The sequence below is a fragment of the Mus caroli genome, unplaced genomic scaffold (genome assembly GCF_978045245.1).
Source record: "Mus caroli unplaced genomic scaffold, Mus_caroli_1 scaffold_4, whole genome shotgun sequence".
In the NCBI taxonomy this organism is placed as follows: domain Eukaryota; kingdom Metazoa; phylum Chordata; class Mammalia; order Rodentia; family Muridae; genus Mus; species Mus caroli.
In genome coordinates, this window is record NW_028227259.1 from 100,869,811 (window position 1) to 101,013,989 (window position 144,179).

General features: G+C 43.4%; 2 protein-coding genes across 4 annotated transcripts in view; both read left to right on the plus strand.

The window, feature by feature from the left end:
- Fras1 (Fraser extracellular matrix complex subunit 1) overlaps positions 1-26,842 on the plus strand; it is a 419,154-nt gene extending 392,312 nt beyond the window's left edge. For both annotated transcript variants that reach the window (XM_021162463.3, XM_029477538.2), the window contains 13 exons: positions 163-350; positions 2,246-2,521; positions 5,323-5,555; positions 7,562-7,722; positions 10,959-11,173; positions 12,180-12,330; positions 13,345-13,452; positions 14,266-14,425; positions 15,233-15,349; positions 19,445-19,611; positions 20,897-21,102; positions 22,832-22,978; positions 23,988-26,842. In XM_021162463.3, coding sequence (XP_021018122.1) covers positions 163-350; positions 2,246-2,521; positions 5,323-5,555; positions 7,562-7,722; positions 10,959-11,173; positions 12,180-12,330; positions 13,345-13,452; positions 14,266-14,425; positions 15,233-15,349; positions 19,445-19,611; positions 20,897-21,102; positions 22,832-22,978; positions 23,988-24,581 — 2,723 coding nt within the window. In that variant the 3' untranslated portion in view covers positions 24,582-26,842. The remainder of the gene's footprint in view (positions 1-162; positions 351-2,245; positions 2,522-5,322; positions 5,556-7,561; positions 7,723-10,958; positions 11,174-12,179; positions 12,331-13,344; positions 13,453-14,265; positions 14,426-15,232; positions 15,350-19,444; positions 19,612-20,896; positions 21,103-22,831; positions 22,979-23,987) is intronic.
- A 9,146-nt stretch (positions 26,843-35,988) lies between these two features.
- Anxa3 (annexin A3) lies at positions 35,989-92,525 on the plus strand. 2 transcript variants are annotated; one of them, XM_021162527.3, is made up of 13 exons: positions 35,989-36,091; positions 39,945-39,996; positions 53,741-53,828; positions 55,285-55,379; positions 58,762-58,875; positions 68,746-68,836; positions 73,160-73,239; positions 76,647-76,703; positions 76,991-77,084; positions 78,657-78,752; positions 82,670-82,728; positions 85,031-85,153; positions 92,051-92,525. In XM_021162527.3, the coding sequence occupies exons 2-13, from the start codon at positions 39,982-39,984 to the stop codon at positions 92,108-92,110; spliced, it is 972 nt and encodes a 323-aa protein (XP_021018186.2). In that variant the 5' UTR covers positions 35,989-36,091; positions 39,945-39,981; the 3' UTR covers positions 92,111-92,525. The 2 variants fall into 2 exon arrangements, with proteins under 2 accessions (XP_021018186.2, XP_029333811.2); XM_029477951.2 differs by lacking the exon at positions 35,989-36,091 and adding an exon at positions 38,596-38,650.
- Positions 92,526-144,179: the final 51,654 nt, after the last annotated feature.

Below are 144,179 nucleotides of genomic sequence, written 5' to 3' on the forward strand. Positions count from 1 at the left end.
CACTTGAGACAGGTATGCTGTGATTAGCAGTCATTGTACTTATGAGAACCCCCTGAAAGGACAGGGCATATTTTAATGTGATGTCCAAGCTGTGTCAACCTATACTCTCTCGAGTGTTCCCCTGACGAGGCGTTTGCTCTTCTTGTTCTGTCCTTGCTGAAGGCGTTGATCATATCTTCTTCAAAGTCGAGATCCTGTCCAATGAGGACCGAGAATGGCATGAGTCCTTTTCTCTAGTCCTTGGCCCGGATGATCCAGTGGAAGCCGTACTTGGAGACGTGACGACTGCTACGGTGACAATTCTAGACCAGGAGGCAGCAGGGAGTCTCATATTGCCAGCACCACCCATTGTGAGTTTGCCTGATCCAAAGGATGGCTGGTGTTGTGTCTCAGTGGCCAGTAGGTGAGAACAGGAGACAAGAAGGATCCCAATGTGCCACTTCTTGGTTCCTCTTGGCGCTCAGCCAGGAGCATCTCTCCTCCCACTTCCCCCTACAGAGGACACTGGGCCATGTGTGGAGACATTTCTCCTTGGTAAATCTCTCACACAATGTCCTAAGACCATCTAGTGGGTAGGATCTACAGATTCTGTGAACCACCCCCTTCAGTGCATGCACAACATGGCCCCCAACAACAAAAAGCAGTTATTTGGTACAAATGCTAACAGCACTAAAGGTAGAGGAGCTCACTCCTGGTGCAAGACCAAGCTATTTCCACAGTGATCTGACAACGAAAGTGCAGTTCAGTTGACCACCATATTGCTTTGATGGGAGAGCAAGAAAGCAATGCTACTACACATCTAATATCCTGCATACTTACCACACATAGAACTTACATGCAGAGATGTGGATTATGTTTCTCAGTGTGGGAGACACTGAATGAATGCAATGACCTTACCATTAAGAGAACATGCCCACCGGGCGTGGTGGCGCATGCCTTTAATCCCAGCACTCGGGAGGCAGAGGCAGGCGGATTTCTGAGTTCGAGGCCAGCCTGGTCTACAAAGTGAGTGCTAGGACAACTAGGACTATACAGAGAAATCCTGACTTGAAAAACAAGAAGAAGGAGAAGGAGGAGGAAGAGGAGGAGGAGGAGGAGGAGGAGGAGAAGAAGAAGAAGAAGGAGGAGGAGGAGGAGGAGGAAGGAGGGAAGGGAAAGAAGAAGAAGAAGAAGAAGAAGAAGAAGAAGAAGGAGGAGGAGGAGGAGGAGGAGGAGGAGGAGGAGGAGGAGGAGGAGGAAGGAAGGAAGGAAGGAAGGAAGGAAGGAAGGAAGGAAGGAAGGAAGGAAGGAAGGAAGGAAGGAAGGGAAAGAAGAAGAAGAAGAAGAAGAAGAAGAAGAAGAAGAAGAAGAAGAAGAAGAAGAAGAAGAAGAAGGAGAAGAAGAAGGAGGAGGAGGAGGAGGAAGGAGGGAAGGGAAAGAAGAAGAAGAAGAAGAAGGAGGAGGAGAAGGAAGGAAGGAAGGAAGGAAGGAAGGAAGGAAGGGAAAGAAGAAGAAGAAGAAGAAGAAGAAGAAGAAGAAGAAGAAGGAGAAGAAGAAGGAGGAGGAGGAGGAAGGAGGGAAGGGAAAGAAGAAGAAGAAGGAGGAGGAGGAGAAGGAAGGAAGGAAGGAAGGAAGGGAAAGAAGAAGAAGAAGAAGAAGAAGAAGAAGAAGAAGGAGAAGGAGAAGGAGAAGGAGAAGGAGAAGGAGAAGGAGAAGGAGAAGGAGAAGGAGAAGGAGAAGGAGAAGGAGAAGAAGAAGAAGAAGCAGCAGCAGCAGCAGCAGCAGCCACCCAAAGGTCACCAGTAGATACGGAATCCGTGACTCCAGTAATCAGCCCTGCATTCCTAACTTTAAGTCTCTTAAGTATTAGCAGATAGGACTATTTCAAAATTTATCTCTAACTTGATTATGAAACCTTTTTATTTTTCCTATTTTGGGCAAGTGTGCCTCTACGCACCATTAACAATTTAATGCACCTCTAAATTAGCAGCTGCCATTAGTAACAGAATTTGGATTTCAAAGAAAATAGAGTCTGTTTTCACATCAGGGATAAGGCGCTGGTTTCGGAGTGCAGTCAGTAGGATAATAAAGCCTCCGACAGGATCTCCTCCACTCATGGCGTCTTTGCCTGGCAAAGAACTACACAGTTTCCTGTTGTGTCCCCACAGAATCCCTATGAAGAGGCTTTGGGGGTCTTAGGGAAGGATGTAGTAGTAGTCCCTTTGTGTTCCTCAACCCAGCCTGAAGCTCTTCTGCTTTTTCCTAGGTAGTCACTCTTGCTGACTATGACCACGTGGAAGAGCTGGCAAAGGAAGGTGTCAAGAAATCCCCATCGCCAGGCTACCCACTAGTCTGTGTCACACCCTGTGACCCACGCTACCCCAGGTATGCTGTCATGAAGGAACGGTGCAGCGAGGCTGGTATCAACCAAACATCTGTGCAGTTCAGCTGGGAAGTGGCTGCGCCCACCGATGGCAATGGGGCTCGGTCTCCCTTTGAGACCATCACCGATAACACACCATTCACCAGCGTCAACCACAAGGTGAGTCTGGCAGATGCCCTTAGGAGGCAAAGAGCTGACATTGCTCTAATCTGTCATATTCCGTGAGGTCTGTGCATGGCATTTGGAATAAAACAAATAATAATTGGTTAGGAATACTATTAGATGTTAGGAAAAGTAACATGGTGTACTAGTTAGAAACTAAGTAGTTGTCTGTTGGCATCTTTACAAACTCCGAGTCTGACTGCCTTTCAGTCACTTAATATAGAGGAGCTCTTTGACCTCTCTCAGGCACTTGATCTGTAAAATAATATGTCTCCCATTCAGCCACTTGACAGAATTACTGACAAATGTGGTTTATAAATGCTTAAGCAAGTCCAGGATTCCAGGTGGGTACCATTGAGCAATTCCTTTTTATGTATTTTTTAATCATTCAGTAAGTATCTGGGTATGAACTTCTTGAGGACATGGATTCAGATTTCTACCACAGTCGCAAACCTTCAAATAACCAACAGTTGAATGGCACACAGTAGGGAGTGAATTTTAAACAGAGGGATAGACCACTTACTGTGTGGTCTGTGCTTTGCAAAAACCATTTGGGAAGACATGAAAGGAACTCCTGGGGCAGTTGGGGTTTTTTATTTTGTTTTTTTTTTTGTTTTTCCAAGAGCAGATCCACAACCCCACCTTCCACCAGAGGGCTGTGACTACTGATGTTGGTCCACTCTTGGGAGAAGTGCCCCAGAGCAGATTTCCTCATACACCAATAATGTCAGCGGTTTCCTGAAAAAGACATCAAGGCAGTCAAGGCTCAAGCTCAACAACAGGCTTTAGCTCTCAAGCACACTTTCCTAACTAGTTCACGCCTTACTTTCAGACTATACTCTTTGACGAGTCTAATAGAACAGGGTCACTTGTAGCCCTTGCCTTTGACACAACTTGCTCACAAAGGCTGGGAAATCCATCCTTTTGCAATGTAGTACAAATTTAAATGGCCTTCTGTATTATTAAAAGCATAAGAGCTGGAGAGATGCTTATTAGATTGAGCTCTTGAACATGCATGAGAACCTGAGTTCGAATCCCAACAACACACATAAAGCTAGACATTGTAGTACATCATTTCGGTGATCCTGTGGTAAGGTGGGTGTTAAACACAGAAGAATCCCTGGAAGCTTGCAATCCTGGAGTGTGCAGGGCAGTAGCAAACAACAGAGGTACCCTGCCTTTCAGAAAGTGGGAGACAAGAACCGAGAACCCAAGATGTCAGTACACCCGCACGCTCGCACACACATGCACACACATACACGCACGCACAGACAGAGAGAGAGAGAGAGAGACAGACAGACAGACAGACAGACAGACATAAAACCCTTTAAAGCAAGACTTAACAGCTTATTATATTGTAAGTATCTAATTCCATTTCAACAGAACCTTATATTTGAGCCAAAAATATATTATTTTAAAAATAGGTATTAAATTTACAGCACTGTGACTCTAACTTCTCCTGTGATGAACTGGTGACTAACACTCTTTCCCCAGTTTCCTTTTCTTTATGTTCATTTCTTCAATTATTTATTTAGTACCATCGTGTTTATGCATTTTTGTAACATGCCTAACATCCCTCCTAGACTAAGTCCATTTATAAATAAATAAAGAGGTGGCAGCTAATTAAAAAAAGTTTAATGGGGAAATCTTCTTTAATTTTTAATGGACTTCAATGAAAATTGTTTCCATGGGAGGAATTTCTACATTTATGTGATCGCTTTGTGGGAGGTCTAAGGCACATAGAACTACTAATTAATTTTCCTGAACTGTACTCGCCATGGATGCACACAGCACCTGACATGTCCAGGTGACCGGGACCCGATATTGCCTCTCAGCTGTCCTTACTCCTCTTGCTCCTGCACGTCTGGAAATGCAAAGGGGTCTGGAGAAAGACTGTCAAAGGCCAAGGGGAGTCAGAGGCCAGGTTCTCTGCCTCAAGCACGCAGACCTCTGCAAGGTTGTTGGGAGCAGTGGCAATCTCTCTGCTTGTTACTCAGGAAGGGCTCACTGCCTGGCACAAAAGCCAGGATGCTGTCAGCAGATTTCTACAAAAAGATGAACCTTTATTGAGCATCTGACTGACAAAGATCAGGAACTAACCCTTCCAGTCAGTCTCCATGATCAGCCAGTAGTGAGAGAACGTCTGGTAGCAGGAAGGAGAAAAGTTACTAAGGTGGGGATGACAAGAGGGGAGTATGCATTTCTTTGGGAGGCACGCTACAGTCTGCACAGGAGACTTTTGAGGTTAGGACATCACTGGCCAGACATCTCAGCCTCTTCCTTACACTCTTAAAAGGCTGATTTCAAACCAGCAAAGCCATTAGGAAAAGGAGTGGAGGCTTTTTCCTGAAGACAAGACATTATGTCTCAGGTGTCTAGGCCTTAACCTCATTGCAGCCCATTCTTTGCAACAGAAGCCTGGTTGAGGCCAATGAGTCTTGCTGGAAGATGTGAGAAACAGTAATGTCACCTTATACTAAACCTCAAGTCTAAAGAGAGCAATAGATTCAGTTACTGTAGACTGTCTTAGGGCACTTGCTTCATCTTTTGAGTGTGTTTTCTATCTCATTGCATCAGACTACAAGGATTTACTGCTCTGATCCTAGGGCCTGGTTCATGATGGATATCATTGACCAAATGATAAATGAAAAGATAGATGGATGAATGCATGGATGCATGGATGGATGGATGGCCTCCATAGCTAGCTTTGTAACAGAGCTTGCTGTACCATACCCATCAGATATGAAGGTGTGTGTATGCATTATATTCCTACCTGTGATACTTTATTTTTCCTACAGGTCCTAGACAGCATTTATTTCAGCCGGAGGTTCCATGTGCGTTGTGTGGCCAAGGCTGTGGACAAGGTGGGCCATGTGGGGACCCCCTTGAGGAGCAATGTTGTTACCATTGGAACAGACAGTGCTATCTGCCACACCCCAGTCGTGGCTGGGACGGCTCGAGGCTTCCAGGCACAGTCCTTCATCGCGACCTTGAAGTACCTGGATGTCAAACACAAAGAACATCCAAACAGGTCAGGCAATGACTTCCTCTGGAGTGGATTTCAGCTATCCTTGTGTGTTTTCCAACTGGGGCAGATGAGTGAAAGATGCTTCTGCAAAATTGAATAGTGGTAATTAAAGCTTCAGAAGAAAAGCCTTCTCCAAAGGCCCCTTGAGGTCTGGCCCCCTCACCTGTCTTCCTAGGTTCATTTATCTCACCTGCATTTCACCTGCCATAACATCTGCAGAGAATCACTTTACTCTCCAAGGACTTCAGACTCTTTTGGTTTGTGCTCAAGAGCTTCAACTCTACTTGTGATACTTAAGTCCTCTTGTTCAATAGCAGGCCACCCACAGCCTCTCTTCTAGAAATACTTTTGACACATCCTCCAATTTGACTTAGAGGTTCCTCTGATGCCCATCTATGCCTCCTTCAGCGAGGGATCGTTTTTTTTTTTTTTTTTTTTGTTTTTTTTTTTTTTAACCATGTGGTGTGGTAGCTGGTAGAAACCTTGAGGGAAGGGATCAGGACTGTTGGTTCTGTATCTCCTCCCTCTACTTCATGGCTTCTAGTCCTGGTGACTCACTTGCTGAATAGATGCTGAACTAATGAGGAATAACACTTGTAACTACAAGTCACTGGACTTATTTTTACCTCAGCCACAGTGATTTTAATTCCATTCTTTTGCATAGCAGAAGAGATGTCGCCCATGTCATACATATTCATTAAGCTTCATTGAATTTAAGCACTTACCTTTGTGAACATCTGAGCGGGTCCAAGCATATGCAAATCTCTCTTCTTTCCAAAAGAATACAGTTTATTTTTGTTAAGCAGCAGAACAGGGCAGCACTGACCCTTTCCTTGGTCAAGAGCCATGTTCTTTACACCCCAAGTCTGGATTCCCCTGAGCTTACAGACAAGCTTTAGGAACCCAAAGCCCACTCTCAGTAAGCTTTGTGAAAATTTAAACTTGTGCAATGAAAACAAATGCAGCCCATAAGCACAGCTCTGCTTGCGTCCTGGACTTGAGCCGATATTTATTAAGTTCATATTTTATTTTGAGTTGTATTCTACATGCACTGCAGGGACGAAAGCAATGAAGGAAATGGCCCTTGTCCTCAGAGTGGGGAGGAGAGATAAGCAGTCTCTAAACATACGAGAAATAGCAGTCCGGATAAATAAGTTACAGACAGCCTGGGACAAAGGCTTCCAGGGCTGAGGACTGGAGACGGAGGGAAAGGTTGCTGCAGAATGAGGACGGTCAGCGTGGACTTGAGAGGAGAGACGCAAGAGATGGCTGTTTTTAGATGGAGAGAGACATAGTGGTTAGTAGGGTAGAAACTGACCTGAAATTTTAAGAATTCAACCATTTCTTTAATTATTCTATTATAAAAATAATTGCTTAGAAGCATACATACAAGCTGGGGTGGTGGCTCAGTGGCTAAATCCCTCAACATACAAGTGTGAGGACACAAGAATTCAGATCCTCAGGATCCGTGTCAAAAACTGAGTGGTTGTTGAAGTCACTTGTAATCCCAGCTCTCAGACAAAGACTGTTCCACAGGGTAACCTGGCTAGCCAAGACTGTTCAAACCAGTGAGCTTCCTGGCTCAGCAAGAGACCCTGCCTTGAAGCAGAGTGACATTCAGGCCAAGACCTGACGTCACCTTCCAGCATCCTCAAGGTCACAGGAAGGCACATGTGCATGGGCGCCCACACACATGCAAACATGTGTCCATACAACGTACATGACACATACACACAGAAAGAAGCATATAACCATGTCAGCCCTCGGTATGCATGGAGACAGAGTGGGGACAGCTGCTGCACTGGTCACTAACTAAGGGTCCATTAGGAGTGAAAGCAGTCCTCCATGTGTGTGTGCCTAGCCCCTCATGTTCAGATATAAATCCTTCATGGAAACCTCAAGGGAGGAAAAGGATTGCTAACATTCACCTGCAAAGACAAATGAGTGTGCTCAGGTGGCAGCTGCTGCCCATCCTGCAGACCTGAACCCTTGTCTGTCCTCTCCCCTAGAATCCACATCTCTGTGCAGATCCCTCACCAGGATGGAATGCTGCCCCTTATCTCAACCATGCCCCTGCACAACCTGCACTTCCTGTTGTCGGAGTCCATCTACAGACACCAGCATGTCTGCTCCAACCTCGTCACAGCGCGGGACCTGCGAGGCCTCGCAGGTATGTAACAGCTTTGAAAGTGGGGCTCAGTGGGGAGGGTTAGACTTTTCATGGTTTCTTGCCTTCAGCTTCATATGCATTTATCCTTCTTCGGGAGCGTCCACACACAGAGAGCCTAACTGAAGTCAACAGGAAAATGAAGGACTTTCGAATACTGTGAACTTAGACTCAGAGTCTGTTCTAAGCCCTTAGCTGTAGGGCAGTGGTTCTCAACCCTCCTAATGCTGCGACCCTTTAATGCAGTTCCGTATGTTGTGGTGACCCCCAACAATAAAATTACTTCATTGCTACTTCAGAACTGTGATTTTGCTACTGCTGTGAATCATAATGGAAATATCTGATATTTCTGATGATCTTAGCTGACCCCCTATGAAAGGGTCATTTGACCCCCAGGTTGAGAACCAATGTTATAGACCTTAACAAAAGTGGCTTGGCCTCTCTCAGCCACTGTGTTCTTATCTGGGATGTGAGAACAATGTGATGTTAAGTCTAAAATGCCTCCACGGTAAATATTAGATACACCCCCACCTATGGAGACCATTCTTTGTTGTGTGATTGCTCCCATGATAGCAGCATCTTTAGAAAGAGAAAACACAGATCTTAGAGGCTGAAGAATGGATGCTCTAGAAGTGGGAACTGAGATCAAGTTTAGAGGACATGGTTTTCTGTAGAGGTCAACACCTACTTAAAGGAAAGGGGAAGAAGCAGGATGGGGCAGAGTGACATGCCCAAGAGCCCTGCAGCCTAGCCAAGAGAAATGCTGAAGAGACACCTCCTGCTCCTCCCCTTCTGCCCCCCCATCTCCCTCCCCTTCCCCCTTCCCCCTTCCCCCTTCCCCCTTCCCCCTTCCCCCTTCCCCTCTCCCCTTCCCCTGGATGCTCCTGTCTCAGCAAGAGCTTGACCCCAGCTGAGCATGAACAGCAGATGAGGACTCTTAAGAGTCCAACAGCTACAGACTGTGCATCTGTGTTCACCGCAGCGGACATTTCACTCCACAAAAAGTCCTGTCCGTTTCCACTTACCTTGACAAGTGTGCATGCAATGCCTGTCATTCCCCCGGCCCCTCCCCCACTACTGTTCTTCGGATGAATTATTCAACAGTGGTTTTGAAGACAGAAATGCATTTATCTGCTCCTTCATATTCATTAAGTGTCATTTTTTGGTAGTGGTGGTCTTTGTACGGTAGACTTAGAGCTCAAAATATTCTTAAACCATTGAACTACACATGAAAGTTTAATTGGCACACATACATAGGCAAGAAAAGAAACGGTATGATTAAAAACTGAAAATCTCTATCTCTCCCTGCTTAAAAACATCTACATTTATCCCAGGCTAACTGAGGTTCTACTCTTAGTGGGACTAAGGGCAGGTTGCTGGTGGTGGACATTCTGAGATGTTCTTAAATGGGCAGTGCCCCATTTAACCCCAGGCCACAGACAGTTCAGCATTGTCTCTTGCTGCCTCTCTGTCTCTTTTAAAACATGATGGCTACTTTTAGGACTATAAAAATTATATTCAGGAGCCAGAAAGATGCTCAGAGGGGAAGGAGAGAGCTGACTCCCACAGGTTGTCCTCTGACCTCCATGACATGGTCTTAGACACACACACACACACACACACACACACACACACACATACATACACGCACATACACATACATACACACACATACACACACACACTCTAAAAATGTGAAAATTTTTATTATACCTCAAGTGTCCTAAAATTGTATCAGCATTCAGCTGTCTTCTGTAATTTAGAACAGGTCACAGAATTTGATCTAATCATTTTGACCCATAGCAGGTGAAGTTTAGTCAGACATCATTAGCAAGCTATCTACTAATCAAGATGGTTCCCCCCACCTCAAGAGTTCGGAAACCATTGGAGGGAGGAGGAAAGGCAAGTTGGATGTTGGTTTGATGGCTTTCCATAAAAACCGAGTTTCACATTGGCCTTAAAAATAACTATTTTCATACGCGAGGGATCTATGTAGTGCAGCAATTTCACAAAGACCAGAGGTGAGCTGCAGGATGCAGAGAAATACCTGGAAACCCTGCCTTATTCATCCATGCTGCTGTGCTGTGTGGTCACCTTTTCTCCTGGGTACCTGGGTCTCTTAAAGGAGCAGTGCCCCATTTAACCCCAGGCAACAGACAGCTCACCCTTATATCTTCCTGCCTCTCTGTCTCTCTTCTCTCGTTCTCTCTGTCACTCTCTCACTTTCCTTCTCCCTTGGTATGTGTGAGTGTGTATGTGTGTGTGTGGGTATCTTGTATACATGTTCATCTACATATGTGTGTTTGTATGTATGTGTAAGCCAAAGGTCAATTAAAGATGTCTTCCTCAGTCATTCTCCACTGTACTTTCTGAGATAGAATCTGCTCCTTAAGCCTGAAGCTTTCTGGCTGGCCAGTGAGTTTCAAGGATTCTCTATGCTTCAGCACTGGGGACATGCATACAGGCTTCCATACCTAGCTTTTTTCCCATAGGTGCTGGGCATCCATAATCAGGCCCTTGTTGTAGTAGTTGATTAATCTGCTCCAAATAAAAGACACACACACATACAGAGCCTTCTATTTTAATATGCCTTAAACAGCTCAATGGCTGGGCCACTCCCAAACTTCAACTTTAACTTATGCCTCCCCTCTGCTACTGAGTTATTACTTACTAGAATCTATATTCCATCTTTGTTACCTTAGACCCATTTGGGGCTGGGGGCTGGGGGCTGGAGCCGCTCTTCCCCTGCTCTTACATGATTGGTGTGCTCTCTCTTCTGCAGCTCTCAAGCCTGGATCTTACTCCTTTCCTGGCATGGTGATTCTCCTTTCTCCCTTGGTACCCTTACCTGCAAATCCAAAGTCCAGTCTCTGTCTCTCTGCCCAGCCATTGGCTGCCAGCAACTTTATTTACTGATCAGAACCAACTGGGGGATGGGGAGTGGGCAGGGACCCTCTGCATCTTACACACCCAAATAACAGAATGCAAATGTTGGAGCAAATGCACAACAGACCTTCATGCATATTCTGTAAGGAACACTTTACCTGCTGAGCCATGACCTCAGCTCCCAACAGGCAGCTCAGCTCTTTATAAACGTTCCTCTTGACTTTACTGGATACTGGGAGTCCATGGTAGATCCAGCCAGGGTCTCAGATGGACAGCCCAGCGACCTCCTCTTTACCCAGTCCCTGGCATGCTCAGACCAAGTCACTGCTTCTTGTTTCCTCCCTCCCATGCAGAGGCAGGGTTCCTGGATGACGCAGGTTTCCACAGTACTGCTCTGGGCCCTGGCTATGACCGCCCCTTCCAGTTTGACTCAAGTGTACGAGAGCCCAAAACCATCCAGCTCTACAGACACCTGAACCTAAAGAGCTGCGTGTGGACCTTTGATGCATACTACGATATGACAGAGCTTATCGATGTGTGTGGGGGCTCCGTGACTGCTGACTTCCAGGTGGGTTCTCTGGGATATTGTGCTTGGGTGCCATGCCACTTCTGTTGTAGAAGTGCCTTGGTCAGCTAGATACCCAATAGCTGTATTCAGCCAGGTAAGGGAATATTCTTTTTAAGATCCTTATCAGGGGTCTTGGCTGTACTGTAGTTGAAAGAGTGCTGAGGTCTTCTAAATCAAGGTAATGTATAAAACAATTATTGTAGCAAGCCCAAAACTCTAGTATCTTTAGATGGGTGTGGGATTCTTTTCGCTCTGTATACTTTGGAAAATGGAGGTTCACATTTGCTAGTGGGGTGCTTTACATGAATATATTCTCTTCTCCCACTTGGAATGAACCAGAATCGCAGGTGGTACACCCCTCAAAAGACAACTTTGGATTCTGAAACACCACTGGGAAGAGTCTATTGTTTCAAACCTTCTGACTGTGTGCTTACTCCAAACTCACAACCCCTGCGAAAACAGATATGTGGGGTAGGCATGCATGTGTGAGCGCATGTTTACACATTAAACATTCCTGATGGCATAAGTGTTGCTAAGACGACTCCAAAGGCTCAGGAGAGCAGTTTTATAAGAGCACCAGAGAGATTAGGCGGTCTCCTGGGGACATTGATTCTCAAGCTCCACTCCTGTCTTTGAGCCTTTGTCTCAGTGAGAGCCAAAACTTGTTAGCTGTTTGGTTTTCACTTCAAAACATGTTTAGCCTTACTAAATGAGAGAATCTGTAGAAGGATTTTCATCCATGGCATAGTCTCTTTAATTCAAATGTGTGCCCTACTTCCTCTGGTTTTGTGTGCAGCACTGCCCCCTACTGGAGAAAGCTTCAAGGCAGCCGACGTTTCTGTTTCTGTGGATGGATGGCACAAACCTGATGGTTCCTCCCCTACAAAATGAATGTTCTCTGTTCTCCATGAGTTTTCTTCCATTAAAGCTCTGGATTTTACTTTACTTTCTCTCCTATCCTCCCAGGAAAGAAGTAAGCCTGTTTCTTGCACACTTTTGTTGGCAGGTGAGAGATTCTGCCCAGTCGTTTCTGACGGTTCATGTGCCACTCTACGTGTCCTACATCTATGTGACAGCACCCAGGGGCTGGGCCTCCTTAGAGCACCACACTGAGATGGAATTCTCTTTCTTCTATGACACAGTTCTCTGGAGAACAGGTATGCCTGAGGACGTCCTAACTCTTCTACCTCACATTAGATCATGATAAGCAATGAACTCTAATGGCAACGATATTCCTGTGGTCTTTTAGAAAAGCGGAAGGAGCTTTAACTGGAATCCAGAAAGTATCCCAATCTGTTTGTTCTTTTGTTTGTTTGTTTTTCCCCCATTTTCAAGGTCCTATACCCCAACACAACCCCAAACCCACTTCCCATTAATTCCACTTCTCTACTCACCCCACCCTTTTCTGCAGTGACACCCTTCATCTGAGGGATCGATGCTGGAGTGTCATGAACATTCTTTAGACAGGCTTCATCTCTAGTAATTGAAAATTACATCCTTTGTTCCCTTAAATGGCTTGGGCTCAGACCATCCTGTTTGTTTCATACTCCCTGTGGGGAAGTAGCTCATATTCTCCCACTGGAGCCAAATTACCACTTGGGCCTTTGGCTCATATCTGTTGTTGGTTGCTTAACTTTTGTTTTTCTCCTCCATCGATTCCATTTTATTTTAGGTCATCTTGAACCCAATAGGCATGGTTCTTGTAACAGCCTCTACTCATTGTGTTAAGTCCACACAGATGACTTTCTAGAAGGTTCCCTGTCATCTCCATTGGTTTGAGAATAAAATATATACATCAAAGCTTAGGACCCTGTTAGGTCCTAAAAGTAAAGGAAAAATATAGTATAGGAAGCTGAAGTTTTAGATCCACTATTTTCTGAAATGGGACATTCTCTGCTTCTGGGGAAAGTGGTACTCACATAGATAAAGAGCCCAGTGTATGGACAGTGGACCTAGAAAAAGATACAGAGCCACAAACAAGAGCTGCTGTACTGTTCAAATCGACATTCATGTCTGTAATCATGCTTGTGTGGATATAGAACTACATCACATTTACCTAGATACTTGGATCTCCTTGGAGATGCCCCTGAGACCGAGTCTAGGGTAGTCAGTATCCAGAAGATGCTCTCCATACCCTGACTTTGACGTTTTCTTTGTGGTTGCTTGTCCAGGGATCCAGACAGACAGTGTGCTCTCTGCAAGGCTTCAGATAATAAGGATCTACATTAGAGAGGATGGCCGTCTCGTCATTGAGTTCAAGACCCATGCCAAATTCAGAGGTAGCTTCAATGCATTATTTTCCTAAGTCTTTATTAAGAAATAATTCAAACATTCAGAAAAGTTGAAATATTAGAACAATGAAAAAGTCAATAGTGTTAGCATTTTACTTTCTATATATGAACACACGCACATTCTTTTGGGTCACTGCTTTTCCCCAAACACTTCAGCAGATGTCAACTAAGAATAAAGAAAACACAATACCATTTCACATTCAGCAAACTTCACAGAGACTAACAGTTCTTGTATAAAGTACCCTTTATCTCACAAATGCTTTTCCTACTTGCTTTAGGCTTCTTTATATTTACTTTATGTCTATATACATAAAGGAGAATAGACCCAACCAATTTATTTCCATCCAGAATAGTCCATCAACTTATCCACCTTAAACACTCACACCGAACTTTAAGAATGATGATGTCTTGTTAAGTAACCTTTACCTTTTCAGAGACATCTACACTTGTCCCCTTCCACCAAAGACTTGAATATGATTAGATCCAACATTGAATTTCTACTTGTAAAACATTAAGACCCCAAAATGTGTCTGTTGAGTGTCATGTTTGGGTATAATCCGTGTCCATTTTCCCATAAACATCCATAGGATCGTATAAGAGCTCAGCACATTTCCACATGTGTTTACACATTATGTATGATCATAATGGCCATTATAAGTAGGGTGGTGGGCTGGTATAAGATGCTATAGTGTCTCAAGCATTGTAAATTATATTCTAAAGGGTATGCATGCCCTTAATTCTTTGCTGTCCTTAAGCAGACACTGTAAACTCACAAATCAAGAGTGTTTCCCTCTGAAACAGGGCAGTTTGTGATAGAGCACCACACCCTCCCGGATGTGAAGTCTTTCATATTGACTCCAGACCACCTAGGAGGAATTCAGTTTGACCTGCAGCTCTTGTGGAGTGCTCAGACATTTGATTCTCCTCATCAACTCTGGCGAGCCACGAGCTCTTACAATCGGTAAATACCATGCTGGAAGCTTCTGGGGCCTGACCTGAAAGCTTTTCAACTTCGTTCATGAGCTTGAAACATAGGCACTTAGAGATTCTTCCACAAGTTTCTGAATGTTCTCCTGTCTTTCCTTTAACCTGCCGGGGGCTGGGGTTGCTACCTAGCAACAAGTCAGTGATGGGCACAGAGACTTCTAGAGAATTTTGCGTCTTGCCATAAGCACACTGAGCCCCCAAGCCCCCATCCCCATGAGAATTTCTAGTGTGCTTCAACTTTGAAAAGGAATGAGGCCATTGAGGCTGAGAAGGAGACCTTAAAATCAAGAGCTAGCCAAATGGAGGTGGGTGTCCCTAGGACACTGTATCCATTCTGCTCAAGAGAGATGCTGTCTGCATGGTGTTTGTCTCCTTTTCTGCAACAGAGCCTGGCATAGTTACATTTTAACAGAGAGAAGCTCTTGTATTTAAGAGTATGTTAACAGGTTGTCAACTGACAAGAAATCCTAAGCAAATTAGCAAGCAGGTTTCCTTATCTCTCTTTGTCATCACCCGAACTTCGAATTTTCATTAGCACTGGGCCTTTTTTCAGCTTTCCTCGTAGAATGGACGTGAGTAAATGAAAAAAATTAACACCTTGGGGATAATACTCTGAATGTTAGAATAATCAGAGATGAGTTCCTGCAAGTGTCGCTTACAGAGTTGTGAGGGCATAAATGCCATCTGAGCCCTGCTTAACGAAGTCATATCTGTCTGGAGCTAAGTCTGTCTGGAGCTAAGTCGTCATCAGGTGACTACAGTCTGCTTTGCCTGTTTCCAGAAAGGACTACTCAGGGGAGTACACCATCTACCTGATCCCGTGCACCGTGCAGCCCACACAGCCCTGGGTGGACCCAGGAGAGAAGTCCTTGGCCTGCACCGCACATGCCCCAGAAAGGTAGGCCAATCTAACTGATCCTCACTGCTTCCATTTCTTTGTTTAAGAATTCTCCGGCTCACCAAAATGTTTCGGAATCCTGAAACGTGTACCCACCATGCTTCCATAGTCGTCCACCGATGTGTAGAAATATTGAGTCACCAACAGGCATAGCCCCAGCTAAAGCTGAACAAGGGAGTCTTTGGCCTTCTCGTGTCAGCTCTTTGAGCACAATGATCCTTCATGGTCTATTTAATGCTGTATGTTTTCAGTTGTGGGCATCTTATTGGTGGCTTTGCTCTTTTAAATGACTCCTAAGCAGAACACCAATGTGTTTTCTACCATTTCTAAGCACATAAGGGCTTTCATGTGCCCTGAGGAGTATTAGTAGATAAGCCCCATTCAGTCAAGCATGAATTATTGTGCTATTGCCCGTGAATCTGATGTTAATGAATCAACATTGTCTACTATTTAAATAAAGGGGTCTGCCAGGCGGTGGTGGAGCACACCTTTAATCCCAGCACTTGGGAGGCAGAGACAGGCGGATTTCTGACTTCGAGGCCAGCCTGGTCTACAGAATGAGTTCCAGGACAGCCAGGGCTATACAGAGAAACCCTATCTCGAAAAACCAAAAAAAAAAAAAAGAAGAAGAAGAAGAGGAAGAGGAAGAGGAAGAGGAAGAGGAAGAGGAAGAGGAAGAGGAAGAAGAAGAAGAAGAAGAAGAAGAAGAAGAAGAAGAAGAAGAAGAAGAAGAAGAAGAAGAAGAAGAAGAAAAGAAGAATTTTTAAATAAAGGGGTCTTTAAATGGGCATGCACATAAAATAAGGATGTGTTGGTCTATTGGTGAAATGTTGTGACCAGATGTTCATAGATAGTTAGTTCTGTATCTCCTGGGAGGAGGGGGTCCAACACCCACCAACTCAATGTTCATAGAGACTTTGTAGACTATGGAGAAGAATAAGAACCAAATATATGGATCTAGAGTGATGGCTCAGCAGTTAGAGCACTGGCTGCTCTTTCAGGGGACCCAGGTTCAATTCCCAGCACCATCATGGCAGCTAACAGCCATGGTACTTCCAGTTACAGGGAGGAAAACACCCTCTTTTGGACTCTGTGTGTACCGGGCACATTTGTGGTGCACTGACATACATGCAAACACTAATATACATAATAAAATACGATTAAAAATTTAACAGAACAGGCTTGTACCTACCTCAGGCTGGAGACCACATTAAACCTTACTCTTTGGTTCAGGTTTTATCAAGTGCTTTGCCCTGGTCTGAGCACTGAGGTTATAAATTATATTACAACTGTGTATTAAAAGCCACCTAGGTCTCAGGCACTTTGTAGTTTGGTGCCACCTGTCTGAGGACTGAGCTCACGTTGAAAGGCTGGGAATTGGCTGTTAGATTGGATAATGTCAGGCTCGTTGGTACAGAGACTGGTGAGCCTCAGGGTCTGCTAACCTGGAGGGAGGAGGTGAATCCAAGAGATGTAAGCAAGCAGGAACAATAGGAATAAAGAGCTTTTCTAAAAGGGATGCCAGAGAAGAGGTACGTTGACTGATAACAGATGAGAGGCCATACTTTTTCAGAGTTTGTATTGGGTTGTGCTTTTGCATAGAAAACAGTTCCAAATGTTCACACGCTGTAGCGGAAGGGAGAGCATGGGATGAAGCCAGGTTCTAGACAGTGGTAAAGGGACAGTCACAGGACAGGAGGGAAGGGCTAACTTTAGTTTGGAGCCAAGACAGTTCATCCATTAAACAAGGAAGTCGGGCAGAGCCCATAGGTTCCAAAGAAGTGAGAACTGGTAAACTGGGTGTCTAAGCCTAAGGAGGGAGCAAGAGGAGCCCTGAGGTCTGTGGGAGTAGAGGAAGTGGGCAGAGGGCCGTAAGCACAGCAGAGCACAGCCGGACACGCAGGCTGGATCATCTTTAAATGTCTGCATTATTGATGGTAAGCAAACTACAGATGCGAACATATGCATTTAATCCATATTGATGTATGAGCGTACTTGTGAAATATCACTGCAATCAAGACAATAAACAGCCGGTTGCTCCAAAAGTCTCCCCACACCCCCATGTCTCCCCTTCTCCAGGGGTCCCCCTCGTCTGCTGTCTGTTACCAGGAGATTGAATTCTCTAGAACCTTACATAAATGTTATCATACAATCTCAGTTCTTTTCCTCTGGCTCATCTCACTTGGCACACCTGGCATGCTTATTCGGTTTCCTGTGTTACTGTATAAGTAGTTTGTCTCTATTCTTGCTGAGTTGTATTACATGGTATGGAAATAGCAATCTATCAGTTCATCATTTGGTGGGCACTTGGATTCTTTCCAACTCTGAACTATTTTTAAATAAATCTGCCCTGAATATATATGTGCAAGCCTTATGTGAACACATGTTCTGTGTTTTCTTATGTAAATACCTAGGAGTGAGTGGATCATATGCTAGGTGTGTATTGAACTTAAAAAGTTGGCAGGCTATTTTCCCAAGTGATGTGTAGACGTCTCTGTGTCCCATGACTGTGGACAGTGTCCTTGGTCCTTTACACACTGAGAAGTGTGTTCAGGAATGGGCTGCAGTGGGTTGAAGAATTAATGGTGTGATAGGAGATGGGAGGAGCTGAAAGGACAGGAGACAGCAAGCAAGGTGTTTGAAAGTGGAATCTGGGGTGCTTGTCCATAGTAGCAATAAGAAAGTGGGCAGCTGCTGTTAGGAACAGACCTGTAGAAGGTAAGGAAATCAAGGGACAGAGAGGTAAGGATTTAGATGGCTTATCTGCCTGGGTGTTAAACACCATAATCAATGGATAGACTAATGCTTCAAAGTATTCCACCAGTCAGCAGCATAGAGGAGGGGCAGTGACCAGGAAAATCACAAAGAACACAGGTATGTAATCTGTTGGAGCATGCTAGGAAATTTTATTCTTCACCAAAATAACTTTAACTATGAAATTCTTTAGATATTCCATATATATGTAACCAATGTGTATTTAGCCCCAATCTTAAGAAACAGAACATTCCCAATGCTTGTGGGGGTTGTTTTTATTTATTTTATTGGGGGGATATTCTTCTACTTTGTTTTGGGGAAAGAGTCTTGCTGGGTAGCCCAGCCTGGGTTTGACCTCCCTATGTAGCCCAGGCTGGACATAAATCTGGCCTTTATGCTTCAGCCTCCCAAGTCCCAGGTTAAAGGCATGTGTCACTGTGGCAACTGACTGGTCCTGTCCAGACACTCACAGTGTTCTCTACACATAAGCTCTCCTTTTTTCCTACCCAAGTGACCTTCTTACAGGATATTTTTCTTAGAATCCCTGGTTTGTTTTATGATTGTGCTTCATGTCACTTTTTCCATGTTTTCAGTTTCTCCCTTTTTTTTATTATTGTTATTTGTATGTATGTATGTATATGTGTGTATATGCACATAGTCTTGTATCCACCTGTGTATGTGGGCATTTGTGCATACCAGAATAATCAATTCTCAGTACTTTCTTCTATCGCCCCTCTATCTTTTCTTTAACTAATCTTTATTCATACAATATATTTTTTTGCAACAGAGAGTTGGAAAGCAACTAATATCAACCTCCGGCCTCTACATGTGGATTCATAGATACATGCCCCACATACAAACATGCATTCACCCTACACATATCACGCATACATACACACACACACACACACACACACACACACACACACACACGCGCACACACACTTTGAGCAAAAAAAAGTGCACTGGTACCAAAGAATTCTAAGGACTAAATTATCCTAAGTAGCCTAGGCCAGGGCTAGGGCTATGATTCAGCTGGCAGAGTGTTGGAGTGATTTTAGCACTGTAGAAACTGAGAACCATGGGGTGCATGTCTATTATCCTAGCACCTGAAAAGAAAGAGGAAGGAAACATCAAAATTGTCCTCAACTACATGAGATCCTGTCTCAAAAATTAAAAGTGAATAAAGGAGCAGATTAGCCTCATGAAGACATTCAGTAAGTGGTCAGCACCCACAGCAAAGCTTCAAGCACTGCCAGGAAAGTCAGGCAGAGAGGACACTCAAATGCCCACGGGACCCTGACCCTGCCCTCAAGTGGCTCTCGCTTCTCCCACATCTAGGTTCCTGATACCCATCGCGTTCCAGCAGACCAACCGCCCTGTGCCGGTTGTGTATTCGCTCAATACTGAGTTTCAGCTCTGCAATAACGAGAAGGTATTCTTGATGGATCCCAACACGTCTGATATGTCACTGGCAGAGATGGATTACAAAGGAGCCTTTTCCAAAGGTGAGTTGCTTCCTCTGGCTGCGGTCAGTGGCTCCGCCTGGATAGGCGACTCTTCTGTGTGAGTCCCGGGGCTGGATGCATATCTTAACCCATACCTCAGTCAGCTAGCTCTTCAGGGAACATCCCCCAGGCCTCCATTCCAGGGAAGGCAAGGTGGAACTAAGAAAAGGACCCACATTGTTCCTTCAATTTATAAACGACATCACAGTCCCAGTGATCTGGTGACTGGCAGTGCTGCATTATGGGAAAGTGCTGGTGTGGATCGTGAGAGAGCTGGCATTTCTAATGCAGTTCTAACATGGTGTCTAACTTGGGGAAGTGACCTCTGGATTTCCTGGAGAGATTTCAGTAGCACTCCTATTGGCTTTCAGCTATATTTCCAGCACAGTGAACCTCCCTGGCATAGGTTCCTTAAGGGAACAATAGCAGGCTTATCTTTTGGGCTCATGGAAGAATTAAGGTGAATAAGAATTAAATTTAAAAACTTATAAAGAGCTTGAGACCACATGAGATACCTTAAAAGAAAGTTCCCACACTAGGATTCACACCAACCCAGTACTTAGCATTTTTACAGGGACTTTGTTTAACCTAGAATATGCTATCCTGTCTCCCTCTCCAGAATGTTCTGACAAATGCTTGTTCCTGTTTCAAGAGACAGCCCAAAGATCACCTCTCCTTAAACCCCTCCAGACCTCTCCCAAAGCAGATTCCATGCTATCCCTGCACCCATTTAACACCAAGTCCTTCCCTCTGTCGTAGCAGGTGACATACAGTCTCCAACATGCTATCAGAGTGAGTCGCCAAGGCCAAGTACCCCCAGTCTTAATCCTACCTTCACCACTTGCAATTGTGGTGACGTGTAACAATCCTCTCAGCCACCTGGTGCCTCAGTCTCCCTGGCTGGACGACTGCAATCCCCCCATGCATTTTACTGCATGACAAAAGTTTAGTTTAGTATGTGGCAGTTGCTGAATTTGATAAATGTCATCAATAAATGTTATTAATCTCTTTGCTCTCAGATCTGTCTCCTTATTTGCATCTCACTCACCTCTGTATCCCCCCTGCAGAGATGAGTGGTTGCCATATCATAAATGCTTCAGTAATATCAATGAATTAGAGGAGTAATAAATGGTAAATGTCTACCTCAGGGACACGTGGAATCAGAGCTCCTCACAGAAAAGTCACTTTTCCCTCCGAGCAAGTGTGTTAAGTCCTCTCTGCCTTTGACACATCTGTCTCTTTAACCTCCAAGTCCAATCTAATTGGTGCCTTTCAATCTTTCCAGGTCAGATCCTTTACGGCCGAGTCCTTTGGAATCCAGAACAAAACCTTCATTCTGCTTACAAACTGCAGCTGGAGAAAGTCTATCTTTGTACCGGCAAGGATGGCTACGTGCCTTTCTTTGACCCTACGGGGACGATCTACAATGAAGGGCCACAGTACGGTTGCATTCAGCCAAATAAACACCTGAAGCACAGATTCTTGCTGCTGGTATGCCCTTCACTATTGCTAAGGCTGAGGACCAGCCAGTTAGACATCTCCTTGGCTGTGAATCCTGGTGAAATAAGTTTCTTTTTCCTATATATTTGTTATTATTGTTCTTTCTCTCTGGTCATTTGCGTACGACATTTCCAGTTTACTAGGTATGGTGGGTGGCAAGATATACTGTTGTTGATATTCCAGAGAGAGGAAACCCTAAGCTGGTGTTTCTTCAAGTTGGCTCAATGGCCCTGGGTGGCACTTAGACTCCTTCCAAGAGTCCACACCGCTAAAATTGCTCTCCTAATACAATGGTGTCCTGGCCTTTTCACATGCACGTCCGCACCAGAAAGTTTAGTAAATACAATTCAGATTCCATGTTGTCCTTGGGGGCTGGAGAGAGGGCTCAGTGGATAAGAACATGCATTACTCTTGCAGAAGACTCAGGTAGGTTCCCATCACCCACATCAGGAAGCTCACACCCCCTAGGGAATCGAATGCCCTCTTCTGTCACAGGTCCTCTCCTCAAGCACTCAAGCATGTGTACATACATACACAACACACACACACATACACACACAGAGCTCAGCCAGTAAAGTGCTTGCCATTCAAGTATGAGGGCCTGAGTTTGAGCCTCAGAACCAACATAACGAGTGGGTACCTATAAGACCCAACAGTGCAGACAGACAAGAAGATATCTGCAGCTCACTGGCCTGCCAGTCAAGAAGCTCCAGTTTTGGTGAAAAAACCATCTCAAAAATAGGGTGAAGAATCGATTGAGGAACACACCCAACACCAATGATAGGAATCCACACACAAGTACACACCCCCACATGAATATGTCCATATAACATACAACTCTATCATCTATCTATCTCTGACTGTCTGCCTATCTATCATATATGTGTGTGTATGTGATATATGTAGATATATATACACACACATCTATGTACACATATCTATATATAAAATATAGATATAATAGATATATATAATATCCTCAATTACCTGGAAGAAGTTATAAATAGATAACTCCTTTTTTCCAACTATATAGCTGTGTTTGAAGCTAGATTTTCTTCATAACTAGCTAAAACAACATACTTTTAAGTATTTAAAAATTTAAATACCACAAAACTGAATATAAAAGCAGTTAGGAGAATCTCACAAAACCACGTCTCTTTGGGGAAAGAGATAATGTGGATATATTTTTCATTAAAAATTATCTTATTTAGGTCAGCGTGTAATGAACTTTTCATTGTAAATTTAAAGTGCATTAATATGGGAGTGTTTTATTTAATTGCTCAGGTCTAACTTTTAACACAGTAAATGTTGATAGAAGAAAATCACATAAATAGAAGTTCTTTGAGATGTTTGGATTTTTAACTGTGAAAAGTTAAGACTCCTAAGACTCAGTAGCTTGGGAACTGGTGGTTGCCTGTGTATGTCCAGCCTTTGAACAAGCAAAATGAATTCATTCACAAATTTTTTGTCAAGGGCTTTGTGAATGACAAACAACATCAACACACACACACACTTAAGTAAGCTGTGGTCTGTGAGAAACAGATTAGATAGAACCTTCCAGAATCTTCCTTTAGTGCTATCCAGAGGCAGCACTGACTTGCAGAGAAACCTTGCACAGAACACACTGTCCTCACCCAACCCACAGAGAGGAGGGGAGAATATCCTCCTCTTCTCAGTATTGCCTTTCAAATGCCTTGCCTCTTGCTGTTTTCAATCCTAGGACCGCAGCCAGCCAGAGGTCACTGACAAGTACTTCCACGATGTGCCTTTCGAGGCCCACTTCGCTTCCGAGTTGCCTGATTTCCAGGTGGTCAGCAGCATGCCGGGTGTGGATGGCTTCACCCTCAAAGTTGATGCCCTCTATAAGGTGACTCTGTTTCTTTTGATAGCCTTCTCACCGGGAGACCTTTTGCATTGTTATTAAACCTATCCTTCACTCGAAAGTGTTCCTACCCCCAGGAGACCAATGCAAGGATACAATTCTTGGATTTGCATCTGTCATTGTCCATCAGTACATGGACTGCTCTGATTTTTTTTTCCCTGTGTTCTTTTAAATTGCTACCTTTGAGGATGTCTGCTGAACCAGCTGTTTTCACAGGCATTGCGGAAACACTGAACAAAGTCATAAGTACAATGCCCGAGTTAGAGACACAAATGATCGGCATCAGATGGGGGTGGGGAATACCCTAAGTGCTAGCAACAAACATGAACCAACAAGGTCAAATTTTGCATTATTCTTTCTGTCTCCGAGTAGCTATCCATGACCTTGGGATTCAGGACAGTGGCTGATCTTCTGAAGTTATTTCAGAGCCATGAAGCTTTCCCAGACAGCCAGATGAGGAGGCAATCAAACGCTCTATGGTCTTCCTCAGGGGGGTGATCTAGAAAGCGTTCAAGTTCAGCAAATTATTGTCAGGAGTCTGTATATCATGCTTAGAATTATTTAGTGAAAATTTGTTGCATGACTCCATTTTAACTGAAATTCATCGGTAAATAGTAAGTTAGCATAAGGAGCGATTAAAGGGCACAGAGAATAAGTTGGTAGCTAACAGTATTATTCCACTGCTATTAATAAAGGCCAGTAACTCATAAGCATTCATTTAGCTAGAGAGACCATGAAATAAATTAGTCAACTATTCCACATGAGTCAGGAAATATAAAAGAACATGTATACCCAAGACCAACATAATCTGGAAATAAAACGGAATCCCTAACCCTTCACTTAGTATCTTAGGACCTAGAACATCCATTGTTAATACTTTATTTAATACCATTTCTCTGTCCAGTCCTATCATAGCAGATGTCTTTCCATTTCCCTTCTTCTGAAATGCTCTCTGCATAACATGTGTCTTGTCTCCGCCTCTCTCCCCCTGCAGGTGGAAGCAGGACACCAGTGGTATCTCCAGGTGATCTACATCATTGGCCCTGACAGCACCTCAAGGCCACGGGTCCAGCGCTCTCTCACGGCCTCTCTGAGGCGTCACCAAAGGGACCTGGTGGACCCCAGTGGCTGGCTGTCTCTTGATGACTCCCTCATCTATGACAATGAAGGAGACCAAGTCAAGAACGGCACCAACATGAAGTCCCTGAACCTGGAGATGCAGGAGCCCATTATAGCTGCTTCCCTGTCGCAAACCGGAGCCTCTATTGGCAGCGCATTGGCAGCTATCATGCTTCTCCTATTGCTGTTTCTGGTGGCCTGTTTTGTCACCAGGAAATGCCAGAAGCAAAAGAAGAAACAGCCTCCGGAGGACACTCTGGAGGAATACCCCCTGAATACCAAGGTGGATGTAGCCAAGAGAAATGCAGACAAGGTGGAGAAGAATGCCAACAGACAGTACTGTACCGTGCACAATGTCAACATACTAAGTGACAGTGAAGGGTATTATACGTTCAAAGGTGCTAAAGTCAAAAAACTGAATCTGGAGGTCAGAGTCCACAACAATTTACAAGATGGGACGGAAGTTTAATGAGAAACCCTGAGATGTATTTTCTTTTTTTTCTAAAATCCTTTTTATAAAACGGGGAGAAATACTGGTATTTTTATAATCTTTCAAATTAAACAAAAAAAAGGGAAAACTAGCTTTGAGTGGCGGACAGCACACATCGCATGCATCAACTCACAACTGAGCTACCTCATGAAACAGAACCACTGAGACACCCCCCCTTCCCCTAGAGTGTCAGAGTAGGGTTATGCCTACAGGTCCCTGTAACAGTCTCAGTGGCCACACAGAGTGACTCTGTAAGGCTGGCCGCAGACGTGGTTTAGGATTAGGACAGACCCTGGACAATTCGCTTCACTGATTGGATCGAGAAAGCTGGGCTCTGTGGGCAGCAGATATCTGCAAGTACAAACAAAGCCTGTGGTTTCTTCCTCTGCCCCAGCTCTCTTCTGTGTGGGCTTTTCTGGACTTCTGGACAAAGAATACAGAATGCTGACACACAGATTCCATTGACAATTCTAATCAGCACAACTTAGACATCTGTGCACTGTGCCCACTTGCTATCCTGTGCGGCCAGGCCTCTTAAGTATACTTGGGCTTTTCTAGAGCCCTTTTTGAATGGGGATCTCAATATGCTTTAGACTGGAGTGCTTAAAGGGGAGGACTCCAGCCAGGGCCATGAAGAGCACTGTGAAGTACCACAGCCTCTGCATGCCAGAGATACTTTTAAAACTCAGCCCCGCTTCCCCAGGCATTCTGTGGTTCATCAGTGCATAGGGAGCTCATGTGTTTGGGGTTGTTTTGTTTTGTTTTGTTTTTTAATTTTGTTAGTGATTTTTGGAAAGTAAGCGAATCATTTGAGTGAGTGAATTTCCTAGAGGTTGGAATGAAACCAGAGTTAACAGATACACATGGGGCCTGTTTGCTGTGTGTCATACAGCAGATAGAGCCACTGTCCCTGGTGCGATAGTCCGGGGACTTCTCTCTGGGGGTTCTTTTCTGGTAGCTCAGGCTCTTAGTTTCTCCCACATCAGCACATGACAACCCACATATATGTATGTGGCTTTTACATAGCATAGTGTTCACATATCGACTTGAATATTCTGTGTGTAGTGTGCACACAGCTTGCCTTTGTTTTCTTTTCTGTTTCTACCTTCTGGGTACAACCTGAACCGTGCACATTGTGTTTTTAACCAGAGGCACAATTCCATTAGCCAGAGCGACACCGTTCTCGTGCATGGCACATCCGATCAGTGAGTAAATCACAGAGCGTCCGCGTTGTGTCATATCCGTATGGAAATGACCCAAACTCATTGAGAACATTCCAGACTCCTACTAAAATCTAGAAGGAATGAACCATGAAAGTTTTACAGGCAACTCTGCAGATCCCCGAGCTAAGAGCAGAGCCTGTGTGAGCCACGGCTGGCTCTTCATCCTTCAGCAGTGCCTTGCACACTACAAGCGTGCAGAAATGTTTGTTGAGTGAATGAATGGACGGCATGCAGAGTGAATGATAGACAGTAAACAAAGGAAGAGGAGGTGAGACGTTATGCTGGCAGTATTACAGGGTGTGTAGGGATGGTCTCTGTTGTATTTGATTTGTGAAATAGTCCTTCAACTGAGAGGAGAAAAAAGGCACACTTTTAGGTGGGTGTGGCCGGTGGTGTATCTGGGGTGTCGGGAACAGAAATGACTGTGGTAATGCATGAGCCGCATGTTGGCTTCCAGAGCAGATCTGGAGGAAAGCCGATTTCACATTTCGAAAGTAATGGTGTGTTCGTTCAGGGCAGGAGAGGTTGGCTGAGCCTAGAAATTCCTGGCTGGTCAGGTGCTCCTTCAGACCAGCTTGCATAATTCAGGGCAGAAAATTCTGAAATTGCTTCAAGAATCTGGAATCGCTACCCATCTCTTGCAGCAAAGCTGATGAGCCACGCCCTGGATCTCCAGGACAACAGAGAGGGCTAGAGTGCAGACAGGAAGCCAATCATCTGTAGAGCAGCTTCCCATTGGCTCATTACTGGTCACACCTCCCGCTGTCCAGATGTTCGCACATTAGAGCTTTCAGTGGGCTCCACACCCACACACATACCTTCCTTTACACCCAGTGGGACACATACATGTGAAGAGATGGCAGAGCCTGGCGCGGGAAGAGAGGCCGAATCCGAAGGCCTTAGTGTACAGGTGGGCAGTGAAAGACAGGAGCCTGAGTGAACCTGGTCGTTGTGAACTCTGGATGAGAGAACAGCCCCTGAAATAGCCCTGCCTCCCAGCCTCGCCCCTAAGACAGTTTATTAGAAGCCAGCCTTCTCTCGAGGATGCCCACTTCTGACACAGGAAGCGTTAAGAGGTATAGAGCTGAGATTTGCCTTTTGAGGGATGTTGAGTCATTCATTTCATTTACGTTTTGTACTTCATCTTTGGGACTGGATAATTTGGTGACTAATGTTGATTCTATTTCAATGAAAGCTTTGCTTTCAGCGTTTCTTACTTCCTCACTAATGCCTTGTGTGTGTTTTTACTAACCTTTTAGATTATACCTTCAGGTGAGAAGAACAGAAAAAATAAAATAAAATAAAATAAAATAAAAACCCTCAGCAGGGTTGCTCTTGCTGCCAGGTGCTGGCTGTGGAGGTCAAAAGAAGTAATTGTCTGCACCATTTTTCTGCCTTGTCGGCCCCTTTACTGTACCAAGGTCTTTGGGAAACCCCTGCAGGTTCCTATTGCAGGGTGGGAAATTGTGAAGAAAAGTGTTTGCACAATCTTAACAATAAGTGTTCCTGGTCTCTTGTAGGTTTTTGTTATTCCTGGTTCTCCCCTGCTCAGACTGAGAAAAACATTTGTGGTGCTGTCAACCTGTGTTCTTGACCCTCAAATGATTTTTGATTTTTTTTTTTTTGTATTTCCAATATGAATTTGTGTGTTACGAATTTCTGATTTCTCCAATAGCATATGCCACTATATAAATTTGTATCAATAATAAATGATGGCCCAGTTGTCCTTTGTTTGCTTGACTCTGTTCTTCTTCCATTATTCATCTCATTAGCATAGATACTGCACTGAGCTGGTACATCATTCTGAAACCTGAGGCTTTTATTAAAAAAAAAAAAGAGCAAAATTGTACTAGTTTTGAATCTGAAACATACCAACTCTGCTAAGAGCCAGATGCTGAATAAATCCATACTCTCGGATCTAGCTTTGCTTTTGTGGTCAGAACAAAGAGAAATAATGTACTTTCAATGGGAGCACAATAGGGTGAAGGTTGTCATCCACCCTCCCCAAGATCCTTGATACAGTGTGAGCAAGGCTATGGCCTTCTGTGTTGCACAAGAGAAGGATAGCTGAGTGTCTCAAACGCTACTCAGGAGATGATCCGATCTCCACATGAGTTTTTTTGGCTCGTGAAGGACACGGTAGCAGAGACAGAATAGGACTGAGCTTTGAGCAGTTGTGGCATTCTGCAAGCCTGTGCATTTGTGTGCCTTTACCCTCTGACAATACGACACACTGCCAAGGACAGTGCCCAGCATGGCTCTGTTGGCACACTTGCAAACTCAGCAAGATCTGGAAACTCAGTACACTTCCATAAAAGCTGGGGAAGGGATGCCATCCATAGCCAGGCCCCTGAATTCCCTGCTGCCATCTTCAAATCCTCTTCATGTCCAACTGCCCAATTGTTACCCTGCACCTGACAGCGCTCAGCCTTGGAATGCATTTCTCTAGAGCACCTGAAGGGACCGTTCCAAAAACCAGTTTCTAAACTTTTAAGATTGGCCACAAATTAAAAAAAAAAAAATGCTTCTGAAACTTGAGATTTCATGTCCATAAAATTTAGGAACTTTGAGTGTAAAGTCCCATTTAGAATTTACAATGTCTTATGGGGGGTTTTAAAATTGAAAACCGAGGGAGGAAATGATATCTAGACTATGCTACTACGTTGAGCCACGTGAAACTGAGGGTCTTATAGATCATGAGATGTCCACAATATAGATTTGTATGTCTCTCCTTAATATCAGGATACCAGAGTGAGTGTCTGTTATAGGTTTCCCAAATGGGCTGGAGAGAGCTCTGACAAAAGCCATCAGAATAGTGTGTTGAGCTAACAGCCTTGTCACAGTCTAAGGACAATGTCAAATGATGGGCTGAGTATGTCTGGCCAAACAACCACATACCTACCGTGACCCCATTGCTACAGAGCCATGCTGGGCCCTGTCCTTGGCAGTGTGTCGTATTGTCAGAGGGTAAAGGCACACAAATGCAGAATGCCACAACTGCTCAAAGCTCAGTCCTATTCTGTCTATAACAATTCTGAGGTGAGTGCCTTAATTTTCTTTTAAATTTTCAAACAAATACCCGATTTTCAAAGCCTTAAAAAGCAGACCGTGAGTAGCTTTTTATTGCCCTCAGGTTCCTATTACCCTGATTGGATGCTTGTGCTGAAGGAGTCCCATCACTCCATTACCATAATACGGCAGAACCATGCTACAAGCCTTTCTTTAAAGGCTGGCAGAAGTTTCATCCTTAGGTCTGTTCTGGTTTAAAGCAATCAGGTTCTAGGACTAGTCAACACATGATAAAAGTTTATTAGGATCCAGCCTCTAGGACAGTTTCCAAGAGTTGTTCAAAACCAGATCAAACCTCCCACTGAGAAATATTAAAAAAAAAAAAACCCGAATCGATGCTTGGTACCAATAGATCCTGGAACCTGACAGGCGCCCTGTGTGCTGGCTTCTTTAGCTGTGATTGGCCATGTGGAGCCACTGAATTGAGAGGAGCTTCAGGTTGTCAGCCACTGCTACTCCCTCCTGCCCTGCTGTGGCTTCCTTCTTGGCCACAGGCCCTGTTGGACAGTCTCTCTTCCAAAGTTTCTGTTTGTATCGGTGCTGAGTGTTGCCTTTCCTCCCTTGGCTGTGTGGGGACAGCAATGGCTCCATGCTTTCCCTAGTCCTCAGGGACTTGATGATGTCTGGGAACCACGGCAACCTTGCCCACACATCTGCATGACTCTGTTGCCCGTAAGTCTGTACCCACTCTGTGTTGCCCATGTGTCTGTCTGTACGCACTCTGTGTTAAGCGCTGACATTAAGACGCTCTGAATGTACTGTCTCTCGTGTGCTGAATTCATATAGTCTTTAAACTTGGTGACTTTCAGTTACACTTTGTTTTTATTTTAACATCAAGCACAAATACAGGAGCTGTAAACAAGTGTCTGTCTTAAATTTGCCATCTCGGTTAATACTTAACACCTGGCTCTCTGAGCCAATGGGAGTCTTACACATAGCATTCACAGGCTTTTGTTAGTAAACACTCCATCTTACCACCATGGTTTCTCTAAATGATAAAAGCACAGTTTTATACTATATTTTCACCACATGCATGCAATACGTACAAGCAGCCCCAAGAGCACAGTAACATTAGCAAGTGATTTTTTTTTGAAGATTTATCTATTTATTTTATATATGTGAGTACACTGCTGCTGTCTTCAGACACACCAGAAGAGGGCACCAGATCCCATTACAGATGGTTGTGAGCCACCATGTGGTTGATGGACTTGAACTCAGGTCCTCTAGAAAAGCAGTCAGTGCTCTTAACCACTGAGCCATCTCTCCAGCCCAGCAAGTGATTTCTTTAGAGTATCTTCTTATTTCTAGTGCTAGGATCGACCCAGAGCCTCCCCTACACACTGGCAACTGACACAATCACAGCACTACTTTGAACCTGTGTTTCCTTTGTCTTTAACTGACTGCATCCAGTTGTTACCTGTTTAGGTCCCGCTTACAGTTTGCAATAGCTTGTATTAATTCTTTCGAGAATTTCATACATGGTATTTCGTTCATATTTACCTCCCCTTCCCCAACAGATCCAGCCCACCCCCATTCCATACCCACCCAGCTTTGTGATGTTTTTGGTTTTTTATTCTATATGTTATTTATTCCATTTTTGTTCTATATGTTCTCAAGGCAGTACGAAGCTGACCCCCTCTTTCTGAAAAGCTACCAGCAACCGCAAGCTCCTAAGCTAGAAGTGAAACCTGTTTACTTTTCCTTTCTATGCTGGAATTCTGCCGTGTGTGCACTAACACAGGTCTTGTGCATGCTTTCGTAACTGCTGTGGATGCGTATGTGCAGCTGCCTTGTATTCAGAGAGCACTCTCTCAGTGTTCTCACGCACCACCTCTAGCTTTTGCATTCTCCTACTCCCTTTTCTGCAATGATCCCCAAGCCTTGGGAGGAGAGGCTATGATAGAGATACCCAACATGGGGCTGAGCACTCCACAACCTCTGGTTCTCTGTATCTTTACCAGGTGGGTCTTCGTGTTGATCAGCATCCCACTGCACAAAGAAGTTTTTCTAATGAGGTTTGGAAAGGCACTAACTTATGAGTGTATGATGCTTTGGGAATGGCCCATCTAGGTTCATGTGTTTGAATGTCTGGTCCCCATCTGGTGGAACTGTTTGTTAAGGACTGAGTGGTATGACCTTGTTGGAGGAGGCGTGTCACTGGGAAAAGGCTTTGAGGTTTCAAAAGACCCATTTCCAGTGTCTCTCTGCCTCATGGTTGTAGCTCAAGATGTGAGCTTTTGGTTACTTCTCCAGCACCATGCCTGCCTGCCTGTTGCCATGCTCCGCACCATGATAGGCCTGGACTCTAACCCTATGAAGCTATAAGTTCCAAATTAACTCTTCCTATAAGTTGCTCTAGCCACGGTGTCTTATCATAGCAATAGAAAACTAAGACAATAAATAACAATAAATCATTAAGAGTTGGTTTAACACTGTGTCTCCTTAGCAGACAGAGTACTACACTAGGTCCCCTTCTAAGGCCTATGACTTTTTAGCAGCATAGTTCTGGCCCACGGGTTCCATCCTGTGAGCCGGACTCAAATTCAATTAAAAAAAAAAGTAGTTGGTTGCTCTCATGACATTCATACCACTGTTACACTGGTGGGTGTGTCAGGCCAGTTTTTATTGTAGCTCATAGGGTTCACAGATTGATATGAGGGAGGATAGCCAACACTGAAAACCTTATTTAAAAATCATCATGAAAATCTACTACCAATTGTGTTTGTAACTACCACTACACAGCCAGTACAGAAAGGAAGAAGGAAGGAAAGAAAGAAAGAAAGAGAGAGAGAGAGAGAGAGAGAGAGAGAGAGAGAGAGAGAGAGAAAGAAAGAAAGAAAGAAAGAAAGAAAGAAAGAAAGAAAGAAAGAAAGAAAGAAAGAAAGAAAGAAGAAAGAAACAAAGAAAGACAACAGCAGCAGAAGCTTCCTGGAATATAAATATATATGTATGTAAAGTGTTTAAATGAAGTCAATCAATAAGAAGACAATGTGCCTATTCGATAGTACAGACCAACAAATATTAAGGTCAGTGCCAGAAATACGTTATCACTTTTGGAATTGTTGGCCAATGAGGTCTCAAACATTACAAGCTATTTGCCATTGCTCTTGGTGTCCCTCCAGCACTTAATTAATAAAACCCTATGGCTGAACACACCACAGGTGTGAATCACAGATCATGGAAGAGTCACACTGGTACTGACCTGGAAGCCTTGTCTCTATTGGCTGGCTTTCATGGTACCGAGAGGTATCGTGCATGCTCCCAGAGGAGGAAGGTAGTCATCAATCTTAGACTTTTGAAATGAGATTTCACCTGTAGCTCAGACTAGTCTCGAACTTTAGACTCACACCATCCTTCCGCCTTGGCCTTCCTACTGTATGAGACTACAAACACATACCATTGTGCCAGGCCTCAACTTCATTTATTTTTTTTTAATAATTGCTGTGCTTAACAAGTAACTATGACATTCCTGAAACGTAGCCATTGATTTTATATACTTCCAACATATAATTGCACAGAATAAATACCCTCAATACAAAAAGAGAGGGAGTTGGTTGTAGCAAGACAAGATCAGACCAAAGCAAGAGAGAAATCCAACATGGCAAATGTCAAACGAACCCTCCAACTCCGTATCTGATGTTTGGAGATCATGATGGAGTCATCTTGTCTTGAGCTAGAGAGTGGTCCAGTAAATTCTCCTCACAGCACACCAGGACGTTTGCAGCCCCCAGCTGCAAACTCTTTTACAGCAAAACAGTTCCAAAAGCCTAAGGACCACATGGTCAGGCTTCTCTCAGCAACGACACCACTCTAGGCACCACTGTTTATATTAGTCACTTCTCTAATTGTGATAAAAATGCCTGACAGGAGGCAACTTAAGGGGGGGACGGGGTTTATTTTGGCTCTGTTACATCTTCAGTCCTGCAGCAGAAGGGAGCTCACACTGCGGCTCAGCTTGCTTGCTCCTTAATCTTGTGCCTGGGCGCACAGGCTGGTGTTGATCTACATTTGAGAAGCATTGCCACCCTTCAGTTAACCTAATCTAAATATCATTCCAAAGGTATGCCTAGAGCTTTGTTTCTTAGGTGACTAATCTAGATCTCCCGTCAAACTGATAATCAATGTTAATCATCATAGGTGTGTTTTAGATTCCTCACCTGGCAGACACAAGCAGAAGGCATGCAGATTTCACATGTATCCCTTGTTGCTACATGTATGACATCTCCCATCACCAACATACCCCACCAAGCTGGCATACTTCACATTAAGATTAACTTATTTTACCCAGAATCCATAGTTTTCTTAAAGTTTAAGCCTAAGTTTTCTTGGCACCATACAGTCCATGTTTTGACAAGTGTATAATGTCAGTTATCCATCGTTAGAGTCATACTGCATGATTTTACTGCTCTAAAAATTCTCTGTTCCACCTGCTAATACCCCCCCCCCCCCCCCCAGCTCTTGGCAACCACTAACTAGCGTTCTCAATGTCTCTGTAGTTTTGTCTTTTCCAGAATGTCACAGAGTAGGAACCACACCCTTTTCAAGCTGGCTTCTTCACTTAACCAGATACATTTCAGGTACCTTTATGGCTTGATTGCTCACCTGCTTTGGGTCCTGAATAAAATTACAGTATACGATGTACCACAGTTTACTGCCCATCCACCTACTGAAGGACATCTTGGTGCTTTCGCATTTCCGCAATTACGAATAAAGCTGGTTCAAATACCTATGTGTAGTTGTTAGCGAGCACAGAGCTTCCGTGATACTTGGACAAACACCAGTAAGCACAATTCCTGGATTGAATAATGAGACTATATTTAGTTTTGTAAGAAGCAACTAAATTATCTTCCATATGGCTGGTCCAGTTTCTTTTTTTAATCGTCATTAGCAATCTGTTCTGTGTGGTCAGGCTTGTTAGTAACACTATGACCCTGGGCATTTGATTGAAGTTTTCAAACCTGACCAGACCACCTACAGGGAACAGTGGGTAAAGGCACCTGCCGCTGAGCTTAACCATCTGAGTTCACATGCCATTGTGCTTGCGAACTCACACACACACACACTATACATACCATTCCATACACACATATATACACACAGCATCTGAGCTCACGTGTCACCTATACAGATACAAGTTTACACACACACACACATACACACACACACCATCTGAGCTCACATACCATTGCATGCACATACACATGCACACACAAACACATACCTCTCATCTGAGTTCATATGCCATTAAACATGCCACACACAAAAGCATGCACACATACACAAATATGCACACATAGGCACATGTACAGACATAAATAAATGTAAAAGGAATTAAGAACTAATAAATACTATTTTATAGTACTGCTACATCAATATTTGGAACTAACATAAAATAATATATGAGAAAAACTAAAACTATGCCCCAATACAGAAAACCTAAGATTCTTGATTAAGTTCTGCACTGAGGTAGAGTAACATCAGGGCTGGTCTGCTGACCACAATCCACTTACTTGACCTGCTCACTCAGTTTGTCTACGCCTGCTTCCTCTTCTGTACATCTTTACGTTTTGTTTTGGTGGTGGTGGTGATGATGACGGTGATGATGAGGGTAATGGTGGTGATGCTGGAGGTTGTGGTGATTCTGGAGGTTGTGGTGGTGATGGTAGTGGCGGTGGTGGTAGTGGGGTGTATACGCACATGTGTTTGTTGTGTGTGTCTGAGCATGCAGAAACCAGAGCAGTATGTCTTCCAGTGTTGCTGTCTGCCTTATTCCCTTGACAGAGTCTCCCACAGAACCAGAAACTTACCATTGTTTAAGCTGGTTTGCCAGCCAGCTCCAAAACACAGATTAATACCAAATTTTACATGGGTCCTGAGGATTCAAACTTAGGACCTCGTGCTTGCATTCCCAAACTTTTTACCCTCTGAGATAGTCCCCTAGCCCCTCTGTTCCACAGGCCTTAATAAAAACTTCTGTGTCCTAGAAACAACTTGAAGAATGTAAAAGTAAACAGATGACATAGTCCACTAACTTCAATGTCTGGTAATTAGTGGCTTTTCCACCTAACTTCTTTCACAGACACTACCCCGATATAAGTGGATGTCTTTAGGTTTCTATTGCTGGGATAAAACACCGTAATGAAAAGCAACTTGAGGAGGAAGGAACGAGTTTGTTTCTGTTTATGCGTCCGCAGCACACCCCGCCATTGAAAGAAGTCAGGGCAGGAATCTAGAGGGAACCTGGAACAGGAAGCAGGAGCTTGCGCAAAGGCCAAGGGAAGAATGCTAATGTCTATTTTGCTCTCTAGGACTTGATCAGTCCTTAAAGGCATACAAGGACCAGCAGCCCAGGGATAGCACCGCCCACAGTGGCCTGGGCCCTCCCACCTCAAACACTAATTAAGGAAACAGCTCCCTAAAGGTTTGCCTAAACCCCATTTTATGGGAGTCACTTTCTCAATTAAGGACTCTAGTTTGTGGGGAGCTGACACAAAACTGGCCATTTTAGTGGGACTTTAATGTTTATCCCCCTTGACTTACCTCAAGGGCTCAAAACACAGTGGTGCTTCTCTGAGCTCTAATCCTCCCTTTAGAGTCAACAGGCCAAGCACAGACACTCCTCAGACTCATGCGCTCAAAATCTAGCTCTGCCGTTCTTTCTGTATGATTTGACCTCCCTTGCCTCTGTGACTCCTTACTTGTAAAATGAGTACAATCTCATCTGTCAGCATGGTTATCATGCGGGATTTAGACCGGTACCTGTCACGAAGGACCCTCTAGGTAAGTAAGCCATACTTAGTATAGGTACCTGTGAGGACTGTCAACTCTGAATCCATGCTATCTAGAAAAGGAGACAAGCCCTGAAAGGAGGGGTGAGGGGGTGGGGAGTTGCGGGGGTGAGAAAAGTGAAAAGAAAGGAGACGGAGGAAAGGGTTTGGGTTTGGAGGAAGCGGGAGGAGGGTGTGAGGGAGACAGGGGAAGGGGAGGGCTTGCGAGGGGGGCGTGGTGGGTAGGTCATGATCCGGGATCCAAGAACCACTTGCAAGCGGTCTGGGCGGTCCATGAGTAGAAACAGAAGGAGGGGCTGAGGAAGGGTGGGGTCTGGGTCGCCACCCAGGCTAGCCTGGAGCTACCGCAGATCGCAGATCGTTCACCTTCGCAGAGCTTCTCCCTGGGCTTCGCCTCGCGGCCCCAAGGGTAAGTTTCCCACGCCCGCCCCTCTACACCCACGGAGCATCAGGTTCCCGCGGGGTCCCCAGGTCGTGAGCGCAGCTTGCTCCCAGGCCGTCCCCTTACCTCCCCTCCCCCAAGCCCTCGTCCCTCTATGGAAATAGAAGGGACTTGACCTGGGGGGGGCGCAAGGGCCGAGCTGAGTAAGTTATCAAACTTAGGGTCTTGCAGCCCAAGCTCACATCCTAAAGGTCTTGGGAACATTTAAAAGAAAAAGGGATAGAGGAAAGTCTCCTGCCCCTGCTCAGAGTTCTGTGCTGAGAACTTTTTCCTACCGCTCCCATGAGAGCTCTTTTTCTCCTCCAAGTGTATTTTAGCTTTACTTTGTATAGGTAGGAGAAAGATGAATTGGAGTATTGGACTTTGAGAGTTGGGGAACTTCGGTTTTCTCTTTTTAAAGACACCGTTTTCTTTGATTGCAACAGAATTCTATTCACTAGACATGAATCACCTCCCCTGCCTCTTGAGTCAGCAGGTGAGGTATCAGAGGTAGAGGTATGTGGTTTGTGACTGCAAATAGCCATATATAGAAGTTCTGGGTCCTGTGCCAATAGAAAGTTGAGCAGCCAGGGCAAAATGCTTCCCCAGGAGGTGCGTTAAAGAGAAGAGGTTCCTGCCCCCGAAAGAACTTCAGTTTCTACTCCTCACAACATCATAAAAATAGACTAAAAGGTTATTCTATGAAGAATTGTTCCTGGTTTTCCTGAAGGTGGAAGTTTCAAACTGCCTAGAAAGGTACTTTTAAACACTAACGAAGATCAGACCACTGTCCTCAGATCTGTTGGTGTTGAGAAATCGGTAGAAATGCCAGCAGGAGGAAGTACAAGAAAATGATGTAGCTGCTATAATCCCCTTCAGGAAGGATGTGTTTAAAGCTCTATTGTTAGGTCACTTGGCTTGCACTATGGAGTAGTTCTCTACTTTTTACAAGCTTAAAGGATGGCTTGATAATACATCTTAGAAATTTCCACATTATATTGGATCAACAAATGTCAAGCATCAGTTTGGGTCAGGGGCCACAGGGCATGGGAATTAACAGTTCATTCCTTTGCAGTCTAGATGCCTAGGTTCAGTCAGGTTGACTCTATGGTGGGGATTTCACTATTGCTTCCTGTGCCTCCAGCATCTTCCTGTGCTGTTAATGATGTCTCTCTCACTAACTAGGTTATTCTGAGGCTTATGTTTAAATCATTGAATACAGTTTTTTTTCATATACACCAGTGAATAAACATTGCACAAATCCCCAGCTTTGAGAGCTCACTTTCTAACACTTTGCCTGTCACCTGGCACCTAGTAAAAACACAAGATGTTGGCTGACAGCATAATCTATCTTATTTCCTCCCAGCAATAGAAACAACCTTCTCCCTGTTTTACACATGAGGAAATCCTGACTCAAATTAGGTCTCGCATTAAGAGATGTGTTAGCTTTTTGTCTGTGTGACAGAACATCTGGGAGGAAGAATTTAAAAGGAGGAAAGATGTCTTTTTAGCTCATGGTTTCAGAGATTTTTAGCTCAGTTCGGGTCAGCTGGCTCCATTGCTAATCATTCTACGTGAGGCAGGACATGCCTGTAACAGAGTCCCTGACAGAGGAGAATACCCACCTCATGGCCACCAAGACGCAGAGACCAAGTGTGGGCAGTGCCAGGGAGAAAACAGAGACCTCTGAGGCATGCTGCTCCTAATGGATCTGCTCCCTTTAGGGAGTCTTAGCCCTTAAGCTTCCACTGTTTCCCATTAAATTAGGAAACCATCAATGGATCGATCTATTGCTGAGGTTAAAGTGACCATTCCTGGTCCAGTTGCTTATGAAACTCCTCAGCTCTGAACACAGCTGCATTTGGGACCAAAATGGAAAGGCCTGTTGTACATGACAAGAAGCAACCTTATCCTGTATCCACTGTATACTCTGGAGAGAGATAGAGGGTCAGAACCTTTAATTAGAGAGGACAGGCCAGGGGAGCAGTGGTGGCGCACACCTTTAATCCCAGCACTTGGGAGGCAGAGGCAGGTAGATTTCTGAGTTCGAGGCCAGCCTGGTCTACAGAGTGAGTTCCAGGACAGCCAGGGCTACACAGAGAAACCCTGTCTCACTTCTGCCCCCCCCCCCCAAAACAAAACAAAACAAAAAAGAAAAAGAAAAGAGAGAACACAGAAGTTTCAGAGAATGAGCAAAAATCAGGGCTAAATACTTCCAGTGACTATTAATGTGGTTTCAGGTCCATCTTTGGCCCTGAACTGCCACTGAAGTTTTAGAATATTTTGTTGCCAGGATGGGTGGGAACAGTTTGTATTTCTGAATCGACACTGGAGACAAGCCAGCACATCTGAGTAATGTTTACTTATGGAAGGTGTGCCTGGGTTCAAGGAAGTGGCCCTTTTCCTGTCTCTACCTACTTGGAACTAGCCTGACTTCCTCAAAGAGTAGACATGGGTATTTATAACAAACTGCGTAGGCTTGGATCTTTTAAAATGTACAGGCAAGGAATCAGTGCAAACCCAGCTAGAATTTGTCTTGCTTTAAGGGTGAGGATCAACTTCAACTTCTTCTTTTTCTTCTTCTTCTTCTTCTTCTTCTTCTTCTTCTTCTTCTTCTTCTTCTTCTTCTTCTTCTTCTTCTTCTTCTTCTTCTTCTTTCTTCTCCCTCTCCCTCTCCCTCTCCCTCTCCCTCTCCCTCTCCCTCTCCCTCTCCCTCTCCCTCTCCCTCTCCCTCTCCCTCTCCCTCTCCCTCTCCCTCTCCCTCTCCCTCTCCCTCTCCCTCTCCCTCTCCCTCTCCCTCTCCCTCTCCCTCTCCCTCTCCCTCTCCCTCTCCCTCTCCCTCTCCTCCTCCTCCTCCTTTTGCAGCCTGCAAAGGTCCAGAGCCAACATGACCTCTTTATAGCTGTTCTAAGGCAGGAGGGAGGGAAAAGGACACCTGGGTCTTTTGCTTTGGCTACCACACTATAGAGATGGAGTATTTAAAGATTGAAAGTTTCCAGGGAGCTGGGCAGTGGTGGTGCATGCCTTTAATCCCAGCACTTGGGAAGCAGAGGCTGGTGGATTTCTGAGTTCGAGGCCAGCTTAGTCTACAGAGTGAGTTCCAGGACAGCCAGGGACTATACAGAGAAACCCTGTCTCGAAAAACCAAAGAAGAAGAAGAAGAAGAAGAAGAAGAAGAAGAAGAAGAAGAAGAAGAAGAAGAAGAAGAAGAAGAAGAAGAAGAGGAGGAGGAGGAGGAGGAGGAGGAGGAGGAGGAGGAGGAGGAGGAGGAGGAGGAGGAGGAGGAGAAGGAGAGAGGGGAAGGAAGGAAGGAAGGAAGGAAGGAAGGAAGGAAGGAAGGAAGGAAGAAAGAAAGAAAGAAAGAAAGAAAGAAAGAAAGAAAGAAAGAAAGAAAGAAAGAAAGAAAGAAAGAAAGAAAGAAAGAAAGTTAGTTTCCAGGGAAGTCTTCTCAGGCAGTACTGCTTAACTGTCTCCTCCATGTCAGTACCCTGAAGGCAGATGTGGGGGTTGCTGTACCTCCTTGTTTGTTCCTCTTCCCCATGGGCCACTTTGAGTAAATCTCCTTTCTTTTGATTCTTACTTATCTCTGTCTAACTGGTGTACTGAGGACAGTTGGCCAGACCAGAATGACTCTGCTAGCAGTTGAAATTGCTAAATGCTTACTTAATCCTTGCTCAGGGAACAGGTTTCTTGATGTCAGATACACACCCTCTTCCGGAGAAGTTTCTCATTGCCTGCTGACTGTTGCTTTCTGGATTAAGCATTAAGATTTGGACTGAAAATGTTGTGTGCTGAATCACAACATGGCTTTGTCCCTTTAATACTTTGTTTCTTTTCTAAGTTGCTGTGATCTCGGCTTGAGAGAAAGGTGGACTGTCATGGCCTCTATCTGGGTGAGTAAAAGCCAAAGCACCGTGGCTTACATGAGTCAAACAGAAGGACAAACTACTATATATAAAAAAAGGAAAGTTGATTAACTATTTAAAAAATAGCCAAAAGCTAGAGCACATTTAAGAATAGTAAAGTATATGTGTCATAAGCAGGTGTGGTGGCATGTATCTGTAACTCCAGAGCTCGGAAAGTTAAGGCAGGAGAATGTCAAGTGTTGGGAGAGACCGAGCTATGTAGGGAGAACTTATCTAAGAAGGACTAGTAGTAAAAATGTATCAGAGGGGCTGGTGTCATGCTTCAAAACTACACTTAAATGTAGAGACTGGGTTTCAGTTCTCAGAATCCACATGAGGCTGGGTACAACCGCCTGTGGCTCCAGCCTCACAGGAAGGACACCTGTATTTATGTGCATGTAACACCCCCCCCCCTTCCTACATACACACATACAGTAAACATTTTTAAGGGTATAATAGCGGTCCATACTTAGCAAAGAGGCCTTAATGGAGAATAAATGTAGTGTATAGCTCAGCCTACACAACGATAAAGATGACATTTATTATCAGCAAGGAAAGATAGTTTCTTCTGTTAGCAAAATTAGAAAGACTTGTAGGGGGAAAGTAAATCTATATTCCACTTCCCCTCTTACATCAAAATAAATTTTAAATGCATAAAGCATAGAAGTGAGGGAATGGTTAGTAACGTGCTTACAGTGGCAAGGCCCAGGTCCTTATGGGAGCCCCTGTCTCAAAAACTACAGAGAACAGCTCCCCAGGAATGAAATGCAGTGCTCTCCTGTGACCTCCACATACCTGCACACACATACTGCCACATGACCATGAGCATACATACATGCATGCACATACATGCATGCATATAAAATAAATCAATAAATACACAATTATACAAAACATAAAGCTCAAGTGGATCTTTTAGAATTAATTTGAAATGGGTAAGGCCATTACAACCATAGGCCTAAAGCAAAAGACAAAAGGTTTTCTTTAATTTGTTTATGTATAAATCTGTAACTGTGGCAGCAACATCATAAATAGAATGAGAAGATAACCTTCAGGGCAACACGTTTGTAGAACATCAGGCAGATTTATTTCTGTAACACACAAATGACTTGACTAAAGCAATTTCAAAAATGAGCTCAATGGGAAACTGTAGACACAAAGTAGCAAGTGGAAGGAATTGCAAGTATCCAATTCATCTGTAGACAGAACCTCTCAGAACTAAGGAAACGCCAGAATTCCTGGGAAAAGGAACCATTTTCTACTGAAGAGGTAGGTAGCTGGAGAAAATAGCAAGACAAAGTTATGCACTCACTAGGAACCTTCAAACTGTCCATAGGCGCTGGTTAGACTTTTGGACAGCATTCGGGTCAGCATCCGTCATTGTTAAATGTTCTTGTCCTTTATTCCAGCAACTCTACTTCTTATGTATCATGAATGTGAATGAAGGTTGAAAAACATGGCTCAAAGCATATTTGCTTGTATGATTGGAAATATGCAGACAATGTAATGATTACCCAGTAGGTACAAATTACTTGGTTTTTTTTTTAACTTGCAGCCATTTTAATGTAATTATTTAAAAAAATGTAGGGAAAATATTCAGCTCTATGAAATGACATTAGAAACTGTACCAGAATGTGTTATTAGTGATAAGCTCAAGTTACAGGAGTGGTAGATGCAGAGGCTCTGTATAAAAAAAGGACATGGAAGAGATACAGGCACAAAGCATCTCTGACAACTTCCTAGGCAGGTGGCACCTCGGGTAGTTGACTCTTTCTCATGTCCCTCTATCTACTCTTGTGGCTTTAAGCCATGAGTACATTTTATGAGTAAGAGAACTTGAAGGAAAAGCATGCAGAGGTGTGCACCATGCAGGGGAGCTGTGCCGAGCACTGGTCAAGAGCCAACTTTAGTGCTCTCCATACCTGAAAGCCCTCTGGCTTTCTTCGTCTCCAAAAGAGTCAGGTGAAGAGGCTTCTCAAAATGTGAGCTGGGGTCCACTAGAAAATTAGCATGAAGTCTACTGACACATTTGACAGGCTCAGAGACACTGGGGTTGAGGGTGAGACACAGGATAGAGTTTCCTGTTGCAGTCAGCCATAGCAAATGACTATAAATTGAAGGTAAAGCAGTTAGTTGGCAATGTTCCTCCATGGTGGAGTGCACACCTAGCATGTGCTAAGGCACTAGGTCCAGTGCTTACCTAGCATGTGCTAAGGCACTAGGTCCCACCCTCAGCACTGCATGAACAAGTCAAAGGTATTTTTTGCTGCACGTGGCCATACAAAACCCATAATCCCAGCACTTGGCAGGTGAATCAGGAGTTTATGGATATTCTCAACTACATAAAAAGTTCTTGACAGTTTGGGCTACTTCAGTGCCACTCCCACCAAACACACACACACACACACACACACACACACCACACATACTCTCTCACACACACAATACACATATTCACACACACACACACACACACACACACACACACACACACACACCTGCCAAATCTCTTTAATTATCTCACAGTCCTATCTGCAATATGAACTGATTCTCATAGCAGTATATTTTTCAATATAAACATAAGATTTCAATAGCTAGGAACCGACTCTGAATGAACAGGGGAAGGATACACAAGTGTGTTTGTTCCATGTGCACAATGTGGAATATCATCCAGCCCTAGAATGGAAGTTATCTTAAAAACGGGTGAACCATGAGTATGTTCAGCTAGTAAAATAAGACAGTCGTGAAAAGATAAACATTGCACAACTCCTCCTATGAAATACGCAGAGGACTGTGGTTTCCTGGACCACGGGAGGGCAAGGGGTTGTTATGGTTAAGACTGCATAGAATTTGTGTTCCACAGTATGATAAGGTTCTGGTAATTGTTTCAGAACAACGTGAATAGTCTCACTACTACTGAACTATGCATTTTAGATGGGTTGATATTTACCAAAAAATAATTTTTCAGGCTTAATATTCTTGTATGTGTCCATGTAAGTGCTTATGAACATGTAAGGATGTATGTGAAGGCTGTAAGCAAGAGTGTAGTAAAGACTGTAGGAGAGAGAGAGACAGAGAGAGACAGAGAGAGAACAGCCAGAGGCATCTGGTAGAGAGCAGAGAGAAAGGAGACTGGTCATGGCCAAGGCTATCTGGGAGGGAGGGAGTATAGAAGGGAGTCGGGGAAACCATGCCAGGAACTGGTATCTAGAAGGAGGGGGGCCTGGGAAGCTTGGGGAGCCCAGAGCCTGGGAGCTAGCATGGTGGCGGGGGAGTCAGGGACTAAGAAGGGTCAGGAGGCTAGCAATAAAGATGCAGACTTCCGGCTTATCTCTCACTTGAGACTTGAGACAAAAGCCTGCCCTGCTTTTCTAGCTAGCAGGGTCCCTCCCCTCTGGCTGACTGATTCAGGCTGGTCAAATATGTTCAGTGCAGGTCCTGAGTCCTGACTGTATTTACCTGAAGCTGTGGGCCTATTAGTTTCCTTTTCTTTGTTTAACCTGGTCAGTCCAAAATTAAAGAAAGGGCAACTCAAGCCACCAAAACTACTTAAAACCTCCAGCCCTCTAGAGGAAAAAATGAATCTGCTCTGTAGGGCCTCTCCCTCTCTGTCTCTCTCTGTCTCTCTCTGTCTCTCTCTGTCTCTCTCTGTCTCTCTCTGTCTCTCTGTCTCTGTCTCTCTCTTTCTCTCTCTCTCCTCTCTCCTCGCCCACCTCTCCCCCCGTATTATACAAGTACTTCTCCTTGTATGATGAAGTTCATTATCTGTTGCTGCCCACTGTGTCTAGGATGTCCCCTGCCTTTTAAATTTTATCATCTGTGGAGAACGTGATCAAGATTTCTCAATATGCTTTTTGGTAGCTTGGAATTTAAAATCTCACTTTCTTTGAGTATTTAAATTGTGTCATAATTTGTAATAACATCATAATTCAATAATACTATTGTTCTAGAAAATTTAATAACAGTTAGAACAAAATGATAAAAAAACAAACTTTTGTGTGTCTTTAAAAAAAAAAAAAGGGACTCCTAAACAGTAAGACTCCTGTGTCTGACTTCCAGCTCTGGGATCACAGTCACACTCTGCTGCTAATGGCTTTTCACACTGGTGCAGAGGATCTGAATTCAGCCCTTCATGCTCACCAAGCAAGCACTTCACTGACCAAGCTACCTCCCCAGCCTTCTGGCTTTAATCATCTTATCAGAAAGTTCTGCTATGACACAAAGATTTGCTGACACTAGTGTGCCCAAGTCTGGGGAGACCAGAGGTGTTAGATCATGTGGATCTGATGCTACATCAGAAGTCTGTAAGCTGCCTGATGTGGGTGCTAGGAACCACCAAGCCATCTCTCCAGCTCCAGGAGTGTAGCTTTCTATGAAGACACAATATCAGGGACACTAGCTGTTCTTCCTGAGGACCTGGGTTCAATTCCCAGCACTCACATAGTGGATGATAACTGTCTGTAACTCAAGATGCAGGAATCCAGTGTGGTCTTTTGTAGCCTCTGCAGGCTCCAGGCAAGCACATGGTACACAGACATACAGACCAGTACTGTGGCACTGTGTTGCTATGAGGGGAAAAAAAATATTTATTGCATAGTTGACTGACAGGGACTCCACGAGCTAAGCTGCCCAGAGCTACCTCTGTAAGATAGCAGCAGAGGGCTTTTTAGGAAGTGGGAGGGGACCAACTGCTTTCTAAGCGGATGGTGCAAAGCGGGAGTCTTAGTGTTGTGTGGCACAAGCAGAAACGGGCATCACACAGCTTCCTGGGCCACAATTCTCTAGGAGAAGTTGTCATGGGCTACACTGGGGGCTTGGGGATTGAGCTCATGACGTTAACAGGTCATGACTGGACATACTGACTTCAGCACAGACCCATTTGTATGAAGCTGGCTCCAGCCTACTCCCGAGAGGATTCTGGAGGAAGTCCCTGAAAGACAACCTAAGAACTTGGTTATTTAAGGAATTTATGTCCGAGGCTCCTCTGAGCTCATTCTTGTTTTTTTTTCCTCCTTGCACACAAAAGCAAATACACACCCAGGCACAAATATGTTATCTAAGCCGCCCATCCCTACACAGCTCTGGGGCAGTGGGAGGTTACCAGCACGTGGTTAGTTTATTGTAATTAACTCGGGGCTGAAAGAGAAAATTAAGGAGACACGAGAAAGGCAAGGAGCCTCTCATTCTGGGGTCTGGTTAGAGTCACCAGCCAGCTGAAAGTCATGAACTCCAGCACGCTTGCTGTGACAATTGCCTGTATAGAGACATTCCTTTTACCTGGAGCTAATTTCAAATAAGAATGTTAAAATAGCAGGGAGCCACGTTTGACAACCGAGTGCATGTGACCTTTAAGTCTTTTCCTAGATGAGAACTCAAAGTTTCCTGGGAATCTCAAAACTTTGTTTACTATAAAAAGCCGTACCCCATGGTATGCCTTATGGTTTTACCATATTAACTGCAATCCTATTTAATGGCTCACTTACCAAACAACTCTTGAAATGTAAAGTAGAAACCACCAAATGGGGGTAGGGGGAATGGAGAGGGAGAGAGGGAGAGAGGGAGAGAGGGAGAGAGGGAGAGAGGGAGAGAGAGAGAGATTGATTTAAGCAGGACTATCTTTTTTTTTTAAAGATTTATTTATTTTTATTATATATAAGTACACTGTAGCTGTCTTCAGACACTCCAGAAGAGGGAGTCAGATCTCATTACGGATGGTTGTGAGCCACCATGTGGTTGCTGGGATTTGAACTTCAGACCTTTGGAAGAGCAGTTGGGTGGTCTTACTGACTGAGCCATCTCACCAGCCCCCCCAGGACTATCTTTTTAAAAGGACATAAATTCCTTAAATAACGAAGTTCTTAAGTTATATTTCAGGGACTGCCTCCAGGATCCTCTTGGGAGTAGGCTGGAGCCAGCTTCATACAAATGGGTCTGTGCTGAAGTCAGTCTGTCCAGTTAGTGATCTGTTGATGTCATGAGCTCAAAATCCCCAAGCTCCCAGTGCAGCCCATGACAACTTCCCCTAGAGAATCGTGGCCCAGGAAGCTGTGTGGTGCCCGTTTCTGTGAACATGGGCTGTCCTTTTCCATCACTCTCTTCCTCTACAATGCTCATGTGTAAACCAGGCTTGTCCCAAGATTGTTTTCTGTGGTGCAGTCAGGAATCTGACTTCACATTCAGTGTCTCGAAGGAACTCTGTCTCTGGCCCTGCCCACATTGCTGCTGACAGAACAGGGTCAAGGAAGAAATTCTCAGATAGTGTCTCAGTACATTCCTGCTGAAGAGCAGGAGGTGATGTCTGGTTTCTTCATGTTCTAATTGAAGATGTTGAATCTCTGCCACTGTTTTTGATATGTAATCTCTGGTGCACCAGTATGTCTTTTGTTCTGACATTTTCCAAGTCTTCGTTTATGTTTCATCTGACCCTGGTGTCTAGCCTGGAACTCACAGTTTCTTGTTGGATGTTGCCTCGCAATATAGAATTGCTTATAACACTTTGAAAACATTTTATTTTTATTTCTATGTGGGTTCCTGCATGTATAAATGTATGTACAGGTGTCTGGAGGCCAGAGGTTTTAGATCATGTGGATCTGATGTTACAGGACATTGTAAGCTGCCTGATGCGGATGTTAGGAACCACTGAGCTATCTCTCCAGCTCTAGGATGTAACTTTCTATTAAGACACAATAGCAGGGACTAGGGAAATGGCTCAGTGGCTAAGTTCACTAGCTATTTTTCTAGAGGACCTGGGTTCAATTCCCAGTACTTACATGGTAGATGACAACTGTCTGTAACTCAAGATACAGGGATCCAGTGATCTTTTGTAGCCTCCTCAGGCTCCAGGCATGCACATGGTGCATAGACAAGTGCAGGAAAAACTCCCAAGCACAAAAAATAATAAAAAAAAATTTTTAAGTGTGTGTGTGTGTGTGTGTGTGTGTGTATCGGCATGTCCCTCCACTGTGAGGTCAGAGCACACTGACTTTCCTGCACATTAGCATCTTCACCAACAGGGAAGTTCCCTGAGCCAGTGGTCAAGGTTTTAATTGGACATGACTGATTAAACTATTAACTTGTTATTGTAGCATTGAATTCAATATCCAGATTCCTTTCCTTCCCAAGAGGTGGAGCTGGCTCCAATCTCAGCCCTCTATATCATGTGGTCTTTCTGGTGACCAGCTCTCATCCTGAACCTGTCAAAGGACCATGATGAGTCACCTCAGGCACAGAACAAAGGCACTCCCACCACTCAGGAAATTCCAAGGGTTTTTGAAACTCTTTGCCAAGAACCAGGACAGAGCTGAATATATCCTCATCAAACCACCTTGTGACTCGCATTGAAGAGCTGGGTTTCTGAAACCTTACCTGCCTTTATTTTTTAATGAAATTGTAACGACACAAACTGCAGTCTCTTAAAGCAAAAGCTTAGAAGCTTTGACTGTAAGTTATATCTATAGTCACTAGGAAAATAGGTGAATATAATGAGGATTGGAGAAATGAGATATTCTGAACATGCCAGTCATGTAGCAGACATGAAGAACCTGCCTTTGCTGTTGTCGATGTAGCACAGTGATCAAGTGCTTGCCTGTAGTGCAGAAGGCCCTGGCTCTGCTCCCTAAAACCATAAGAATGGGGTATGTGGGAGAGGGGGGATCCTTAATGGTGGAAATGTTGTGGAATGCTGCAAGCAGCAATCTGTGGATGGGTCAAATTCACCAGTGATCATGTGTTCCTGGGGACAGTCAGAGCGTGGCCACCCTTCCCTGCCTGACCACTCCCTTCTTTCTGGGGACTTTGCTGTTTGACAGATGGGGACACTGGATCTCATTTCTGTAGCTTATCCAGTTGAGAGACAGTTGTGTGTGGGATCACAAGGAAGGTTCAGAGTGCCAGGATGAGAGAATCTGTGATGGTACTTTTATAAGTAATGAAAGATATTGTAAGTGGTTTAAGCCCTGTAAAAAGGACAGGTGAGACCCTTCAGAAGAGACCCATCAGCAGCCATGATGGGGTCCTGAAAACAGAGAGAAAGACTTCCCACCTAAAGGAGAGCTCCATTAAGACAAGTACTCAAAGAGAGCATGGCAGGAGTCCTGGGGAGAGGCTTGGTGTGGGAGAGAAGCTCAGAGCTCCATCCATGTCTTATTTCAAAGTTGTCTTGGACCTGGGTCATAACTGTAAGGAGAAGGGAGAATGCAAGGTCACAGCAGGTGGAGTTTGAGGAGTCCTGGGGGCCCTAACTGCCCATTTCTTACTTGGTTGGAGACATCCCAGTCCTCTCTCCTTCCTGGTGTGTTCACTCTTCCTGACCTTGCAGGTTCCCACATGGGCGGGAGTCACGGCTATATTCTGGAGTGTGGAGAAGCTGGACTCTGCCTCTGCCTTCCCTCTCATCTCCCACATCTCAATGATAGATCTGGCTTTGAAACTCACTTTGTACCCCAAGTCAAGTGAGGAGCCTGTTGTAGTTAAGGTTCTTCTTGCTGTGGTCAGGGGCCTTGACTAAGGTCAACTTGAGGAGGAAGGGATTTATTTCACTGTCTACCTCAGGTAATAGTACATTGTGAAGGGCCTGGAAGCAGGAGCTGAAGCAGAAGCCATGAAGGAGTACTATTTCCTTGTTTGCCTGCCTTCTTATGGCGCATAGGACCACCAAGCCAGGGGTGGCTCTGCCTGCAGTGAGCTGGACCCTCTCACATAATCACCAATCATGAAAATGCCCCCACAGGCTTACCCACAGGCTAGTCTGTCTTTGCAGAGCTATCTTCTTACTGGATACTAGTCATACTGGATCAGAGGCCCATGCCTGTGCAGCATGACTTCATCCCAACCATTGACATAGGCAGTGAGCTAGATCCAATCACAGTTACATTCTTTGGGCTGCTGGTTAGGTCTTTGGCATAGGAGAGGCATGATCTCATGCCACCTGCCTCATGTGACTCTATTTTAGTTCAGGGCCTCTAATAGGACACTTCCTTTGGTTTTAAAAGGCCATTTCTTACTTGAAGAATTGAACAAAAAGTCTTACACTTTCCAAGTTTGGGCTGCTTTGGTTTTTGCAGCCTGCTCCATTTCCCTTTGTATCATAAAGCTTCCTGACCCAGGACAGCATCTTGACATTGAGCACAGAGAGTAATCATTTCTCCCAGGCTCTCTGAAAGCCCTTGAGTCCTCGAGTTTTCTCTGGGGCTTAATTTTTTGGATCTGGCTTTTATGGGGTTTTATGAAGTGATGCGTGATATGGCTTTACCTCACCTTCGGAATGTGCTCACTGCGGCTGCCATTTTTTCTCTGGAGCATTTGGCTCTAAATATGCTTTGTGTCAACAGAGCTGGCACCCGATGTTTCTCTTTTATTCACCCTTTGAACAAAGAGCTTCAATTTATTGCAAGTCTGGTGCACAGTCCATGAAGAAATAGATGCAGCCGTGTTTAGAGAGACTAGTCTGCCAAGGTAACAGCAGACAATTGCCCTGAGGGTAATGTGGCCATGTCAGTGGCTTCAGGGCACCCACCTCTGGGGCTAGCCAAAGGATGGCTTTGGGAAGTAAGAAAAATTCTACTGGCATAAGGTAGATTTAAAGGCCATTTTAGTCTAGACTAGTAAGTTGAACAGCAGGAGGGACTATCTGGTTGTATCAACTTAGGCAAGCTTCTTTTATTTTTTTATTTTTATGTTTGTTTGTTTGTTTTTGATTTTTCAAGACAGGGTTTCTCTGTGTAGCCCTGGCTGTCCTGGAACTCACTCTGTAGACCAGGCTGGCCTCGAACTCAGAAATTTGCCTGCCTCTGCCTCCCAAGTGCTGGGACTAAAGGTGTGCGCCACCACTGCCCGGCTTAGGCAAGGTTCTTAAGCATCTCTCTGGCTATCCAGGCTCAGGGTTTACAAGTCTGCTTTTTGTGTTTATCATGGAGATTGAAAGTGTTCCTAGCAAAGCTCTAGACACACGACAACTAACTGTCCTCATTATAAAGAATTCCTGTTTGTTTTCTTACTTCTTCTCATTTCTTTACTTCCCGGTGGGTTTCACCATCCTTTTTTCTTTTGGGAGCATTTAAAGGTCAAGTTTGAGAAAAGGGAAGAAACTAAATATACACAAAACAGTAGGTAAAACGCTGACCAAGCATGATTTTGAAAGTGTTTTAGCCAAGTGTCCATGGAGGTTCCCCATTGGCACTGACTGCGGTACTAGGGAAAGGACCTCAACTAAGAATCAATAAATGGGCCAGGCAGTGGTGGCGTACGCCTTTAATCCCAGCACTTGGAAGGCAGAGGCAGGCAAATTTCTGAGTTCGAGGCCAGCCTAGTCTACAGAGTGAGTTCCAGGACAGCCAGGGCTACACAGAGAAACCTTGTCTCGAAAAACAAAACAAACAAACAAACAAAAAGAATCAATAAAAACAGGAAGGCTGCAATGAAACAGGCAATCCAAAGAGCTTTGGCTGTAACTATCAACATTCCTAAAACAACACCTCATAACTGAGTTCCTTAGCTTCCACCCGTGCAGTAGCCAGGTCCTGCTTGCTGGCTTTATTCTAGTTTTCTAGGGGACCAAGAATGAAGTGCAGCGTTGGTTATGCCACTTGGTGATCCATTCAAACCACTGAGGGTCTCATGAAGTCAGATGCTGAGTCCAACCCCATCATTGTGGACTCTATGAAAGTGGCTTGAGGATTTATGCCTCTGGAAATTCCAGGAGATTCCTATGGAGTTGATCCAGGAAGCCATTTTGAGAACCATTGAGGTAGAGTTCCCTAACCTCCAGCTCTGGCAAGGTGATGAGGTGTAGAACATGGGCCTCTTGTTCACATGGAGGTGGCCTTAAGTCTAGGCACCTTCCTGACCAACAAAGTTCTGTTAGACAAACCATCTCTCTGGGACTGAACACAGCCTTGTTCTGTTATTTTTAACTCTGTGTAGGTAGGCATGTGTCAGCATGCAGGCATAGAGATTTGAGTGTGGGTACCTCTGGAAGCCAATGACACTGGATCCTGTGCAATTATAGAGTTTCAGATGGTTGTGCGACTCCTGATTATGCACTGGGAACTGAACTTGAGTCCTCTGGAACAGCAAGTGCTCTTAACAGCTGAGCTGTGTCTCCAACTCCTTTGAATCTACCTCATTAAGATCACTGAAGAAATCTAAGATGTTTGTATGACCTTTCGTTCATTATCTGGTATGCATTAAACAATATGAGTCTGGTTATTTATTTTAAAATCACTTTTGATAAATTATATAGATATTGCCTGGATAGCCAAGTCTTACCAAGTATATCCTGAAATATTGTTCATATAAGTGGCTAAAACACATTTAAGTATTTCACTAGAATTCAACTTCAGAATTCCCTTGTTCTGGGGCTGGGCTTTGGCTCAGTGGTAGAACACTCAGTTGTCATGTATGGGGACCTGGGGTTTGAATCCTGCACAGCAAAATAAACAACTAAATAAAAACCAGATTCCCACGGCTTCTTTCAAGTTGACAGGTATGTGTGCATTTTGGAGAAGGAGAGAGGGAAGGAAGGGGAGAAGAACCCCGTTATTATGTAAGCTGTTTCTCCTATTTCACCCTTCACCTGAAAAAAGAGTTGTATGATGAGTTAGGGATTTTATCTTCATCTAATTTTGTAAGTTGGAACTTTAATAGATTTTGCTCTGTAGGTGGTAGAGAGCAGGCCAGAGGTCCCAGAGAGTGTAAACCCTGAATCTTTATAAGACATGAACATTAAGGACCCACCATATTGTTCTCTTGTATTCAGAAGAAGCTATGTTAAGTAACCTCGTGGTATAGAATCACACGAATTGAACTTCATAAGAAAATGTAGAACCTAGTTCCTGGTTTTACATTAAAAATAAAATTCAGTATATCTGAAATAGATCCAGGACATGGTCACAGGCATTCTAAAATGTCGCTTCCGGAGATACTAAGACATGATTCCAGAAATGCAGGGGTGATGTAGAACAGCACAGACTGCATTCAAAGGCAGATCTGTGGCTCAGCTAGCTGAGTGGATGAAAGTAAATTCTGCTGTCTCCTTAAATCCTGATGCCATTTACACAGAGTCAATCTGCAGACTGCAGTAGGTTGTAGTTAACATATGCAAGGTGCCTAGCATGGGGGCACCTAATGGGTCCTTCCAGAGCATCAAACAGACGGGGTAGGTGGATAAGGGAAGAGTGAGAACTCAGAGGTGGGAATGGATAGTAATGAAGTCAGTTGTCTCTATCAGTTTATAAAGCTTATTAAGCCTTGAACTCCAAAGAATTATGTTAAAGCGACTGATTAAGTCGCTTCCATTGTCTTTAGACCTGGCACATTCTAGCTTGTTAGTTTTCATTTTTTTTCCTTTGGAGTGCTTTAAACAATGTTTGACAACATTGAAACAAATTGTTCCGTCTCATCTATTGAGTCAGCAGGCTCTCGTCTCTACCGTGCCAGTACATTAATTTTCCATTCACTTTAATGTGACAAGATAATGTCCTTTCATGAAAATAGACACTTCAGAAGAGCGTAGATGTGACCATATTAATTCACAACAACACAGTCAATACCATTCAATAACAGGGTAGAAAGTCCCCGTTTAAAAAGAGAATGTCAGATGTTACTGGTATTGGTGCAGATTTTTATTTGAAAGGTCAGAATATACTATATGAGGACATGGTGACTTTGAAGGTCTTCAACATCCTTTTGGCTGTCATGTAGTTCTTCAGCAATTTCAGAATATTTTATTCTTTTGCAGTATGGTCTTTCTCAGCTCACTGTCGTGTTTCTAATTTAAGTGCTTAAAATTAGTAATGTAGCTATTTAAAAAATATATATACTCTATGCTATTCTTGAAGCTCCAAGATGTCAGCAGAGTTCTCAGACAAGAATCTTAGGGCAACTGTCACATGCCCATTAAGCAGAACATAAAAGACAACAGTCTCGATAGCATTTTTGTTTATTAATTCTTTAGAGTAGGGTTCCCCAAGCACAGTGGTCAACATCAGTTTACACATCCCAGCATCTCCAGTCCACAGCTGCTCACATCCTCAATGTGAGATGTGATTGGCAGCTTACTCAGAATCCTCACTGGGGAATACGGTGGATGAAGAGAATTTAAGTTTTCTTATATTTTATATGTATATGTAGGAACTTTAAATCCTGCAGTCTTCAGAGTCTCTGATGTTGAAACAGCTCATTGCCCTAGAGGAACAATGTTTTATATGTGCAGTTTGTCCTACCTTGGGGGCCTCTTTCTACGTTTAGTACAAGTATGTCTAGGGATGGGAGATCTTGCACTATGCCAGGAACAGCAAGAACCCGGGCTGTCACAGGTCTCTCCCATGCTTATGCCCTACAGGACTGGGAAGATGGCTCAGCAGTTAAGAGCACTTGCTGGTTTTCCAGAGGGCTTGGAAGTTCTGCTCTGTTCTCCTAACAACTTAAAAAGCATTTGCTCCAGGTATTTAGTATGCAAATTCAAAGCCTCTGGGATCTTCTCTGGAACTGTGCCAGTACAAGACCTCAGATAGGATCCTCTGAGCATGCTGCCTGTGGGCTGTATGCAAGCCTGGTTCAGTGAGCCGTCATTTAGTCACACAGAGTCAACAGAAGGCAGTGGAATTAAAAAAAAAAAAACCATAAACACCTTTATACAATTTCATCAATGACCATGTGAGATACACATTTAGTCTATATGTAACTATAGTATAAATAAAAATGTGGCTTTGAACTAGCAGAACTTTCCTTCTAGGTTGGACCTCGAGGAACCATAAAAGATTATCCAGGCTTTAGCCCGTCGGTGGATGCCGAAGCTATCCGGAAAGCGATCAGAGGACTTGGTGAGTGGAGCTTTTCAGCTCCTCCTGTATGGCTGGTAAGACCAGCCAGGAAAGTTTCCATCTAAAAAGCCAGTTGGCCCAATTTGGATCCTGAATTAGAGAAGTTGTCAGGGGATATTTTAAAGTGTGAAGCAATGAAGAAGTGCATGAGAGCTGAGTCTCTCAGTAAATAAAGCATTTGTAATGTTTGCTCAATTAAATCCTACCAGCACCACAACAGCTCCTTCAACTGGCTATCACCATCATGATCACAAACCATGACTGATGCGGTCCAGAACAGTCTTCCCAGGTTCTATTTCACCCCATTACCTAGAGAAAGTCATCTTTCTAAATTAGACTTTACACTTATGGGCTTCCAGTACCACAGCTACATGCCTAAGTATGTACTAGTTTCTATAGTTTCAACCGGTAAAACCAGACAAGTGCACCATCCATTCTTTGACCGACTGTTTTTACCTCTTAACGTAATGTTTTTGAGATTTATTCATGTTGATAAGTTTGGCTCTGGGTCATTAGTTTTAACTGCACAGTAGTCTATTGTATATTATATCATAAACTGGAAATGTTGATGAAACATTCAAATTGCCTATAACTCTTTTCTATTACAGTGCAAAAGTCCTTGGTGAATGCTCCCGCTTAGACTTCACTGTGCCCAGTTGCTAGTATTTCTCTAGGACAGGACAGGAGTTGTGAGCTCTGGGTGGAGATGGCCAGAATGCTTATTTTTAAACTAGAAATTTTGCCAAATCGCTCTCTGACGTGATTATCAAAATTAGTAGTACTCTTGGGCCTGGAGATAAACTTTTCTAAGTAAAATCTCAAGCCACAGAAACATTCTCCTCCTCTTAGTCCATCTCCTGGACAAGGTTTGCAACCCCTCCCCCACCCTCCCCCGTCACAGGAAAGTATCGTGCTAACATTTTAACACTATCACCCAGTTTTAACATTAGCAAAAACAAGCTTAGTAATATTTCCCCTAGGATTCACATCTACTGTACCATTTTAATCGTAAAGTCATAAAGCTCTTCTGCATTTTCTTCCCAGGTTTAGAAGTCCTGCCTTTTTCATTTTTACTTGCTCATCAGTCTACAAGGAATTGACATATGGGAGGAGCATTTAGAGATATCCAACTTCATTTTATCTCTAATGAACATTTAATTGTCTCAGCACAGTTCTTCATGTTCCTTTCCATATGCATAGGAAAGAGTAGGCATGGATTGACTTGACTGGGTTTTATTTTTCCAGCCCTCAAATCACCTAAATAAACTTCCTTTTCAAAAACAAACAATCAAACAAACAAACAAACTGCAAACACACAGATTCTAACCCAGCAAAAAGCTGGAAACTTAAAAATTAAAAAGCTTTCCTGACTGTGCTTGTTTTGGACCCCTGAATCTGTTGTTTGAAACAGATAAGGAGAATCCTTGACTCATAAAATAACTTTGTTCTCATTTAGGAACTGACGAGAAAACCCTCATCAACATTCTGACGGAGCGGTCGAATGCACAGCGACAGCTGATTGTCAAGCAGTACCAAGCAGCATATGAACAGGTACCATCCATGAACACAGTGGGCCACAGAGACAGTCACGCTGTGCTCCGGTTCCACCCCTGAGCACCACTCACAGATCTTTGGCTTTACCCTGACTGTGGTAGAGTTGCCCCGTGCATCTGCTCAAGAGCCAGGACTCTTAGTTCAGGTTTTGGCTTTCACCACCTCTATGGTTTGGGGCTTCTGCTTCTTCACTGTGGAATGAAGAATGGTGACTTAGAGCAGTACTTTAGAGCAGGGTCACCACCCTGTTGAGGTTAAATGACCCATTCATAGGGGCTGCATATCAGATATTTACATTATGATTCATAACAGTAGTAAAATTGCAGGTATAAAGTAGCCGTGAAATAATTTTATAGTTGGGGGTCACCACGACATGAGGAACTGTTTTAAAAGATCGCAGCATTAGGAAGGTTGAGAACCACTGCGCTAGAGCAATGGCTCCAAGCCATCACTGAGTCCCCTCCCCAGAGCACACTTGACACAAAGGGAGGCTAACCTTTTCTTTTTTTGAGACAGGGTCTCATGTAGCACAGACTGGCCTAGAACTCACAAAGTGGCTGAAGGTGATTTTGAACTCCCCCCCAACCCTCCACCCCTGTGTTCAACCTCTAAGTGTGGGGATTATAGCCAGGAGTCACTAGGCCTTCATTATATGGTACTGAGGAACAAACTCAGGTCTTTGTGAATGCTAGACAGGTACTCTACCAACTGAGACATGTCCCCAGTCTCAAGAGAGACACTTTGATGACCTCAAGTCAGAGTGGGGGTAGAGGGTGATTCTGACTTCCAGTGTGTAGAGGTTGAAGATAATGTTAAATATCATGTAATATGAAGGACAGTCCTCCCAACAAAGAATGATCTGGCCAGCTCTCTGAGAAAAGCAGCCTTTAGTTTCCCTTTTAATGTTAAAATAGTTATGTAAATATAGGCTCAGAAAACCCAACATAAGAAAACCTATTAACTGTCAGAAAATAGCTACATACATATCCAAAAATAGCTACACACGAACAAGACTGTCATTGACACACAATGTTTGTCATCTCTTTGTTGAATAGTGTTCTTTGCTGGAGACTGGAGATTCGCTGGTAGGAGAGGCAGTTCCTCCCATCTCCTGTGGGGCTAGCCTAGCCTCCTATCAGAAACATAATAAGTTCAGTCACTGCAAGTGGAGCATAAAAGTGGGGTGATGTGGTGGAAGGTAACCGGTGATGGGGACTCTCTGACCATGGTGAGGGGGTGATGTCAGCGGGGTGCTGCTGCCTGACGGGCTGCTAGAAGAGTCAATGTTGTGTCTGACCTGCTCCATCTGCAGATGCACAGGGCAAGCAGTGGGGAGAACAAATGTAAGGGTCCTGGGAGCAGGCAGCTGGAAGTGTGGGGGAGACAGAACCCCGATATAGCCGGAGTGTGGCATTGATGGGACAGAGCATGTGTGTGGCTGTGTAATACTAGAGCTTTTTAGAAAATATTTCAGGTGCCACCATGTTTCTCAGCCTAGCTCAAATGATTGTCCCACCCTAGGCTCCCAAACAGCTAGAAATAATATACAAGGGTGCATCACAGTGCCTGACTACTAACATTTTTATTTGTGGGCTTTGGCATGGGATTTTGCCATATTGCCAGTCTGCTCTTGAGCTCCCCTATTCAAAGGAGCCTCCTACCTCCGCATCTCTCCCAGTGCTGCGACTACAGATGCATGCACGTTACAGGGCTGAGCTTGAGCACTGTGTTAGCAGTTCTCAACCTGTGGGTCGTGACCCCTTAGGCAAACCTCCAACTCCAAAATATTTACATCACGATTCACAACTGTAGTAACATTACAGTTATGACGTAGCGATGAAGCAATTCTATGGTTGGAGGTCACCACAGCACGAGGAACTGTGTTCAAGAGTCTCAGCCTTAGGAAGGGTGAGGACCACTGCTTTATGCCTCGTGCACAGGCTGGATTTTTATTCTACAGTAGGGACTCATTGGAAGTGCGTAAGCAAGGGAATAATAACAACCAGTTTTGAATACTGGAAGATCATTTGGGAGCCTGGAGATTTTGCTTAATAGCAGAGTACTTAGCTAACATTTCTAGGGCTCTGTGCTCCATCTGTAGCACAACAAAGAAGATAGAAAGGTTATTTTGGATGCTGTGGGTCATGAAGGAAGGAAGGAGGGCCAACAGGTAGCAGCAGAGTCAGTTCAGACATCACCCCTGAGAGCGTTCTCCAGTACCTCAGGCACTCAAACTCCTTTATCACACACTCAACATACTGTACAATAAAATCACACTTTATCTTTTAATACCTTAATTTTCTTATTAGGCTGAACATCTTAGGCATAAGCATTGTAGCACAGCTACCTTTAAATGTCTAGCATTGATTAGGCACCCTGAAGCATGTATTGAAATGAATGAATTGCCAAGCATCTGGGCCAGAACCCCTCCCATACATGTAGGTGACATGGACGGTCCCTTGGCTTTTTAGGGCACTGTAAAGTGTGGAGGAAAAACTAGTAGAGGCAAAGGGCAAACAGCCATTTATCATTGTGTGACACAATGAGAGCATGTAAAATAAGATTTCTTTGCCATTGGGTTGAGAACAGGTGGCAGCAGAATGTTGCATTTAAACATAAAAAAAAAAAAAAACCTGCTGCAGTTCAAGCCCAGAGAGTGATACATGGCTCCATCTCATGACCCACTGTGTCCCTGGTGGGTGGTGATGATGATCGTCTGTATCATCAGAACTGCCAGAAAGGCTGCCAGCCTCACTACCAGGCCTGAAAATAAAACAGTTCCATATAACTTCTTTGATTATTGAAAATAGAAACCACGTCCCTGCCCTTAGGTGAGAGAGGCAGACTTCCTATGTAATGTGTGGGAACAGTCCCAAAGGACACGGTCCTGCTTGGAATGTCTAGGATCCACTGAAAGAGACTGACCAGCCGTTGTCCTTCCTTCTCTCTGGAGCCCAGTGGAGTCTCTGTGATGCAAGGCACTTTAACAATAAGACCCTGTCCCTTCCTCCCCTACCCAGCCTAAGCATCGAGAACACCAATTACATTCGTTCTGTTTGTCTGTTTATCAGTTGTTATTTTAATTGTGCATATTTGTAGGTATGGTGTGACGATTTGGTATGTGTGTACAATGTATAATGAGCTGGGTCCTTGGAAGAAAGACATTCTGGTAGTCTCTGTAAGGTGGGGCATTGGGGAAATTTCATAAAATGAAGATCAATATCCACTGAGATATTCTCAGCATTCCTGCTATTCCCTGTGGATGAACGCGCTTTCATCTCATCTTTATCCTTGCGTTTCTCTTTCCCTGGGCGGCTGCTGAGGAAGAGAAGAGAGACACGAAGTTTCATGATTTCCTCCTTGCGGTTTTTTATTTTAGGAGCTGAAAGATGACTTGAAGGGTGATCTCTCTGGCCACTTCGAGCATGTCATGGTGGCTCTTGTTACTGCACCAGCCGTGTTTGATGCGAAGCAACTGAAGAAATCCATGAAGGTAAGCTCTTCATGTCCCCAGATTCCACTGTCAATTAGGGGCCTCTCGGGGCACTCCCTTCAGATTTGCTGGGCTCGGATGTCATTTTTATTGTCCTCTTGAAAGGATGGGGCAATCCTGGGGAGCTCTGTGTAACTGGTAGCCCAGATGTCCCTGGGCTGCACAAATGGTCACGTTTTCTGTTTTTGGACTACCCTGTCTCTCTTTCCTTCCTTTGATTAAATGAAAATACCATCATCCATCCATTACTTAGGCCCTATACCTTGTATTAATTTCAACCCCTTGTTTTCTTTTACCCTTCAGAACCCCCAAACCTTTCACCAAATCTGTACACTCTGCTCTATAGTCTATTGGATCAAGCACATCTCAAAGAACTGCAGAATGGAAGCTGATATCTCCACCCATTGGCTTCCGCTCTATGGCAGCCACCCGCATCTTTTGGTTGCACTGTATCAGTACCCTAAGCAGGTCCCTTCATCTCCATTTCTGCCCATTCTGGAACTATTCTCTATGGGATGTCCAAAATTACTTTTATAAAGATGTTTTCAAGGAAGGCGATGTGATTCACCTCCCTAAATCTCCAGTGAACACTTAAACCCCAGAATCCTTATCACCTTCATCACCCAATAGAGTGTGGTCCATGTCTGTCTATGCTTTTTTTACTTTAAAAATTTCCAGCCATAATTCCCCAGAGAAATGGGGCTATTAGGAAGAACATATATATTACGAAATTTACTGTAAGGAGCTGGGTATGCCTTGTGGGTCTGGGTGATAAGCCCACAATGGCAGGACAGGTGGTCAGGGAAGACAGGAGCCACCAGCAGTCTCTGAAGCTGCTGCCCACAGGCACATACTCTTCGTTAGAGAAGCCTTGGATTTGCACTTATGGCCTTTCAAGAGAATGAAACAGGCACAAATTGAGTGCAGAGTATCTAAAGTCTTAAATTAAAATCAGTTGATAATGGACCTAGTCATAATGGACCTTCATAGCACACACAGGTCAGCATCTGACAGGATAACCGGGGACTGTAGCCTGACCAAGCTGACACACAGAGCTGAACATCACACCCCTCCCATCCCATCCCCATTCACTGGACCTTGCTTCGCTGGCCTCTTCTCTGTCTCCTGAGCATTCTGAGCAACCTTGTTTTGGAATCCTCATCCATGATGTTCCATCTCAAACCCGCCTCTGCAGACATTACACATTCATATTGTCAACTTTACTGTTATTGTCTTTTTGTGCCGTTTTAACAATTTTGTGTTTATGATGAGTTTACCCTGTGACAGGAGTTTTTTTGGATTTTTTTTTCTGGGATGTCCTTTTCTTCTGTGCAGCTTCCTCTTCTGGCATAGGAACATGTTGCTCATTTTCAGTGAGGGTCATCTCAATGCAAGGTGGCTCACATATACGCTAACCTGACCCTGTGAACTCTGGGAGCATGGGGACTCTGGTGCTTTGTTCAGCTGGATATGCTGAATGATCGGAGAAGTGACACTTAGAATTTGAATCTCAGCATACACTCTGTATCTTTTGGGCCCCTGAGCTTGTGACTCAATTCTCTTCTTCCTGGACACACCTATCTCAGTTCGAATAATGTAGCAATAGGATAGCTCCCTTAAAAAACAAAACACACACACAGAAAAACAAGACAAAGCAAAGCAAGGTCTCACTTTGTAGGCCAGGTGGCCTTGAATTCATAATCCTCCTGCCTCCAACTGTTGGAATAGCAAGCATCCAGCTAAAGCACCCATGTCACTTCTACAAAGCAGCATCTCCCACACACTTAGAAGGCAGATGTGCACCTGGTGGCCCAGGTAGTGACAGGTAGCCTTTAAGATTTGAACCTCTTTCTCAACTTTGATTCTGTGGGATTTTTCTGAAGTGAGTGAACAATGAGAAAGGCACGCCTGCCTGTTGCCAGGTAACTGTGGGGCGGAGCCTAGACAAAATGTTGACACCCTAGAGTATTAGAAAATGTTCTCTTTGGTTAAGAAGAAATCCACAGTAAGGATAACAAACTGAGACTGGTGATAGTCTCATTAGCAAGGACCCTTTGGTCTTAGGCTCTCCCATCTTAGCTAAAGTTGTCAGCACTGTTACAGTGAGTTTGTCTCTACACTGATTTGGCTCCTGGCAGAGGACATCCCATAAATCACATATATATATATATATACTTGCTCAGGAGCGATCTGTGGATCAAAGAATGAAAGACACACATATTAGCTTATTTTTAAAAATGCCATGGCTACCTCAAAGTCTGGTCACTCCTAAACTTTCTCCTGCTACCTCAGGCCCAAATCGGGAAGTGGCCAATGGTCCCTCACCTGAAATCTCACATGGCTCAGTGGTTCTCTCTCCTCTTCTACCCCCCCTTTTCATTCTGGCTACCTCACTGTGTCCATTCAACTCTAAGGGGTCTGTCCCATCTTTCTTGTTTAGCCATTAGCCACTGGCATCTTTATTGATCAATCAGAAAACCAGTTGGGGGCAAGGACCTTTAGCATTTGGACACACAGATTCACGATTGAATCAAAGCATTAGAACCAATCCCCAATACAGTGCGAGTCATCTAAAAAGCACAAAGGATAAAGAGGGTTTTACAGCCTCTCTATAAGGGCATGCCTAGAATGTGTCTGCCTATGATTATTCTGCACATATCCATTGGTTAGAATTTAGCTGGATGGATGGGTTCAGTGGCAGGCATCCCGGCCACAATTGAATCTGTTTATAAGTTTCATTGGCCTTATTTGATCAAGTTCTACTGCAAATAGCTTCACAAGGTGAGTCAGTGACCTTGATATAAATGAGGTTTAGAGGTAGCTGGGCTCCAAGCCAGCAAGGCCCACGACAACATTTACTGGAGAGTTGAAAACCTCTGTGCATGAGAAGGCTGGGAGATGCTGACCAACTCTGCCCAGGGGTGCAAGGATGAACACATCCAAAATTGCTGCGGAGCACTTTCTAAACAGAGTGCTACATCAGCTTCCTGGGCTAATCCTCTTAGACCATCACTTCTGATCTTTAATGACATGGGCAATTTTCCCTTATACTCTTCCTCCCTAGAATTATTTTTGACTACTTTCACAGTAGAATGGAGTAGTTTCTTTTTTTTTTTTTCAACTTCAATTTTTTTTTATTTTTTTAAATATTTTTATTACATATTTTCCTCAATTACATTTCCAATGCTATCCCAAAAGTCCCCCATAGCGCCCCCCACTTCCCTACCCACCCATTCCCATTCTTTTGGCCCTGGCATTCCCCTATATTGGGGCATATAAAGTTTGCAAGTCCAATGGGCCTCTCTTTCCAGTGATGGCCGACTAGGCCATCTTTCAATACATATGCAGCTAGAGACAAGAGCTCCGGGGTTCTGGTTAGTACATCATGTTGTTCCAACAATAGGGTTGCAGATCCCTTTAGCTCCTTGGGTACTTTCTCTAGCTTCTCCATTGGGAGCCCTGTGATACATCCAATAGCTGACTGTGAACATCCACTCCTGTGTTTGCTAGGCCCCGGCATCATCTCACAAGAGACAGCTATATTTGGGTCCTTTCAGCAAAATCTTGCTAGTGTATGCAATGGTGTCAGCGTTTAGAAGCTGATTATGGGATGGATCCCTGGATACGGCAGTCTCTAAATGGTCCATCCTTTCATCAGAGCTACAAACTTTGTCTCTGTAACTCCTTCCCTGTGTGTTTTGTTCCCAATTCTAAGAAGGTGCACAGTGTCCACATTTTGGTCTTCATTCTTCTTGAGTTTCATGCGTTTAGCAAATTGTATCTTATATCTTGGGTATCCTAAGTTTTGGGCTAATATCCACTTATCAGTGAATACATATTGTGTGAATTCTTTTGTGATTGTGTTACTTCACTCAAGATGATGCCCTCCAGGTCCATCCATTTGGCTAGGAATTTCATAAATTCATTCTTTTTAATAGCTGAGTAGTACTCCATTGTGTAAATGTACCATAATTTCTGTATCCATTCCTCTGTTGAGGGGCATCTGGGTTCTTTCCAGCTTCTGGCTATTATAAATAGGGCTGCTATGAACATAGTGGAGCATGTGTCCTTTTTACCGGTTGGGACATCTTCTGGATATATGCCCAGGAGAGGTATTGCTGGATCCTCCGGTAGTACTATGTCCAATTTTCTGAGGAACCGCCAGACTGATTTCCAGAGTTGTTGTACAAGCTTGCAATCCCACCAACAATGGAGGAGTGTTCCTCTTTCTCCACATCCTCGCCAGCATCTGCTGTCACCTGAATTTTTGATCTTAGCCATTCTGACTGGTGTGAGGTGGAATCTCAGGGTTGTTTTGATTTGCATTTCCCTGATGATTAAGGATGTTGAACAGTTTTTCAGGTGCTTCTCTGCCATTCGGTATTCCTCAGGTGAGAATTCTTTGTTCAGTTCTGAGCCCCATTTTTTAATGGGGTTATTTGACTTTCTGGAGTCCACCTTCTTGAGTTCTTTATATATATTGGATATTAGTCCCTTATCTGATTTAGGATAGGTGAAGATCCTTTCCCAATCTGTTGGTGTTTTTTTTGTCTTATTGATGGTGTCTTTAGCCTTGCAGAAGCTTTGTAGTTTCATGAGGTCCCACTTGTCAATTCTCGATCTTACAGCACAAGCCATTACTGTTCTATTCAGGAATTTTTCCCCTGTGCCCATATCTTCAAGGCTTTTCCCCACTTTCTCCTCTATAAGTTTCAGTGTCTCTGGTTTTATGTGAAGTTCCTTGATCCACTTAGACTTGACCTTAGTACAAGGAGATAGGAATGGATCGATTCGCATTCTTCTACATGTTAACAACCAGTTGTGCCAGCACCATTTGTTGAAAATGCTGTCTTTCTTCCACTGGATGCTTTTAGCTCCCTTGTCGAAGATCAAGTGACCGTAGGTGTGTGGGTTCATTTCTGGGTCTTCAATTCTATTCCATTGGTCTATTTGTCTGTCACTATACCAGTACCATGCAGTTTTTATCACAATTGCTCTGTAGTAGAGCTTTAGGTCCGGCATGGTGATTCCACCAGAGGTTCTTTTATCCTTGAGAAGAGTTTTTGCTATCCTAGGTTTTTTGTTATTCCAGATGAATTTGCAGATTGCACTTTCTAATTCGTTGAAGAATTGAGTTGGAATTTTGATGGGGATTGCATTGAATCTGTAGATTGCTTTTGGCAAGATAGCCATTTTTACAATGTTGATCCTGCCAATCCATGAGCATGGGAGATCTTTCCATCTTCTGAGATCTTCTATAATTTCTTTCTTCAGAGACTTGAAGTTTTTATTATACAGATCTTTCACTTCCTTAGTTAGAGTCATGCCAAGATATTTTATATTATTTGTGACTATTGAGAAGGGTGTTGTTTCCCTAATTTCTTTCTCAGCCTGTTTATTCTTTGTGTAGAGAAAGGCCATTGATTTGTTTGAGTTAATTTTATATCCAGCTACTTCACCGAAGCTGTTTATCAGGCTTAGGAGTTCTCTGGTGGAATTTTTAGGGTCACTTATATATACTATCATATCATCTGCACAGAGTGATATTTTGACTTCATCTTTTCCAATTTGTATCCCTTTGATCTCCTTTTGTTGTCGAATTGCTCTGGCTAGGACTTCAAGTACAATGTTGAATAGGTATGCAGAAAGTGGACAGCCTTGTCTAGTCACTGATTTTAGAGGGATTGCTTCAAGCTTCTCACCATTTACTTTGATGTTGGCTACTGGTTTGCTGTAGATTGCTTTTATCATGTTTAGGTATGGGCCTTGAATTCCTGATCTTTCCAAGACTTTTATCATGAATGGGTGTTGGATCTTGTCAAATGCTTTTTCCGCATCTAACGAGATGACCATGTGGTTTTTGTCTTTGAGTTTGTTTATATACTGGATTACGTTGATGGATTTCCGTATATTGAACCATCCCTGCATCCCTGGGATGAAACCTACTTGGTCAGGATGGATGATTGTTTTGATGTGTTCTTGGATTCGGTTAGCAAGAACTTTATTGAGGATTTTTGCATCAATATTCATAAGGGATATTGGTCTGAAGTTTTCTATCTTTGTTGGGTCTTTTTGTGGTTTAGGTATCAGAGTAATTGTGGCTTCATAGAATGAGTTGGGGAGAGTACCTTCTGTTTCTATTTTGTGGAATAGTTTGTGAAGAACTGGGATTAGATCTTCTTTGAAGGTCTGATAGAACTCTGCACTAAACCCATCTGGTCCTGGGCTTTTTTTAGTTGGGAGACTATTAATGACTGCTTCTATTTCTTAGGGGGATATAGGGCTGTTTAGATCATTAACCTGATCTTGATTCAACTTTGGTACCTGGTATCTGTCTAGGAACTTCTCCATTTCATCCAGGTTCTCCAGTTTTGTTGAGTATAGCCTTTGGTAGAAGGATCTGATGGTGTTTTGGATGTCTTCAGGATCTGTTGTTATGTCTCCTTTTTCATTTCTGATTTTGTTAATTAGGATGCTTTCCCTGTGCCCTCTAGTGAATCTGGCTAAGGGTTTATCTATCTTGTTGATTTTCTCAAAGAACCAGCTCCTTGATTGGTTGATTCTTTGAATAGTTTTTCTTGTTTCCACTTGGTTGATTTCGCCCCTGAGTTTGATTATTTCCTGCTGTCTACTCCTCTTGGGTGAATTTGCTTCCTTTTGTTCTAGTGCTTTTAGGTATGTTGTCAAGCTGCTAATGTGTGCTCTCTCTAGTTTCCTTTTGGAGGCACTCAGAGCTATGAGTTTTCCTCTTAGAAATGCTTTCATTGCGTCCCATAAGTTTGGGTATGTTGTGGCTTCATTTTCATTGAACTCTAAAAAGTCCTTAATTTCTTTCTTTATTCCTTCCTTGACCAAGGTATCATTGAGAAGAGTGTTGTTCAGTTTCCACGTGAAGGTTGGCTTTCTATTATTTATTTTGTTATTGAAGATCAGCCTTAGTCCATGGTGATCTGATAGGATGCATGGGACAATTTCAATATTTTTGTATCTGTTGAGGCCTGTTTTGTGACCAATTATGTGGTCAATTTTGGAGAAGGTACCATGAGGTGCTGAGAAGAAGGTATATCCTTTTGTTTTGGGATAGAATGTTCTGTAGATATCTGCCAGATCCATTTGATTCATAATTTCTCTTAGTTTCTCTGTGTCCCTGTTTAGTTTCTGTTTCCATGATCTGTCCATTGGTGAAAGTGGTGTGTTGAAGTCTCCCACTATTATTGTATGAGGTGCAATGTGTGCTTTGAGATTTACTAAAGTTTCTTTAATGAATGTGGCTGCCTTTGTATTTGGAGCATAGATATTCAGGATTGATAGTTCCTCTTGGAGGATTTTACCTTTGATGAGTATGAAGTGTCCCTCCCTGTCTTTTTTAATGACTTTGGGTTGGAAGTCAATCTTATCAGATATTAGAATGGCTACTCCAGCTTGTTTCTTCATACCATTTGCTTGGAAAATTGTTTTCCAGCCTTTCATTCTGAGGTAGTGTCTATCTTTTTCTCTGAGATGAGTTTCCTGTAAGCAGCAAAATGTTGGGTCTTGTTTGTGTAGCCAGTTTGTTAGTCTATGTCTTTTTATCGGGGAGTTGAGTCCATTGATATTAAGAGATATTAAGGAAAAGTAATTGTTGTTTCCTGTTATTTTTGTTGTTAAAGTTGGCATTCTGTTCTTGTGGCTGTCTTCTTTTAGGTTTGTTGAGGGATTACCTTCTTGTTGTTTCTAGGGCGTGGTTCCTGTCCTTGTATTGGTTTTTTTCTGTTATTATCCTTTGAAGGGCTGGATTGGTGGAGAGATAATGTGTGAATTTGGTTTTGTCGTGGAATACTTTGGTTTCTCCATCTATGTTAATTGAGAGTTTGGCTGGGTATAGTAGCCTGGGCTGGAATTTGTGTTCTTTTAGTGTCTGTATAACATCCGTCCAGGATCTTCTGGCTTTCATAGTCTCTGGTGAAAAATCTGGTGTAATTCTGATAGGCTTGCCTTTATATGTTACTTGGCCTTTTTCTCTTACTGCTTTTAGTATTCTATCTTTATTTAGAGCATTTGTTGTTCTGATTATTATGTGTCGGGAGGTATTTCTTTTCTGGTCCAGTCTATTTGGAGTTCTGTAGGCTTCTTGTATGTTCATGGGCATCTCTTTCTTTAGATTTGGGAAGTTTTCTTCTATAATTTTGTTGAAGATGTTTGCTGGTCCTTTGAGTTGAAAATCTTCATTCTCATCCACTCCTATTATCCGTAGGTTTGGTCTTCTCATTGTGTCCTGTATTTCTTGGATGTTTTGAGTTAGGATCTTTTTGCATTTTACATTTTCCTTGATTGTTGTGCCGATGTTCTCTATGGAATCTTCTGCACCTGAGATTCTCTCTTCCATCTCTTGTATTCTGTTGCTGATGCTCGTATCTATGGTTCCAGATTTCTTTCCTAGGGTTTCTATCTCCAGTGTTGCCTCATTTTGGGTTTTCTTTATTGTGTCTACTTCCCTTTTTAGGTCTAGTATGGTTTTGTTCATTTCCATCATCTGTTTGGATGTGTTTTCCTGTTTTTCATTAAGGACTTCTACCTGTTTGATTAGGTTATCCTGTTTTTCTTTAAGGATTTGTAACTCTTTAGCAGTGTTCTCCTGCAATTCTTTAAGGGATTTTTGTGCTTCCTCTTTAATGTCTTCTACCTGTTTACCAGTGTTCCTTTGTATTTCTTTAAGTGTGTTATTAAAGTCCTTCTTGAAGTCCTCTACCATTATCAGGAGATATGCTTTTAGATCCGTGTCTAGCTTTTCCGTTGTGTTGGGGTGCCCTGGACTGGGCGAAGTGGGAGTGCTGGGTTCTGATGATGGTGAGTGGTCTTGGTTTCTGTTAGTAAGATTATTACGTTTACCTTTCGCCATCTGGTAATCTCTGGGGTTAGTTGTTGTCGTTGTCACTGTTTAAAGATTGGAGCAGAAGCTGTGTTCCACTCACCAGCAGTCTCAAAATCCTGTGGCGGGGGTCGTGGGTAGCTGGTGGTACCCCGGTGCTGGTCCAGCCGGAAGAGGCCTGTGGTCCTACTCAGGCCGGTTTTCTGCTTCCCTAACTAATGCAGTCTCAGGTCCCGCGCTCAATTGGATTGGAGCAGAAGCTGTGTTCCACTCTCCAGAAGTCTTAAGATCCTGTGGCGGGTGTTGTGGGTAGCTGGCGAGTGTCAACCGACCCTGCGCCCTAGCTACCCTGGTGCTTTTCTGACCGGATGAGGCTTGTGGCCCTACGTAGGCCAGATTTCTGCCCCCCCAACCAAAGCAGTCTCAGGTCCCGCGTGATTGGACTGGAGCAGAAGCTGTGTTCCACTCACCAGCAGTCTCAAAATCCTGTGGCGGGGGTCGTGGGTAGCTGGCGGGTGTCAGCCGACCCTGCGCCTCAGCTACCCCGGTGCTGATCCGGCCGGATGAGGCCTGTGGCCCTACTCAGGCCGGTTTCTGCTTCCCTAACTAATGCAGTCTCAGGTCCCGCGCGCAATTGGATTGGAGCAGAAGCTGTGTTCCACTCACCAGAAGTCTTAAGATCCTGTGGCGGGTGTTGTGGGTAGCTGGCGAGTGTCAGCCGACCCTGCGCCCTAGCTACCCCAGTGCTTTTCTGACTGGAAGAGGCTTGTGGCCCTATGTAGGCCGGATTTCTCCGAGTAGTTTCTTTAAAAACCTGATGTCAGTTTACTCCAGATGACTTGTTATTTTAATACTAAAATGCATGGAAAATCAGAAACCTAGTGTCGAGCGACATGAGGTCCTACACTGATTTACTTAGAGCTAGCTGTTCTTTCATCTGTACAAAATGAGATATTAAGCCTGAAAAGCATGAAATTAATTTTTAAGTGCCCTAAAGATAAGATTTCTTTTTCCTTTGTTAGGGAACTGGCACAGATGAAGATGCCCTGATTGAAATCCTAACAACCAGGACAAGCAGGCAGATGAAGGAAATCTCGCAGGCCTATTATACAGGTAACCTTATTTTCTTCTAGCCTTTACCACTTATCACATGTGTGAGCCAAGTTGGTTCTCCTAGCATCTTGCCTATCATGAGCATCTTATGAGGGCAAGAAGTAGGGAAAGAAAGATGGATCCTACCATGAACTGTGCATGTTCAGGGCAAGTTAGAATGTGATCTACCACATAACAATGGTGTTACTATCTTGTGTTTACAGCACCCTTGATTCAGAGGGCTCTGCCCTCAACGTTCACTTAATTGAATCAGCCATTTTCATCAATATCAGAGTTTTAAATCATCGTGCACTTCTATCATAAGTTAAAAACCACTCAGATTCATGATTTTGGGTGTGGGAAGTTTGGTAAGCCATTTTAGAGCTAATATCTGTTAGTTGTGTACAAATTAGAACGTCCTCACTATGTAATTCAGACCATGCTCAGGGGTGGTATGAACTCATAGGTGACCCTCAGCCACTACACTTCAGGCTCAGACACGAGCTCAGATATTCCCAGGCCTCGTATACCTCTAACCAATTGCCTGTAACTCAGGATCCTCACTGCACACTCAGGCTCAGTAGCTCAGTAGATGACTAACAGAAGTCACGAAAGTACAGTACTCCCAATGACAGTTTTGTTATAAAGGAAGTGACTCGTGGACAGCCAAATGACAACACACGGGGGGTAGGGGAGGGATCAGGGCGTCTGAGAGCTCCAATCTGAAGCTTCTACCCCAATGGTACATTAATGAGCAATCACATGTCACCATGCTCACTTGAATATCAGTAGCCTCTGTTTCTAACAGGTTTTGTCACTGAGATATGATTAATTGAGTCACTATTCATGTGATTGAGCTCATCTCAGCCTGTCTTCAGAGGTTGGTATGACTATGTTACAGGACTCAAAGCTTAACTCTCTAACCTCAGGGCTGGTCTGTCTAATCTTACTGCTTTCTATTCTTGGTCATCTTGTTAGAAAAACTCAGAAGAAGTCTGTGAATAAGAGACTCAAATATCAGACAGAGAGAGATTGGAGTCCAAGGATTTGTCCCAAGAACCAAGGACTAAGTATCAACTCAATTCTGAATTACACAACATCCAAAAAGTTCTCTAAGGACCTCGACAGTGCCATGTTTTCTAAATTTGCATTTCCAGGAGGTCTACTTGTGCTGTGAAAACCCACGGAAATGGGAATCCTGGGCTCCAGATGGGTATAAGAAAGGTTATTTTTAGAAATTCTCATTAAATGATAGATACCTAAATAATAGGTGTTACTGATGTATGAATTAGGGACCAGTCAGAAAACCACAAACAATACAAAACGATACTAGGCATTTTAACAGAAAGAGCTTAATAGAGATAACTGCATCAATAATTTTGGAAAATAGAAAAAGAACAGAAATGGAAGATAGATGGTAATACACCAAATATTTCCAAAATTAAGAACTCAATGGCACAGAAGTTAGGGTTATTTGAAACTGTAAGCTCAGGAGGTGGGAAACTACCTGCCCAGTGCTGGCACACTGGGAACTCTAAGGAAGCACTCAGGATTTCTAAGGAGGAGGATCTTGCTTGTCTGGAGCTGGCACCTCTATCGTTTTGCAAGGAGCTTGCTGCAGAGGCCAAGGCTGCCTCTCAGGGTGGAATATACAGCAAAGACAGGAGGTCACATGCACTTCTTTCCTAGTACGTTCCTAGCTGGGAGTGAGTGGAGAACACTGGGCAGGGAGAGGAAAGAAGTAGATGTGAAAACTGGTTAATAGAAGGCACAGGTGAAGCCAGGCAGTGGTGGCGCATGCCTTTAATCCTAGCACTTGGGAGGCAGAGGCAGGTGGATTTCTGCGTTCAAGGCCAGCCTGGTCTACAGAGTGAATTCCAGGAACAGCCAGAGCTACACAGAGAAACCCTGTCTCGAAAAAACAACAACAACAACAACAACAAAACAAACAAAAGGCACAGGTGGATAGATAATGAGTGTTTTAGAATATTTGATTCAAGTCTTCTGGGACTTGCAAGATAACTTCAGTGGGTAAAGGCACATTCCTTCAAGCCTAGAAATGTGGTTTACATTCTAGGGACCCACGTGGTAGCAAAAGAGGACTGACTCCAAAAGTTGTCCTCAGACCCCAACACATAGGCTATGGCATGCAAAAACAGATGTCCATTGTAATGTGAAATTGTGACCTATACATAAGAGTCTATCAAAGGAGGCCATCAATTTGGCCTTCATAAAAGCAATGAGCCGTCCCATTTATGCAGTGACACAATAGTCTAAATAAACAACTGGGAACTAAGCTTTTCCCAGAATTCTAAGGTTACTGCTGTGTGTGAAAGAATGCCAAATCAGGAATCATGAACTCCTAAATCCTGGTTCAGGCTCCTTCCTATTGCAACACCAACCTCATTCCTTTACCCTGATATGCTTCAAAATGCACAAGGCACTTGTCGGTCATTTGGAATCATTTCTGCCTATTTCCTCTTTGCTATAATTATTGGTACATATTGGTTGCACATCTTAATGAGTTTCATTGACTTGTTTGCATACATGCATGTGTTGGCATGTTTGCATATATGTGTGTGTTAGGCAGGAATCCTGTCCTTCTACTATCTGCATTTTCAATTTTTAATAGTCCAACTTCCTGCAAAATATGTGGTGAAGAAGGAAGCCAGAGGAGACTGCGTGACATGAATATTTAGTCTTATCTAGATAATTCTAAAATTACCAAACACTGTTGACTTGTTTTTAGATTAAAATTCCTTCTCTAAATAGAGTGTAGGGTGGGACAACAATATTAAGACTGGTAGGCATAAATTATCACCATTGAGATAAATAATTTATATCTCTGATGTCTTTTATTTGTCTGAATTTCTTGAAGAATGATAGATTTCATTAAAGAGAGTCATTAAATTGTGCTGAGGATATTTTTGCTGTGCTGCAATCTATCGCTTTCTGTAATTGTCTTCTATTGATTTAAAGATGGTTATCCACGTGGAAAGTTTACATGACGTTATTGAAAGGGCATAGATGGGATTACTATTAACACCTGGTGTCGCCTCCATCCAGATGTGTATTACCAGTAAGGGAATCACTACTCCAAAGGTGCAGAACAGAAAAGTTAAATTGTGGACAGGACAGGAACTGTGCTCAGCGGTAGTGCTCTTGCCTAACATGCACAAGACCCCGGCCTCAATCCCCAACACTACAAACTAGTAAGAATAAATATCAAAGCTGGAGAAGTTGCTCAGAGTTTGAGAGAATTTTCAGCTCTTACAGGGGACCCAGGCTCAGTCCTCAGCACCCACATGGTGGATCAGAAAAATGCAACTTCAGTTCCAGAGAGGCCTGATCCCTCTTCTGACCGCTGTCAGCACCAGGCACGTACAAAGTATATTTACATGCATGCAGGCAAAACACTCACACACATGAAAGAAAACAAATAAATCCTTACAAATAAAAATACTAGTAAAAAGTGATCACAGTTTACCACTTGTCATGCAAAAGGGACTACAACTAGTATATACTAGTGTATACTAGTGTATTTGTATACTAGTATAGCATATAATATATTAGTTTATAGTATAGTATACTAGTATAGAGTATACTAGAATATGTGAACACAAAGCTGGTATTGGCTACTTTTTTATTTCTTTCTTATTTTTTGAGCAATATTAATATAATCTAGAAGTAATTCTTAAGATGATTTCTTAAGATGAAGGTTAGATTCAATAAAACAGAACAATAGCGTGGCTCACACATTATCAATGTTAATTCTCTTATATGCAGAGGTTGACAGATTGACGATTCTATGTCTATAGTATCTCAAAACTTTCAGTGCCTCAGGCCCCACCCTTCACAGTGATGGACAGGGTCAAAGCATTGGGCCTCAACCCACAGAGAGGCAAAGGATAGGACAACGGTGGTTATGGCTTCCCCCTTTAAATAGACTTCCCAGAAAATCACTCACACCTGCCTACAGGTGATCCAGAACTTAATAACTGGGCTGCACCTCGCTTACAGGACACCAGGAAACCAGCTTCTGGCTGTTTGATTTACCTCTGCTGAAGGTTAGGACTCTCCATGTGAAGGAAGAGTAAATGTGGAAACCTAAAGCCTGACCTGGGTATTCCTCAAAGCCATTGTCAGATAAAATGAACCACAATTCCATCCAGAACCACAGTTCTTCCTGTTGTTTGCCTCTCACCACACCCAGAGCAATGCCTCCATCCCACACTAGCAGAGCATCAGGAAGTTAAGCACAAGGGACACACGGTCACTGCCCTCTGCTCTGCGGTGGTCTGTTTTAGTTCCTCACTACTTAATCCCGTTCTTATTTGGTTTCAGTGTATAAGAAGAGCCTCGGTGATGACATTAGCTCTGAAACGTCTGGAGACTTCCGGAAAGCTCTGCTGACTCTGGCAGATGTAAGGTTTGACTGTTTATTCTCTGCTTCCCCTCGCATTCAGGGAGTTCACAGAACCTAGGACCATGAGATTTTCACTTTCTGTGAAATGATTCGTGCGCATGACATTTGCTTTGCCATGATCCATAAAACATTTAACCAAGATCACAGAAGCATATGTGGCGACCTAACCACAAAAAAAAAAAAAAAAAAAAATGTCTTGGTTGGCTCAGATCGGTCTACAGATTACAAGTGCTTCCATTGAGATTCACAGTGTGCAGTTCTGATGCACCGCCCACCTAAGCTCAAAGTTGCTCATTTTCCACCATGCTTGCTCTTTAGAACATACAGAATTCTTCTGGTTTCCAAAGAATATCCATTTGTTTAAGTTAAGTGAGAAGAAGACATAAGACTATCATAAGAACTAGGTAGTAAAGCCAGGAAAATGAATGATCTGTTTCAGGACTTTGTCCCCAATACCTCGGAAGTGATACTATGTGAGCACATGAGGCCACTGCTCACCTTACTTGGAAGGCTTATGATTTCGGTAACCTCAGGAGACCAGGCAGGGAGCTGCATCAGGTAAAGACACTTGCCATTAACTCTGGCAACCAGGGTCCAATTCCTGGAACCCACAGAAAAGTGGAGGGGGTGGGGGGGGAAAAGAGAGAAGAGATTCGCCTCCATAGGGTACTCCTCTGACCTTCACACTTGCACTGTGGTGCTCCCACCAAGCGTATACATACTAATAAATAATATGCATTTTTTTTAAAGATGCTAACTTTGGGGCTGGAGAAGTGGCTCAGCAGTTAAGTGGCTGCTCTTCGGAAAGCAAAGGTCGGAGTCTCACCCTCACATGTTGGCTCACAATCTCTCTTCAGCCATGTGTGTATGGGTATCAGGCACACATACACACATACACACATGCACGAAAAGTACCCACATACATTAAAAAAAAAAAAAACAAGGTGGTAAAGTCAGGATAAGATTTATTCACAGGCTTGAGTAAGAGAGGACATGATTAAAGCCCCATCTCGTTGACTTCTTGCAGCTGATTTACACAGCTCCTGATGTGTGGGGAAATCCCAAGAGGCACAGTATGTCCTCTGAGGCAGCTCTTGAACAGTGAGGCTTTAGGCAGCTTGGAAATGGCATCGTCGTTATAGCTTCAGGTGCTTTAACTGCTGAAAACCTCAGGAGGGTTGAAGCTACAAACCCAAGGCAGCGGCAGACGTGGCCTCCTCGATGTGTGTCCTGCTGCACATCCTCGTGTGTTTGACGTGGGCTCACCCACTGTACGCAGGAAGAATAACACCCCAGGGCTGGTTTTGGATCAAGCAGAACTGGACCCTCCTACTGCCTCATGGTTTTCTGTATCTGAACAACTAACTTTAAGCTTTCAGGAAACCGTGCTCGTACCTGTGACGCTGCACTTTAGGTAGATATTAACCCCGTGAGGTGTTGTGAAGAGTAGGAGAGAATGAGAGGTGCTGGTTGCATAGAAATCAGTACTTTCGGGTTCACTGGAGTGTTCCATGGATTTTAACAGATCTATAAATGGACCTTCCATTAGAGTTTCATGCAGAATAGTTCCACTTCTCCAGGAAGTCTGTCTTCTGCCTATTTATATCACTCTTTTCCTCTCCCTCAGAAACCATCCTTATCAATCTACTTCTAGTTTGCCTCTTGTGTAGTGTTCAGTAGTTGAAGTCACTCACCATGCAGCCCTTTCAGACCCGCTTTCAGCATTGACCCATCTGCTGTTCTGTGTGGTCAGGATACTGTCTTTTGATAGTGACACTTTAGGGTTTTTGTCTGTTTGTCTGCCTGTTTGTTTGTTTGAATGAGTGAGTTTCTTATAGTGAGCAAAAGTAAAGAACTCTCAAAAGTAGCTGCAGAAGGATAAAACAGCTCTATCAAATGGGATGCATCCAGCACAAATCACTGCAGTATCCCAGTTGAAAGAGTAACAAAAGGTAGCAACATCAAACTGGTGACTGCAAAGATCCAGTAGTGGTTCTATGGGGAAAGACAGTTGAACAGAACTTGCCCAGTGGAGCTCTGGAATGAGAGTCATAGGTGAGTACAGTGTGCCTGCCGGCGAGGCTGAGCATAGCGTGCCTGCTGGCGAGGTTTCCAAGTAAAAGAACCATCAGTGAGTAGCAAAGATAAGAGAACATTCTCAAACCAACACTTATACCATCTATCAGAAATGACTGGATGCCCTGCCCAGTTCCGGGTAGGGCAGTATTCTCTCTACAGTGAGCTTCTGCCCTCTCTTTCCCTCCATAGGCATTGTGATATTATGATATTATAATATGATAAACAATTGTCACTGCAGATGGAGATAAGTTTACTTCGTAGCTGTTTTCAAGGACAGCATGTCTTATCACACTTAGCTGCTTGCTGTTTTTCTCCCAGTTACAAAGTCAGGGGGCCAGCCTGACCCAGGACAGGGGCATTTGGAAGACACGTGACATACACATGCCTGAGCCTGAAGTTGGAGGGTCAGTCCTGTTTCCAGAGCCAACTGCTTAGTGATATAAAAAACATATGTCATTTTACCAACATAATGGATATTGCATATGCCTGTGATGTTTCTCTATATTTTTTTTCACAACTAACTGGTCAGCTGGTGCTTTTTTTTTAACTGAATAATATTTTGTTGTATAAACCGTTTTATAAGTTGAAGGGCATCTTGGTTGCTTCAAAGCTTTGTCAGTTATAAATAAAATTCAGTTAAATATTTATTTGCAAGGCTGTGTATGGACATGTGTCCATCTTGCTTAGATAAGTGTCAAAGTGCAGAATTGCTGGATTGCACTGTAAGAATAGACCTAGCAATGTAAGGAGCTGCTGGAAGGTCCCTGTAAGTCCATGTGCCATTTTATATCCCCATGAGCAAAGAATGCAGAGTTCCCGTTGTTTCCACTCTTTCCCAGCATTTAGAGTCGTCAGTGGTTTGGAGTTTAATCCTGTTAACAGATCCTGCCTTGATTTATAGTCCCCAGGGACATGATGAAAACCATCTTTCCATGTTTTCTAGCTGTCTAAACATCTTCTCTGGTGAGATGTCTCCTTAGATCATTTTCTTAAAACTGGGTTGTTTATTATCTTCTTCCTGAGTCTCAAAAGTTCTTTATATTTTTTGCTTATTCGTCTTTTATCAAGCATGTTTTGTAAATACTTTCTGCCTGTGCCTCATCTTCTCATTGTAACACCTTTGAGTTTCCAGAGGAGCTGGAGACTCCAGATTGTGTACCCTGCTACACTGACTGACTATCAATGGCAGAGACAGACTCAGAACCAAGAGAACATGATTTTTCTCTGCTACATAGTCTGTATGGAAAACCTCCCAAGATGAGCTGGTGGACGGAGAACTGAGTCCTTGCAGGGCTGACCTTGCTTTTCTCATCCCTGCTGCTTTAGGGTAGAAGAGATGAAAGCCTCAAAGTGGATGAACATCTGGCCAAAAAGGATGCTCAGGTCAGTAAAAGTCAGGAGAACAGCCCTTTTACACCTACCACCACCCATGGCTCTGCCCTGGCCCTGTCCTCTCCTGACCTGTCTGAGGCAAAGCCTGGAGACAAGTGTCATCCAGCCACTGTAGTGTCAAGCTTTCACCATTCCCTCCTCCGGGTCCTGTATTTGACCTTCAGATTTGATTGGCCTCTAAAATCGAATGAAACTCCCACTCTTCTCATTCCATCCCTTCAAATAGAGAAAGAATTGCATTTCTGTTGACACACAGGGATTTTTCCATTTGTCAACAGATCCTCTATAATGCTGGTGAGAACAAATGGGGCACAGACGAAGACAAATTCACCGAGGTCCTGTGTCTACGGAGCTTTCCACAGCTGAAACTAAGTATGTGTGATTCAAGTCTTCTTGGCTCTGTGTTGTTTTTGCAAAGGTCTTTGTAGTTTATGTAGAAACATCTTAGGAGACCAAATGGAGAAGTTGGATTTTAACTAGGTAGCACTGACATTCTCTTCTGTTTTGCCCTAAAAACTTAGCAGGCTACCTACCCTGTGCATAGCTCTAGATGAGAACGAGGAAGACAGGGGCAATCCTGCAGAGAGCAGGAGCTGGTTGCCATGCTTCAACCCAAGCTCTCCTTGGCTCGCCACCTTCTGAAAAAGTCAGGCACTGCCCTAGCTTTCCCTGGCATTGATTTGATTGATTGATCTTTGTTGATTGATTCATGCTGTGAACAGTGGCTTCTTTCTGATATGAAGGGTAATGAGGGTGGGGGAAGAACCAGCTCTTCTTCTGAGACCCCTGAGAGAGTCCCACCCAGCCACTCACTCAGGAATCTCCCTGAGCTCTTCTACAAGTACCCAGAGCTCCATTCAGTGGGATTATATTCTGACAGTGGCTGCCAGGTGCCAGTTTAGACAGCAGCTGCAGTGCAGGACCAACCTTATGCTGAGCTGAGAAAGCAGAAGGGTGTTGCTGTGACTTTTAATTTTGAAATCTGCTTCTTTCACTTGGACAGTGATTTTTATGTGTAATGTATTAGTGGTTTTCTCTAGGTCTTTGTTTGAAAACAGAGCAGTAGGGTGACCCCCTGTATAACTTTGCCAATTTTCCATGTTTCAAAGTGTGTTGGATGGCTGGCTCATGTTTTTACTCCTAGCAGAGGCAGGAGGATATCTGCAAGTTCTATGCCAGCTAGGGCTACATGTGTGAGACCCCCATCTCAAAACAAAAGAGCAGCAACTAAAACCTCATTGAAAAAAATGTACTTGGCTTATGAAATCTTATACACATGATGACATAAGTATATTGATCAAGACATATTGATGGCTTCTGTGAAATAGTAGGTGTGAAGTGGGCCCCCGTGCCTTATGAGAAAGACACCCTTTGCACAAGAAAATCCAAACTCTCCTAGACAGGGTTAGTAACATGGCTCATCAGGTCAAGGCATTTGCCACCAAGTCTGACCACCTGAGTTTGGTCCTAGAAACCCACATGGTGGAAAGAGAAAACTACCTTCTATAAGTTGTCTTCTGACCTTTGTACATGCACATGCATGCACACACACACACACACACACACACACACACACACACTATGTAAAATTAATATTAAAAATGTTTTAAGAAAGCTTTCCAGTTACCATTCTGCAGCTGGTAAAGCACTTCTGACCAGCTAGTACCACATTGCTTCCTAGAACTGCTATAATTTTGCAATAGATAAGTTATTTGTCACAGAACATTTTAAGCTCTTTTAACTGCTTCAGGCTGGAGAGAGGGGAAGGGAGATCACTGGAGAAATGGCCTAAGGAGTTCAGTCTTCATTGTGTTCAACTTTTGATGGCTGCTGAGGTTTTGAGCTTGCCCGTTGATCTGCTACATCTTATATTTTAAACTGTGAAATATATTCTAATGTGGCCCTCTGGGATGCTTTAAATATTTTTATGGTGCTATTTTTTAGCATTTGATGAGTACAGAAATATTAGCCAGAAGGACATTGAGGACAGCATTAAAGGAGAATTATCTGGACATTTTGAAGACCTGCTGCTGGCCATAGGTAAGCCCTTGAGTGTTAATAAATGGAACTGTTTGTACTTCTTTGAAGTCCATGTCAAGGTGAGCTAATTATAAGAATCTGGACTAATCCATCTCTGTGCTCCTACAGCCTCCTGCATGGCACAAACAGCTGTCTACACAAATACTGTTAAATAATACATGGAGAAGTTATCTACTTTTAAGTTTGTATTTGGCTTGTCATTGTGTTTAGATTATACTCTCTTTTGAGAGCTGAAATATTACAGTCTACTGGTATTTTTTATTGAACCTTGTTCAAACTGAGTTTTAATCAATTTGGTATTCCACTGTACTTTGTTATCTCTGGAAGATGTCAATGGAGCCAATCAGAACTATAGATCACTTCCTCTTTAGTTGAGTGATTGATCAGGTGGGATTCGGGCTGAATCCATCCCCATATAGACACATAAATTAGTTAGTGGTCAGCAATGCTGTTGTACAGACAATGAAGGCTCACAGTTTGCTCTTCCAGGCACTAAGACAGTGCTTCAAAAGGAAGATGAGATCAAAGCATGAGGCACAACTCAAAGTCAGGATTCTTGACCTCTTTAGTGAAGAGTCAAAAAAACGCATGCATGTGTCTCTGTCTTTGCCTGTCTCTCTGTCTCTCTCATACACATTCACAGAGAGGTGGGGATCCAGTCTAGTTCTATGGAGGGACACTGGAGAATTGACTTCAGAATTCCATTGGGGAATGCCTAGACAGTGAACACCTTTTCACCTCACCAGTGGGAAGTCTTTTCCAATACCCACTGTCGTAATTCATGCTACCTGCACTAAGATCACCTCGGGTGATCCCTCAGGTTAATTTCCTCTTCCTGGTACCAGAGAGTCATTCCCCAGATGCTAATTCCCATCTCTGAAAAGTGACTCCTAATTATGGTGCCTTTACTTTTATGTTTAAGCAAATTCTTTATGCTGGGCACTGTGTTCAACCCTTCACACATGTCAACTCATCTAAACCTTTGACAATCCTTCAAAGCAGGTGTAGTAGTAATTTTGGCTAAACCGCTCTGTGCTCCTGGCAGATCACACTCCCAGTCACCCGCCAGATTCCTCTGTGTAACTGAGCTGTGGCTGTCCTGGACTTGATTTGCAAATGAAAGATACACACACACACAAGCTTCCATCCTGTAATCCTGACCTAACACCCTCTAATTTTATATTTTATCTTTGTTGCCCTATGTAGTCAGGTTTCTATTCCTGCACAAACATCATAACCAAGAAGCAAGTTGGGGAGTAAAGGGTTTATTCAGCTTATACTTCCACATTGTTGTTCATCACTAAAGGAAGTCAGGACTGGAACTCAAACAAGTTAGGAAGCAGGAGCTGATGCAGAGGCAATGGAGGGATGTTACTTACTGGCTTGCTTCCCCTGGCTTGTTCTGCTTGCTTTCTTATAGAACTCAGGACTACCAGCCTAGAGATGGCACTACCCACAATGGGCTAGGCCCTCCCACCCCTTGATCACTACTTGAGAAAATGCCTTACAGCTGTATCTTATGGAGGCATTTCCTCAAGGGAGGCTCCTTTCTCTGTTATAACTCCAGCTTGTGTCAAGTTGACACACAAAACCAACCAGTTCATCCTAATACCTTCTGAGCAAGCCACCTAGTCTTTGATGCCCAAGATACTTCTGGGCAGCCCTTCTGGGAGCTGCATTCCTTCGTACCTACATTTTGGATGATTTTCCTTTTGTAGCTCTAAATCTGACCTGTCTGCCTCAGAATCCTGGTGATTCTCCTTGCCCTCCTTCCAGTTCCTAGCCAGCACAAATCCAAGGGTAATGCCTCAGTCTACCTACCCAGCCATTGGCCATTGACTCTTTATTGATCAATCAAAAACCAATTGGGGACAAGGACCTTCAGCGTTTAAACACCCAGACTCCCAATTTTGGTTCAAAGCATTAGAACCAATCCCCAACAAGCAGGTTCATCCCCCTGGTGACATGGTAAACCTGGGGCTCAGGTGGATTAAGTGACTTCCTTGGACCAAGGGCATCTGAGTTTGTGAGATAAGTTGATAAAGGTGTATGGTCTTAATTTTAATGCTTGCTCAAGATCAGGAGCAAATCAGAGATTAGGAATCTATAGCAACTTACAGTTTGGTCAAGACAATAAAGATGGTAGGAAAATAGGCAATTGTGAACTGTTGGTAATGGTTATAATTGAGATGGTTCCTCCTCCAGTTTCCCTTCCTATGTTGTATGCAAAAGTAAGTTCCTTACTACTGAGTTACTCTACTGCTTCCCTTATTTTCAGATACAAAGAACAAACCTTATACCTGGGAACATAAAGAAAAGGTAGGGTAAAGGAAAGGAAGGTGCTGGGCAGTAGTGGCACACGCCTTTAATCCTAGCACTTTGGAGGCAGAGGCAGGCGAATTTCTGAGTTTGAGATCAGCCTGGTCTACAGAGTGAGTTCCAGGACAGCCAGGGCTATACAGCGAAACCCTGTCTCAAAAAACTAACTAACTAGCTAACTAACTAACTAACTAACTAAGGAAGGACCATGATTAGAAGGAGTGTGTATATCTAGTTGTGGGAAGACAGAGGAGAAGCTTAAGAAGATTTAAAAAGAGAAAGGAAAAGACTCATGATGGTTTTGTCCAAATCTTAAGAGTTAATGTTTGTTAAAGAAAGTTTAGTAGTAGCAGTAGGAGTGGTTGGTTTCTTGTCAGACATCTTCATTTCTTAAGTTTTCCTTAAGTCATTATAGTTACTTTCCTGTTGCTGTGAGAAAAAAAAATATACCATCACCAGGTAACTTGGAGATGGGCTTATGCTTCTACCGTCCACATTGGAAAGAACATCATGGCAGCAGGCTTGCAGGTGTGGCAGCAGGAACAGGAATGTGACAGCTTACATCTTGAACTACAGCCAGGAAGCAGAGAGACCGAACTAGATGTAGCTCAGGGATTTCAACTCTCCAAGCTCGCCCACAGTGACATACTTTCTGTACCAAAGCCACACCCCCTAAACCTTCCCAAACAGTGCCACCAGCTGGGAACCAAGTGTTCAAATGTCAGAGTCTGTGTAGGACATTTCTCACTTAAACACCACATACATACGGCAAGTCTTTGCCTTGCTGTATGTAAGTGTGTAAGCCACTAGAGGGGAAATCAAGGCTTTTTCCAAGACCCCAAACCCATTATTACATTCATCTGCTCACCTATGGCCAGACTTCTGCCTCAATCAGATGCAAGAACACTAAAACAACTGTGCTGCATGAATAAGTGTGTCCTCTATACACTTTACTCTTCCTGTCTGTTTCACTTTAGCTCAAAGAAAACTAATTTATTTATGTTTTTGTGAGTTTCCTATTTCTGGTTTTTGTTTTGTTTTGTTTTGTTTTTGCCTTTTGATGACAAAGATTTGGAAGACTATAATATATTTTTAAATGGATAAACTCAAGTTTTAGATAGTTGTTCCAATATAGTTAATACCACTAACCTATACATCCTAACCCAGTCATTTTAAAGGAAAATCTATCTGTGCAGAGGTTTGGTTTTAAGATGAGGTTTCATGCCTTTTTTATGTCGTGAGCTATTTGTAACCACATCTCCATGCTCATTAGTAGCCCAGCCTATTCATTGGTAGCCAAAGATGTTGAAACCGAGTTGTGGTACACCCCAGGGAATTATCAGCATAAAATGAGGTACACGACGTATCAGAGATGTGGAGATGACTCAGACATGTGGGAGCATCTTTGGCACATAATTTTATTTTCCCCATGGCTGAAGGTAATTACTGTTTTGAATTTCTGTGTAAATGTGACATCACAGGGCTTTGTAATCCAGGATTAGCAGCTTTTCGCTCTTTGTGAGTAAAATTCAGGAGTGAGATAGATTCCGTTTCTATTCAGTGAAACTAATCACTATTTTTTTTTTAACAATAAACAGTTCATTGTGCGAGGAACACTCCAGCTTTTTTGGCAGAAAGACTTCATCATGCTTTGAAGGTTGGTCTGGAACTTTCATATTGTACTCATAGACAGCATCCCTCACAGAGAATAAAAATACTGTTTAAAATTGATGGGATGTTATATTTCTTTTCTACTTCAGTGAGTTTCTTCATGAAGCTAGTTTTTATACTAATTTGCCTCAAAGTATGGTAATAAATGCACCAGCCAGGGTAGAGGGAGCTGATAAAGTGTTGGCTACATAATTTCCCTCACTTCATCTGTGTAGGAAGTAGAACTTGTGGGGTGCCGGACCTCAAACAGCCCCTGAGATGCATGGCCTCTCAAGCAGCCTTATTGCACAGGAACCCAGCCTGGTCAGCAACATGTGTGCTCTTTTTAATGACATGTGTTCTCTTCAGGTCTTCATCCCTACACCCGAGCTTAGCTCTAAGAAAGCACTTCCTCGATTCTTTAATGGGCATTTCCTGTGGCTGCAAACGTTATGTCCAACTGAATACTTTATTTCCCTCACCTCAGGCCACCACCAGTCCTGGCTCCTGTGTTCAGGGACCTCACAGGTTGTGCTGACCAGAACTGGCCTTGCTCAGCTTTGGACACTGAATTCTGCCTCCTTGGCCTTGTTCCTTCGGTCTCAGCCACCTCCACCTTCTTGCTGTTCCCAGGTTATTACTGCTGTCCCCACCTGGCAACTTTGTGTTTGTTGCCCTCATTTACCCAGTCAACTGGCTCTCTCTCCATCACTCTGCATTCTTCTGCCCTGTGTTTTCTCCTCATTCTTATTAATATTCATTAAAATAATCAGATAGTTTGCTATCTCTGTCTAGTAGAAAATAAACCTCACGGGGACAGAATCTATTCACTGCTGTATGCATGGCACAGAAAATAATGTCAGGTACACAGTACACGTTCAACTGGTATAAGTTGGAAACATCACTAAACAGACCCAGCATTCACTTAACAGCTACCTTGAAAGTTTTCGCTCTCTTTCCCCATTGTTCCAATGGTACATCATCACTTTGACCATCTACCCACAAACACCTCACACATGCTCTCTCCATATGTGAACATTACTTCTGCTGAGGCCACGACCATCCTCTATTGCTGCAGACATGTCCGTGTGGGTTGCAGAGACTTTCCTCTTACCCCTCTGTCCTCGTTCTGTTTCTCTCCTGGAATCTGTGCTTCATATTGCAAACGGACAGTCTATGAAAGCAACCACGAATAAAATGTGATCTCAGCATTCTTAGTTTAAAATGTTGTGACAGTGCTCAACTTTGGGATACAGTTGGAGTTTCATTTCATGGTCAGCGAAGTCTAGATTTTCCAGATGCATCATTTGCTGTTGTTCATTATTTATACATCCTAAACTTTCACATACTTCATACACAGACACACAGAAACACAGACACACAGACACACACAGACACAGACACACACATACACAGAGAGAGAGAGAGAGAGAGAGAATCCTTTACTAGAGCATTCTTTGCTTTCTATGCAAGCCCATCCCCTTCCCTAGTGCATCTATTTCCTGTGTCTTGATGCCTCTGCCTCAGTTTCCCCAGTGCCTCACCATCCCAGCATACCCCTAGCTGATGATTTAGGCTTCACTGCAAATGTCACTTTCTTAAGCAGGCCTTTCTAATCTTTAGTCTTCCCCAGGTTCTGTTAAAACTCACCTCTATAGAACCTGGTATCTCCTATCTGTCAGACTAATTTTAAATAACTTTTTATTTAATGATTTTTATCCTTTCATTGATCACTTGGTACATGTTTTGATCATATTCACCCACACATCCAGTTCCTCCCAGATCCACTCCCCTACTCCCCTTCCCTTTCCACCACCCAACTCTCTCTCTCTCTCTCTCTCTCTCTCTCTCTCTCTCTCTCTCTCTCTCTCTAAGGTCAATTTAAGCTGCCCAAATATTTTTGTACCTGTGGCCTTTCACTGGCATATGGGTAACTAATCGGGGGCTGGACTTCTAGAGGAAACTGACTCTTCCTGTCCCAGCAGCTAACAAATGCCAGTAGCTCCAAAGTTCCTCCGTGCTAGGGTTTGGTGTCAGACTCATTTTCAATGGCCTGTTTTGTAACCTGTATCTGCTATAGAACTACAAGCTCATTAGGGATACTTCCTCTTCATAGCATGGTGAAGGCTCATTACAGGGGCGCAACACATATTACTTTAATAAATGAATGGTAGAGTTTGGTGCTAAATGAATGAAGAGGAGTTGCTGTGGTTGGATATTCTGTTCACGGCCCTCTTATCTCTTACAACTGAATGAATATCTGCGTGTCATTGAGTAACTGGTGAGGTCTCATGGTCCTTTCTTCCCAGGGTGCTGGAACAGATGAATTCACTCTCAACAGAATAATGGTTTCCAGATCAGAGATTGACCTTTTGGACATCAGACATGAGTTCAAGAAGCACTATGGCTACTCTCTATACTCAGCCATCCAAGTGAGTCTCCTGTGGAAACAGCAAGGCATGGTTCCCCTTCTCTACTCACAAACTTTCTGTCATGAGCCTTTAGAACACAGATAGGCTGACTCACATTTCTCTCTCCTTGTTATTGTGCTTTCTGAGTTTAAAATAGTTCTAACAAAACATCCCTTAAAGGTGGGAGCTGGGGACTGAAGAGATGACTCTGTGGTGCCTAAGGACCTGGATTTGGTCCCTAGCGTCCACATAGCAGCTCACAACCATCTCTAACTCTAATTCCAGAGAATCTGACAGCTTTTTCTGGCATCTGTGGGTACCGCATGGACATGGTGCACAAATATGTATAGGCAGAACATGCATTCATATGAAATTAGAAAGAAATACATCTTTAAAAAAATTGTTAAAAATGGTAACTGTTTTCCAGTTCTTAAATACTAAGAATGTAATAGTAAGCCATCTTTTAAAAGGTTTATTGGGCATACAATTTTCTTTTGGGAAAAAAAACAGCACATGTAAGTTGATTGTCTATTGTTTGTGCTGCAGAAATAATTTTAAACAATTATTTCAGCATTGTGGCAAAGTAAGAAGTAAGGAAGGAAAAAATAAGGAAAGAAAATTACATGTTTCACATTTTCCTTTAGTGACACCAGCATGTAGATCAGTAGTAAGCATTTACCTGGCATGTGCAAGGCTATGAGATTAATCTCCACCACAGCAATTATAAAATAATAATAATGATAATAATAATAATAATAGAAGGAGGAGGAGGAAGAGGAGGAAGCCCTGTTTTGTACACTATAGATGATGGGTTCTGTATCTTCAGTTCTTATCTTTACAGTATGAAAAAGGCTTCTCATTTTTCGTGACTGTATTATTATTCCATTTTTATTTCAATAACACTAACAGATATTTACAGTCCCTAGCTATTCAAAATAGTGCTACAGTGTGCATACCTGTATTCATGAGGTGCAACTGTTGGGGGTGATGGGTAAATGGCTGAGATAGATAAAACATATTTTTAAATTTTTGGAAAGATGGCCACTTGGCTCTCCTTCCTGTGTTTTCCTCAGAACCTCAAAGTTATCTCTACTCATAGACAACTCTTTTGCATTTTTATAGTCCAACAGGTGCATGTTAGGACTGAATGTATTTCACATTTTTAAGTGCCATTTTTATTTCCTTTTTTTCTGTGCTTTCTGTTTCTGTGTTTTGGATCCATTCTTCTTTTGGATTTCTATTGCTTTCTGTTAACGTCTAAGGTCTCTTTGTACATTAGGCAGATTAGCTTTTTTTTTTTAATCTCATTATAAATATTTTCTTGTTACTTTTTGCCTCCACTTTCCCAAGCAAAACTTTTATTTGCTATGTAACTGAATTTATCAATCCTTGTAGTTTCTTGTTTTTTTTTTTAATGTCCTGTTGTTTCTGCCATTCTGCTAAGAATATTTCTAAAATGTCTGATACTCCTTCCTTTCTGCTTAACAGCGAACCCATGGTCACTGTTCCCAAGTCTCAGAAAAAAAAAATATATATATATATAATTATTAAGAAAGTAAAACTGATAAAATTGATAGAATTGTTCAGAAAAAGTCTTCTATACCATAAAAATTCTGGTTCAATGTCCTAACTGAAACAGAACTATTCCAGCTAGCTAATAAATGCTAAGGAACTAGCCCAGGTCTCCCTCGTAGTATTCTGTGGGTTCTGTTTTATTGTTTTGTTTTGCCTTCTTTTGTTTTCCCTTAACCCTTAGATGTCACACAAAGGTCCCTGTTAATTTAGAGAATTCATCCAGTCTGGTTCCCTGAATCAGTCTGGGCACTGAGGTTGAGTGAACTACCCAGCCATCCTAGTCACCCAGTGTAGAGTCTGGCTCCACAAGAGCCCCACAGGCTGCATGACTTATTTACCTCAGAGTTCTTAGGTGCTTTACAAGCTTTCTCAGGAAAATCAGCTTTGAGGCCCAGGCTGGTGCCTTCTGAGAACCTGTGCCCAGAAGAATTAGGACAAAGAGGATAGCAGCTCGGAGGGAAGCGTTGAGAGTCTCAAGCTGAAAGCACACACCCCAGGCCAGCTGTGGGACCACTGTATACTGTACAGATCCGGATTCTTGGCAGCTCTACTCCAGCACCTAGCCCTGGTACCAGAGGAATTGATGCTGAGCCTTGGCAACTGGGAATGTCTGGCCTAGGCCATGTTCCTGTGCCACACTGAGTAGCTGGGGTCTTTCCTTCTACCCACAGTGTAGACCTACCCACACTAGACACCTTTAATCAGCACACACATTGGCCTGGGGGATCGCTAACTGTCTTAGAAGTGTTCCAGCCTCAGAGACCACGGATGATTTATTTTTTGTTTTAAAGGAATGAATACATGTATTCACTTCAGACAGTCAGCTAGATTTGCTCACCAAATTCCTTTGGGCTTTTAAAAAACCAGAGTTTTTGTTTTCTGCTAAACTTTGACTGAGAAAGCTGCATGGGTCAGTCAAAATCATAACTGATCCAAAAGAGCAACAGGCTCTACTTAGGGCTTAGCATGGATTTTGTCAGTTCTATATAAATTGATCCTGATGCATTACAATAGTTTCAGTCATCATAGGAAGATGCAATAACATTAACCACATTGTACTTGCCGAGGCAGAAAAGCAGACTCATACATTTTATAACAATTGTCAGTAACAAGGTTGACACACCAGGAGGGCTTCTGGTTCACCCTCAGCAAACCAGAAAATTAGATTAAGTTGTGGCGCTCTGTCCCCACCCCCCAACCCAGCATGATGGAGACTTACTGTAGTAAGAGACACTTAAAACTATTTGTAGCTTGATAAAGAGAAAAATCCACCACTGAAGAGTCTGGTTTGAGAAGTGAAATAATACAGATTCTGTCCCTTCTCCCGCCTCCATGTGTTGTCAGGTAATCTCATTCATGATTTCCTGGCTGGCCAGGGGGATATTTTAAAGATGGTTGTCCTTGAAACTCGGGAGTCAGAACATGGAAACGCTGCATACATTCCGCTCTTGGTCTCTGTCATCCTCTGCTTTCCTCTATTATTCAGACATCTAACTTCTGTTCAGTCCTCTCATGGATGATAACTGGTGAGGTGAAGGAAAGGGGTAGTGTAAGTAAAAAAAAAAAAAAAAGAAGAAATCCTCCTTCCTCACAAGATGATCCAGGTGTAGTGACACGTGCTTATAACATCCATAGTCCGGGAGTGGCTGAAGCAGGAGGATCTTTAGTTTGAGACCAGCCTGTATTGTATAGTTGAGACTCTGTCTAAAAAAATACATTAATGGAAATTTAGATGAGAACAAATGTTTTGTTAACTTCCCTAGTCAGTAATAGAAAGCGTGATATAAGGGCAATAGAGTAACTACTCTGAGAATCTGAGTAATCTTATAGTCTAGAACACAGAAGGCTCCAGATGAAGGCCTAAAGAAAGGCATTGACATAGATGGCAATTGGATCAGCATCATCTAGCCAAGTCCTAAATGTGAGTATGGGAGACAGGAATATAGGAACTGACAAAAAAGACATTTGAGGGTTGGAAAGGAACGTTTTTTAGAGCAATGGGTCCTGAGTCTGCCTATCAGGTCAACAACAAGAACTAGGCACCTCCTCTGGAATTCTGCTGGTCAGCAGGGTCCTAAGATGCATCTTAGAAAGAGAATCATGGTAAGAGGCTGGAGGAAAATGAACCTAAAGTCAATTGCTTAACTAGAAAAGCTACTTCAGGGAATACTCAAGTATAACATAGTGAAATGAATTCACCCAGAGTCCCACAGTTGGGAGTTAGTGCTGTATTCATCTAAGCACAGATATTTACTAAGGGACTGCTGTGTCAGACTCAGAGCTAACGATGTGAAGAGGAATAAGGTTTTTGCTCCTATGACATTACAAATATGTATTAAAAATCACTACTTTCATGTGAGGGAAAGAGACATGGTACTAAAATATAATATAACAGGAGGACTTGACTGACAAGAAAGGCTTCTATGGGAAAAGATAATTTTAATCTGGAAAGTTCAGTAGGCATTAGCAAGGAGATGGTTGTGCCTGTATGTATGGAGCTAGCCAAGCATTCTAAAGAAAGAACGCGGGATAGATGAATTTGTAAAGATCTTGGGACAGAAGAAACTGTAAATACAGGGTAAAGAGGCCAGGACATGCAGGACTTCTCTGGTACCATTGAAATAGTCCTGTCTTTAGCACAGGAATTGTGGAGTCAATAGAATGGTAGACAAAAGGATGTCTCAGTCATTTAAAACAATTCTGGTGACTGTGAAGAGTGACTTAAGAAGGGATTAAGAGAGACATGGGGTGATGAGTGTGTGTGTGTGTGTGTGTGTGTGTGTGTGTGTGTGTGTGTGTGGCGGGGTGGGGGGTTGACACAGACAAACTGGAGTAGGTCTGACTTGGATGGGAGACCACGACACAGCTTATCTGGAAGCTCAATAGAGAGGGACCTAGGATTTGGTAAGAGAATCGAGAAAAAAGTGTGAAGGATGACACCCAGGATTCTATCTTAGGAAAGAGCAAGAAGTGCTATTTTCTACAAGACGGTCAGAGAAGAGGGTGTTGTCCTTGGGGAAGTGTGAGGAAATTCCTGGTCTTTCATGTCTTGAGTTTGAGATATGCTAGGAGGCAGTACTTGAAGAGGTCAGCACAATGGCTGCTAGTGTGGGTCCACTGTAAGTCAGTGTCCCAGGTGCCTTCTGTTGCTGGCTGATGAAAACAACATCAGGAATCAGGCATGGTGGCACATGCCTTTAATTCCTGCATCAAAAGCAGAGGCAAGCAGATCTCTATGAGTATGAAGCAAGCCTCATCTACGTAGTAAGTTCTAGGCCACCGAGAGCTACACACTGAGACTCTTGCTTTCTAAAATAAGTAAGCAAATGAATAAACAACTCACTAACTAACTCACTTAAGGGATAAAGAGTTCACCTTTGGCTTATAGTTCAAGAGGGAAAGAATCCATAATAGCATAGAAGGGCCTGGCTACAGGCAGTTGGAGCATGGGAGCAGGTGCAAGAAGCTGGCTGAACAGAGTCATCTGCACTCAGAAAACACATGGGCCCATGGCTAGAAAAAAACCTTAACTAAACCAATAGCCTACCACCCTGTTGTGGATTGCCTTATTTTTTGATGCTAATTCTAGTTCCCTAAGAAGGGCTGCCCCCAACAATCACCACACTCAGGTGATTTCATGTGAACCTTCTCCCCATTTTAACTGGTCAAATAAAGTCTAGAGCCTGCGATTGGGCAGTGGAAGGGAAAGGGGAAGGTGGAAGTGTTAGAGAAGGAGAGAGAGGAAGGAGGAAAAGAGAGACGATGGAGGGAAGGAGAGAGGGGAAGATTGAAGAAGAGGAGGTGGAAGATGGAGCAGAATCACGTGGGCTGGAGGAGCCGCAAGTAGCAAGGGGTCTCCTAGCTGGGGAATAGAGTAGTGTAGTGATAGATCTGCCCAATCTAGATGTGCAGCTTATAAATATTATAACTGAGTTGTGTGTTCTTTGCTCAGGCATATTGGGGTTGGAGATTTACCAATACAAATATGGCTGGTATTAAATATTAAGGCTGTCTGGTGTTTCCCATTTATGAGGATTTAGGTGGGCAAGAGGGAGGGCGAAACCGTGGAGTGGTCATTGGCAGTAGTGGTTGTAGCAGACCACTGGGGCCATCTGTCTGTGGAACCAGAACTGTAGCTCCAGGCGTTCTCAGGAAGGACAGGTTGCAGGGCTTAGCAAGCCAGCCTCAGGAACCAGGGTGAGATGTGGAACAGGCAGGATGGAAGTGGAGCCCGTTGGGGCAGAGCTAAGTATGCCACCCAAGCTTGAGATATCCAAGACCAGGAATTTCCTCACACTTCCCCACGGACAACACCCTCTTCTCTGACCCTCTTGTAGAAAATGGCTCTTCTTGCTCTTTCCCAAGATAGAATCCTGGGTGATAAAATCTCGGAGCTAAGTCATGAGGGGCTGTGGCACCGGGCAAGGAGACCAGGCAAAGGGAAGCTTGTAGAAAGAGTGCCACAGGTATGCACTAATCCCTCAGCTGACATGATTGTTTCTCAAAGCACCTTTCTCTGCTGGCTGGGGGAGGGGGAAGGGGTGGGAGTACTACAGCTCCTCTAAGAACTGGAAATGACTCAGTCTTTGTAGCTTGGCTTGTCTGAGAGGCACTGTTGGTTTTTATTGCTTCCTCTGGCAAGGAAGGGTCTAGTGAATTTGGTCAGTTTCAGGGACTTCCTGGAACTATTTTAAGTTGTTTACTTCCCTGCTTAGGGAGCTTCCTGCAGGATGGAATGTTTGAATCTCCCAGGAGACTGACACAGTAGGAGTGAGGGGTGAAATCACCTGAGTGTGGCTCTCTGATTTGAGGGTTCCTTTCTTAGCTTCTGTAATTGTTACATGAAGATTAGCAGAGTTCATACTCTGCTGCATATATGTTTTATAAGGGTTACAATAGTTAAACTTTTCATTTAAGCATTTTATATTGAAAATTCAGGGTTTCACACATGCTAAACACACTATAGGCCATTGAGTGACACCTCCAGTTGCCACATGGTGTTTACATTGTAAATAGAAGTGTCAGTTAACGTTATTTCTTATTAAGCTACAGATATTAGAGTTTCTGTTAGCAGCTAATATGGAATATCATGTCATTGCTGAAATCTTTCCAGTTGCACTACTCCAGCAGGATTTGAACATTATGAACTGCAGAGAACATGCTAGGCTGGGGCACAGCTGTCCTCAAGAATGAAAGAAAGATGGCACAGCAGGTGTGCTGTACTGAAGGATGCAGCTCAAACGTTGTCTTATACCCAAGTGACTCCCCTAGCCCTGTAGGGTCTGATCCTCCTGTAATCCCCTCCTTATTTATGCTGTGTTTAATCTTCCCTGTCCTTTGCAGTCAGATACTTCTGGAGACTATAGAACTGTGCTCTTGAAGATCTGTGGAGAAGATGATTGAAGAAGATGGCTCCGATTGGCTGCCTGCCCTGATGGTGGACCACCTCAAAATCTCGGCTCACTGCTTTCATACAGCACTCTAAAGTTCAAGCAAATGCAAGACAGAACCTGTCTGCCTGATAGGCATTGGCATCATTCAGTGCAACGGCAAAAATGAACTTCATTTTATTTTAGACCATCTCATTCACGATAAGGGAAATTCAATCTAGAATTAAAGACCTACTAATGATTTTCTGTTTGGCTTAGGAAGTTGGAATCTGTGTAGTTCAAAACCATTAAACATAAATCAGGATACTAAAGATGGCTGCCTTTGCTAAATGTAATTTGTGTATTTGTTTTCAGTATCTACTAATACTGTATGTTGCCTGGTGCCAACAAATATTTCAAAATACATTTGTTGTAAATGCTCTGGGTGCTTCTGTTACTTGATTAGTGTGGTCTTAAAAAGCTAGTCATGAAATGCCATGGTGCTGCTCACCTACAAGCCCAACACTTAGGAGGTGGAGACCGAAGGATCAATAGTTTGAGCCATCCTTGTGTAGGTGCAGGAGATATAAACAAGTCCATTAACAGTTTATTGTGGTTGAGGCTTGGACTCAGAGAAGGAGAATGGTGTCTGGTGAATTTGTGTTAGGGAAATGAGGTAGTGCTGTTCTTATTGATGTTCAGCAGGTGCTAGAATCTGGCAGAGAAAAAAAAACCAACAGAAGGATTGCTGGCAGGTACTTCCACTATTCCACAGGATTTCTGTCTGCCAGGAAGAGCCACTTCTGTATCTCTCCTTCCTCTGGCGGATGAGGCATTAGGCTGATTGTTAACATGTACCCATGGTGCAAGCTAACCCCCAGACTTCCCCAGTTCGTTCCAGGCTGCTCAGTTCAGAGGGTTCCCTTTCCCACCCGCAACTACTGTTTTTCTGCCTAACCCATAAAAGGTTTTCCTGCTCCTGCTCCTCCTGCTCCTGCTCCTGCTCCTGCTCCTGCTCCTGCTCCTGCTCCTGCTCCTGCTCCTGCTCCTGCTCCTCCTGCTCCTGCTCCTCCTGCTGCTCCTGCTGCTGCTCCTGCTCCTCCTGCTCCTGCTCCTCCTGCTGCTCCTGCTGCTGCTCCTCCTGCTGCTCCTCCTGCTCCTCCTGCTCCTGCTCCTCCCACTCCTGCTTCTGCTCCTCCTCCTGCTCCTGCTCCTCCTGCTCCTGCTCCTCCTGCTCCTGCTCCTCCTGCTCCTCCTGCTCCTCCTGCTGCTCCTGCTGCTGCACCTCCTGTTCCTCCTGCTCCTGCTCCTCCTGCTCCTCCTGCTCCTCCTGCTCCTCCTGCTCCTCCTGCTCCTCCTGCCCCTGCCCCTGCCCCTGCCCTTTCTCCTGCTCCTGCTCCTGCTCCTCCTGCCCCTGCCCCTGCCCTTTCTCCTGCTCCTGCTCCTCCTGCTCCTCCTACTCCTGCTCCTGCTCCTCCTGCTCCTGCTCCTACTCCTGCTCCTGCTCCCTCTCCTCTCTCCATTCCCAAGAGCAGTAGCCCTGGCCTTTGACAGTCTGCCCTTCTCCTCTCTGCCCCAGAGACTATTGCCCCAGAGACCATGGCTATTTTGGAAGTTTCCAAAGGCTCTGGATATTCTCTCTCTCATATCTACAAAAGTATATTTTAAAAAATCTATAAAAACTTTCCACCCATGGATCAGTCAGTTTGTCAGCTCTCTGTGCCTTTGCTTACATGCCCCCACCCCCACCCCAGATTTCAGCACACAATCAAGAAACCACTGAGATGATCACTCCACGAATGGGGAGGTTTTTATTAACACTAAAAGAGAGAGAACAGTCAGAAGCACCTGTAAGAGTCCAGAGCAGAGAGAATAAGAGGAAGGACTGACCATGGCCAGAGCTAGAGAAGTGGGCATGGAAAAATAGTGTGGGTTACAAAGAGCACAAGTAGCCTAGGGGAAGGAGTCTGTGAACTGAAGCAGCCTGGCTGTTCAGAGCAGAGGAGGAGGTTTGAAGGGCCAAGACGCTGGTGTGAGCTTTGAAATGCATAACAGGTACAAGTGAATAGGGACCAAAAGGAGCCTCAAGGCAAATGTGGGCTTTTGATATGTAACCAGAGGTATAAGCCAAGGGAAGTGGCCCTTTCTGACAGGCTCCTGAGGAATGCTTGGCCCTTACACCCACAATAAAGAGACACAAGATCACCTGCCTCTGCACTTTACCTAACTGCTAGTGCAGTTAGAGCTCCCCTTCCCACCTTTTCAAGCATAGATGCTTCTGGCCTTTGAGAAGGGCAAACAGAGAGGGCACCAGAATATTGCAATTCCCCTTTTCATGGTGGCACTCCCTTCCCCCTAACATCCCCCTACCCCCCTCCAGGGGGTTACCAGCAGATGCCAGCTTTGGGGACAGACAAAAAACAACATACCTTAGCCTCCCTGTCACCGAGGCTAACACTCTCCCTGATAGATAACCAACATTTTTCCAGTGCAGATGGCTCCTGTCCTTGAAGGGAACAAGGACTAAACATCCTTGAAATGATAAGAGGCCTGCGCTTGGACCAAGACACAAGGGCAATTAAGTGTTCCCAGACAGCTGTGACCACTTTGTAAAAATATACTAGCTCCTGATAGCACCATATAGTTACTTCCCAGGTCAGAGCTACACGGTTCTGCCCTGCTGTCTGAACAAATGTTACCAGGTTTGAAGGATGGTTTTTCCCTTGTCACCTCCTCAGTCATGTAACCCCAAAGTTTGGGGATTCCCGGCATATATATGTATGTATACACACACACACACACACACACACACACCAAGCCCCTGGTTTGGCCATTGCATCCCTAACCTGTACAGTGGGAAAGTCTTTCTATCCGGGTCTGACTTATAAAATAAAGACTCCCTTTGTTTTTACATTGGACTTGCAATTCCTGGCGTTCTCCGGGGGTTCCCAAGAACTGGGCATAACAACAAGATTGTTTTATAATGAAATGAAATATTTAAAAGTGTGTTCATGGGTATGGAGAGATGGTTTAGCAGTTAAGGGTGCTTCTTGCTCATCCAGTGAACCTGAACTAAAGTCCTAGCACCCATATTAGGTGGCCCATCAATCTGGGTTCCCAAGCCAAATGCAGGGTGGTAGAACACTGCCTATACCCCCAGACAGCTCCGAGAGAGCACAGCAGGAATAGGACTGCTCCCTACCCAAATCAGGAGTTGGGCCTACTCAACTCCATAGAGACAAAGGCCACTTCATAATAATGCCAGTTAAACTTCTAGAGAACTGGCTTCTGAGAAATTATGTGAAGGGCAGTCTGCTAATCTTGCTGATAAGATTGGAAGGTTCCACCCTTCTGCAACACTTCCTCCCTTGTCCTTCCTGCCCTCTTCCCCCTCAAGCTATATAACCTGGCCCCTCTATTTCAATAGACAAGCTGTCCTCTGAAATAGTGTCCCTGGTGGTTTATACCCACCATACTCACTGCTGCCTGAGACCCTGTTCCTGAACGCCTCCAAATCCTGAGACTGCCAGTGCACAAAAGCTGATGGGGGCAAGAGACCTACATCTGGTGCCCGAACAGGAACACTCCAGGATGTGTGGAAGAGAGTGAGTACCCTCCCTATCCCCCTCCCCTCAGCGGCTTCCGCATCTTGCTTCGCCATCCTACCTTGAGGATCTGCTTCCTTCCTCCTCTGCTTTGATTTGACCCACCTTGAAGTACCAATTTTGAAGTGAAAACTATCATTGTTTGACTGGGTCTACCCACGCTCACCCCTGAATTGACTGAAGGCTCTTAGTCCTCTGGTCGGACCCTGACAACCCTTCGGGGGCAGCAAAAATCACCCCTCTAAAGCTCTGAAAGCTGGTGATGCAACAACCAGTTAAAAGTCTTTAGGATAGTGGGCAGTTTTCTTAAATGTGTGGGTAGGCTAACACCCCAGTTTCAGTGGAATCCCCTGGAACTCTTGCAGTTTGGAGAATGTCCTCATTTGACTGAGCACTTCCATTCTTTTCTGTCTTGGGAAATTCTGCTTCTCACCAGAAGGAATCCCTTCTGTAACATCTTCACAGGAGCACAGCAGGTTTGCCCAACCTCTAGGGAATTTTGATCAAGTATGCCTTTGTGTCCATCAGGCCTGGGATCACATAACCTCCCCTCCCCCAACTTCCACATCCCAAAATGGAGATTTCTTGCTTCTCTTCCTCCAGCAAAACCCCAAGGAACCCTTCTCTGACTTTGCTCTTCAAACAAAAAAATGAGCCTAGGACACAAAATTCCTGATCCCTGTGGCTAGAGAAACCATCGTTAAAGGCATGGCCTTGGAACACTGGCTAGCTTGTTAGGAGTTGAAAAATGAACATTGTGATAAATGGATAGTTACCACTCAAGACATTAGGATGGTTTCTCATAAAGTTACTCCCTTCACCCAGGCCTCTGAGGTGACCTTTAAAACAAAAGGAAAAAAGTTTTAAATTTGGAAAGGCGGGACTCTGGAAGGACAAATGTTCTAACTCTGGCTCATCTAAGGGCTTGGAAGCCACCCTTCCTAAAACCAAGTGTCCCTGATGCTGTAAAGGATTCCACTGGGGACTGGAGAGATGGCTCAGTGGTTAAGAGCACTGACTGCTCTTCCAGAGGTTCTGAGTTCAATTCCCAGCAACCACATGGTAACTCACAACCATCTGTAATGGGATCCAGTGCCCTCTTCTGGTGTGTGTACTCATATAAATAAAATAAGTAAATCTTTTTTTTTTTTTTACAAAGAATTCCATTGGAGAAAGAATTGTCATTCTACATATGATAAAGATGGTCAGCCCCTCAATCCTTTAAATGCCCAAAGGGGAAATCCTCGACCCCAACAATAAAAGGGAAAACCTACAAAATCTTGTGGGTCACTAACATTTTGGAAGGCTCACACCCCAAAATCAATATAAATATTGCAGAAAACCATTTAAATGCCTACTTGACACCAAGTAGCAGACAGAACTACTTTGAAGCAATCTGATGTCCCTCAGCATTGGGAACGGATCCCTGGGCACAACTAATGGGCACAAGAGGCTCCTCCCAGGCATATATCACAAAAGAGGCCTTCAAAGGGGAGGATCCAGATGGTGGTGTTGGCCTTAACAGACCTCTTATCTCAGACATGGCCACCAATGTGTTAGGGAGAGAAGCTTTAAATATGGTCCTTATCAGTAACATGGAAAGTGAATGCATCCAGATAGAGGACTATGACAAACATCCTTCCAGAGAATTCTAAGAGCCACTGTCAGATTAGACCCTGCCTCAACTGGGTCTCAGATGAGCTTGTCTGGGTTGAACAATGGCCTATACCAGGGAGAAATTAGAAGTTCTTACTCAGCTCATTAAAGAACAACTAGAATATCCATCCTTTCCTTGGCTGATGGAATTTCCCCATCTTTGCAATTAAAAAGAATTCTATGAGATGGGAGCTATTATGAGACCTTTGGGCCATCAACAAGACTATGCAGACTTGGGGATCCCCATGGAGGGGTCTTTTCCTTGTCTCTGCAATCCTGGCCAATACTCTACTATTGGCCATTGGTATTAGAGATTGTTTTCTTCTCTATCCCCGTAAATCCCAAAGATTGTCAACATTTCACATTTTCAGTTCCCCAAATTAACAACTCTGGCTCAGCTTCCTGATATGAATGGGGTAGGCACGATGTGTCTGTGCACTGGGTAAAGGTTATCCTTGTGTTATTCAAATACTGATTTCTCTGTCCCCTTTTCTTGTTTCAATCTGGCCATGGCATTGTAATACTTAAGTCAAGAATCTCCTATGTCAAGTTTGTATAAACAATGTTTATCATTTATTCTCTGTCTTGTCAATAAAAGCTGATTACCCAATGGCTGGGCAGAAGATAGAATATGGTGGAACTCCCACCAGCCAGAGAAGAGAGGGAGGGAGGGAAGGAGGGAAGGAGGGAAGGAGGAAGGAAGGAAGGGAGGGAAGGAGGGAGGGAGGGAGGGAGGGAGGGAGGGAAAGAGAGAGAAGAGTAAGACAGATTGAGCCACAAGGAGGGAGGAGAGGTGATTTTAGCTGGAGCATGAAAGGCCCTACATGAAATTATTACAGGGATTTTGGCCAGGAAGTAGCCAGATTACCTTAGAATAATGAGGTGGATCAATGACTGCCTAGGTATTTCAGTGAAGCTTGAAAATAAATCTTGGTTTCTCTGTGTCACTACTGGGGAATTAGCTAGGATAAAGAAAAAAGAACCACTGTATTAATTTATATTTACTATTTATACTAATTTACCATTTGTATTTATATTATTTATATATTTATATTAATTTATATTATATTTTTATAATCATACATTTATTAGAATAAAGATAATATTAATACAATTATATATAAATGTAGAATGTATATTAAAATTACTGTTACAGAATGAAGACTCCTCCACCAAGGGAAGGCCACCAGCCACACTATTTGCCAGGAAGTGGTTGCTGCTGCTCTGAAACCATATTTAGAAAAGGGAATACACACTTATCAATCTCCTGGTTAAACAACCGCTGTACTCACTACCACCTGAGACTCTGCTCCCCAGCTCCTCCAAATCCTGACATTTCAGGCACATAATGGCCAATTGGGAGCTGGGAACCCACACATAACTACCTGTAATTCCAGCTCCAGGAGATTATAGAAGGAACTGGCCTTTGAGGGCACCTGAATTCATGTGAATACCGCCCCACACATATGCATAATTAAAAGTAATAAAAATAGGTTTTGAAGATAAAATGAAAAGAAGCTCAGTACAGTAGTAGAACATAACCCTTAATAAATGTTATTTTAAGCCATGGTTGGGGGTTCACACTTGTACTTACAGCTACTAAATTTGTTATAAAAATGAATCAAAATTTTTCATACAATATATTTTGATTGTTTCCCTCCCTTATTTCTTCTCAAACTCCCTCACTTCCCTATGCACTCAACTTCATGGTCTTTCTATTTCTCTCTTTCATAACACAAAATCAAACCAATCCCTCCAAAATTAATTTAAAAACATGGAAATGAAAATCAAAACAAGCAAAATGCAGGAAAGAAAAAAGAAAATGCCAAAATAAAACAAAGCAAAAAGGGAAGAAAGAAAGAAGAGAAGGAGAGGGGGAGGGGGAGGGGGAGGGGGAGGGGGAGGGGGAGGGAGAGGGAGAGGGAGAGGGAGAGGGAGAGGGAGAGGGAGAGGGAGAGGGAGAGGGAGAGGGAGAGGGAGAGGGAGAGGGAGAGGGAGAGGGAGAGGGAGAGGGAGAGGGAGAGGGAGAGGGAGAGGGAGAGGGAGAGGGAGAGGGAGAGGGAGGAGAGGGAGGAGAGGGAGAGGGAGAGGGAGAGGGAGAGGGAGAGGGAGAGGGAGAGGGAGAGGGAGAGGGAGAGGGAGAGGGAGAGGGAGAGGGAGAGGGAGAGGGAGAGGGAGAGGGAGAGGGAGGAGAGGGAGGAGAGGGAGAGGGAGACTGTGCCTGGGCATGGGTCCTGCCCTATAGTCTGATTGATATACACAGTGAGACTCCATTGGAGAAAACTGACTTGCAGTTTCTTGAGTTTAGTTTCTCAGCAGGTATCAACTGTAAATAACTTCTTGGTTAGAGATGGGACTCTGTCCAATTTGTCCCATCAGTGCTAGGACACATCTGGATTGAACCTGTGCAGGTGTTGTATGTGCTGCCACAGTCTCTGTGAGTTCATATGAGTTCTGAGACTCTCACAACAGCTGGCTAGACCAGCTGGAAGCTGCTTCTGCCTCTGGTTATCCCAAGGGGATAGAGACTGCAGATACTTATGTAAACACTATGTGCCTGAGGGATAAAAGCAGGATAGAACATGGAGGGAGAGCCATGATCTTAGGATCAGGATGCTCAGATCTGGAAGACCCTGTTTTCTTGGAGTCATTCCTCACCTACAACCATTCTTCTTCCCCTTCTGCAAAGATCCCAGATTCTTGACAAGACAGGCTTGATGACAATGCCCCATCAAGTGCTTAGAAGTCTCTCACTCTGTACATTGTCTAGGTGTGATTCTATGTCAGTTATATATTTTTTACTTTAATCATAAGATAATCATACAAAGCGGCTATTATTATTAGTTTGGAGATTGAAGAAGATGATTACTTACATAGTTCTAGACATTCTTGAGTTAGTGATATTGATCCTGGGATTGTTTGGGACAGAGCCTCGGTCCTGGCAGTCATCACAAGCTAGGTTTGGGCACTTGTCCTCGATAGATCAGTTAAAGAAATAGGTAATAATGGAAAAACAGAAAAGAATTTATTCAATACAGTAACATTTGAAAGAAGAACAAAGAAAGATATTCAGTGGTGTGCAAACCCATCAATAAATGTGGCATCTGGGTTTAAATAGATGGAAAGAGGTGGGCATAAGTACGCAGTCAGGATCGAGATGTGACCATCACTAACCCCCTGTCTAGGCTCTCATCTGTCCTACAAGATGGTCTGACAAGTTGTTAGGGTCTCTTTGCCAGAGACAAGCTCCTTTTCTGGTTGGCATCTTGGGAATTGATTGTCTCCATAATTTAAAGGAAAAGTTGTCTCTCTGTAGTATATCTTCACACCTACCACACAGTTGCAAGATCTTACCTCAAAAAGAAAGAAGATTCTGCTACCTTATATCATGTTATTATAGTGTGTTAGTCACGGAGGGTGGTTTTCATTGCCTCTGATTTCCACAAGGTGGCAGGTCAACTTCAAAGCCAGATGGTTGGTTTTGTGTCCAAGTGACAAAACCTATTTTACTTGTTTAAGAGTAGTTAGACCAGATAGGAACTACGTGGAAACATGCTTTGTAGAGTGCATGTCATAGTCCAGGAGTCTTGTTGTGACTGTAAACACTTTCTCAGTGAAGATTATGTAACTCAGTTCTTTGGTGTTGATCATTCTCAGGGAAGTCTGCATTTGTATGAAGTGTGTGTGTGTGTGTGTGTGTGTGTGTGTACATATATATACATGTATATAAAATACATTTGTATGTATATATGTATATACTAGCTCAGTCGTGGACCACCTTCACTGATGAGCATCTGCAAGTCAGCTCACTGAACACTGGTTAATCCATGAAGACAGTGAAGGAGAAACCTTGCAATCTGGAAGGAGCCCTGGCCTTGTAATATGGTGAATGTTAGAAGGCAGGAGACTCTAGATCAAGAATATGCTTGGTCTGGAGATTAGGTGCTTCAAAATGGCAAATGAAGATACTGGATAGAAGGTTCTCAAAGAACCTACTCAAGCTTTTGAAGGAAATGTTTACGGTAATGTGATCCAGAATTTGCTTCTGTATATTTTCTGCTGTCCATTTTCATATTATTTGCATGCCATGTTGATAGCCTCCAATTTGTGCACCTATAATTTGTCTTGAATGCATTGGGTTTGGAATCAGATCAGTCTGGGCTCAGATCTTGGCTTTCTACTTAACTACAACAACGTGTATGTAAATCAGTATGTAGTTGGCAAATACTCCTCTCTTTGCAACCTGATACTTCAGCTACAAGTAAGTCCTTACCCAAAAGAGTTATGAATATTTAATGACATGAAGAGTATTAAAAAGTTAACTCAATAAAATTCAATTAGTGGAGAAAGACATAAAAGCATTTGCCCTGCCATACTAACCTGAGGTGGCCAGAAGAAAGATACCTAAGCAACTACCTAGGGCATCACTACCACAAATGAATGTGTGATGGAGAGATGGGAAGATGGAGCTTGTGGTGGAGAGATAGAGGAAAAAGCAAAGCCAAGGGGTTTGTATACTATGGAGAAATGTGGAACTGGAGATTGAAGATGAGGAGGCCATGGTGGTCTCCACATGGTCTCTTAGCCCAGGTCTCTGCCACAAAAGGCCATGTCTGGATTCATGATGCAGCTAGGGTCTGTGTCATTGTCTGTGGCCTGAGTTACCACCAAAGGTGAAGCTGATGTTCATGGTCTGGGATCCCATGGAAAACCATGTGGATGTCTGAGGGTGTGCTGGCATGGGGGTGAAGGGGATGACATACTGATCTGAATAGCCTGCACTATCACCTGAGGCCATGGGACATCCAGACCCAGGCTGTTGCCAGGGGCCGTGTCTGGGTCCATGGTCCTATGGCATCATGGGTCTGTGTTGATGTCCCTTGGGCATGCAAGAGCTGGCTGGCTCTATACCTTGTCTGCTGTGAGGTGGGAGTGGGTGGAAGATGTTCTCCCCTTCCTTACCTCTTGCCACCCTTGGCCCTGAGGTCCTGAGAGCAGAAGAGCTGTCTCTGCCCCTCACTGACTGTAGCACTAAGGAGTGTGGGCTCTACACCTTGCCTGAGCAGCACAGTACAGCTGACTCTGGTGGCAGGGGTGCAGATGAGCCAGCCCCAAGAACATGAGAGCAGGAGATTTGACCCTCCCCTAGCTGAATGCAGCATTAAGAGAGCTAGCCTGGGAACTACCAGAGAGCTTAACCCGATGGTGTGGGCCTAGGAAGACTAATCAACTCAGCTACCTCCCAGGCCCAGATCCAAAACCAAATAGGGCTTTGAGTTGTCCTACCCCAACATCTACCCCATCTATGATCTGCTAGAGCATGTGAAAGGGCTTGGCCAGCAGAGGCAAAGCTAGAGCATCTCCATGACACAGGGCAATCACAGGATATCTGAGAGGGGTCCCAGTGAGGACCCAGTATTGATAGTGTAACAGAAGCCAGAAGCCTCAAACCAGACTAATGATTCATTGCCATAAACATTTGCAAGTAAAGATGTGTAGACAGAAGGATACACTGTAACACACAGTGACACACTACAGATGTTTTGGTTTTTGGTTGGTTGGTTGGTTGGTTGGTTGGTTTGATATTTTACTTTTATTTTTTATTTTCTTTAGGGAAGAGGTTACAAGGATGAAGCATGAGGGCAAAGACGTGAGTGGGATTGGGGAACATGATGTGCAAGGGGTTTCAGAAACCTTACTTAGTAGTCTGGGGACATGACGCAGTTGGTAAAGTCTTTGTGGGGAGAGCAGAAGCCCTGGAGTTTAGTTCCTAGTACTATGTAAATCAGCAGGAAGTGTTCAGCAAACAACTGAAGAAAAAAAATAAATAAAATTTATTTTTAGTCTCTCAGTAAAATATCTCTAAATATTTGGGGGAAGTCTTTGGGGAAATATCTCTTTCATAAAGGGAATCAAACACATATAGTTTCGTGATTACCGGATCGGACAACAGATTCACGCTCAAACCAGGACAGCACAGGTTTCTACTGTTGCAGATAGCTGTGTGGTTCTGGTAAGTCAGTGTAGCTGCACACTTGACCCAGTGCCTTCACCCTGTAAAGTGCTCCATAAGTGCTAGCCATTGTTCTCTGGCTCCTTTTGGAAAACTTACAATAGCTTGTACTCATTCATTTGGGGGATATGGGATGCTGTGAAGTTCTCTTGAGTTTACAATTCTGAGAGAAGATAAAAGTTGACCTCCTGGTAATTCCCCACCGGCAAGCCTTGCTTTATGAAGCACGGAAAGTACCCCAAATTTCTTTTCAAAACTACCCAGTTAGTGAGTAGACTCAGACCCTCCCACCCACTCTCTCAACATCTCCTCTAGTCCCTGAGAACCAAGTGAAATTGGTGACTTTGTGCCTAAGCCACTTTGCTGCTCTGTTGTTTCTTCTAGTTAAAGTAAGTCTTTCCTGATGACATCTTCTCCGCCATGAGTAGCCCTGCTTAGATACTATAGCCTGCATGTTCTTCCATCACCTTTTCAAAGTCAAAGAGGGAGAGTTTTAAAGAAGGGCAGTTACCCAATAGCACTAATGTTAAATGGCTGCTGTGTGTTGGGCTAATCTTGTGTGCACTGTGTCAAGGTTACCTTTGTATTTTCCAAGTGCTGATTTCTGTATGGGCAGAGATTTGAACACGGGTAGGCTTTATATTGTTATTTTTATGACTCATCACCTATCTGTGTTATGTAAACATCTTCTCCATCGCCTTCTGACTGGTTTACTAAATGATAGAGCAGCCTATAGCAAAGCAGGAGAGGAAAGGTGTAACTTCTGGGTAGAGATGGGAATTCTGGGAAAGACACACACACACACACACACACACACACACACACACACACACGGGAAGGTGCTGGAACTGAAGGAGAAGTAACTAATGAGCTGCTGGGCAGAATTTAGATCCGAATAAACGGGTTAATTAAGTTATACAAGCTAGTTGGGAAATAGCCTGAGCTAAGGCCTGAGCTATCATAAATAATAATTGTCTCTGTGCCATTACTGGGTGGCTAATGGGTCTGAGGCAGTCTGGGCAATAGCTGCAGTATGCTTGAAAAGGAAATGCCAGACTTCAACCCAAGCCAGCCAAACAATCCATCCAGACCACACTGTGCACACAGGAAAACTGGTTGTCTGCACCTCCTTCCAGTCTCTCTGGATGTGGCTCTAAGAGGGTGAAAAGAGCCACAGTCCCAAGTGGCTTTGCTGAGCCCTAGGGTTGCACTAAAACAGCTGGTGTGGTTTGCTGACACTGATCACCTGGGTGGTGGTGGAGAGAGAGCTGAAGAGGACATTGAAATCCTTCCTCCTGCAAGAAGGAGCCCCAGTGAGGAGGAGAAGAAGCAGAGAACAAAGAGTGAGGCAGTTGGTGACAATGAGCCTCAGTTAGCGACTACTTACAAAGAACAATGGCACACTGGTCTAGGTGGTCTACAGAGTCTGCCTCAGATGGCCTTCACAGATGTGCCGTGTGGAAACACCTACTTCTTTTGTGTTGTGCTATGTTAGAAAGCCAAGTCCTCATTAGAGAAACAGAGCTCACCCACTGCAAACCCTCCTGAAGCAGGTGTTCACGGAGCTCTTCATGGGAAACGTTGACTTCCGTGCTCAGCACTCCAAGCAAGCTCCTCCAGCCTTTCAGTTCTTCAATACTTACTTCGTGGTGACCATGGGTGAAGCTATGTTACTATGTGCTATGGGTTATGAAGATGAATAAAGCCACACGTTTTCTGGTTTCAAGAAATTGCTGTTCTGTGTACAGAATGTTATGTTCAAAGGGGTCTGGTTAAACAAACAAACAAACAAGCAAGCAAGCAAAACCACAAAAAACCCCTGGTCGAAAAGTCCAGTGACATGATTGCTCCATTAGGGGGAAGGTTTCTGCTTGTTTGTTTTTATTCTTCTCTCATGTAAAGCATCCCCTCCATCTCCTCCTCCTAGTCCCCAACCTCATCTCCCCTCTCCCCTAGATCACTCCTCCTCCATAAAGAGCAAGCTTCTCAGTGATACCAACCTAATGTGGCATTACAAGACTAGGTACACACCTTCATATCAATGCTGGATAATGCAACCCAGTTGGAGGAAAAAGGTTCCAAGAGCAAGCAAAAGAGTCAAGATACCCCCACTCCCATTGTTAGGAGTCCAACAAACACTCCAACCTAGACAACTGCAGCATGAGTACAGAGAACCTGCGTAGGCTCTGTGGTTGCCTCTTCAGCCTCTGGGAGCCCCTATGAACCCTGCTTAGTTGATTCTGTGGGTCTTTTTTTGTGGGATCCTTAATCCCTCTGGCTCCGATGATCTTTCTACTTCCTTTTCGGTAGGGTTCCCTAATATTTAGGTGTGGTGTTATGTCCGAGTGGCAGAGAACCCAAAGACCACCAAGGAGCCAATTCCGATGCAAACACACAAGGGCCTTCACTATGAGCTCCTGAGCAAGGACGCTCACTGTCACTGTCTCAGAGGGTCAGAATGAGAGTCTTGAGTCTAGGGGTGCGGGTATTTATTTTTTACAGCAAATTTGGGGAACTTCTACACGGGTCAGAAGTTAATATTTTAAAAACTTCACTTCTGACATAATCTGAAAAAAAAAAAGAGAAAAGAAAGAAAAAACATGGGTGAACCTGCCTGACAAACAGCATGGCTAAGTTATCTATTTTCTGTTGGATGTCTTAGATTGTCTATATGTAGCCTGACTGGCTGTTGCAAAGGGGGTGGGGGTAGCCTTAGGATGTTTGCTCAAATGGACTTCGATGCACAAAACGGAGTGCCTTATCAAAAACAGAGTTGGACTTTAGAGTGGGCATCTGCATTTGCTTCTCTCAGCTGCCAGAGGAAGTCTCTCTGACTACCCCTGGGTCACCAGGCACAGGTCTGTGAGTACACGAAATATTTTTTGTGATGATTTGAAATAAAAATGGCCCCATAGTTTATAGGGAGTGGCACTAATAGGAGGAGTGGCCTTTTTGGAGTAGGTTTGACTTTGTTGGAGAAAGTGTGTCATAGAGGGTGGACTTTGAGGTGCCAGTGTGTCTCGGTTCACTTCCTGCTTCCTGTGCATCCAGATATAGAACTCTCCAGCACCATGCCTGTCTGCATGCTGCCATGCTTCTGGCCATGATAATAATGAACTAAAGCTCTGAACTTTAAGCCAGCCCCAGTGAAGTGTTTTCCTTTATAAGAGTTGTCATGCAGACCCAAGGGTGAGAGCCAGAAGAGCCTCATCTGATGTGAGGTGGCCTGAATGCATTGGTGATGCCCTCTCTGCACACACAGCCCCACCTCCTGCAGCAGTAGGGAGAATAAGCCCTGAGGTCACGAGAGCAGGAGAGCTGTCCCAGCCCCTCACAGCCTGCAGCACTTGGGAGAGTGGGCCTCCAACCTTGACTGGGCAACACAGTGAATCTGGCTTTGGAAGTGTGAGTGTGGGTGAGCCAGCCTTGAGGGCAGGACAACAGGAGAGCTGACCCTGCCTACTGCCGATGGCAGCACTGGGTGGCTTAGCCAGAGCAGTGCTGGAGAGCTCACCTTGATGGTGTGGATAAGGGAAAGCTGGAGGGATGACCAGCTTAGCTTCCACCCAGGCCCAGATTCAGGGCTCTCAATTAGCCCACCCCAAAATCTGTATCATCTGTGCACAGTTGGCACATGTGAGAGGGCCTGTCCTGCTATTCCAAAGCTGCAGGATCTCCATGACACAGGGCAACAATAGGATGACAGGAAGGAGTCTCAGTGAAGAGCCAGTATTGATGATGGCTGGAAGCTTGAGATCTTTAACCAGACTCATTGCAATGAACATTTGCAAGTGAAAATGTGTAGACAGAGGGATATAAAGACAAAGGGATAGACTACAGGAAACACGGTGGCATACTACAGCTTCTACAATAAGATGGAGTCCAGCCTTGACTCAGGATTGGAGTTCTCAACTGGAAGCGGGGATATCTGGAAGGCACATAATAGATATAAACAGACTACATTTTTGGGTATACGCTGACAGGCAAAATTTTCAAGGCTTAAAATTTCTCTCTCTTTTTTTCACATTCTCTGCTCTCTCTCTCCCTCTCCCTTTCCCCTCCCCCCTTCTCAGCTTGAGGCTGCACACACTCTGCATTTCCTGTGCATTTTTCTTTTCTTGAACTCTCACGCTCATACACACCTCTGTGCATTCCTCTTGCACACACACACACCACATGCACTCTCCTTTCTCTCACACACACACTCTCCATACACACCTCACATTCTCCCTTCACTCATTCTTCACATGCTCTTCTCATGCTCTCTCGTCTTTCTCTTGATCCAGTCTTTTATTGATACTCCAACAGCAGGTAAAAGAAAAGACATTGTATGATCATTGCCAAATCAAATTCAAAAGAATAACTACGTCCCACACAGAAGAATTACAATTGTCCCCCAAGTTTCAAGCTTCCCTATTCCCAGGCCTATAGTCAAAGTAATAATAATTGCAAATTTATCATTGTTTAAACTTTAACTTTTGACGTATTAGACTTCAGAGCTCTGAGGTCAGCTACTTGCATTTTTTTTTTGTGAAGCTCTGATAATAAATGACATGGGCAAAGCTGCCAGGCAGTGGCCAGAAAGAATCAAGTTAACCCATAACTCAGTAGTTCCGCTAGCTTTCTGCTTCTGCACACTGCACACAATGACTGTCCTAAGAGTCCCAGTGCTTTGACTTAGTTTTACTAGTATAAAAATTTACATATTCTATACTTGCTCATTCAGAAACCACTCTCAGATATTATGCAAAACTTATAACTTTAATAGGTTTTTTTTCCTTTCATGGAGTCTCAATGTTGGCTCTATTTCATTTTCTAATAATTTCTTCAAACTTTCTTTGCAAGTCAAGCATTAATCTGGAACTGCCATTGTGCAGTCATTGCATTGTTTCCAAGATGAGAACACACAGCATGCACCTAGGCCATTAGGACTGTGCTGTGCTGTGCTGTGCTGTGCTGTGCTGTGCTGTGCTGTGCTGTGCTGTGCTGTGCTGTGCCCCATGCCTCAATTTTTAATTGTTTAAGAATCATTACATCTTTTTTTTTCTGAGGAACTGCCAAACTGGTTTCCAGAATGGTTATACCAGCTTGCAATCCCACCAACAATGGAGAAGTGTTTCTCTTTCTCCACATCTTTGCCAGAATCTGATGTCACCTGAATTTTTGATCTTAGCCATTCTGACTGGTGTGAGGTGGAATCTCAGGGTTGTTTTGATTTGCATTTCTCTGATGATTAAGGATGTTGAAAATTTTTTCAGGTGCTTCTCAGCCATTCGGTATTCCTCAGTTGAGAATTCTTTGTTTAGCTCTGTACCCCATTTTTAATAGGATTATTTGATTTTCTGGAGTCCAGCTTCTTTAGTTCTTTGTATATATTGCATATTAGTCCCCTATCAGATTTAGTACCGGAAGATCCAGCAATACCTCTCCTGGGCATATACCCAGAAGATGTTCCAACTTGTAATAAGGACACATGCTCCACTATGTTCATAGCAACCTTATTTATAATAGCCAGAAGCTGGAAAGAACCCAGATGTCCCTCAACAGAAGAATGGATACAGAAAATGCAGTACATTTACACAATGGAGTACTACTCAGCTATTAAAAACAATGAATTTATGAAATTCTTAGGCAAATGGATGGATCTGGAGGATATCATCCTGAGTGAGGTAACCCAATCACAAAAGAACATACATGATATGCACTCACTGATAAGTGGATATTAGCCGAGAAACTTAGAATACCCAAGATACAATTTGCAAAACATATGAAACTCAAGAAGAAGGAAGACCAAAGTGTGGAAGCTTTGTTCCTTCTTAGAATGGAGAGCAAAATACCCATGGAAGGAGTTACAGAAACAAAGTTCAGAGAAGAGCCTGAAGGAACGACCATCCAGATACTGCCCCACTTGGGGATCCACCCCATAAACAACCACCAAACCCAGTCACTAGGCAGTTGACAACAAGAGCCTGCTGACTGGAGTCTGATATAGCTGTCTCCTGTGAGGCTCTTCCAGTGCCTGGTAAATACAGAAGTGGATGCTCACAGTCATCCATTGGACGAAGCACAAGGTCCCCAATGAAGGAGCCAGAGAAATACCCAGTGAACTGAAGGGGTCTGAAGCTCCATAGAAGGAACATCAATATGAACTAGCCAGTATCCCCAGAGCTCCTTGGAACTATACCACCAATCAAAGAAAACACATGGTGGAACTTGTGGCTCTAGCTATATATGTAGCAGAGGATGCCCTAGTCAGTCATCAATGGGAGGAGAGGCCCTTGGTCCTGTGAAGGCTCTATTCCCCAGTATAAGGAAATGCCAGGGCCAGGAATGGGAATGGGTGGATTGGGGAGCAGAGGGAGGGAGGAGGGGATAGGGGATTTTCGGAAGGGAAACTAGAGAAGGGGATAAAATTTGAAATGTAAATAAAGAAAATATCTAATAAGAAAAGGAGAAAAAAATGAATCATTATATCAAGGAACATCTAGTTTCACAGAATTCACCAGAGCAGGAGAAAGAAGTAGGAAAGTCAGGTATAATAGAATAATTATGCACACTGAGGCCAACTGAAAAGCAGTCACACACAAATGAAATCTATACAGCTGTTGTCTAGGGCTAAGGTTAAGAGAAATGGAAACAACCATTTTTTTTTTTTTTTTACAAAGAGCTGCCTCCATCCTGGCCTACTGCAGGAAGTCTCTTATTTCAGATAGCGGGTCCCCTGGAGGGTAGTGTCTCCTGCTTCTCAGGGTCCTAGACTACATCCTTTTCTACAAGGAGTTGCTGTGGGCTTCTGAGATGTCTCCATCCCAGCCTGCTGTAGGCAGTCCCTGTCATTGTATGCTGTCCCCAGCAAGATGTCCTCTATGCTTCATTGTTTGGTTGTTGTTTTTGTTTGCTTGCTTGTGTGTTTTATTTTGGGGGTAAGTTTGCAAGGGTGATGGCCATGTGAGGGGATAGGGAGATGGGCAGGACCGGGGTACATGATGTAAACTCACAAAGAATCAATAAAAAGTTAAGAAAAGAAAAAGAAAGAGTTGCCATGGTCATGGGGTCTCTTCACAATAGCAAAAAATCCTAACTGAGACACATTTTATTGACTTTTTTTGGTCAGTGGTATTTGATTCTATATTGTGTTTCTAAGCCATCCAGCTTCCCATTTTCTGGCCATCCAGGCAGTGTCTGGCATTAGCTTCCTCTCATGCCCTGGGCCTGAAGTTAGACCAGTTATCGGTTGGCCACTTTCACGAGTTTAGAACCCATTATCCCAGCATTTGTTGCAGGCTGGTCAGGTATGCACTGAAGGCTGGGTTGGTGTCCTGGTCCCACCATTGAGAGCCTTAGCGAGTTAGGGAAGATGGCCAAATCAGGTTCTGTATCCTCCACTACTCAGAGTCCTCACTAGAGTAACCCTCATGGGTTCTGGGAAGTTTCCGCTACAGTAGGCTTCCATGTATTCCTCTCTAAACACTGTCCCCCTATTCCAGTCCCCTCTTCCTCCATTCCTCCCTCCCCTACCTGTTACTTCCTGTTTCCATCCTAATACCACCCCATTCTACTCACAAAAATCTATTTTATTTTCCCTTCCCAGGAAGGTCTGTGTCCCCCCTGCCCGCCCCCCCACCCCCCAGTCCTTCTTGTTACTTAGCATCTCTGGATCTGTGTATTGTAGTCTGGTTATCCTTGACAGCTAATATTCGCTCATAAGTGAGTACCATGTTTGTCTTTCTGGGTCTGGGTTACCTCACTCAGGATGATTTTTTTTGTAGTTTCATCCATTTGTCTGCAAATTTCATGATGTCATTTTTTTCTAATAGCGGAGTAACAGTCTGTTGTGTAAACATACCACATTTTTCTTTATCCATTCTTCCGTTAAGGGACATCTAGGTTATTTCCAGTTTCTGGCTATTATGAATAAAGCTACTGTGAACACAATTGAGGGAGTATCCTTATGGTAGGATAAGAGTAGTTTGGCAGTATATGCCCAAGAGTGATATAACAGGGTCTTGAAGTAAATTGATTTCTAATGTTCTGAAGAACTGCCATATTGATTTTCATAGTGGCTTTAGAAGGGTGCACTCCCACCAGTAAAGGAGGAGTGTTCCCCTTGTACCACATCCTTCACAGCATAAGCTGTCACTCTGTTACTGATCTTAGTCATACTGACAGGTAAAAGATGAAATCTCAAACTAGTTGTGATTTGGTATTTCCCTGATGGCTGAGGATGCTGAACCTTTCTTTAAGTGTTTCTCAGCCATTTGAGATTTCTATTGACAATTCTTTGTCGAGCTCTGTACCCCATTTTTCAAATTGAATTGTTGGTTTTTTGATGTCTAGTTTTGAGTTCTTAATATATTTTGGATATTAGCCTTTTATCAGATGTGGAGTTAGTTAAAATATTTCCCAATTTGTAGGTTGCTGCTTTGTCCAATTGATGGTGTCTTTTGCCTTATAGAAGCTTTTCAGTTTCATGAGATCCCTTTACTAATGTGTCTGAGCTATTGGTGTTCTGTTCAGGAAGTTTTCTCCTATGCAACTACATTCAAGACTATTCTCTACTTTCTCTTTTGTCAGATGCAGTGTGTCTGGTTTAATGTTGAGGTCTTTGATTCACTTGGACGTGAGTTTTGTGCAGGGTGATAAAAATGGATCTAATTTGCATTCTTCTACATGCAGAAATACAATTTGATCAGCACCATTTGTTGAAGATGCTTTCTTTTTTCCATTGTGTATTTCTGGCTTCTTCATCAAAAGTTGGGTGTCCATAAATATGTGGATTTATGTGTGGGTCTTCAACTTCATTCCATTGACTATGGCAATGTCATGTGGTTTTTATTGCCCAGTGGTACAGCTTGAAACCAGGGATGGTGAAACCTCTGGAAGCTCCTTTAGTATTCAGGAGTGCTTTAGCTATCCTCGGCCTTTGTTTCTCCGTATAAAATTGAGTATTGTCCTTTCAAGATCTGTAAAGGATTGTGTTGGAATCTTGATGGGGATTGCATTGAATCTGTAGATTGATCATGGTAGGATGGTTATTTCTACTATGTTCACTCTACTGATCCATGAGCATGGGAGATCTTTGCATCTTCTGATATATTCTTCAATTTCTTTCTTCAACAACTTAAAGTTTTTGTCATACAGGTTTATCACTTGCTTGGTTGGGGTTATCTCAGGATAGTTTATATTGTTTGGGGTTATTGTGAAGGGTGTTGCTTCCCTGTTTCTTTCTCAGTTCATTTTTCATTTGTATATAAGAAGGTTGATTTTTTTTTTTTTTTGGTTGACCTTATATCCAGCTGCTTTGCTGAAGGTGTTTATCAGCTGTGGAGTTCCCTGATAGAATTTGGAGGTTGCTTATTGTCTAAGTTAGGGTTTCTATTCCTGCACAAAACATCACGACCAAGAAGCATGTTGCAGAGGAAAGGGTTTTTTCAGCTTACAATTCCATGTTACTGTTCATCACCAAAGGAAGTCAGGATTAGAACTCAAGCAGGTCAGGAAGCAGGAGCTGATGCAGAGGCCATGGAGGGATGTTCTTTACTGGCTTGCTTCCCCTGGCTTGCTCAGCCTACTCTCTTTTAGAACCCAAGACTACCAGCCCAGAGATGGTCCCACCCACAAGGGGCCCTCCCTGCTTGATCACTAATTGAGAAAATGCCTTACAGCTGGATCTCATGGAGGCATTTCCTTACCCGAAGCTCCTTTCTCTGTGATAATGCCAGTCAAGTTGACACAAACCCAGTCAGCACACTTATGTATACTATCATATCGTGCAAGTAATGATATTTTGACTTTTTCTTCCCAATTTGTATCCCTTTGATCTCCTTTAGATGTCTTATTGCTCTGTTGTACCATGGAATGTTCATGAACCTAAAAAAGACCACCAAGAAGCTGGATCTGATGCAATATCATTAGGGTCTCTTTATTTAAGCTTGAGCTTGGGTTCCCTGCCAACCCTGACACAGCAGGAAGGTGGAGCCCTGAGTCTAGTTTTAGGCAAGCATTTAGAGGCAAGAAGGGGTATCTAGTCTGACACACATCTGACTGGGGGGCCATTACGGCCTTTAATAAAACTGACTGGTGCTGGGAGCCAAACTATAAACTTAACTTTTGTTTTCCTCACGATTGGTGGTTGTTAGGAAGTAAAGTGTCAGGGGTAGGCTTGTAACCCAGGGGTGCAGATTTGTTGGGGAATAACCTGGAAACTGGTGCTAGGTACCACCTGTTAGTTTATGTGAGTTCAATCTTAGGTCAGGTTCTCTAAGATGGAGTCTGAATTGAAAAGATTTGGTCTCTCAGCACTAGCTAGTACTTCAAGAACCATATTAAATAGATACAGAGACAGTGGACAACCTTGTCTTATTTCTGATTTTAGTGGGATTGCTTTAAGTTTCTTTCCACTTAATTTGATGTTGGCTATAGGCTTGCTGTAAATTGCCTTTATTATGTTTGGGTATGTTCCTTGTATCCCTAATCTCTCTAGGACTTTTATCATGATGGGGTGTTGAATTTTGTCAAAGACCTGTTTTTGGCATCTAGTGAGATGATCATGTGGTGTTTTGTTTGTTTTTGTTGTTGATGTTATTGTTGGTGGTGTTTATTGCTGTTGTTTCCTTTCTGTTTGTTTGTATGGTCAATTATACTGGCTGATTTTCATGTGTTGAACCATCCCTAAATCTCTAGGATGAAGCCTGGTGATCATGGTGGAAAATCTCTTTTATATATTCTTGAATTTGGCTTTGTTGAGTATTTTTGCATCTATGTTCATGAGAGAAATTGATGTGTAATTCTCTTTCTTTGTAGAATCATTGTGTGGTTTGGGTATCAGGGTGACTGCAACCTTGTAAAATGAATTTGGCAACATTCCTTATGTTTCTATTTTGCTTTTCTTTGAAAGTCTGATAGAATTCTGAGCTAAAACCATCTGGCCCTGGACTTTCTTTGGTTGGGAGACTTTTAATGACGGCTTCCATTTCCTTAGGGATTTTAAATCTATGTAAGTTGTTTATCTAATCTTGATTTCACTTTGGCAAGTGTATCTATGAAGAAAAATCGTCCATTTATCTTGAATTTTCAAGTTATGTGGAGTATAGGTTTTTAAAGTATGACTTGATAATTCTCTGGATTTACTCCATGACTGCTGTTGTGTCCTAGAGGGAAGGTTCTTATTGTGGGTAAGTAAGAGAGAAAAGATCCAGAACCATCTAGAGGAGTCCAGAGCAGAGAGAAAAAGAAGTAGGCAGAACATGACCAGCAAGGAGGACATGGTCAGGGCAAGAGCAGAGAGTAGCAGGAGGAGGGGGTTTCTTCCTGTACTAAGGCGAGCAGTCCTCTGAGCAGGGAGTGAGGATGATTATAGAAAAGATGGAAAATAAGACTCACAGACAAAGGTTAGAAATCAGGAGGCTGTCTAGTCAATACTGCAGGAGCCTCAGGTTTCTCTTAGGCCTTATGTACTTTACAGTATCTTGGGAAACAAAGCCACAAGCTAACAGAAACAATTTGCTAAAATGTACACAAGATATTCTTCCCATCACAAAAGCCTCTGTTCTTTCCACCAAGGTCAACAGAATCTTCAGCCCCTGGCCTTGAGCCCCAGGTGCACTTCCTCTTACCAATCCATGCCCCAGTAGGCCAGGAAATGTGCCAATAGGCCCCGACCTGCCTAGCAGGCAGTCAATCTCTCTCTCTCTCTCTCTCTCTCTCTCTCTCTCTCTCTCTCTCTCTCTCTCTCTCTCTCTGCTTCAGAGAAGTAGCAAAAAGGGTCCCAATACCCTCCAACTATAGAGAACAAACAGGTATTCTGTGAAGTGGGATGTCCAGGAAGGCTAGTGTAGACTTTAAAGTGTATAACAAGTACTTATGAATAAGGACTGAGGGAGCCTAGCATGGGCTTTGATAGGCAGCCCCAGGTACATGTCAATAGAGAGTTCTGAGTTCCTTCTGCCAGAGGTAAGGGAAATGGCTTGTTTTGGCAGACGGAAACAAGTTTCATAAGTTTCTGAGGAAAGTTGACATTTTTCTAATCACCGGAAATCTTATAGTCCAGCTTGAGTTGATTTTTGGATATTTGGACAGCCTGAGTCCTAACAAATGTTACAGGGGTTTATAGCCTGTATCCTGGGAGTGCTCACAAATGAAGTTCAGTCACACATTCTCAATATGGTCATTAAAGAGACAGTAGTAGTAAAACAGAGAGCTAGGAGACTTATTTAATGTAGTCCCATGGGGAAGAGGAAAACCTGCCAAAGTCCAGTGACTCCAAAGTCCATCTTTGGGTTGCTGATCATGAGGTTCAGGTTTAAATAGAAGGCAAGAGATATGCACAGCCAAACACTCTTGGTTACGAAGGTCCACCACTGTTTTAGCTCCAACTTGTCCTACAAGATAATCTGACAGATTGTCAGAACTGTGTGAGATCTTTTCCTGGAAAACAAGTTCCTCTCCTGGTACCAGGTCTTCAGTCTTTTCCTTCTCTAAGCACGAGACTCCTGGGGACATTCCATTGTTTCAATAGCTGATAACCTAAAGGAGGGGGCACAAGAGTAGCTCTCTAAAGCATCTTCCCTCCTACCAGGAAAGTTGTGTGGAGAAGGAAGGAGAATAACAACAGCCCTGGATAATTAGTGAGGCAGTGTGGTGCTAGTGAGGAGGAGGGGTCAGGTCTGCTGTGTAGCCTTTGCACTCTGCTTGGAACTTACAGCACTAAGGGATGAGGTGTCTAGAGGGTTTACTGACTGTTGCATGTTGGATTTGAACTTCCACATCTTAGTATATTCTCAAGGCAAGCACTCAGTAGCTGAACAACAGCCTCCAGCCTCTTTTGAACCTGTATCTTGAGGCAAGATCTCATTAAATTGCTCAGGCTGTCCTTCAACTGGACTGTAGCCAGGCTGACTTTGGTGTATGATTCTCCTGCCTCGGCCTTCACTGTAACTCGTTACATAGTGTAACTGGTTAGCTTTTGACTACCAGTCCTAGTTCAATTTAAGACTCTTGAGTGCAGTCGTTAAATCTAGACCCAGCTTAACTGAAGCTCTCTTTCCAGCTAGGACATTACTAGCTGTGGGCTCATGGGTTGTGGGAAACTACTTAAACCTTTTTCTCTGGGTTCTTACCCATGACATTTGAATTATAGTAGTTAAATCAATCCCCTAGGCTATAAAGATTGAGAGAATTGGTGTCAGTACTCAGAACTGTAGTAAATGGACAGGACTGAATGCTGTTACTAGAAATGCTGTGGACAGATATACACCTTTAAAATGAACAGGGATAGATGAAGCTAGACATGCAGACACACAAGAGAGATGCTTATGATCATGCTCTAAATGGTAAAGGGGGGCTGGAAGGATGCTGGGAGAACTAGACAGAGAGACAGCAAGGAAAGAACACAGCTGACAACTGCTTCTCTCCGGGTGCTCAGGGTATTCTCCATTGCTTTCCTCCTGTTTGTGTCTTCTACATCTTAACAATATGCGTGCAATGGCTTAAAAATCTTTTTAATGAAAAACAAGTTATTAGAGAGTGCCTATAACTCAAAGGAAGGATTAGCTATGTCAGGGATGGTGTTGTTGAGTGTCCCCTTTGAGCTGAATACTAGGGAAACTGACTGGCAGTGGTTCTGAAGACATAAAGATTAGTAGAAACGACAGCTAGCTCCCCAAACTGCCCCAGAGGTGAATTATTTGATTACATTGGAAAAGCATACTTCAAGTTGTACACAGGCCAAATGGGCTCTTAATCTTCAGAAAGACGCCTCCCTAGGGACCAAAGTGAAAAATGCCTTCCCTAGGGACCATGACAGAATGGAGCCCTCGTTTCGGTTCCGCTTGTTCCGGCTTCTCCCTCGCTCCGAAATCCCGTGATAGGGTCCTGTCTGGAATTCAGCTAGAGGCCTGCTTGCTTCCGGAGGCTGCAGAATGATGAGGATCTTATTGCTTGTGCTTGACAGAAGTAAGGTCTGTACAGACCACTGCACATGGGTTAGAGACCTTGTAGGGTCACCCCAGGTGTACTTGAGGCTGATTACTTCCCAAGTAATCAGACGGCCATGAAGCTGGGGATGCCCGGAGAAGGCATCCGGTTAATAGGGACATCCGATTCATTGGGACATCCGGTCTGTAGAGATGACCTGAAGGCAGAAAGTACAGCAGTTCTCTTATTGGTGGAGGAGGAGAGGCGTGGCTCCAGGCTACTCTGGCAGTCTGAAGAGTTCTCTTTCCCTGTGCTCAGGTGAAGCCAGATCCTTGGCTTTATAGCAGGCAGAAAAGAGTTTGTACATAAGCCAGTATGAGACAGATCTGGAGTTTATAAAAAGCTGTTTTGATTTGGTTTGGTTTGGTTTGTTTGTTTGTTTGTTTGTTTGTTTGTTTTTGAGGCCTCTCCGTGTAGCCCTGGCTGTCCTGGAACTCACTCTGTAGACCAGGCAGGCCTTGAAGTCATAGAGATCTGCCTGCCTCTACCTCTGAGTGTTGGTTTGTTCTTCATGGCTGTAAAGTCTCAAAGCCAAAATTTAAAGGGAAATGAAAGTTTCCTCTTTGTAAGGCGGTCAAGTAAGGTGCGGGCAACCTTCATAGAAAATGCTACGGATTGTTCTGGAATCCTTAATATTCCGTTGACTGAAGTCTCCCACCAGACCCAGGGATAAAGGGCTCCTTTTTCTTCCCTGTATTTCTGTCCTGCCTCCTCCTCCCTCCACCTTCCATCTCCTCCTGTTACCTGCTTCAGTTCCTGGCTGAGTCCAGCACTTGTCAACAAGACAAAGAAAAATCTCTGCCCTGTTTCATCTGTTTGAAGTTAATTCAATATGGAGATGTTCCCTGGCTGCTAGACCACAAACTTTCCTCACTTGGCCTTCTTGCCTTCCTTTCTGTGTGCTGGGGTACTCGTGTGGCTGGACCACATACTGCCAGAAACTTCTGGGAAATCCAAAGTTCTCCAGGCTCAGAATCCACCCTGAGAAAGCCCCCACGGGGACATACAGGGTTTTTCTGAGTTTGTCTCTGAATGAACTTCTGTCATAGGGTTGTTCTGTCTTTCTTCAAGAAATGTCTCTCAGACCTTCCCTCCTGAGGTATAAGGCAGATTGGGGTGCATTCCAAGCTAAAGTTCAGAGATTCACTCAGCCATATTGAGACATCATCTCCCCCTAGTTCTACAAAAGGAGGGAAAGTGTATCTAATTCAGAAAAATATATAATTGAAACATAGTAATCACCTGCTTAGGTACACCTCCTCCCAGCTCCTGCTTCTTTTTGGCACAGAGATCCATTTTGACACAGAGGATTTACTGTGTTTCTTGAAAGACCAAGAGAGCATTCCACAATCTGCATACGACCCATAGAGTGTTTTCCCAGTGTAAGCTCCAGCACAGTCCTGACTTCCTTGCAAAGAGGGTATTTCAGCTTCCCTTTAAATCTTGGCTTTGAGACTTCATTCATGGTCTCCTCTCAATGAACAGACCCAGACTCTGTAGTCATCATCTTGTACCCTCACAGGCTGTGGATTCAGTGTATCAGACACCACCTTATCAATGTGCACTATGGGCATTTTGAACATGTCATTTCATTTAAACAGTCTTACGAGGAAGATAATACTATTTCCATTTCCCACTTTGGAAATTAAATCTTAGGAAAGTTAGGATCATTCGAGGTTACATGTCTAGAACCACAACACAGAGCTTTCTATAGTTCTAGAATCACTAAGCATTGAGAAACTAGGGCAGCTGATCAACATCTTTTAAGTGTTTATTTCCTCTGAAAAAAATTGAGCAGCCATACTTATTCAGGCCATCAGTTGGGTAACCAAAGACCCACTATGTGCTAAGAATTATTATTATTTTTATTAATTTTTTGAGAATTTCATGCATGAGTGTTTTATTTGCATCTTTTCCATTCATTCCTTGCTCTCTGTTAAATTCACCAGTACTTCATTATTGTTGTTGTTTCTTGTGAGTTGATACAACTGGATGAGCCCATTTAGTGTACACATATCTACATGTATTTAAAACTGACCACTTGGAATTTGATAACCTGTCAGGGGGCTCATTCCTGGAGAGAACTGATTCTCCCTCTGCCAGCAGCCAGTGCTTGCCCATCAGTCTTCATCTAGAGGCAGGACCTTGTAGAATTACTCATACTGACTGGTATGGTTAACATGCAGGTCTTGTTTCCTCAACCACATTGTTGAGACTCCATGGTTATTTCTACATATCACTCTGTCAAAGTAGGTAACCTGGTCCTCTGGCTCCTACAATCTCTCTACTTCCTTTCATTATATTCCTTGAGCTTTGGGGATAGGGGTTGCATCATAGATGTACCAATTGGGGTTGGACTCCACAGAGTCACTTACAATCTTCATTTTGGCAAATTGGGAATCTATAGCAACCTCAGTATGATGGGGAGGGGGAGTGGCTTCTTTTGTGTGAAGTAAGAGTTACACTTCTTTGTGGGTAATATATAGAGTATAGTTAGAAACTGTATTGACTTAGCAAATGGCAAGAGTAGGTTCTCTCCTCTAGGGTCTATGACCTATCCGACCACTGCTGTTGGCTAGTCTTATAGTACCATGTAGGGGAATTTCCCCTAATTAATTGATTGGCTAGTAAAGATGACAAGAAGCCAATCTCTGGGTAGAAAGGAGCAGGCCGGCCTTCCGGGTCTGAGAGAGGAAGAGGGAACTCAGAAGGAAGAAACGGACCTTTTTACTGTGTCAAGGTGGGAGCAAGAGGAGGCAGGATGTAGACTGGGATCTATTAGGCCTGGTGGTGACCTCCACTACCAAAAGATTCCCAACATAGAATAGTTAATGAGTTTAGGATGATAAGATTCTGCACCGAGTGGTCATATCATCTGTTGATTTTAAACTAAGATTGTCTGATGTTTTCCATTTGCGACTCAGGTAGGCAGGAGGAGAAGAAATTTGTTGGGGAAAAATTCGGCCAGGCTTTGAAAAGTGAAAATTGGACAAAGGATGGAGCTCCAGGGGAGAGGTAACTACAGTGGAAAGCAGACACATTGAGAGCGTGCTGGCCACTGGGTGGTGGACAGGCAAGAGGTGGATCTTGGAGCTTTGAAGAGGCAGAGCCAGCATTTGTGGGAGAGGAGCTGGCTAGGAGAAGCACGCAATCACAGTGGTCTCGGGCTATGCACAGGGCTAGGAACAGACAGAGACTGCTCATGCCAGTGCATAGCTGGATTTAACATGGTTCTTTTTTAAAAAACAAACAAACAAACAAACAAACAAAAAAACAAACAACATGCTACAGTACCAGGCATGAATTCCTAGCTGTTGAGTAGGAATGAAGTCCAACTGTACAGTTCTCAATTACCTTCAAGATGTAAGCGCCATTATTGTCCCATCGGGCCTATCTTGCTGGCCTAGTCATTGTCAGGGCTAGAACTTTAAGGCAGAGTGGTATTACTGATTGGCTTTCCCCGTTGGCAGCTTGCACAGGGCTTTCTGGTAGGATGAAAGCCAAGCCTTGCACTATATTTTTAAATTAAAAAGAAAAAACATTTATTTATACCTGGCACATGAAACTATAAAATGTATATAAATCAATGGGGTAACTTATTTTGATACAAGTAGACATGATATAATTTTAGCATATGTTATATGCTAAAACAACGCAATAGGTTTTATTATGACACTTATGTATATATACGTATAATATAGCTATATGATGTCTATCTATATATTTATCATATTCAGCCATACCTTGCCCTCTTTTGTCCCTTTTTTCCCTTTCCCCTTCCATACCCAGCAGACCTCATTTTGCTTTATGGTTCCAGCACCCTAAACCTCACAAATGACAGAAAACACAGGATACTTGTTTTTTCTAAGACTGTTTTTCATTTCACTTGAAATTATGGTCTTTGGTTCCATTCATTTTTGTTTTGTAAAATGATATGATTTTATCCTTCTTCATGGCATAATAATACTCTGTTATGCATACTTAGTGCATCTCCCATTTGTTCATCAATGAGTACCCGGGCTGACCCCATAGCTCGCCTACTGAGAACAGTGTAGTGATTGACATGGGTGCGCAGGTATCTCCACAGTAAACTGAATTTTATGATTTTTTTTTGGTAAGTGCCATTAATGGTACCATTAATGGTACACTTAGATCTTATAGTAATCCTAGTTTAATTTCTGAGCAAACCCCATGCATACTTCCTCAGAAGCTGTACTCACTTGTACACATGTATCTCAACATCTGTGTGTAAGGTTTCCTTTCTTCCGGCCTTCACATCCTCACTGGTATTTATTGGATTTCCTCCCCCTCCTTTCCCCTTATCCCTCTCCCTTCCTCCTCACCTTTCCCCTCTCCCCCTCTTCCTCATTCTTTTCCTTCCTCCCCCTTCCCTTCTCTTCCCCTCTCCTTTTCCCTCTCCCTTTCCTCTTTCTCCTCCTCCTTCTCCTCCCTTTTCCCCCTCTCTTTCCCCCTCCCCTTCCCCCTCCTCTTCCCCTCTTCCTCCCTACTACTACTACTACTCCTGTGTCTTCCTCCTTCTCCTCTTCCCCCTTCATCAGAGACTCTTCTTCTGCTTGCACTGTATGATAATTAACAAAGAAATACACAACTGATGAATGTCCAGAGAATAAGAGACTTTGAAACACTTGACCCTAAATAGGACATCTTTATCAACATCTTCCCCTTAAGGTTTAGGGATCTATGCAGAAGAGGAGGGAGAAAGATCTGAAGAGCCACAGGTAACAGATGGCATCACAAAAAAATAAGCATCTTCCAAATATAACAGGACTGATATGCATGTGAACTCACAGAGAATGTGATACCAGGACCCATACAAGACAACATTCACAGGTTCAAGCCAGAAAATCCCAATGCTGAGAGGAGGAATTTGACACTAAGTCCACCCCTAGCCAAGAAGCTATGCAATTGATACCTATTGGGAAAGGAAAAAAAAAATAAGTTTTTTTCCAATAGAGTGTCAGTCGGTATATTGACCACACTCCAAGTCAGGCCTCATGCCCATGAGTGGTTGGGCAATACAAAATGGACTCCATATACTTCTTGTTTATGGATTTTTGTCTTACTGGCTTTCCTTTTTAAAGTCAGGGTGTTTGTTGTTGTTGTTTTGATTCTTATTTGGTTTTCTGGGGAGAAGTGACATGAAATTGGATGCATGGGGAAGGGGTAAGATGTGGAAAGATTTGGAAAGGTGACAGACTATGACCAAAATATTGCATGCCAAATGTTAATTCAAGAAGGAGCCACACATTGCTTTATGTTCTGCATGTACTTAAGTACAAATTCAGTTCTCTTTTCCTGGAATGCAGAGACCCAGCCCCAGACACCGGTAAACAGTTACATGACTACCAACATTTGGCGGTTGTTGGTTTACTAAACCCTCGCAGCTGTCCTGTACTAAGAGTATTCATTTCATGTCAATGTTATCTGCTGAGCATCAAGTTCATTTTGATTTGCAAAGTCAGAAGGCCATAATTACTCGGTGGCTCCTTATAATTAAAGCTAGTCTGAGGATATGGCACATATGTTGTGCTCCCAAGCTGACTCAAAGCTGTGTCAGCGAATACTTGTGGTCCATTATTGTTGTCTCAACATCTAGTTCAGTGTCTAGTGCAAAGTAGGGTAACTAATGTATAACTGATGAATAAAACTAAGTACTTATTACTGTACATACCAGATATTGTTTACTTGGAAAAATATATTTCACCTGATCTTTATTCTTAGAGATTTTACAAGAATCTCTGTGTGAGGATTACAACACTCTGACCTAGCAAACTGATTGACACAGATCGCAAAAATTTCCAATAAAATGCTTACAAATGGAACTTACTAACATATCAAACGGATTGTTTATGTAATCAAGTTGATGTCCTTCCAAGGATGCAGGGATGGATCAACCTATGCAAAGAATAAATGCACTACATTTCATAAGTGGACTGGTGGGTAGATATCTTCCAGTTAGGCCAACAGATGCAGCAAACAACTTTGACAAATTCCAGCATCCTTTTGTGACAGGAGTCAAAAGAGGAGACTGGGAGCAGAAGGAATATATTGTAGCAAAATAAAGGCTACATCTGGTAAATCTGTAGCCAGTCCTGTTTGAAATGGAGAGGAGCTGAGGCCACTTTCACTAAAACCCAGAGCAAGCCAAAAGTATCCATTTCCCCCTCTTACTCAGCACAAGGCTTAGAATCTTGAAGAGAAGGCCAGAAAAGGGGATGCAGTGGACACAAATAGGGAAGATTGCCCTCATTTGTAAATGGTGTGATTCTAGATACTAAGAGACCCTAAGAACTGCAGCAGAAAACTCGGAGAGATGATGCACACGCAGTAAACAGAACTAACACACAAAACCAGTAGCATTCCTATAGACCAGTAACAAAGATGTTGAGATAGAAATGGGGGTTAGGGGTCTCATTCACAGTTGCCTCAAAAAGTGTATTTGGGGGTGGAATAAGCCTATTAAAATGATGAAGTTCCTCTATGAGTAAAACTGAAGACACCGAGGAAGTAATGAAATTGTTTATAGCATATGCTATTTGAAGGGAGAAACAAAACTTGGAAGAACAAAAGGGCAATGTCCTCATGTCATACATTACCACATACAATAAATGTGCACAGTGGGAAAAAAATCTTAAGTTTGTAAACCAGGAATGACAAAAGGACTCAGCAGCAAAAACTCTTGTCACCAAGCTTAACAACCTGGGTTCAGTTCCTAGAACCCACATTAAAAACTAGATACAGTGGCACACCTCTGTACTCCCCATATCCCTACACTGGGGTGGGAGGAGGAAACAGGAAACTCTTCTGGAATTTTATGGGCAAGCTAGCCTGGAATACACAGAATAGAGGAACAAGAGACCCATTCTTAACAAGGTAGAAGAGGGAGAACTGACTCCTGGAAGAAGTCCTTTGACATGCACATCCATGCATGCTGTAGCACACCCTCCTTACTTATGTGTAAACACACATAAAGACACACAGTCACAGAGCAATAGTGAATCAAAATCTTTTTAAAGATGTGTTTTTATTGATATGTATGAGTGTTTTGCCTGCATGTGTTTATATACACATATGTGTGCAGTACCAGTAGAGGCCAGAAGAGGTCATCAGAACCCTGAACTAGAGTTATAGGCTCTTGTGAGAGGCCAGGTGGATGTTGTAGACCAGCAAATGCTCTTAACCATGTAAAGATCTCTTCAGCTCCAAAATTAAATAAATAAATAAATAAATAAATAAATAAATAAATAAACAAACAAACAAACAAACAAACAAATAAATATTATTTAAAATGCTTATAAAGGAAAAATGTGGGGTTTCTAGAAAGAGTTAGACAGAAGTGTAGAAATTCTTCTGAGATGAAAAATTTCTCTCAGGCTCCAAAATAACTACCTTTTACTCTGAAGCCATCTCTTTTTACCCAAGACATTGCTAATAATGACTGGCTTTCCAATATCCTGCCCTTGGACTTGTGCTATACTACACTGATTTTTGAGTCCTAAAGTCACAGTCCTAGACATTGCATGTGGGCTAATCTTTGTGAAGCCACATAGTCTTAATTTCTCAGTTCTACTTACAAAGAAAATAAAGTGAAAACCATCTCTGCAGATACAGAGAGCAAGCTAAAACAGAGATTGCTATGTATTACAGCAAAGCTAGGTGTGTGGAGAAGTGCCCATGTTACAGGCACCCCACCCAGGGCCCCCTGACATTTGTCTTAGTCAGACTCACAACTCTGACACATGACTGATACCTAGCATAAACCACATAAAAAAAGAGCTATTTTCATTCAGCTTCAGAGTGTTGTGTCATGCTGGTGGGCTGGTGGCTTCCGGACAAGTGGTAAGTTAGCACAGAGAATCAGCACAGAGAATTTACCCTTCTAAAGAACGTCTTTCCTCAGAAGCCTCCTTCTCTTCATTCAACTCCTTGCCTAGTGACCTTAGAGATAATCTGTCTTAGGATGGGTAAGGATTCCAGGAAACAGTGGACAAGTGCAAGAGGGAATGAAAAAGAGAAGGACATGGGGTACAGTATGAGAAGGTTTCCGCCGTGAGACCTGGGCTCACTTTCCCTGGAAGGCTTTGGAAGTCAGGAGACAGTCTCAGCATTGTCCACAGCCTTCTCCCGCCTTGCTCTGATTGGTTGAAGGATGCCTCTAGACCACTACTTCCTGGCATTTCTGTTCTACCCTGGCGGGGGGGGGGGCATTGAGAGCAACACAGATTTCTTAGCTAGATAGGCTGCAGCACTGTCAAGCATTTGTATCAAGAATAGTCAGCTTGTGGAGCGTTGAGTTGAGCGGTACTGTGGTTTCGATCAGTGTCTTCTCCGTCTGTGAGTTGAGGGTTTATTTTCTAGTTCGGGCCCTGTGCTCTTCGGAAGCGACTGACTGGATGCTGAGGCTCTTCCCCGATGTCTTCAAAATTGGAAAAGCCTACTGGAAGGTGGAAGGACTGCGGAAGGAGAGGCTGGAAGGAAAGCTGTTGTGAACTGGCACCTGTTGTGTTTCTTCTCTGTTTAATGGCTGCCAGAGAGAGGACAAGAAAGGTAGACCTGGACTTGTTTGGTGGTCTCACGGAAATGACTGGCCATGGCTACCACTGAGCTAACAAATCGCAGCATCTGACACAACCCTGAGTGACACACCCTGCCTGGCTAAGGGCGATCAAAACCAGTCTTTAGCCCCGAATCCGAGATCTTGTGGCTACTGTAGCCCACGAAGATGGCCATTGTAGAAGTGAAGGCACACGAGCCAGTGCTGCTAACTCATCTGGCAAAGGAAAGAAACTTCAAGCCATTCTATGTTGGTTTGGTAGCGGGCAAAGTGCTATCTGCTTTTAAAGCAGGGTTTATAGTAATTGCTGAGAATAAAAAGGCAACATGGAGAGATTTGGCTTAGAAAAACTGAAAGGCCTTTGGAAAGCTAGTTCTAAGGAAGTAAGCATGGCTGATGTAGAGATAAGTACCAGAAAAATGAAGCCAAACATCGTGTACCTGGACAGCCAGATGCCTTGAGGGCAGCTCACACATTGGACAGATGGCCTCGATTGTGAGGCTGAGGAGAGAAAACTAACTTCATTTGAGACACTGCTAAGGAGGAAGTGCTGCACAGGCTCACTGCTCACAGAGGGCTGCCAAGGAAGCTATGTCCCCGGGATTTTCTCATCGTGATTAGCAATCCAGATGCCAAGGCCACTGCAGACTCGGTCTCAGAGACCTGGCTACTGTTGGAGCCAATGAAAGATCTTGGCATTGCCCTGAAGTGATGTGTTGACCAGAAAAGAGAAAGTATTTCACAGCCATGGAAAAAGAGAGGAAGAAGAGATTCATCAGGAGATGGAAGGGGGATGAGAGAGGGACCTGGGGGTGAAAAAAGATTAAAATTTGCTGTATGTGTGGATGTATGTATGTATGTATGTATGTATGTATGTATATATGTATGTATGCATGAAACTGTCAAGAAATTAAATGGATACATAAAATATATGGTGTAGTTGCTGTCATCAATTTTAAACTATGGCAGACTCTAGAGAGAGATGGTTTAGTAGTGAAGACTTAGTTGATCTTACAGAGGACTTGAGTTGGGTTGCCTAAACCCACATAGTGACTCACAAACTATCTATACCACTTCTAGAGAATCTAATGCCCTCTTCTGGCCTTTGCAGGCATGAGGCATGCATGTGGTGTACATACATACATGCAAGCAAAACATGTATACATACATAGAATTTTTTTAAAAGAAAAAAGGAAGGAAGAAGAGGAAGAAGATGAAGAGTAGGAGAAAAAGTTGCTATTATTCATTATTACAAGATCATAGAGGCTTCCAGTCAGATTTCAAAAAAATCTGGGAGGCCAGGCGGTGTGCAGCAGTGTCAGAACCCCTGTAGGGAACTTCTGCGTGGCCCATGAAACTGTGAAAGGGGATTTATAGATGCAACAGATTCTAAGACACTGGAGATGCCAGGGATGTTAAACATCTGCTGAGGAAAGCTGCAGGCTGTGAGCAGAGCCATCCCAGGAGACAGGCTGTGTGGGCTGCAGCCAGCAAGGACACAGGGGTGGGGCTGCCCAAGCCTTTGGAGCTGATGTCATACCCCAATGTATACCCTGGATGCTGGACATCCAACTACAGGATTGAATGTCTGCCCTGCCAGGTTTTGATCTTATTTTTGCTTAATCCCTCCTTTCTATGCCCTTTAAGGAGAACATTTGCTCTAAACCGTTTGAATTTTGAAGGTATAACTTCTTCTTTTTTTAATGTTTTCATTTTAGTCACTTACAAATCTTTATTTTTTAATTACTTTTTGCTAGAAGAGGAATTCTCCTTCATTCCCCTCTCCTATCCCACTGTGCTGTGTCCCCTCCTGTCTTTAACTGTTCCTTTTTTCATTCCCCAGTTAGCTCCCACTTCTGCTTCCCCAGTGCACACATTCTGGGTTCCCTTGTCTATTTCACTTCTCTTCAGATAGCCTCCTTCCCTCCCAGACCCTCTTTCTAGTTTCAGACCTGCAGATACACTGTTTTTGTGAGTGTGTGTTTTTGAAGGAACTCGGTGCTACAAGATTGCCTTAAGTTTCAGAGAAGTTTTAACTTTTGGACAAGGCTAAAACTGCCTGATGGGGACCTGCGTGTGCATGTGTGTGTGTGTGTGTGTGTGTGTGTGTGTGTGTGTGTGTGTGTGTGAAGTTGTCAAACAAGGTGCAAGAGTTGTTTCTCACCCACTACCATGTGGGTCCCAGGAATCAAACTCAGTGACATTTACCCTGCGGGCCATCTCACAGGCCCATATACAATGGGACCTTTTTCTCTCCATTGTGGTAGACTCTGGTAATCCCCTGGGAGACTGAAGCAGGAGGATTGCAGTAAATTTGAGACTGCCTTGGTGTACATACCAAATTTGAGGCCAGCTAACAATGTATAGTGACACCCTCCCTCAGAAGACCTGTTTTGCCTTATGAGAGCCCTTGAGAGCAGAATATTTATGATCTGCTTATAAAATAGTCCCTAAAAAGCTCCTGGTGTGGTAAAGGTTTGGTCCCCATTGGGAAATGGCTGAAGCCTGCAGGCTGTAAGTCACTTGGTGGATGAATCCCTGGGTGAGTTCATATTATGATAGCATCACTGCGAGGCAGAGAGGGTGAACTTGACATGGGTCACTGGGATCATGTGCTGGAAATTTATATCTTTCCTCAGTTGCTATCCTGCCTCTATTTTCTGCCTGGAACCTATTAGGTGAGTAACTGTCTTAGTTTAGATTTCTATTACTGTGATAAAACACCATGACCACTCAGTTGGTAGCACACACATTTATTCCAGAACTCAGTAGGCACAGCAGATCTCTGAGTCTTAGGCCAGCCTCATCTCCAGAGTGAGTTCAAGGACAGCCAAGGCTACATAATGAAACCCTGTCTTGGAAAAAAAATCACAATGGCCAAAGACATGTTGGTGAGGGAAGTGTTTATTTGATTTATATATCCTGGATCATGGTCCATTGAGGGAAAGGAAGGCACAAAGTCAAACAGGACAGGAACCTGGAGGCAGGAGCTGACACAGAGGCCATGGAGGAGAGCTGCTTTTTCTGGCTTGCTCAACCTCCTTTCTTACGGAACCCAGTTCCAACAACCCAGGGATGGGTCTGCCCACATCAGTTATCAATCAAGAGTGTGCACCACAGGCCAGTCTGCCGGGAGCATTTTCTCAACTGGGATTCTCTCTTCCAAATGACTCTAGCTTTTGCCGTAGCCAGCACAGCAACTTAGCACACCCTGGTGTGCCACCTCCAAACAGCTTGTAAGCAATGGAGCCTGCAGGCCATCGGCCAGAGCCTCTCAGACTGAACCAAACCAGACCTTCCCCGACTCAAGCTGTTTCTGTAAGTGCTGGAAAGGTACACAGACTGATATCCACAATATATAAATTGTCCAAAATTTTCAACAGCGACAAACCAAGTAATCCTTTTTAACAGAAACAAATCATTTCAATAGAAAGGAAGTGTCAATAAAAGTAAATAAAAAAGAAAACGTGGTCACAGGGTGTGTGACAAACTATTCACCCGAGAAATACAAATCCCAACCTCTGCAAGAATGGCTGTGATCTAACAGGCTAAGGAGAGCAGGTGCTGGAGGGGATCTGAAGCAAGCAGAGCCCTGCCCACACAGTAAGTGGGAATAGGCACTGGCCACCATGCGAAACTGTATGGAGGCTTCTCAAAACATTAAAAGGAGAACCTTTGTGTGACCCACCAACCCACCAACCCACTGAGGGGGAAATCTCAAAGGAACCCAAGTCATGAGGCTGAAGAGATCAGGGTATGCTCCTGTTTATTGCGGTGCTGGTGGTACATGCAGAAACCCAAACCAACCAAGTGTTCACCAGTCGGTGACAAGAAACATGTGCTACGTACACACAATAGAATGCTATTCTGCCATACCCTGGGTGAAATTCTGTTCCATGTGACAATAAAGTTGAAAACGAGGATGATTTCAAGTGAAGCAAGACAAGAAGACAATTACCAGTGAGTGACACTCAGTCCTGTTGATCTCTGTGTTAGTTTGAATAAGTTTGAATGCTTGGTCCATAAGGAGTGGCACTATTAGCAGATGTGGCATTTTGGAGGAAGTGTGCCACTGTGCAGGTGGGCTTTGAGGTCTCTTATGGTCAAGCCCCACCCAGTAGAGAATCCAGTCTCCTCCTTGCTGCCTGTAGATCAAGATGTGGAAGTCTCGACTCCTCCAGCACCCTGCCTGCCTGCACACTGTCCTACTTAACCGTCATGATGATAATGGCCTGAACCTTTGAACCTGTAAGCCAGCCCCAACTAAATGTTCTCCTTTATTAGAGTTGCCTTGGTCATGGTGTCTGTTCACAGCAATGAAAATCCAAGCTAAGACAATCTCCTAATGTTGAGAGAGAATTGGAATGGCGGTTGGCTGGGGAAATACAAAGGCCGGGGAAGGGCTGGTTGTATGGGTAGAGTCCAGCTGTATAGGAGCAGAATGCATTGTTGTGGATTGGTTAGGTGGCTCATTGGATAAAAGCACCTGCCACTGAGCTTGACAATCTGAGTTCCATTCTCAGGACCCATGTGGTAGGCAGAGAGAATTATAAGTAGTTCTCTGACACACATACATCCGTACAGATACACATACTTACACAATAAATTAAAATGTAATAACTTTTAAATTTCTGTTATGTTTTTGAACAATAGTATACTACAGATCACAGCAATACTCTCCATATGTCCAAAAAACAAGAAGAAAGAATTTTGATTTCCCATAAGGAAATGATTGATGTCTCAGGAGATGAACATGTTTGATCCAATTTAAACATTATACAATCTATACATGTATTAAAACATCATGTTGCAACTCATTAATATATGTTATGGAATTCTAGTGAATCTGATGTCTAGGGAAGATGTCATGTTTTCTAGAAGTCCTGCAGCCTTGAAGAAATTGTTGTAGCACTCGGTGATTGTTTTTTTGTTATCGGCAGAGTTGTTTTTTTCTGAAGGAGCTTTACGGCCTTTGTGGGACGTTGGTCCCAGGAGGGTCCTGGAGAACATGGAACATCTTGAATTATTGAGTACTACAAACAGTGCACAACAAGGACTAATGCTGCAGAGCTGTGAGGTTTTCCTTCAGGAGACATACAGATTAGATTGGGGGCCTTGGTATGAGGAATTTGTTTTACCAAAAAACAACTTTTGTGTAACCATCAATAAATACACTTTTGGAAGGCTGTTTGACATTCAGTCCAGAGAGGCTGGACCTCCCCAGAGCCAGCGAGACCTTAACTTATCCTTGAGTGACCCTCTTGCTTTGATCACCCCGCATGGTTCAGAACACTGACAAGTGTATACAATTTAATGTTTTCATGAAGTAGTTAAAATGAGAAAAAGTTTTCTAGTTTCTGCAGTGCCAGACCTTCCCATGAAGCAGGTTGAGAGTGTCGTAGTTAGGGTTTCTACTTCTGTGATTAAAACACCATGACCAAGAGCAGTTTGCCGGGGGCCAGGAGTGGGGGTGGGGTGGGCAGGAGGGGGCTATTTCACCTTAGAGCTTACAATGCACCAGGAAGGAAACACTTGGCAGGAACTGATAAGAGGCCAAGGGGGAGTGCGGTCTACTGACTTGCTCCTCATGATCTGCTCAGTCTGCTTTCTTACACCATGCAGAACCACCTGCCCAGAGGTGGCACTGCCCACTGTTGCATGGGCCTTTCCACATCAACCATTAAGAATGCCCAACAGACCTTCCCACAGTCCAATTTCTCTACTAAGATGTCCTCTTCCCAGATATGCCTAGGTGTGTGTCACGTTGAGAAAAACCCAGCACAGAGAAGGAATGGAGTACCTGCCTCTCAGCATGTCCATCACGAACAGTTCACGGTACACCAGGAGAAAAGGCCGGGACCGGAGGGACTGAGTCAAAGTAAGGAAAAGTTTGCCAAGAACCAAAGATATTCTATTTTCTTCCCTCTGGGAACACCTTGTGCTTCTAAGCAGAGATGGTGAGTCTCAGGCCCTGCACCCAAGCTGAACAGCTGCTACACTTCGGTGGAGCTGCGTATTGCCCCTGTGATGTTTCAAAAGTAGGAGATCCACCCGTGAGAGTCTGAGGCCACGCCCATCCAAGAAAGCTGAAGGTCCAGCACCGTGGGAACCGCGACCCCTCTGACCTCACTCCTGTACAATTCCCCAGTTCCCACTGCACAGGCTTCCACTCTGCTCCCAAAGCAGACAACCTCCCCCCACCTCAGGGCCTTTGCACTTGCCCTCCCGAACAAGAAACTGCCTCATTTTCTCGCCCTATCAGGTTTCTCTTCAGGTAGCCCACTATCCATCGCCACCCTCCATGAAAAAAACAACTTCAAGTACTTCCTGTCTCTTGTCTTGCTCTACCTCCTATATAAAACTCAAGACTGTTTTTTTTTCATGTGCGTATGGTGTCTTCTAGAAAAACATGCTCTGAGAAAGGGGAGACTGATTCCTTTCAGATATAGCATAGTCTCAGAATCTGTAGTAGAACCTGATGCTAAGTACGTTACCGTACTGACAAATGAATGAACGAATGATAAACACCAATACCTTGGCTTTCTTTTCCTCCCAGTCGGAGTCTTTCAGGCTGCTATGGCCAACTACAATTGTCTTCAAAACAGAGAAGCTGGGTTAGGTTCTGTCGATATGATCATAGGCACTGATCTCTGACCGAGAACTCCCTCAGCAAGGGCTCGGTTTTAATGACCAACGTGTCCAGTTAGACACTTCCTAGCCATTATTTAATGTTTCATTTTATATATCTAGAGACTGACAGAGAAGTGGCTTGCTTAGGGTAAATGTTTAGGTTTGTAGGTATTTTTTGCTGAATACTATAAAAGCTTTGATTCTAATATTATTTCCATATATATATATATGTGTGTGTGTGCATATATATATGGTTTGTTTATTTATTTTAAGTATGTGAGTACATTGTAGCTGTCTTCAGACACACCAGAAAAGGGCATCAGATCCCATTACAGATGGTTGTGTGCTACCATGTGGTTGCTGGGAATTGAACTCAGGACTTCTGGAAGAGCAGTCAGTGCTCTCAACCGCTGAGCCATCTCTCCAGCCCCCAGTTCCTCCATCTTCATGCCTACATGGTGTAAGATTGGAATTGTAACTTATGGGATTTCATGTATGAGAGGAATTTGTTAACATCTATCATCTAGTTTCTTTCCTGTTTTAAAAGATATGGTTGCTAAGAAGAATCAACACAACCAAATAGCTTGTTTAAATTCTTACAAGGACCAGTTACACGTACATTTCTAAATTATTATCACTGTTTGTCATCTTATCAACTATTGGGCACATATTATCCAGTTGGATACTGTTGGCTCCCAGGACGTAGAGACATTCATCATTTTAGCAAAAGTACGGGCTGGTTACACTAGTCAAGGCACAAGCTAAAATCATTTTGTTGTTGTTGTCATTGTTGTTATTGAGTGACAGTAAATGTTTTAAACTTTTAAACAAAAGTCTAAAAAAAAAAAAACGCATCTTGGCTGAAAATCATTGGTGCCAACTAAATTATCCTGTATAGGACATTCTTCTGCCCTTCAGACTATCCTGTAGAACTTTCTCCTTGGGTTTGTCTCTGTGAGGATGACCATCAGAAAAGCAAGTGATTGCTTAGGCCTAAGTTAGAGACAGGCATATTATTTTAAACAAGGTAACAGAAATTTTATTCTAAGATTTGAAAGGTCCTACACCCCCCCCCCCCACCCGGGAGTAGATTTCCAGCAGCATTTGACAGAGCTGAGATGGTGAATTCAGACAGTTGGGAGAAATTTGAGCTGTATTAACGGCACCTAGAACACCAAATTCCCTGAGCTTTGGATATGGTTTGGGTGTGTTCACAAAAAGTTCAAGGATCTCAGGCTTAAAACTTACTGTGACTGTGTTGTAAGGGGAGTGGAGACCTTCACAGGTGGGACTGAGTGGAAGGTCCTTAGGTCAGTGAGGTTGCATCATGGGATGCTGAGTTATCCAGAGACAAAGTTGTTTTAAGAGAGTCAGACCCCTCGAACAACTCTCTAGCTTCCTTACTGGCTGTGTGCTCTCTTCCTCTCAGGCCCACAGCACTGCCAGTGGCCTTCACAGAGCCACACTGAGTTTAGCACAATGCTGCAAGACTCTGTGAACTAAATCAGCCTATTAAAAATCAGCCCAACTCACATATTTAGTGTGATAATGAAAAACAAACTAACACAATTCTACATTAGATCCACTACATCCAAAGCTCCAAGTCCAACCCTCAACTTAAAAAAAAAAACAAAAACAAATAAAAAATAAACAAAAACAACAATAAAACAAAACAGCCACCAAAAAACTTCCTAGGGAAAATTCTGGAAAACCTGCTAGCTGACAAGGTATGAAAGATATCACAGTAGTGTAACCTTATTTGTCTTATGGATGAGAGGAGGTGTCTACTCCTGTAACTTGAAGAACAGAGTCAGGTGAAGCACAGACAAGATGGTGTCTTAGGGTCTTATAGCTGTGAGCAGACACCATGACCAAGGCAGCTCTTATAAAAAGACAGCATTTACTTGGGGCTGGCTTACAGGTTCAGAGTTTCAGTCCATTATCATCAAGGCAAGAGCATAGGACTGAGGAGCTGAGAATTCCACCTCTTGCTCCAAAGGCAGCTAAAAGACTTGTTTTCAGGCAGCTAGGAGAAGGGTCTTAAAGACCACACCCACAATGACACACTTCCTCCACCAAGGCCACAACTCCCGATATTGCCACACCCTGGATCAAGCATATACAAACCACCACAGATGTGCAGCAAGGCCTGGTAACCAATGTGGAAGTCTAGTGGGTTTGGTTTTAATTATGAGATTCTGATTGCTTGTACATCTACCATGTGTATGCCTGAAGCCCACACTGAAAAAAATTAAAATGTCATTAGATCTCTTGAAACTGGAGTTGCAGATGGTAGTAAGCCACCATGTGGGTGTTAGGAACCAATCCTGGGTCCTCTCCAAGAGCATAAGTGCCTTTGACCATTGAGCCGTTTCTTCAGCTCCTCTAGTTTAGTTTCCCAACAGCCAATCTCAGGCTACCTGCAGCAAATTCTCTAAGAAATCACTGTGGTTCAGTGTCTTCTTGTTCTCAAGAAAGAGTACAGGAATACTATCAACTCTGAATGCATTATTATGGACTATTTTAATTAATATTTTAATCATAATATACTCAGGTCTCTCTGGGTGATAAAGACACAAATAGTTATGGAATTTCTAGTTCTATATAGCCGGAAACACAAGGATAGTGTAAAATTTAGGCATTGGGGGTTCAGAATAAATATATTGTTAGGCTGTGGATTTTCTTCTTCTCCAAACTCTGGCTTTTTCTGCTTATTTTCAGCCTCAGTTTCTACATGGGAGCAAACCAACTACAGAAGCTCCATCTCCAATTATTTCAGGCCATCAGCAAAAAAAAAAAAAAGTTTGTCTCTGTCCCAGATACCTTAGCAAAGATTTCATTATAGCCTAATGGCTCTGGTGGGCCATGAATCATCTCTGAACTGAGATTTATTTAAACAGTTGAGCCTAATGTTCAGCCAGATGTTCATTTACTGGCTGTTGACTAAAAAGGAACACTAGTGGAGTCAGCACAAGCCCTGAGATCATTCTGTACTTACTTTTGAAAACTTATATGTAATGAACAACATAGATACTGTCTTGGATTTATGGAGTTAAGAATCCAGGCATTAAGATATAAACACACACACACACACACACACACACACACACACGAATATATGCTCACAAATGGACAAGACAAGAGCTAAACGACACTCAGGTAGGACATGGATTTTGGTTGAGAGAAGTAATCGTGGCACAGTGACCTCATCTGAAATCTGATAACAAGCATACCCAGGGCCCTGTGCTAATGAGAGATGGTGAATGGTGCCCAGGAATGTTCCAGGCATACTGAAAAAAACAAAACAAAACAGTGCATGTGTTCTAGGAGAGACACCTGTTGTTTTCTTCCACCTGGTGTCCTTGTCCCCATCTCTGCCCATCCTTGTCTCACCTCTGAGGAACTTGCCTCTGGGGTGCTTCAGGGATGAACCTTTGATGACAAGCTAGGCAACAGGGGTGCTTTCTTTTTACAGCATCAGAAGACATGGACTGTTTTGGGCTGTGGATGTTAAGCTAAGAATGTGTCACATGTGAACTTGGCAGACTATATGGTCAGAGGAGTAAAGATCTTGACCATCTACATTAGCAAATCTTTCCCAAACAGGATCGAATGAAACAGAAGACACACCAGACTCAGCTGTGACTGAAGAAAGCAAAGATTAGTGAAATACTCCCCAATCTTTCTGGCCTCTGTCATGATCACCTTTTTAAAAGGCCTTAGAGAATAAGGTTTTGTTTCAAAGGACATAATCTTACAGCAGTGCCAAACGCCTTGCCCTCTACGGAACACAATAGCCCACACACAAATAAATCAAAAAACCTGGGTAAGAGTAGTCGATGGGAAGAGGTCAGAAGATAAACAATAACTTGTTCTCAACTTGTAGCGGCCAAGCAAAGCTACCCACCCAGCCAGGTTGGCCAGCTTTAATAGCAGGAATCCAAGGTTAAGTTCACAGCAGGGATTGAAAGGCTGTACTGAGCTCCACTGTCTTGGCTTCTGGACAAGAAAGGGAACTTGTGACCGAAAGGGACACTCCAAAAGGAATTTCAATGAAGTACAACTTGAGCAAAAACAATAAGTTACCCAGATTTCTTGGAGCATGGACAGAGGGCTTGGCATGTGGAGTGAACGTCATCCCTAAACAACACAGCCTTGCCTCGTAGCTATGGAACCCACTGCTCACGTGGTCCCCTTGGGCTGGCTTCCTCCTAAACTGTATTTGGTGACTGCCAATCCACTCTCATGCCTTTGCTGCTTTTAACTCTGTTTAGACGATTCCCACAGAAATCTGTCCCACCCTAGACATGATGGTAAATATTCTTTGCTAAGATATCATCATTGGCTTTGTGAAAATTTCTCCTTTGGGACCACAGAAGCCATGTCGATGGTGGACATATAAAATAGTTCAACTCTTTGGAGAATTGTTTGGCAGCATCTCATGGCAGTAACTATACAGCTGCCCTCTGACCCAGTAGATCCCATTCCAGATATTTACTCAAGAACGACAGAAATGCATGTTCACATATAAAAATGCTCACAGCATCTTTATTCATAATAACCCCAAACTGGAAATGACCTAAATGAATATCAAGGAGAGAATAAATCAATAAATGTCATTACTACTTGGAAATGAAAAAATCAGATTACTGGCATATGCTGTAATATCAATAAATATCCATTGTGCCAAGTTTGTGTGTGGGGAAGCTAGATGTATGATACAAAAATTACACAATGGCTCTGGGCCCATGAGAATGGTCTCCATCCTGTTTTGCTCAGTGATTGTATGAATGCATAAAGTTGTCAAAACCCATATAACAGAAGATGTAAGACCAATGCCTTTTTATGATTATAAGAATACTCAACTAAAAGAGTGAATGTCCCCCTGTGAAATATGATTGACATGGCCTTTGCGTAATCTCACACTTTGAGTACTTGAAAAGATACTTCCCGCCATGCCTTGGGGTGTCTTATGGGTTAAGGCCCGGAAGAATTCAACACCAACATGCAAGTTACAAACAAGAGCCACACTGATGAGACACTTGCTAAGTTCTGGGGCCCAGACAAATGCCACAGGGGTTTTTTCTGCTCACAACAAATACATCTGATCCCGTGACCTAGAAAGAGGTAAGCAGTAATTCCAGCTAGTCTGGTTCCTGGGACTTACACAAAGGGCTTAGCTGGAATTGAACCCTGCAAAGTAGGGATACACACCTGTGTAGTCATCCCAAACTCAGCCTCTCGGGGACCGCTCCCTTCCTTCTTTCTCATGGAGTCTTATTTATATCATACAACTAAGTTCTTTGCTTTTGTTTTGTTGTTGTTGTTTAATATCAAGCATTACTTATTAAGTCAGCAATATAGTAGAAAGGTTAACAACGATTAAAAACATCAAGATTTGTATAATCAGTAAGAACTTAGTACTAATTCTTGCTGTTACATTTTATCTGAATTTGATAAAGCTAATATACACACATAAGTTTCGAGAGCCTTTTATTCCGGACAGGTTGTCTTCCAAAGAGGGAAGATTGAAAATAGAATGTACTACCTTTGCCAAACTTGCCATCCATTTTGCCACGTTGGGACAGAGTGAGCTGTGGGCAGAAGAGGTAGAATGTTGTGCTGATAGAAAGAGAGTTCGAGGCTGGGGAATGCCTCAGTATGTCAAGTACTTGCCTTACAAGCAGGGAGATCTGATCTCAGCCCTCCAAACCCACATAAAAGCTGGATGTGATAATGTGCACTTGGAACTCCGCAGCCAGAAAGATCCCTAGCCTGACTGATGAACTCCAGGCCTTTGGGAAAGCCTATCCCAGAGGAGGTGTACAGTGTCCTGAAAATGACACCTAAGGTTGTCTTATGGCTTCCACATGTGTGTACACACACTCGTGTGCCTGCCCCTCCCCCACAAAAGTCCTAAAATCACAAAGAAGTATGAGGAGCAAGGACAGAGTCATCTTTGAAAAAGATTTCCAAAGTTTCAAACCTTTAACCTACGATGTCTGATGTGAAACAGGAATTGTTATCTATGCTTTAAGGACATGGAAGCCCAAGTCTGAAGTCATGATCTATGTCAACATAAGGGTGCTAACAGCTACACCTTGTGTGAGTGACATTTGCTTAAAATTTTTTGAATAATTAAACACACCAGGACAAGGCACATATAATAAATATGCTCCTCCATGAAGTTTTACAAGTTGAAGCTATGCACCCAGTCACAGATCAAATGAAGAAATAGAAGGTAAGATAGACTAAGACTAGACGTGTACGTCTCATCTTGCACAAAACTCAACTCCAAATGGATCAAAGGCTGCAACATAAGACCAAATGTGGTGAATCTGGTAGAAGAAGATGAAGAGGATAGCCTTAGTGTAGGAAAGGACTTTCTGAACAGGACCCAGACACTGCAGGCATTAAGACTCACAATTGATTAATGGGATCTCATGAAGTTAAAAATTCTCTGTATGGCAAAGGACATTATTCAAGGAAAATGGCAGCCCACAGACTGGGGAAAATACTCACGGGTTATACATCCGACAGAGAGTTAGTATCTAGAATATGTTACAAAAAATTAAACATCAAGAAAACAACCCAGTTTAAAAACTAGGCATGGAACTGAACGGAGTTCTCAAGAGATGAAACACAATGTCTGAGAAGCACTTTTTAAAATGCTCAGCATTCTGAACCATGGGGAAATGCAAGTTTAAACTACTGTGAGATTTCATCTTACCATGGTTAGAATTGCAAAGGTCAAAAGACAGGTGACAGCAAATCTTGGTGAAGATGCAGGGAAAGGGGACACTCGTCCATTGCTGGGGGCAGTGCACACTTGCACAGATGCCTTGAGAATCAATGTGGAGGTTCCTCAAAAAGCTGAAAATACATCTCCCTCGAGATCCAGCTGTACCACTCTTGGGCATACATCCAAAGGACTCTACAACTTACCACAGAGAGACCTCTTCACCCATGTTCACTGCTGTTCTAGATGGAATGGCCAGGAATTGTAAAAGAGTCTATAAGTCCACCAACCGATGGATGGATAAGGAAGTATGGTACATTTACACAATGGAATGCCATCCCACTTTTAAGAAAGATGAAGTTAGGAGGTAAATGGAAGGGGCTGGAGACAACCATCCAAAGAGAAGTCAGTGCATGGTGTGACCCTTACCAGAGACACTTTGCTTTGCAGGTAATGAGAATTAACAGAGACTCGCGAATGATCAACAAGCAGAGGATAAAAGATGTGATAGGGCTCATCCTTAAAAGTCATCTGTGTCTGTAACTCCTTCCATGGGGGACTTTTGGGATAGCATTGGAAATGTAATTGAGGAAAATATGTAATAAAAAATATTAAAAATAAAAAAAATAATAAAAAAAGATTTACATAAGAGCCCTGAATAAGTCTTTACAAGTATAAGATCATATAGAAAAATATGAGCTTTCTGATCTTCTTGAGCTTGATTTTTTTCGTTGAAAAAAAAAAAAAGTCATCTGTGTCCCACCCCTCCTCTCAAGGCTCCAGGATATCTGTGGAAGAAGAAGTGGAAGGATTGTAAGAGCCAAAGGTGAATAATGACTTCAAGAAAACAGTGGTTTACAGACACACACAGGGCAGATGCAATACGAATCCACAGCAACTCTGACAGCTTGAAACAAGACCTTCACACATCCAAGCTAAGCAAAATTCCCACTTGTAAGAGGAGGTGGGTAAGAACTCTCACCCGTTATTAGCGTTTGATGGCTGCCGGGGGAGGAAAAGTCAGTTTTCTTCAGTGATGTGATACTTCGCATATTAAACACTCTCCAGGGCAGGTTACACACCAGAAGCAGTTGGCTAACACAAACTGGATTCGGTGTATTTAGAGAAAGAAAAAAAGAGAGAATAAGAGTTTGTATGCATAGGGAGGTGGGGAGAATCTGGGAGGAGTTGGGTAGGGGTATAGATATGATAGGAGTACAATGTATGAAACTTGAAAATTAATAAAAGCCAACATTCTAAAAATTTTTAATTAATTGATAATGTATCAATTTCTGCCATCTCTTTTCTACTTACCACATACTCTGTCATGCTCTCTCTCTCTCAAATTCATGGCCTCTATTTTTAATCATATGTGGGAATATATAATCTCTGTCTGTGTCTGTCTGTGTCTCTGTGTCTCTGTGTCTCTCTCTGTCTCTGTCTCTGTCTCTCTGTCTCTCTGTCTCTCTGTCTCTGTCTCTGTCTCTCTCTCTCTCTCTCTCTGTCTGTATAAAGTTCCTTTCGGGGCTGACAGTCTTGGCTAACCAGTTTTGGGGCTTTTCCTAGGGAATACTCTCTCTCCCACTATCAGCATTCCCTACTTGGCTACAGTTCTTTGTATATACAGGGTTGAGGCCCCATGAGATTTCTTCCTGCCATGTTAGCATGTCTACTGTTGTCATCTTTGTTCAAGTTGTGTTTAGGCAGCCATATTGAGACTTCATGAGCGTAGCTTCTCTGACATTTCTAGGAGATGAAATCTCATAGCAAACATGTCGGTCCTCTGGCTCTTGCAGTCCTTCTGAGCTCCCTCCTCCATGATTCCCAAGCCTTGGGTGCAGGAGCTGTGTTGTTGATGTGATTATTTGTGGCTGGGTATCACACAGTCACTTGCTCTCTGCATTTTGTTGGGTTGTAGTTTTCTGTGATGGTCTCCATCTATCGGAAAGAGACATGTCTTTGGTGAGGGTTGAGATGTATGCTTCTCTATGGGTATAAGGATAGATTTTTTTTTTTAGAATATAGTTAGGAATTATGCTGGCTTAGCAGTAAAGTGTCAGCTGTGAGATACCTTCCAAGATTCCAAGACAATGTCACTAGTCCTGGAGTTGGTTAGGCTTCCAGCACAAGGAATAATTTCTCTCTTATTGAGGAGGTCTTAAGTCTAATTAGAGAGCTATTGGTTAACACAGAGAGATTCATGTCTCTATTGCACCTTAGAGTTATCGTGCTGTGCTAGTCATTGTTGTTCTTCCTAGACATCATAGCTTGGTAGGCTTGCTGGTTGTTTCCCTCCTCTGGAAGCTGACATAGCACCTTCTGGTACCATGAAAGCTAATCTTCAAGGAGGAGGCTTTCAGGCCAGAACTGGCTTGAATCCTCTGAGTCATGTGTCCAAAGCACATGATGTCTTACCTCCTACCTCTTAGAGGCAACCAAGGGAAACAGCAACAGCTTCAATAGCGTCAGTTTTAGAATTTTGGTTCCTTTTTTAAAAACACAGAAACATTATAAGAATATGTTTTTGTTTTAATCTCAGGTGTGAGGTATGGGGCTGCTTAAAATTGTTCACAGCAACTGACTAAGATTTGCTCATGCTCTAGCAGGGGCGTAATTTTGCCAACTACAATTCTGTGATTGTGTGACACTTGGAATTCTTGGGATTTTTCAAAGGGTGATGATAGGTTATCTCGGCCAACAAAATCAGCCAATTCAAGACCACTTAAAGTATAAAAGCAGGTTTATTGGGGGCAGCACTAAGGCAAATTCAATGACCACACTGGAGAGTGTTATTAAGTTACCATGCAGAGAGAGACAGAAGGAAGAAGACAGGTAGAGAGACAGAGAGGAAGAAGAGAGAGAAAGTGTGCACACAGAGAGAAGAGAAAGAGAACAAAGATGTCTGGATTATATAGTAGAGAGCTGCTGTGTGAGAGGAAGCCCAGTCCTAGGGCTGGACAGTTCAGTAAAGCGGGCAGGTATACCAGCCATCCCCTCTAATAGGGAGGGAGGGAGGAAGGGATGCTGGGATAACCTGGAACCCAGGTCTGCTTTGGTATGTTAAATATGCACCTCAGCTGCTTGTCTCAGGTCTTAAACTCAACAGGTATGTATGCTAGAGCCCCAATACGTAGGTTGTTGATGGGTAGAAGGTTGGTTGCTGTTGGTCATGGTTTGTTAAGTAGTTGTGTGCAAAGAAGTAATAACAAGAAAAAAAATAGATATCCTGATGGCGAAGATCAAACTTGCCCCCAAGAAACTCGAGGCTGCTAATCAGAAGGGCTTTATTCAGAGATCTGAAGATTTGGGGCTGGGATCCACAGACAAGTGTGAGGATGTGACATTTGCCTTTCTGGGTTTGGGTTACCTTATTCAATAAGGATCAGTCAGGAGAGTCAATAAGGAGATCAATAAGGAGAGTCAGGCTTGTAATAGGCACCTTTACTCATCTCTGGCCCTTGGGTGAAAGTCTAAAGATGTGTACCACTATCCATATTACAGATAGCACTGTCCCCTGAATATGAGCCTGCCCACGCATGAACTCAAAATCGCTGTAGTTCTCTATACAAAACCAGGCCAGCATGGAAGAGTTGGGGCTTGTGCGTTCCTACCCCTAGAGGAGCTATTGACTGTTGATGGCTTTTGGCGGGGAAACGAGAGTCAGTTTTCTTTAGAAATATGGCCTCTTATAGGAGACCATGCTCAAGAGGATGACTTCATACCCATGAGTATATGAAAGATATGAAGGGTATTTGGTGGGTTATTTTTTTTTAAGATAAAGGAAATGAAATATGAAGGGGTCAGAGAGGTTGAGGGCAAACCTGGGAAGAGTAGGGGTAAACATATTCTTAAAAATACAGCATATGTATGTATGAAATTCTCAAAGAATTAATAAAAATATTATGTTAAAACATGTAATGCCACATTATAGGAATAAGATTATTATACATAAAGTATAAATATGAATTCTAACATAATAGTAATATTTTGCAATAAACATTATAACATGTTAATGCATAATGCATAAATAGAATAATTGCATGTCATTTTATATATCATCACTAATCTATATAAATACGATTTACTATGGCTCCATTATCATGTTTGCGTTATATACCATAGAATAGTACCTATAACTCATAGAGCGTCTGCTTCCTGATATGAAATGACACATAACCTTTCATTTTAATTCCCCCACTTTGCTCTTAGCTCCTATGATCCCTGCTTCCTAGATGAGTAGAACATCCCATACAAAGAGAGAACAGCTTGGCTCTAAGTTATGTCTCTCTCTGACTTTCTTTCATCCTGGGCCTTTCTCTTCTCAGCTTTTCTTCTCTTCTAAGAGAAATGCTTGACTTTATTCTCTCCTGAGGTCTGGATATCTGTCACCACTGGGTGACCTACTCTCTGTTCTGGCTTCCATCTTGGCTTGGATTTCTCCTGCTGGAGGCAAAGCCAGCCCTTTCCAGTTGCCTCTCCTCATTATCTGTGGACACCTGGGAGTCTGGCCCACCTGTTTCTCCTTGACCTTCTCCTCCCAGCACCAGTTAATCCGGCAAAGCCCAGAAAAGAGGCTCCTCCACCTGTCTCCCGTAGCCTGCAGCATCACCCCTGATTCAGCATGAGTGGGAAGATTTACCACTGGCAGGGTGTGGTGGCACACACCTGTACCTACTTGGGAAGCTGAGGTGGCAGAGCTTTTGAGGCTAGGAAATCAAGACTAGCTGGGGCAGCATGACAACAGTCTATCTCAAAAAGAAAAGAAGAAATATAAAAATGGAAAGAAAAGGAGAGAAAAGGAAAGGAGGCCCAGAACACTTGGCCTAGCCAGACTGTGTTTGTGCTTTCAGAAAAAGAAAGAAAGAAAGAAAGAAAGAAAGAAAGAAAGAAAGAAAGAAAGAAAGAAAGAAA

Excerpts from the sequence above, each read along its gene's own strand:
- Anxa3 (XM_021162527.3), top strand. Across the intron at positions 58,876-68,745 it reads AACTGAAGAAATCCATGAAG|GGAACTGGCACAGATGAAGA; the intron begins GTAAGCTCTTCA and ends TTCCTTTGTTAG. Across the intron at positions 73,240-76,646 it reads CTCTGCTGACTCTGGCAGAT|GGTAGAAGAGATGAAAGCCT; the intron begins GTAAGGTTTGAC and ends CTGCTGCTTTAG.